Genomic DNA, 144,179 nt, shown 5'->3' with positions numbered 1-144,179 from the left:
TTGAATTCCATCCATGATTTTGGACTTCTTGATATGCTCATGTTGGGGGAAGAGATCTGTGGATTCCAGATGGGCATGATGGGGGAATCAAATAACAATGCATTTCAATTGGGTGGCTTTAGTTTAACTGCAAGATGGGATTCTGATAATACCACTATCAGGGAAGAGAACTATCTCCAGGACTTGGTTTCTGAGTCCACTTAGGTATAAGCTATTTCCATGTGTACAAATCATGATTTGAGCCTTATTTGACAGGAAATCGATAGTCAGGCCTCTGTTCTTCACATGCCATATCTAGTTTTCCATAAGAACTCTGGAATAGTTTAGGAAAGGTTAAATTGAAGGGGCAAATTCTGTGGAAGTGCATTTTATGGTCATTACACAACATGGTACAATCAATTTCATTTCTTTCATGATATAATTCCTGACAAAGGTAAATTTAAGATTCTAGTATTTCATATGGAAACCAGTAAGATGCCCATACTCTAGGAAGGTGACAATACAATTGATAAAGTTCATCATGTTCTACTGTCTCTTTAACTGACAAATTTATTTAGAGTAAGTTTATCTTCCAAATGGAGAAAAAACTCACCATCTTCATTTAGATTTTTAAAAAGTTGTGCCCTTGTTGGAACAGCATACAAGCCAGCTGCCACAGCTTTTCTAACAGCCCAGCCATGTGATGGAGCAAGTACTTGTGAATAAGCAATTGAAGCTGAATCCTTCAAAGAGTTTTCCCTGCCAAAAGATCAATGCAATCTTTAAACATGATAAAAAAATAGTTTTGTCAAACAAAAATTCAAGCTCCTTAAAGAAAGAAAAGATGAGACTGCTGAGCATATATCTATGAAGAAGATGGCAATTGATTAAACAAGAAACATCACTTGAAGTGGAGAAAATAATCTTGCGTACTCTGTTGAAAGTATTTGTTCAAATAACACTTTGACAAACTCAATCCCCTGCTTAAGTCTTAGCAAATTACGTGAATGGCTTCCTGCCTTCCTCACACTCTTCCGTTTCACATCACGATCCAGCAAACCTTGGAATGTTTCAAAGGATTGAGATGCATCCCTTAAATCCCGAAGCTGTAGTGGTTTCCACTTGGTCAATTTTCTTGAAATTTGAAAGTTGTAAGTGCAATTATTTAATTTCATGAAATAAACCAGCTCCACAGATTGATAAAAATACAGTAGTATAATGCCGTGTCATTGAAATACCATTACCTTCAAACTAAAACCTAAAATACATCAGGAACGAATACTTTTATTGTAATCTTAATAAGTCAAACATTTTAGATCAAGAACAGATTTAAAATCACAAATAGATTATATTTAATATTGAGCACAGATGAACAAACGTAGGTCAAAACTCAAAATACAATCAGCTACAATAGAGAAGAATTGCATAGGAGAATAGTTTGACAGATAAATTAATTTAAAATACCTTAGCATACTTCTTTGCTGGCAGAAAAACTACCAGAAAGCAAAGGTGACTAAAAGCTGATCCTGCCTATTTGCTGGCAGAAAAATCACCTAAAAGCAAAGGTGACTAAAAGCTGATCTTGCCTATTTTCTGGTAGAAAAGTCACGAAAGAAAGTGGAGACAATTATGGATACTAAATATGAAAAGACGATTAGAGGCTTGAATCATAAGTAGCTGTAGAAGTAGAAAAAACAAGTTTGATATGACCAAGGATGATTATGGCTTCAACAGAAAGTCACTCTTAGCAACCAAATACTTCATTATAGCAGGGAAGCCAATGTGAATCGGTGGAGTAAAGATGATGAGACGATGGAGAGGTCGAAAGTTATCAACGAAACTGTGGTGCCATGATACTTGCCCTTAGTCTTTGTTGCCGTACAAATATCCATGCAGCTACCTTATTTTGAGGATCGGGGTCATGATGACATGATTTCCAAGATCAATGATCTTGCAGCTTATGGGAGGCATCTAAAGAGAGTGCTCAGAAAACCTATCAGCAGGGAATTGTAGTCTTTCAAATTTGGACGTTGTGTGCTATTTTACAATACTTCAAAGATAATATGAAAGGTATGGAATCAAAGGCATGGTGAACAATTCAGTCAACTTAAAAACATCAAAGGGGATATAAAGGCTAAGTGGTGGTCAGATCATTATAACATTAAAAGTAATAATTGACTGTAGTTGGTATATGATGTGTAAGCTGGATGTATTAAGAACCTTGACATGCAGTTAGTTCAAGCAGCTATGATGCAACCAAATAACAAGGAAGCAATTGACAAGCAGAAAGTTGACTTGGTAAAGACGATTGAGAATGAAGTTGCCAACCTGGATGGTAAGGATGGAAAAATAAAATACAATGTGGAGTGAAAAAAGTTCTACAGCTGATCCTTTTCAAAGGAAAATTCTGAAGGGAGTTGGGCTGGTCGTTACTCCCAAAAGATGCACCTATTCAGTAAACCACTACCATTCCAGTTAAGGATCTCATAGGAGACTGTTAAACCATATCACAAACCCCAAGGGAAGATGCTGGACACATTCCAATAATCTCCCCCTTAGCGCTTGTAATGGCCCCAAATTGATACATCTAATCAGCAACTCACGTACCATGACCAGAAGACCAAACCGAAGAAATTATTTTACTACAGTAAGACTTCACAATTTCGAGTTCCTAACTTTGACTGGGCAAGGATTAGCAAATCAGGATCATCACCAGGTAGTGGTTATCACAATGAGCAGATTGTGGTTCTCTTCACAATAGACCACGCATCATGTATAGATCGTTCCATTTCATCCAATAATCTTTAGCACCTCTTATCAATTATGGATAATCAATCTTAACCAAGATAATTAAGAGGAGAGGACAGATATTGAAGGGATCCGTTGCTATCCAAAGGGGTACACTCAGTCTAACCGATCACATCTCTAATGAGAAGATGCCTCCCTACCAATCCCATGTAGGGGTATAAAGAGGAATGTGCTAGCATACAAGGAGGACATCGAAGAGATAGAGATTGGATGATTACTAAGATATTGACACTCATTTGTGAGATCATATGTTCTGGTTATGGGTCTCCATCATAGTGAAAGTAGACATCTGAACATATTAGCACCATCGGCTCCAAGGAATACAGCAATAAGCGAAACAAAGTAATATCCAGATCAGAAAAGACGTGTGTAAGCGGCAGATACAAAACAAGATCAGACTCTAACCGATCCAATTCAGACCTGTTATATATCTAATAATCTTAAGAATTACTCTTGTGGGTAATTCTAGGGTAAAATCTAGTAATATCCAAATAGAGGGCATTAGTGCTACCCGAGGGGATTCAAACCTATGAGCCCACCCTGACACCTCTTGAAGGTAGTTGAGCTGGATGTTACTCCCAAAAGATGCACATATTTAGGAAACCACTACATTCCAATGAAGGATCTCATAGGAGGCTGTTAAATCATGTCATAAACACTGAGAGAAGACGCTGGACACAATCCAACAGTCCTTTTGCAGGGTTGCAACACAGGATGAAGACAAATGTGGGATATTTTCCCTAAGAAGCCTATTTAACTACGTAACCCGGGGACACATCTCTGGGATAAAATCCCCCATCCCCGTATCGGAGACGTTTTGGGGACTTGGGGATGGCTAGGGGACATCCCCCTGCCATCCCCAAAATTGCAAAATTTGTGGGAAACGTCCCGGAAACTTGGGGACGACAGTGATTCTCAAAGAGGACATTGCCTCGTCCCCAATATGGTTGGGGGACATCCCCCCATCCCCTAACTGTCCCGAGGATGGCCAGCCATCCCCCTTTTCCCAGCACATTTAAAAAAAAGACTCAAATGCTAAAAAAAACATTTTTTGATTTTATTATAGGTCTGTAAAACTGGATTTTCACTAATATGATGGGTAAACATGTCTGAATCACTTCCAAAACCATTTAGAAATAATGAGCAGCAGCCTAGTTATAAATTTCACAAACACTTAGAACTCGGTAGTGCGTAAAAAATTGCTTGCAGGTCTGCAATATTGGACTTTTCACAATTATGAAAGGTAAACATGTGTGAATCATAGCCCAAAGCACTCCAAAATATGGATAACAGCTTGGTATAGAATTTCACTAACACCCAAAACTTTGTAGTGCATAAAGAAGCGGTTGCAGGTCATAATAGAAATGGAAAACTATCAAAATATCCTCCAACCAGAAAGAAACAATGAACTACATGCAAACAAGTGTTGGCATATTGACAATGTATTTTCAATTATGAATGCATATTGAGTATTGACAATGAATTTTGAACACAAATGTGGTATGTTACGGTTCTATAATGTACATATACCTACTTTATCCATGTTTTCATATGAATATAATGTATATATACATGCTTTATCTATTTTTCATATGGACGTTTAAAATTCCCCTATATATTTATACGACTATCAACTAATCTCACTCACAAATACAATTTTTCTTTTTAACATATTTTAATCTAGGACATCTAAGAGCTATAATTGTTTTCATTGTGCAAATGTTTAGATAGTGAAATCATATTGCAATCTACACTTCTTTGGTAATATATAATCAATTCAAATAAAATTTCATAAATATTAATTTTAATAAAAAAACATGGTTAGAGATTCCAAGATCATGAAGCCTATCCATCTATATAAAAATTCAATATTTCCCTAGCCGTCCCCCTGCCGTTCCCAAAATTAGCAAAAAAAAACTTATCATCCAAGAAACTAGTCCCACCGTCCCCGTCCCAGAAACTTGGGGTAATGTAGCTATTTAAATCTCTCTTTTTTGGTTTTTCTCAATTTAAGTTAACTATGTTTCAAGGCTGTCTTTGTAACCATTTTGAAGAATATTGGACAATATAGAATGGATTAGAATTCAGGCGATTCAGTTTACATTTCTCTGTCCTGTGAGTTTTGCTTATCCTATTTGGGAATGGGTTTGATAATTATCAAAACATCTAACTTGATTCTTGAAACAACCGTGTTCTATACAAATAGAACCTAAGAAAACAAATTTTTTTTTTTGGCAATTACTAATATTTATCTTCAACAATTTAGATAGTAATTGTCTATCTGACATCTCAATGTTTTTACCTCTGGTAAAACAGGGTGGATATATTCCAAATTAAAAAAAAAACAGTTTTAATTTGTTTATTTCTGTAAAATTCTGTTAACTATTCTGAAATTAAGCTTTTAAGTATTTGTTTTTCATTTCCTCTATAATATAGTAAGGCAATAAAATTAAGTCCCAACCGAGAGTAGAGAGAGGACTTAGCCCTACACTAGCAGTGAAGATAATGTCATTTATAAAATTCAGGGATAAGAGGACTTGGGGCACCAAGGGAAAACCTTATATACCTATACGGTTATGAAATAGGCGTGGGCTGTCTAGCGCAGTAGGCATGCTAATACATTTGCTTTGGCCTGATTTTGCTAAATGCAAATGGACCTGAATGTAAACTTCCTATAGTATTTGTGCATAAAGCCCAGAGTCTAATCAATGCAAGCCCATGTTTACTGAATTTAGGGCTATTCTTCAAGGAGTAGCTCAAATAAGGTATAGAGAACTTGATGCAAAATATGAGTTTATGGATTTACAAGAAGTTCTCATTTGGAGAGACATTCATATCCACACAGGAAGAAACACACCTCGCAAGAACTGACAAATATCAGATAAGCTTGGATAAGCCCGTTGTAGAATATGGTACACTAACAAAAGGATTGTTGACTACACCCCAATATCAAAGTCCCATGATTTAAAGTTAATTAATTTTCATCAGTTTTAATGGAAAGATTTATGTGTCAAATGACTTGTCAATATATTGAACCACAATATATGGTGGTATCATGTAAATCATTATTTTTGCTCAGGCCTCTATCATGGAGAATACAATTTGGTAATAATTCTCTTCTTACCATGTAAATTATATACATGCCTATTCATTCATCATGCCTTCTTAATCATTATGAATTATCAAGCATCGTTACCTGTTCAATTTGCCTATATCTTTGTAAAAGTTTCTGAGGGTAAATTCAGACCAGCTAGTTTTAAGGAGGAATATTTCTAGTCTCAGATGGAGAGATGGCCTGAAAGTTTGCAACAAGGGCTCACAATTTCTTATTGCCAATTGGTAACCTTGATGTAGTCTAATTTTCTTGATAATTTCTCTCCAAAAAAAATTATGGGTAATCGGATAACCCTAACAACCTATAGCTGTATGGAAAATTCTATATCTATAAGACCATGTACCTGGAAAAAGCTCCTAATTTTATTGAAAAGAAGCTTGGCCACATGAGACAGGTAAATCACACCTAATTAATTTGGGGAGCTCATATATTTATCATGGAACATTTCACAGAATAATTATAACTGGTTAAATTTGTTTGAAATGTATTAGGAAAAAAACAATCCACACTGAAAGGGCCTGACTATCCAAGCGGCTTAACTGCAACTAATGTTCCGCGATCAAGACATATAAACTTGTCATATCTACAATCCAGGTATAAACTAATCTGAATAGGCCACACGCGCGCGCACACACATATATAAACTCTTGAAAACCCTGGTGCTTATATTACATATCAAGCTGTATGCTGACTTTTTGGTCTACGAGCCATGTAAGCTTTGAAGGTTTATGGGTACTTTGAAAGATAGTGGTGGTGGGGAGTGAGTGCGAGTAAAGTAATGGATTCCTTCATAACACTACTCATGAAAGTGATGGATTATTGAAGGAATGACTCAAGTATTAAATCCTTTTTGGAGTACAGACTGAAGAATGATGAGTAAGATACAATTCAAAGCATAAACAAACAAGTTAAGAAGGTTACCTTGGCATTAGAATCTATCTCTGCAAATTTGAAGGCCACACCCAAACACCCATATAGTTTTGAGAGCGTAGAGACAGCTTCCACAAATTGAAGCACCTTCAGATCATTATCACTCACAATGCTTGACAATTTGTCAAACACATCTCCAATTGTGTGCAATGCCTTCTCCACATTATCTTGACCTTGTACTTGTACTTTATCTATTCCCATGTCTATATAAAAACTAAAAATCTTCCTCTCAAACTAAGTAGCAAGACCTTTGACAAATGAAAAAATCTGTTATAAAATTGATTAAATAAGAAGAACTTGACAAATTTCTTCCGCGCAAATCTTGGTTTTAAAATTTATTTACTCGGAAGGGCTTCCTGCGAATATCTTCTTTCTAAAGTAAGTTATTCAGAACTAATGCAGGCGCTGCAAATATGTGGAGGCCGGATTCATAATAAATACAAATATGAAGTGGAGAGTTTGTTTTATTTTTTTTTGGAATAAAAAGGTGGCAGACAGAGATACCATGACAAAGGATATATGCCATTCGCTTTTCTGAGTTTCCATATGCCTTATGGTCGGCTACAGATTTAATATATTCAGTTTCCAACTTTAAATGTGACGACCAATAGTTTTGTACCTTTACGACCGCCATATTCCAATTAAATTGCTGGATAGGTGAATTGGTATGCTCAAAGTTAGTTGATTCTCTAAAAGAAAATTAAGTTAAGTGTTAGATCTAGGATTTATAAGTTTAATGTGCAAGTATTCGATTTGAAAGGAAAGGTTGAGATTTTATTTGGATTTTTTAAGTTAAAAGGGAGGGTTTTTTTTAATAGGGAATATAATTTTTTATCAAGGATTGGTACAATAATAGATTCAAATGTATTTATTGTCAAATAAATATATTTTTATTATTATTTTTTTTTATCGGTAATTGGTCGAAGTCTGAGATGAGTCGCATCTTAGAAAAGAATTCCACTTCAGATGCTCTATTGGGAATTGAACTTGTCTCCACAGTCAAACCCAGTGTTTTAACCAATTATGCTCAACCCCTTGGACAATATATTATATTATTAATATTAATATTAATATTATTATTTATTTTTATTTTATTTTTTTTCATTTAATTTTTTATTTTTTTTAAATCTATGTGAGATTTGATCTTTGGTATGCTTTATTAATTAATTATTATTTGAAATAATTTATATTCTAATTAAAAAATATAATGTGCAATGTTAAATATAGGTGAAATACTCAAACTATTTGGTAACTCCACTTCACATGTATTTCCGGAATTGAACTTCCTCAAGATCTTACAAGGTCCAAACTTCCTCACCTACAACTTGTTATAGGTTCCAACTAGAAATCTCTCTTTTCTCAGACACACCATCACTTCATTGCCAACTTCAAATTTCTTATGTCTTCTCTTCTCATTTTCTTTCTCCTTATACTTATTGTTCATGTCCTCCAAATGTTGTTTAACCTAAATATGCAAGGCCTTCATGTGATCTGCAAATTCTTTTGCCTCTGCACTTCTTTTATCTTCACTGCTGATATCTCTCAATTCTAATATACCTCTAGGGTGTACTCTGGTAACAATCTCAAAAGGTGTTCTTCTGGTACTCCTGTTTATTGAATTATTGTAGGCAAACTCTGATTGTGTAAGAATCAAATCCCAACTTCTGATTTTCTCTCCAACCAAGCATCTCAACAAATTTCCCAAGCCCCGGTTTACTACCTCTGTCTATTCATCGATCTGTGGGTGAAAAGTAGAACTGAATTTCAAACATGTCTTCATCTTCTTCCAAAGTGTTCTCCAAAAAATAACCAACAAACTTAGTATCTCTATTTGAAACTATTATCTTAGGTAATCCATGCAATCTCACTACTTCCTTGAAAAATAGGTCAGCTATATGCACTGCATCTAATGTTTTCTTACAAGGTATGAAATGATCCATATTCGAGAATCCATCCACTACCACAAATATAGAATCATTTCCTCTGTGTCTTAGGAAATTCAAGTATGAAATCCATGCTTATATCCTCCCAAGGTCTTTCTGGTATTGTCAAAGGCTTATACAATCCCACATTCTGACTACTACCTTTTGCAACTTGACAAACTCTACAACTCTATACAAATTTCCTAACATCCTTATGAATCTGAGGCCAAAAGTAATGTTCACTTACCAACGCTACTGTTTTGTCAACACCAAAGTGTCCAACTAATCCTCCACTATGTTTTTTCTTTTATTAGATTCTCCCTCATAGAACTCTTAGGTATGCACAATTGAACTCCTCTGAATAACATCTTATCCTGAATGAAGTAATCCAACAACTTGCTTCTATCTATCGTAACCGGTTCTCTACATGCTCTCAAAGGTTCTGCAAAATCTGGGTCATCATCATGCAAAGTCTTCAACTCCTCAAATCCTAATATTGTCACTCACATTTCTGTCAACAAATTCCTCCTTCTACTTAATGCATCAGCAACTTTGTTAGATTTCCCACTCCTATGCTTCAACACAAAGGTGTAACTCTGCAAAAAATCTACCCATCTCATATGTCTCTGATTCAACTTACTATGACTGTTCAAATACTGCAAGGCTTGGTGGTCGGTATACAACACAAACTCCTTAGGCAATAGGTAATATCTCCATTTCTTCGAGGCTTGAACTTTGGTATACAATTCCTGATCATATATTGAATATCTCCACTTGACATCATTCAACTTCTCACTAAAATAAATTACTTCTCTCCCTTCCTGACTCAATACGACTCCAATTGCGATTCCACTTGCATCACAATCTACTTGAAACACTTTGTTGAAATCCGATAAAGCTAACACAGGCTGCTCAGTCACTTTTTGCTTCAATAGTTCAAAACTTTTGTTTTCTCCATTTGTCCACTTGAATTCTTTCCTATCCCCTCTCATTATCTCAGTCATAGGGTTACAAACTGAATTGAAATTTCTGATGAACTTTCGGTAGAAACTAGCCAATCCATGAAATGATCTTACTTCTCCAATGCTCTCCGGTGTAGGCCATCCAACCATCCAACAATTGCTTTTACTTTCTCAAGGTCCATCCACAAATACCACAAATCCCAAATAGACTAACTCTTCCTTCATGAAAGTGCACTTCTTAAGATTTATCAACAACTTTTATTCTCTCAACCTCTGCAAAACTTGTCTTAAATGCAACAAATGCTCCTCTTTTGTCTTACTGAAAATTAGAATGTCATCCAAATATACAATAACAAACTTACCCAAGAATTTCTTCAATACCTCATTCATCTATCTCATGAAAGTACTCGATGCATTACTCAACCCAAAAAACATCACCAACCATTCATACAATCCTTCATTTGTCTTGAATGTGGTCTTCCACTCATCTCCTTCTCAGATTTTGATCTGATGATATCCACTCTTCAAGTCTATTTTTTGGTAGTATTTGGCTCCACTCAAACAGTTCATTATGTCATCCATCGTAGGTAAAGAAATCATTATTTCACTGTGATGTTGTTTATTTCTCTGGAATCGGTACACATCCTCAATTATGTATTATGCTTAGGTGCTAATAATGTTGGTACTGCACAAGGACTCAAATTTTCTCTCATCAAACCTTTCTTCAACAATTCCTACACTTGTCTATTCAAATCTTCATTCTTTGTCGATGTCATCCAGTGTGCAACTTTATTAGGCAAACTAGCTCCGAGAATCAAGTCCATCCAATGACTGATACTTCTCACAGGTGGTAATCCATCAGGCACATTATCTGAAATGGTGCTTTCATACTCTGTCAGTAACTTTTTTATCTCTTTCGATTGTTCTTCATGCTCCAGGTTCTTAGTCTTTTTAGGAACTAAGACAAAACACACATTCTCATGTCTCATTCCATCCAGGAATTTCCTTCCGTTCACTAAACAGATTCTAGCATTCTTATAGACTTCACTCTTCAGGGGTTCCTCCAAGGGTAACAAGGTTTGTTTCATCCCATTTGCTACAATAGTGTATATGTTCTTTCTCCCTTCATGTATTGCATGTCTATCAAACTACCAAGGTCTACCCAACAAAAGGTGACAAATATCCATAGGCATAATATCACACAAGACTTCATCATGATAATTTCCAATTTTCAATTTCACCAAAGATTGCTCACTTACTAACAACTTATGATCATCCTGAATCCATGCTATCTTGTAAGGCTTAGGGTGTTTCAATCTTTCTAACTTCAATTTATTCACCATTTCTTTTGAAACAAGATTATCCAAACTACCACTATCAATAACAACTGTATAACAATTACCAGATACCTTACATCTGGTTTTGAACAAATTTCTCCTCTGCAAGGGTTCTTCATCTCCTCTGGTATGACACAAAGCTCTCCTCATCATCAATAGTTCTCTGTCTTCCGGTTTGTTAGCTGATCTGGTGGGGCTTTCTTCCACCAAGGTTGTTCTCCCAGTGTTCTCTATCTTCTTACATTCAAAAGCAAGATGTCCTTCTCCTCCACACTTACAGCAAGTTCCTCTAAACACTTTCTTATCTTGTCTTCTATCATATTTTTCAAAACCCTCATTCTGATAGCCATCAAGTTCTCTTCTCTTGTAGAAACTTATATCATCCTTCTAGTATGAACTACCATCTTTGGTTACTTCCTTGTCCTTGTTCTAATCTGTACAGGTTCCTCTTCCTCCAGAATATCTTCTTCCTCCTTGAAATCTTCCTCCAGAAAACCTTCCACCTCTACCTCTCTGTCTCTTCTCATGTCTTTTGTTCAAATTCTCTTCTTCTTTCAAGGCATATTGATAAGCTTCTTCAACACTTTGTATCTCACAACTTGTTTAACCTCATCATCGACATGTCTGGATCTAATATTCAACTTGTAGAATACTTCGGTGTACTCCTTCACACTAGATCCCTTTTGCTTCAATTTCTGCAACTTTCAAAACAAATTTACTTGATAATCAGTTGGCATAAACTTTGATTTTAACTTAGAAACCATCCGCTCCCATGATTTGATCTTCTCTTTACCTCTTCTTTGTCTATCAACCTCCAAATTCTCCCACCAAAGAGATGCATGACCTTTCAATCGGGTAGAGACATACTTCACATTTCTTTCCTTTGCGATGTTCTCAAAATCAAAATACTTCTCCATCTCCGAGATCCAATCCATCAATTCATCTGAATCCAAATTTTCATCATACTCCGGTGGGGTAAAATGTGGTTTAGTGTTCGCCCTACTCAAAACCCTCAAGAACCTTTCTTCATCTGGATCAATTGCTGATGGATTTTCTACTTGTTCTATCGGGCCCTCTTCTTCCTCATCTTCACTCACATCTTCAATATGTCAGCCTCTTCTCTAGGTTGTCTCAACGACTTCCAACCAGGCTGTAATTCCTCACAACATTTCCATCACAACAGGGTCTGCATTTCCACGCGCTCCATCATTCCTATTTCCTCTCCGCACCATCTTCATGCCAGTCCTTTGCAGATGCGGGTTGGATCCATAGTCAACCACCCCACAACAAGATTCTTAGGACAATGCAATCTCTAGAATGAAATCTCGCTCTGATACCACTTGGTGCAGTCACTAGTTAGGAGGGACCTCAAGGAGATCAATCCGGACCGGGCAGCAAGAGTAAACACAATGAAAACAAGAGGCTATGATGGAGGCAATGCAAAAATGAATATATTAGATCATAAAAACTGACTATAGATAACTGGTAACATCCGGGTTACAAGATTCGACTCACTGGCCTCCTACAAACATGTTTAATTTTCAAAACAGGTCACTCCTAGACCTCTAAACCTAATATTTATCTACTATATTCTATATGATTAATCTCTAATGGTCATTTGCAATTATTTATGTGATCCAAGAAGATCTGGTTGGTCCAAAAGGGATCAAATGTCGAAGAACAAGATCAAACGTGTAAAACCAAAAGGTCGGCCTCCGCCAAAAAGATTCCTTTGAAAAATCCAAAGGATGAAGTGTGGATCAAAGGGAACGTCGGCCACACGCCAAAGAACATCGGAATCAATGCACAGGGCTCCGCAAGCTATGGAAGGGATCCGATAGATTCACCAATGTAAATAGATCCAAACGGTTTAGGTGCCAAAAAATTGTCTCTAAATCTGGAACCGATAAGTTGCCAGAAAATGATCCAAATACTCTGTGGTTTAGGAATAAGGAATATGATCACGTCCTCAAGAAAAATCCAACTCCACAAGATCCGTTGAGCCAATGCAAGAAAATGTAGAAAGAAATGTTGAAACTATAAAACAAAAAACAAACAGAAAAGATATTTTTGGTTGATGGAAGATTGCCAAGAACCGGGGATGCTCCTGCATCAATTTTTCCCCTCTTTGAGATTATATTTGTAGCTAGAAGAAATAATGTCATTTTAAAAAAGAATGCAAACATAGATATGGGATGAGATAGATGGAAAAAGGATGGGGAGGATGGGGCTTATTTAAATGAGGATAGAATGAGGCTCCCTCAAGAAACTATGTGAGATCAAAAGGAACCCATGCAGGCTCTTGAAAAGACAAAGGAAGGGGGAAAATGATATGCAAAGAAGTACAAGTCACCTAGTATTTGATGATAGGCACCAAGGTTTGAAGACCAGAGTGATGATGCATCAGATGCATAAAGGATTAAAGGTCAAAGCAAGCTTATGCTAATGGGACCATGATATAAAATACCATGATGTATGGTGCAAATACCAATGTAGATGCAAGATAAAATGATAACACACACAAAAGAAACCAATGCAAGCATGCATAAGCAATACAATTCAATGATATGTGGGACTTCAAGTCTCTCGACTAGACCAACTAGTAATGTGCTAAGAAATCTTTTGATCTAAATAAAAAATCAAAGGAGTTTCTAATTTTTGTTAATTCATAGGTCCCTATGGAGATTCTAATAAAAATGTATACCTCTTTATAGGGTAGTGTTTTCAAGGATTGGTTATGGATGAAAAAAATTCCTTTTTCGCACTCTTTGCTTAAGAAGATTTATTTGCAGATTTTTCCAACAATGAGATTAAATCCAAGGCTTAATAATAAATGAAATTTCAGATTTAAAGAGAGGAAATGGAGGATCTTGAGCTCTCAAATCTGGCAATCCAAGGTTGAGGTAAATACTTATATTTTGTCATGGAAGGTTTTACATCATAAGATACTTGTAGGAGTAAAATTGAGACTTCAAACTTTGCATTCAACCAAGTGTCCATTTTGTCAGCACAGTGAAAGATTAAAACATAATTTTTGGTTCATTTTAGAGCTAGAAAGAAATGGAATTTCATATTTAATCACTTTCCAACTATTTTTAATCATGCTTTGAGATGGAAGGAAGCCCTTTTTGGTATTGGCTTTCGTAGGAATGTTATTGCAAGTTCTACAAGACAATACATTTTGTTACACATGGAAAAATAAATGTCAAGCAATGTTTTCCAAACATATTTTGCATTAGGAATTATATTTTATAATATTTTACTTGGAAATCATGTTCCAACTCATTTTCTTATGTTCACAACTGGAGATTGGTCAAAGGAATGAAATTGTCACAACAAACACTTGGATGAGATCAAATATCAAGTTTTGTATCTTCATGAAGGAGAATTTAAATATGCCAAACAACTACAAAAATTTCTCAAGTTCCAAGTTTGATGTGTTTCCAAGAAGGCTCGCATGTAGTTATGATCTTCAAGTTTCTTCGTCGACGTTCATATCCTTCAGTTTATGTGATCTCATATGATATTTTGTCATGTTTATCTTGTATAGTGAGCTTATTGGATCAATTGAATGCATTTTTGTACTTTGTAAGTTGGTTTCAACTGTCGTACAAAAATATTTGGTTAAGCTAGAGTAAGCAAATGAATTCAGTGTTGGAGAGATTCAACATGATAATTCATAGATCCATGATAATTCATGTTGCACAAGGAATATAATTATTTGTGGAACACATGACTAATTATTTGTGGATATTGCCCAAATTCTCTTATTGATTATTGTGTGAGGTGAAAAACGATGATGACAAACTATTGCAAAACCACAAAGATCCAACCACAACAAACCCTAGTCCTACAATAAAACATTCACCGTACAACAATGAAGAAACCTAAGAACATGCAAATTAATAAATTGAAACAATAATACCATTCACATGCCAGGTAGGGTCTGGTCTCCATTGTCTCCTATCTCCATTGATCTTGTTTGATAAATTTGCTCTTAAATTTTGTATTGTGCACAAGAGTTGAAGTTGCTTAGTTGCAAGAAAGCTTGATAGACACATTAGTTAGCTAGTGTTGTGAAAGAATGAGAGTATCCTCTTATATAGAATACACTTTAGAAAATGGAGGGATAATATTAAGAGGTGAAAGATAAATGGTCAGCTAGGTTTAAAGGGTAGGTAAAATAAATAATAAAATAATGAAGGGGGTAGATAGAGGAAAATTAAGAGATAAATGACATGTGTCATGAAGAGAAAAAGTTGATGAATTAATTAAATAAATAAATATTTATTTAATTAATACAGGAAGTGGAACCGATTAAATAAATAAAATATTTATTTAATTTAGGGGAAAGATAATTTAAATAAATAAAAATATTTATTTAAATGAGGAAAGGCTTAGAAGAGGACAAATGAATTAATTAAATAAATGAGAATTTATTTAATTAATAGAAGACTTAGGATAAAATAATTAAATAAATAAAATATTTATTTAATTAAACAGGACAATTTTAGGTGTCTACGATTTTCATAATTATTTGGGAGTGCTTTTGGTAGCCTTATGTATGCGATAGTTTGTACTAGACTAAATATTTACCCAAGAGGTGGGAGTCCTAATTTGATACATGACTAATCTTGGATGGGTGCATTGGTATGCAGTTAAGAGAGTGTTCAAATATTTGAGGGCTACTTAAGATTATTCCTTGTGTTTTAATGGTTATCCTGCTAAATGTTATCATTCTATAAGTATTCATGGATATGTGGATTCAGATTGGACAGGTGATATTGACAACAAGAGATTAACCAATGATTATATTTCTACTATGTTTGGTGGTGCTATTAGTTAGATGAGTAAAAGACAAACTATAGTTGCTTTGTATACGATTTAATCTTATAAGGAAGCTGATGCAGGAGCATCCCCGGTTCACAACAATCTTGCATCAACCAAAAACATTTCCTTTTTTGTTTTGTTTTTTGTTTGCAGTTTCGGTTTTCCTTTCTATGTGTCCCAGTTTTGGCTCACCGGTTCCTGTGGAGTTGGATTCTACTTGAATACTTGATCATCCTTCTTTCTTTCAAACCGCTTCACATTTGGATCACTCTCCGACAAGATATTGCTACCGGTTTCCTTGATAGTTTCTTGTTACCGGTTGTTTCGTTGTTACCGGTTGCTTGAGACCTACTCTGATGATCTACTAGAACCCATTCTGAAGCTTGCGGAGCCTTGGACATTGATCTCAATGTTGCTTGGCATGTGGCTGACCTTCTGTGTTTCATCCTTTGGATTTTCTAGAGGAATCTCTTGGCGGAGGCCAACCTTATTCATTTTACATGTTAGCTCTTGTTCTTTGGGTTTTGATCCATTTTGGGCCCACTGGATCCCTTGGATCAATATATGTATTTGTAATCATGCTTTAGAATGTAATCAATTTAGAAATCAAGAAGTATCAGATAGATAGATTGTGCCTATCTAAGATAGCTCTTTCACTTTAAGGTCCCGGTGTGACCTATTCTACCAGGCCTGTGTGTCAGTATGTTGTAACCTGGTTGTTATCGATTGGATGTAATTAACTTTCATGCAATAAAAATTATCTGTTATGCATTGCCTCTAACATATCTGTGTGTTTTCGTTGTGTTTACTCTTGTTGACCAATTGGACTAATCTCCTCGAGGTCCCTCCTCATCGGTGACTGCTTCAAGTGGTATTAGAGCGAAGTTCATTCTAGAGGTTGCGTGTCCTGAAATTTGTTGTAGGGTGGCGGATTACAGATCCGACCTATAATTGTAGAGGACTAGCGTGGATCAATGGCACGAAGAGGAACTAGGAATGGTGGAGCGCATGGGAATGCAGACCCTATTGTAATGGAGATGTTGCGAGGAATAGCAGCTCGGTTAGAAGCCATGGAGACAGCCTAGAGAAAAGGCCGACATGTTGAGGATGTGAGCGAAGATGAAAGAGAAGAAGCCCCGACAGAACAAGTGAACCCACCGGCAGTTGATCCGGAGGAGGAAAGGTTTTAAGGGTTTTGAGTAGGGCGAACACTAAACCTCATTTTACCCCATTGGAATATGATGGGAAGTTAGATTCACATGAATTGATGGATTGGATCTCGGAGATGGAGAAGTATTTTGATTTTGAAAACACTGCAGAAGAGAGGAAGGTGAAATATGCCTATACCTGGCTGAAAGGGTCATGCATCTCTTTGGTGCGAGCACTTGCAAGTTGATAGGCAAAGAAGAGGTAAAGAAAAGATTAAGACATGGGATAGGATGATTGCTAAGTTAAAATCAAATTTTGTCCCAGCGAATTATCAAGTAGATTTGTTTCGAAAGTTGCAGAATTTGATACGGAAGGAATCTAGTGTGAAGGAGTACACCGAAGAATTTTACAAGTTGAACATCAGATCCGGACATGTTGATGATGAAATTGAACAAATTGCAAGATATTTGAATGAATTGTGGATGTCTATACAAGATGAACTTGATATGATAAAATTAGAGAGTGTTGAAGAGGCTTACCAGTATGCAATAAAGGCTGAAGAGAAATTGAATAAAAGGCATGAGCAGAGGCAGAGAGGTAGAGGTGGAAGGTTTACCGGAGGAAGATTTGAAGGGGGAAGAGGATACACTAGAGGAAGAGGAACCAATATAGATCAGCTAAGGACAAGGAAGTGAGAAAGAAAGAAAATTCATACTGGAAGGATGATAGAAATTTCTATCGGAGGAGAGATCTGAATGGTTACCGGAATGAGAACTTTAGAAGACAAGAAAAAAGGACATTCAGGGGAACCTGTTTTAAATATGGAAGAGAAGGACACCGTGCATTTGAATGTAAGAAGTTAGAGGCTACCAGAAGAGAGGCAGTGGTGGAAGAGAACCCCACCGGACCAGACAATAAACCGAAAGATGGAGAACTATTGATGATGAGGAGAGCTTTGTGTCATACCGAAGGAGATAAAGAACCCTTGTAGAGGAAGAACCTGTTCAATACCAGATGTAAGGTATCTGGTAAGTATTGTAAAGTTGTTATTGATAGCGGTAGTTCAAATAATCTTGTTTCAGAAGAGATGGCGAATAAGTTGAAATTGGAGAGATTGAAACACCCTAAGCCTTACCAAATAGCATGGATTCAGGATGAACATAAGTTGTTAGTAAGTGAACAGTGTTTAGTAAAATTAAAAATTGGGAATTATCATGATGAAGTTTTGTGTGATATTATGCCTATGGACATTTGTCATCTTTTGTTGGGAAGACATTGGTAGTTTGATAGACATGCAATACATGATGGGAGGAAGAATACATACACTATCGTGGCCAATGGGATGAAGAAAACCTTGTTGCCTTAGGAGGAACCTTTGAAGAATGAAGTCTGTACAAACACTAGAATCTGTCTAGTAGATAGAAGGAAGTTCATGGATGGACTGAGACATGAGAATGTGTGTTTTTCCTTAATTCCTAAGAAGACTGAGAGATTGGAACCGGAAGGAGAACACCCGACAGAGATAAGAGATTTGTTGACAGAGTATGGGGACATCAATTCAGATAATGTACCTTATGGATTGCCACCTGTTAGAAGTATTAGTCATTGTATGGACTTAGTTCCCGGAGCTAGTTTGCCTAACAAAGTTGCACACTGGCTAAAACCGACAGAGAATGAAGAACTGAATAGACAAGTGCAGGAGCTATTGGAGAAAGGTTTGATAAGGGAAATTATGAGCCCTTGTGCAGTACTACCAGTATTAACACCTAAGAATAATCGAGAATGAAGGATGTGTACCGATTCAAGAGAAATAAACAAGATCACAATGAAATACCAGTTTCCCTTGCCTAGGATGGATGACATAATGGACTGTTTGAGTGGAGCAAAGTACTTTACAAAAATAGATTTGAAGAGTGGATATCATCAAATCAGGATCAGAGAAGGTGAAGAATGGAAGACAACATTTAAGACAAATGAAGGATTATATGAATGGTTGGTGATGCCTTTTGGATTGACTAATGCATCGAGTGCTTTCATGAGGCTGATGAATGAGGTTTTGAAGAAATTCTTGGGTAAGTTTGTTATTTTATATTTGGATGACATTCTGATTTTCAGTAAGACAAAAGAGGAGTATTTGTTGCAGTTAAGACAAGTTTTGCAGAGGTTGAGAGAAGGAAAGTTACTGATCAATATCAAGAAGTGCACTTTCATAAAGGTTGAGTTAGTCTATTTAGGATTTGTGATATTTCAGGATGGTTTGAAGATGGACCCTGAGAAAGTGAAAGCCATTGTTGAGTGGCCTACGCCAGAAAGCATTGGAGAGGTAAGATCATTTCATGGATTGGATAGTTTTTACCAGAAGTTTATCAGAAATTTCAGTTCAGTTTGTAAGTCTATGACTGAGACCATGAGGGGAGATCGGAAGGAATTCAAGTGGACCACCAGAGAAAACAAAATTTTTGAGTTGTTGAAACAGAAAGTGACTGAGCAACCTATGTTGGCTTTACCAAATTTCAATAAGGTATTTCAAGTGGATTGTGATGCAAGTGGAACAACAATAGGAGCAGTTTTGAGTCAAGAAGGGAGAGCAATAGCATATTTCAGTGAGAAATTGAATGATGCTCATAAGAGATATTCAATATATGGTCATGAATTTTATGCCATAATTCAAGCCTTGAAGAAACAGAGACATTACTTGTTGCCTAAGGAGTTTGTGTTGTATACAAATCATTAAGCTTTGCAATATTTGAATAGTTAGAGTAAGTTGAATCAGAGACATATGATATAGGTAGAGTTCTTGCAGAGTTACACCTTTGTGTTAAAACATAGAAGTGGTAAATCTAAGAAAGTTGTTGATGCATTGAGTAGGAGAAGGAATTTGCTGACAAACATGAGAGTGACAGTATTAGGTTTTGAAGATTTGAAGACCTTGTATGACGAAGACCCGGATTTTGCAGAACCTTGGAAAGCATATAGAGAACCGGTTATGGTTGATAGGAGCAAATGGTTGGATTACTTCATTCAGGATGGGATGTTATTCAAAGGAGTTCATTTATGCATACCTAAAAATTCCATGAGAGAGAACCTGATAAAAGAGATGTTGGCATTCTTGATGATGATGTTGTGTTTGTCATTGATGGACACACACTTGCTTTGAGATCACTTTTTGTATGTATGAGTTATGCTCAACCGGTATTTGTTCCAACCAGTATTATGTATTATAGTCTTTAGACTATCGGTGTTTTGCAGAAAGTGTTTACTGATCTCAAGCAGTATGAAGACCCAAAGCGGTATGGAGACCTCAAGCGGTTCGAGGATCTCAAGCGGAACGAAGGAACCAAAGCAACAATTATCATTTTCCCAGTCTTCATCATTGACAACCGATAATCAGTAAAATGTATGAACCGATATTACTCTGTGATGAGTCACCAATTGGTATTCTTGTGATTAGTTACCATCCACCGACACTTTGGTGGTGATTTTGTGTCGTGTTACCAAATGTGTCTAGATGCAATAAACCTAGGAACTTGCAATGTAATCCTATTGTACTGACATGAAATTAGATTCTTTTTTAAGGACATCATGTCTAGGGTTTTAGGTGATGTTAGGGTTTTTGGTGGTTGATGAGTTTTTTTTTTGTGCGATCTTAGGAGAGAAGATCAAGTATATGTGAAGTAACAGAGTGTGGATATACTGAAGACTAAGGTAATGCTGAAATGCATTAATAATAAGCTATCATGGATCTAATCAAGCAAACTGTGCTATTTGCTAGATCAATCACTTGTTGATTACTCACATCTTCGACAAGTCTAAAACCCTTAATCGGGTAAGCCTAGAAAAGCCTTTGTAAATCCTCTAACAAGGTGATTCACAACTGTGGATTTGAAATCCTCTCACAAGGTAATCTTTAATTGGACTTATCTCCTAACAGAGATTGAGATTCCTAACAAGATCTGTTCTGGTGAAGAACATTGTATGACCTTAACCGGTCTGACCTTAACTGGTCTGGTTTCTATTATGCAGATAGTTACTTGTGAGTCTCAGCTCACCGTGGTTTTTCCCATTTGGGTTTCCATGTCAAAACCTCTTGTGTTATGGTGATTATGCTCTTGTGGGTGAATGTCTTATCTATTGTTTGGTTTGCTTTTGTTTTAACCGGTTTGTTAGTAAATTTGTTTTACCGGTTGACTGCTAAACTGCTTAAGTGTTTAAGTTCATTAATTTGTGGTATACTAATTCACCCCCCCCCCCCTCCTCTTAGTATTCATCAATTGGTATCAGAGCCAACCTTTCTATAAGTTTAACCACTTGGAAGGAGATATGCGGGAATACACTGTGAGGGAGCTTACTCATCGTCTCACTCAGACTGAGAAAGCCTTTGATGAACACAAAATCAAATATAAAGCCTCTCTAGCAAAGAGAAGAGAGCATGCTGAGAAACTAATGGAGCTTTCTGAAAAATAGTTCTTTTGATGAAGCAGACATGGAAGCCCTAGTTGAAGAAGTTGAAAAACTGAATGAATCTAATGCTAACCTAAGAAGGGAACTGGAAGGACTGACTATCAGAATGTGTCAAGAGCTTGAGAACCGGAGGAAAGTTGAAGACCTGGTAAAAGACAAAGGTCATGAGATCTCCAAGCTGAAGCAAGAAATCAGTGGACTTACCGCTCATCTCCAAGAGAGTAAAGTGGAAAAAGAAGAAATGCAAGGTGAACTAAACATGGCTATTTCTGAGAATGCAACCTTGAAGGAGTCTGATGCCTCTATTACCAAGGAACTCACTAAGACAAAGGAGATACTTGCCAAATTCAATCTGAGTGCTGCTAAGTTAGAGCAAAAGCTTGAATATGCAAAACCGGTAAAGAATACTAATGGACTTGGTTTCTATGGGTATGAGGAAGGTGAGACCTCTGGAGCAAAAGATGTAGCATCAAAGAAGCAACCGACATCAAAGGATAAAGGTAAGCAAAAGTTCAAACCTGTTTGCTTTAATTGTCTCAAGGAAGGACATACTGCTAATGTATGTAGAAATAAGGCTTACAATAACTTTCCTTACTTTCTAAACAATAAGCCTAGATCCAATCGATTCATTGGAAATTGTTATGCATGCAACAAGTTTGGGCATAGAGCATTTGAATGCAGGTCTATCATGAACAACACTGGAAGGTATCCTCAAAGGAGTCAAGGAGTTTTTCCTGAATCCTCTGTGAACCGGAATCCAAACTGGTATTATACCTATAATCATCAATCAGGTAGTGGTGGCTATCAAGCGGCAACCGATAGGAGAGCAACCTGATTGATCTATCATGGTAGTGGTCGAATTGCTGCAACATGCAGAAGGAAGAATGGAAACATGAACAATGGACCATGGAGAGCACCTCGAATGGTGTTCTATCATTGCAACAAACCAGGTCACATAGCCAGAGTCTGCATGATGAGAAAGAACATATCGAATGATATACCGGTCACTCACGAAGGAAAGATTGATGTTGAAATTGTTCAAACGGATATGAAAAGAACCCGGAAAAAGAAACCAGAAGAAGTGTCACAAGAAGAACAGTTTTCTGCACCTAGTGTGGAAATCTCTGAACCGGCAAACTAAGCTTCATAAAAGCTTAGGGGGGCAAATCGGTGAAATATTTTGAACCCCCTGTTTATACTGGTAAAAGACCTTAACCGGTATGTGATACCTATCAATTGGCAGAAGACTAGAAACGGTAAAAAGGCAAATTAGGGTGTATACCCTAAATGTGGTGCATTTATTATGGTAGGTGAAGAATTCATTTAAATGGGATTTTCAAGTCATTTTCACTTATCAGTTTGTGAGCGAATAAATTTTCAAGTGCAGAGCGACAAAGGGTGATTCATTTTACGATTCAGAGACATTTCAAATCTTTGCAGTTGAATCCGGAGATAGTTTAAATCAATCAAGTGAAGAACACAAAGCGGTAATCCAGCAACCAAAGTAGTGTGTGGCGAAGCTGAGTTTGCAAACCCTAAATTGTAGATTTCTGAAGGTATTTATCAAAATTCTTGTTTAATCTGTTTATCATGGCTTCTGCATCGCACTCCAGTTCAAGTGCTCTTGTTGATTCAATAGATTTTATCCAACGGAAGGTGAAATATAATGCCCTATCCCAGATACTCGCTGGAGTTATCGTAGAAGGTGATATTTCAGGGTATATTGATTGTAAACTGGAAGACCTAGGATCACTAGTAATCCATTCCTAGCTAGGTCTGTTTTGCGGGGATGATAAGAAGATCACACCCGAACATGGCATCCTGGAAAAGTAGAAGCTTCACAATGCGGTGTATTTTCTTTAAGAGTTTACAGAAGATCACATTCGCATAATTCTGAGCAGAGTTCATGGCGATAAAATGTATCTTGAGAGAACACATGACATAACGCCTAAAGCTATTCATGTTGTCACTGGTTTGTGTAACATTGGTGAGGTGTCAACCCTAAGGAAAGTCATCAAGACTAAAATGACCAAGCTCACCGGTTATGTGAGTGACCAACGAGGAATGACCGTCAATACCATCAAGGACGATCTGGTCAAGTATGCTTGTATGGTGATAGGTTACCGGATGTTCTATGCTAGTAGAATTAACTTTGTCTCTGCTGCAGCGGTAAATGCTACCTACCGAATGATCATGGAAGATGCCTCATTTGATTTATGCACTTGTATGCAAAGGCAACTTCTGGTGAACCTGAAATCTATTAAACAGGACAATGCCTTAAGATTTAAATTTGGACAATTGTTGGTAGGATTGTTTTTCTACTTTGAAGGCTATTTCCCAGGAGTCGGTGATATCCAATGGTTTGTTGACCAACCGATTACCAAGAAAATCAGAGAAAGCCTCCAAGCGGTGGGAACCGATTATCCAAAAGTATTGAACAAGTACTTTGATGAGTTTAAGCGAAAGATGAGCCAGCGGATGAGGATATCTAGTGATATTGTCAAGAAGCATGAAGAGGACATCTCCTTTACCATCATAGGAGATGAGTGCATAATGGAGGCGGTTGAGCCTAGAAAAGAAAAGGTGGAACCCATGGGATATGAGGCAATGTATGACATGCTAGATGGGTATGCCTCTACCCTACTTGCCTCACCTCTTGATCCTAAGAAGAAGTGAACTGGTACCTATCTGGAAAGGGTAACACCGGTTGAAGAACCTTCAGTGAAGAAAGGAAAGGCAGTGCCATCTGTATCAGCACCGGTTACTTCAACAAGTCCTAAAGTGACCAAGTGGTCACCGGCAAAGAAGAAACCGAAAGTTGCACCCGCCAAGGTATTTGAGAGGAAGCGGAAGACCAAAGGCAACACACCAGACTTGAAGGACACAGAGCCTGAAGTGCAGCCTAAGAAGACTAGGCAAACAAGGAAGAAGGCAAAGACAACCAGCAATGAACCGACATCATCAGCACCGGTAAATATTGACATTTCCTCTTACAAACCATTGACACATTGTCAAAGGACTATCGAGAATATTAGGAGGAAAGTGTTGAGTGATTTAATAGATTATTTTGATGATTTTAATGATAATGAAAAAGAGGAATTCAAATAGGAAATTATTCAATATCTATGTATTAATGACCGGTCGCCATCAGAAATTAAATCTGTGACACCAGATTCTTTATACAATTCTTTAGATAACAAATGGCGCATTGCCATAGAAAAGGAACTAGAAATAAGAGAGGAAATATTTGCACAATATTTTCCTAATGTGTCAAATTCAGAACTTTATGAAGTTATGGATAAATACAAAGGCCTCTTCTTCATGAGAAGAAGAAGACTCTTGTTACTGGAAGGGAAAGTTCCTGAAGTATTAAAAGATACCCACTCACATGCCAAAGCCACTCTAAGATTGCATCAAGTGTCTGAGGACAATAAGAAGGCTGAACAAGAACCGAAAATCGGAAAATCGGATGAGACATATGACAGTGAAGGAGAACCAATCACTGAGCAAATGGACCCTATTGACGTTGATGCTTTGGATGGTGAAAATATCACTCCGGATGCACCAAAGGAAAAGGATGATAAAGAGAGAATGGACAAGGAAAAATAGGAAAAAGAAAAGGCAGAAATAGGAGAAACAGGAGGAAGAGGAGAAGAGAAAAGAAGAAGAGAAGAAGAAATAGGAAGAGGAGAAGAAGAAAAAGGAAGAGGAGGAGAGAAAATAAGAAGAGAAGAAGAAATAGGAAGAGGAGAAGAAGAAAAAGGAAGAGGAGAAGAGAAAAGAAGAAGAAAAGAAGAAACAGGAAGAGGAAAAGAGAAAAGAGGAAGAGAAAAGGAAAAAGGAAGAGGAGAAGAGGAAACGGGAAGAGGAGAAGAAGAAAGAAGAAGAAAAGTAGAAAGACGAAGACATGAGGAAGGAAGAAGAGAAGAGAAAGAAAGAAGCAGGGGAGCAAAAGAAGGCAGAAGAGGAAAAGCTAAGAGCCAAAGAGAAGGAGGAAGCGTCAAAAAGCACACAAGTGGAGACCCCAAAGGCAACCGATGGTCAAGCCAAATCGGTTGACATCACCAGTCCTATTGACCTCTAACCTGCAAATGAATCAAAGCTGCTGCAAAGCATTAAGCTTGCCCAAGAGCGACTGGAAGCGCTAAGAAGGAAAAAGGAGCAAGATGTTATTCAAACTGCGGTGGAAACTCTTACCGATTTGATTCCTGATACCAACCTCCCCAGTACCAACTCCTCTTTGGCACAACTGAAACTTTTATGCATGATTGTAGAGGACCAGGTACAATGCCTAGAAGATGTGGCTGAAGCAAGCGCACAGAAGAAGCATCCAAAGGCACTAAACACTGTCTTAGTGAAGAAACTAAACGAGCTTCGGTCTGAACTTTAGAAAGAGCAGAAGGACATCAAAGATGCTATGGATGAGGGGAAACTACTGCTCAGTAAGATAAGCCAACCCCATCTATTTTGTGATGATGTGCTTGCACAGAAGGAAAAACTGCAATCTGACTTGCAGGCATATATAAGCACTTTTAAGACGCCCTATGATTCCTTCATTACCTATGGGCAAACTATTCATCGGTTTCAGCTCCAGTCTTGCAGAATAGAGTTGGAGATCACCAACCAGACCAGAGATTTGCAGGAACTTCAACTGGTTCTACTACCAAGACTGCAAATACTTCAGAAATGCTATCTCAATCTGGATGCCTTAACAATCACTCAAGAGATGAGCACCATTGATGCCATGGAAGAACAGGTCTCCCAGATGCAAACAGAAAGTGAGGTTGCTACCTCATTGCTTGAGTCATGGTTTTTATCCATGAAGACCTTCATGCAGGATTTTAAAACATTTTCTGATAAGTTTCACTCATTATTGTCATAAACACTTATTATTTTAATGATAATGAGAAACAGGGGTTATTCTGCAATACTTTGTCATTGTTGGCAAAGGGGGAGTAGTATTTTGTAATTTAAAATTTTGATGCTTGTTATGTATACTTTCATGTTTATCTTTGTAAGGGAGTAGTATACATTGTATTTTCTGCAAAAGGGATAGTGTATATGCTTAGGGGGAGTAATTTTTTATTATGACATATTTTTGTTGAAAAACACTTAGATGTCAAAATTTTCCTAAGTGTTGCCATCAATGCCAAAGGGGGAGATTGTTGGCATTCTTGATGATGATGTTATGTTTGTCATTAATGGACACACACTTGCTTTGAGATCACTTTTTGTATGTATGAGTTATGCTCAACCGGTATTTGTTCCAACCGGTATTATGTATTATAGTCTTTAGACTATCGGTGTTTTGCAGAAAGTGTTTACTGATCTCAAGTGGTATGAAGATCCAAAGCAGTATGAAGACCTCAAGTGGTTCGAGGATCTCAAGCGGAATGAAGGAACTAAAGCGACAGTTATCATTTTCCCAGTCTTCATCTTTGACAACCGGTAATCAATAAAATGTATGAACTGGTATTACTCTATGATGAGTCACCAACTGGTATTCTTGTGATGAGTTACCATCCACCGACACTTTGGCAGTGATTTTGTGTGTCGGGTTACCAAATGTGTCTAGATGCAATGAACCTAGGAACTTGCAATGTAATCCTATTGGACCGACATGAAATCAGATTCTTTTTTAAGGACATCATGTCTAGGGTTTTAGGTGATGTTAGGGTTTTTGGTGGTTGATGAGTTTTTTTTTGTGCGATCTTAGGAGAGAAGGTCAAGTCTGTGTGAAGTAACAGAGTGTGGATATACTGAAGACTGAGGTAATGCTAAAATGCATTAACAATGAGCTATCATGGATCTAATCAAGCAAACTGTGTTATTTGCTAGATCAATCACTTGTTGATTACTCACATCTTTGACAAGTCTAAAACCCTTAACCAGGTAGGCCCAGAAAAGCCTTTTTAAATCCTCTAACAAGGTGATTCACAATTGTGGATTTGAAATCCTCTCACAAGGTAGTCTTTAATCGTACTTATCTCCTAACAAAGATTGAGATTCCTAACAGGATCTGTTTTGGTGAAGAACATTGTATGACCTTAACCGGTCTGGTTTCTATTCTGCAGATAGTTACTTGTGAGTCTCAGCTCACCGTGGTTTTTCCCATTTGGGTTTCCACGTCAAAACCTCTTGTGTTATGGTGATTGTTCTCTTGTGGGTGAATGTCTTATTTGGTGTTTGGTTTGCATTTGTTTTAACTGGTTTGTTAGTAAATCTGTTTTACCGGTTGACTGCTAAACTGCTTAAGTGTTTAAGTTCATTAATTTTTGGTATACTAATTCACCCCCCCCCTCTTAGTATTCATCAAGAGAAGCATAGTGGAGGTTTAGCTGGACAATTTAGCATTGATAAAATAGTTGCATTGGTCAGTGAGCAGTACTTTTGGCCCCGAATTCATAAGGATGTTAAGAGATATGTGCAGAGTTGTAGAGTTTGTCAAGTTGTCAGTGAACAGATTTTGTCTTTTTTTTAATTGAATTAATTCGAAGCTTCATTACCCTCTTTGAAAAATAAAAGTTCAACTAGACTGTTGGGTAAGTGTGACATACATCACTTCCCTCTTAATTTTAGATAGGTACAACTCCCTCCATTAGTTATTCACAGAATAATCTAACTAAATAAAACTGATATGCTTTTAACTTGAAAGCATGTAAGACTGCCTACTTCATTCTTAGATGAGAGGCCGGAAATATGCAGATATTTTAGAAAACAAACTTTCTTCAAGATGCTTCGCCACGAAAATCAAAAGTAATCAAAGCAAAGTTCAATAACACTGATTTCAGCACTTCATGAAAATAAACAAGAGAAACAACGTCTCTTTTCAACCAAATATCTTTCTAAACAACACAGAAATAAGCTCTAGATTAATAATAGCATTCACCATTAGAAAGATAATCATAGACAATTTGATTGGATTGATATTTGCAAAGAAATATTACTCCATGGATTCAAACTTGAAGATTTAAAACTTCAAAATGCATATGATCTTTATATGTATATTCCATGCAACAAAGACATAAAGATACACACATAAGTTCCTTCCAATTTCAGATTATGGAAAAACTGATTACTTCCTTCAGAAAAACAAAATTTTCTAATCTCTAAGTCTATTGTTCTACCCCTTCTAAATCTTTTCTATCTAACTTATAGCAGTCTGTTGAAGAACAGAGGAGGTCTCCCTGAAAACCCGACCTCCTTTGAAACAGCTATAAAACTAACAGAGTATTTAGGGGACAAATGTCCCGAAGTAATTGCAAGGTTTTTGAAAAGCATTTAAAAATAAAAACAAAGCATAAGCATCAAATTATGCTTCATCTCCAGCGTCATCTTCTCTTCCACTTTTCCAGGCAACATGGGCGGTTGTAAGCTCCTGAATCAAAGACTGACTCGGATTCTTCATGGCATTAGTTTTTGCCTTTGCAGCTTCCTTTTCCCACCTATGTTTTACCATTTTCTCGGCATGTTTAGGTAACTGATCATTGCTAATGAACGTCATGGATTCAATTCGGGCAATCTGTGTTATATCTTCAGAAGTAAAGTTTCCTTTGGCCCTAATTTTCTCCATTTGCAATTTAAATGCCTTTACCGCATCCTATGTATTCAGCCGATAAAGTCCTAGTTGCCAATCATGATCTGGGTTAACCACTTTATTATCATTGACCAAGCTATATTAAAGTTCTTGGAGCTCGTAAATGGAGGCTTTGGCATCAAAGATTACAACCTTTAATGTAATTACCCACCACACTATGGTTTTCTTCAACACAAAGAGCTGGCACTCATCAATTACCAGTTTTATTGAGTTTTCTGTTAAAAACTCAGTGGCTCCATATTTTTCTATCTTGGCGAACATGGGTAATACATTTTCCCACTTATGCTCCTCCTTTTCCCATTGCACAACCTGATTTTGGATCTCCGCAATGAAGTTTTGAATTTCATCATATAGCTTCCTAGAAACTGTAATATATTTTTTGCCATCCTTGATCACCCCTTCAATCCATTTTTCTATGGCCCCTGCGATGCTCTTGGCTTGCTGAACTTGATTCATCAGTTTCTTGTTCTCTGGTGAAGTGGGATCGAAGTTTACTGAAGCTTGCGATATAGGGAGTGCTCCAAAACAACCTCGGCTATCAATGAATTGGGCTAAAACTTTGATGTGTCGTTTCAATTCCTTTTTCTCTTGTCCATCTTTCTTTGACCTAGTGAGAAATTTCTTAGCCCTCACATTGAAAAGGTGGTTATCAGAGTCCCCGTTCATGTTTCCCAAATCTACTTTGGTGACTTCAAAATCTTCTGCATTTATTTCTTTACTTTCATCCTTGGGCTTATAGGAAGCAATTTCAGCAACCCATCTCTCGGTCTTTTCATCAGTGTCCAGCCTAGTCGTTGTTTTGAACTTCTTCTATTTAGGACCCTTTTCCATGTATTTGACCACCATGTCTTGAATTGGGATAGACACTGGGATCGAGCTCTGTTTCTTACTTACTAAAGTAGTTAACCATTTGGGAGTTTCTCTTGAACTAGTTGTTCCTCCAGTTACTTTAGGTGGTGGTGTCATGGGTACAAGGATTACATGGGAATCCGTGGTGTTGACAATATCACTATCAAGGTCCTCGACCTAAAAAATTTGAGGATCAAGGGTCTCATCTTTCACCTTTGTGTCTCTGACCAGGTCCATTTTCTTCTGTGCAATGCTCTGTGACCTTGTAAATCGAGGAATATGACAGTTCAAAGCAAGATTAGGCTCGTGCTTGGTGTGAGATGACTTCTTATTTTTACCTGCATGAACAAGCATAGAAGTGGGGTTAGAAAAGCTTTTTTGGAGAACGTAGAGAAACCACATTATCTCTTGCAGGACTGATCCTGCCTGATTTCATTGCTCTTTTCTTATTAACCCAATCTGCAGATCTCTCCAAGACTCTTTTGTTCTGAGCTGTATATCATCTTCTTCTTCCACATCCCAATTAATAGAGAATGTTTCAGGTTCAGTTTGATCTAGATACCCAGGTTCAAATAGCTCTAGATTATCTTCTTTGATCCCACTTATATCAATTTTCACCTGCAGTGAAACTATCTATCCCAGAACCATTCTCATATTTTCTCTCCTGAAAACTTCAAGTTCATCACAACAATCTTCCCAAAAGTCTTCCAAGTGTGAGATAGGAAGGTGCACCATCAAACCAAGGCCCCGTGAAAAACCTTTATTATCAAAGCCATTCATTCCTTGATACTATTTGAAATTAAAATTCTTCAAGTCAACTCCTATGCTCAACGCATCTGACATTGAACTATAAGATAAAGTGTCCAATTGAACAGGGAATTGATCTTCCCATTTATCTTTGGGTTGAGCTTTCTTAATTACAACAGACAACTATCTATAAATCTCAGCAAGGACAAAGCAATCTGAACAAAAATGAGGAAGTCTGAAAGGTTCTTCTTCGAAACCACCTACCCTTATATAACAGAAACGAGGAAATTGAACAAATAAGCTACCATATCTTTTCACCAAGGCCCGGGTGTCTTCAGACATTCTTTTTGATTTCATGTTCTTCAATTCATAGCACAAGTCCCCTAGGAAAGCATTATGCACTCTCCTAAAATCTTGTAATGCATTATCTCTTTGCAGCATGGGGTAAAAGTCATATACAAAAACATCCCCTTCAACAGGTTGCCTAGGAATTCCCATTATCTCTTTGGTACATGCGAAACAATATATCAAATAAGAAGACATGAAGAAATTTGTTTGAACTTCTTTGCCATGCTCAGCTGTTCTCTCATAGAGTCAGCAATAAGCTCTAACCAGTCAAGGAATTGCTTTCCCTCCAACACCAGTTGCACATAACAGTAAATCCAGTCATCAAAGCTGTAGACTTCAGCTGAACCTCTAACTCGGTGCAAAAACAACATAACATCATGAATATGGGGAAGCATGTGATTTTTGTTGGGGTGTTTAGGTATCCTAGAGCCACCTTTTTGAGGAACTATCAACCAATGCTTCGCTATATTATTCTGGTGTCCACTCTTGTCTGCATTGAACTCGGTGATTGATTGGGCAGGGAAAAAATTTGAGAACTCGTAATCTTGCAATTTGAAAATAGAAGAAATGACTTCCCTATTGATCGCAAGGAGGGCTTCACCATTGTCTCTCTTGATAGTTTCAGAAATAGAGTCATATCGCACAATGCACTCCCTAACTAATTTTGGGCAAGGAATAACAGGTGGGAAAGATGCTGCCTCTATCAGGCCACTACTTAGAATTTCTAGAACAAAAGAACTATCAATACCTTTAAACGTCCTTTCCTTAAAGGCTTCCAAATTCTCCCCTTTCAGGTCTGTGTCATTGACAATGGGTTATGTGCAAGCAAGACTGAAAATATTTCCAAAAAGATGCAGAGTGGACTTCGTAATTTATAAACAACAACCCTTATCTCTCAAAGTAATTTTATTACGAGAGAGAAAAATAGCTAAAAATCACTGAAGAAGATAGGAATCAAAACTCACCTTCACGACTGAAACCAATCGAATGAATACCAACTGAAAAACCTTCAACCAGACACTCCACAACAATGAAGAACAGGTTTAAAAAATAAATCACTTCATACCTTACAACAGATGGAGCACCAAAAGCTCATTTAGTGCATTAATTTTGGTCGTCAACTCAAATGAGCCAAGCATTGGGATTTGACATCAAGCGCGTGTATTGAATGCATGATAGTGCTCGTCGGCATAACTGCCAATTCCCAAAAATGATTACTTGCCTTCAAAAATCAGTTGGTTGACGTCACCTGAGATATGGCCAGATCTTCATCACACTTAGCAATAAATGCACCATCACGTCGTTTAGTCTTTTATATGGGACCCACCTGATTTGAACATTCATGAACCATTTGAACTGACTTCATGAGGGTTCAGGTAGTTCAAAGCATATGCTGCGCCAACGAGATTTTCCTTTGGGAAAGATTAACTTTGTTGATTGTCGCTGGCCCTTTGAACTTCATCGAACATTTTGAACATCACTGAACTATTTGAACTAGGTTCAAATGGTTCATAGTTTGGAGAAAGAGTATATGAAACATCATCCGTGACCATGAAATAGAGCTGCTACAAAACACTTGAGTGAATGTTAGCCTGAAAATGTCTTAGACATAACTTAGAACCTGCGGTACCTAAATGAACACTATGAACTCTTTTTAGGATGGTTCGAGGGGTTCATTAGGTTCAAATAGACCATTGAAGCGTAATGCTAAGGATTTAGAAATGATTTATAGGAGGATTAGAGATTGAACCAACAAACTTTTAACAAGATTTCAGAAAAAGAGGGAGAAAAGGACTCAACTAAAATTTTTGCAAGGCGACTCACTATTGTTACGAGGGACGAATGACAAGGTAACAGTTGCAAAAGGTAGTAGTCATAATGTGGGATTGTATAAACCTTTTGAAAGTACCGATAAGACCTTGGGAGAATATAAGTATGGATTTTGTACTTATCTTACCTAAGACACCGAGAGGGAATGATTTTATATTTGTGGAAGTGGATAGATTTTCAAAGATGGCTCATTTCATACCTTGTAAGAAGACATCAGATGCATTGCATGTAGCAGACCTATTTTTCAAGGAAGTGATAAGATTGCATGGATTACCTAAGAGCATAGTTTCAGACATAGACACTAAGTTTGTTGACTATTTTTGGAGAACACTTTGGAAGAAGATGAAGACAGATTTGAAGTTCAGTTCTAGTTTTCATCCACAAACTGATGGACAAACATAAGTAGTTAACCAAAGTTTGGGAAACTTGTTGAGATTTCTAGTGGGAGATAAAACTGGAAGTTGGGATTTGATCCTTACACAAGTAGAGTTTACCTATAAAAATTCAGTGAATAGAAGTACTAGAAAAAAAACCTTTTGAGATTGTTACCAGAGTGCATCCTAAAGGAATAACAAAATTGAGAGACATTAGCAGTGAAGACTGAAAGAGTTCAGAAGCATAAGAATTTGCAGATCACATGGCAACATTGCATATTTAGGTTAGACAACATTTGGAAGACATGAATAGCAAATACAAGGAGAAGACAAATGAGAAGAGGAGACATAAGGAATTTGAAGTTGGCAATGAAGTGATGGTCTATTTGAGAAAAGAAAGATTCCTTGTTGGAACTTATAATAAGTTGCAGATGAAAAAGTTTGGACCTTGTAAGATCTTGAGAAAGTTCAGTTCTGGAAATGTATATGAAGTGGAGCTAACAGATAGTTTGAGTATTTTACCTATATTCAACATTAAAGATCTTCGTGAGTACCATGAACCAGAATTCAGTATGGACAATATTACAGACTTGGAGAAACAATTGCCCCAGAAGGAACCAGATCAGATTGAAGAGATTTTGGACAATAGGATTGGGCGTAGTACCCGAAGCAGTCAATATAAAGAATATCTTGTGAAGTGGAGGAACAGACCAATGGAAGATTCATCTTGGATTTCTCAGGCAGAGTAGACCACCTTGGTTTCCCTCTGACCCCAGCAAAGTGAGAAGCTCACTTTTTCATTAACCCCAGATGTCTGATGCAGGAGCGTCCTCGGTTCACAACAATCTTGCATCAACCAAAAACATTTTCTTTTTTGTTTTGTTTTCTGTTTGCAGTTTGAGTTTTCCTTTCCGTGTGTCTTGGTTTTGGCTCACTGGTTCCTGTGGAGTTGGATTCTACTTGAAGACTTGATCATCCTTCTTGCTTTCAAACTGCTTCACATTTGGAGCACTCTCTGGCAAGATATCGCTATCGGTTTTCTTGACAGTTTCTTGTTACCGGTTGTTTCATTATTACCAGTTGCCTGAGACCTATTCTGATGATCTACCAGAACCCATTGCAAAGCTTGCAGAGCCTTGGGCGTTGATCTTGATGTTGGAGTTGGATTCTACTTGAAGACTTGATCATCTCGCTTGCTTTCAAACCGCTTCACATTTGGAGCACTCTTCGGCAAGATATCGCTACTGGTTTCCTTGACAGTTTCTTGTTACCGATTGTTTTGTTGTTACCGGTTGCCTGAGACCTATTCTGATGATCTACCAGAACCCATTATGAAGCTTGCAAAGCCTTGGGCATTGATCTTGATGTTTCTTGGCATGTGACCGACCTTCTGCGTTTCATCCTTTGGATTTTCCAGAGGAATCTCTTGGCGGAGGCTGACCTTATTCATTTTGTACGTTAGGTCTTGTTCTTCGGGTTTTGATCCTTTTTGGGTTGACAAGATCCCTTGGATCGATATATATATATATATATATATATATATATATATATATATATATATATATATATATATATATATATATATATATATATATATATATATATATATATATATATATATATATATATATATATATATATATATATATATATATATATATATATATATATATATATATATATATATATATATATATATATATATATATATATTTGTAATCATGATTTAGAATGTAATCAATTCAGAAATCAAGAAGTATCAGATAGATAGATTGTGCCTAGAAGATAGCTCTTTCGCTTTAAGGTCCCAGTGTGACCTATTCTACTAGGCCAATGTGCCGGTATGTTGTAACACGGTTGTTACCGGTTGGATGTACTTAACTTTCATGCAATAAAAACTATCTGTTATGCATTGCCTCCATCATATCTGTGTGTTTCCGTTGTGTTTACTCTTGCTGACCGATTGGACTGATCTCCTTGAGGTCCCTCCTCATCGATGACTGCTTCAGAAGCCATTTAGCTTAGACAATCATGTTTTGATATTGAATTTGATGCTATCACTATCTATTGTGACAATTAGAGTGCCATTTATTTGGAAAGAAATCTAAATTTCCATGCAATAACAAAGCATATTGATGTTTAGTTTCATTTTGTTTGAGATACGGTGGAGGAAGAGAAGGAAAATTTAGAAAAGGTTAAAGATTTGATGAATTTTGTAAATGAATTGACAAAACCAGTAAGCACAAAGAAGTTTAGATGGTGTTTAACGTTTATGGGCCTCATAGGCCCTTGCAATTGAATCCTATTCATATTGGTTATACTAAGGTGTTTTACAAGTGGATGAATATTGGGAATTAAGATATCCCAACCTTAGTATTTTTTTAGGATTGATTTATTTATTGAATGCATTTACTTATGCCCATGTTTGTATTTGTCTTAGACTTCTTGTTTTGTCTTTTCACTTGACTTGGCATAATGAGTTGTTGTTAGCTAGGAGGTGACCCAGATTTTATTGTCCTCGCATGAGGAGGTAGGCACCCTAATTTTTGGTAGAGATTCTTTGCCATGTGCCAACATCTTGAGTAGTGAGTACGAGCTTAGGGTGACTCATAACGAATGATAGATTCCTATGTCAAGTTATGACGCATTAGTGTGAGATTTTGCCAAGATCTAGAGGCAATGGAAAACACAAATAAGAGAGAACAAAATAGATGATAGGAATAAATTGTATTCTATCAAGAAAATACTGATCAACTAGATCATTACACGATGTTCAATGATTGCCCATACAAACAATGTAGATGAGCTTGCTTATATAGGCAAGGCTATATGGATATGTGAGCACACAAACATGACACGTGGCTCAATAAGAAACAAGGGTAGGTAGGAAATAGATGTGGGTAGGTAGGAGAAACAATATAATATTCCACATGAGGTGGAATGTAACAACAAGATAAGATCAACACCATAAAAGGTGGAAATTCTCCTATACACACTATCCCAATGTGGCACAAACACCCAAGTGTCTCATACCCAAACTACTATGAAATGCATTTCCTAAGTAAACTTAAGTAAGGTGTAATAATATCCATGATGAATAATTATTTACACCAACACCCCCCGTTAAGTGCAACTTAGGGGAATGCACTAAAGTCTACAATGCAACTAAGCAATGCAAGATGGGTCCCGGCTACTAGGCCATGATAGGTACCCATGTACAAATGCAAATGCAATCTCCCATAAATGGAGAAAGAGAGAAAAACCCAAAGGGAAAAAACCCTCCACCAATAGAGAGGTGATGAAAGCACACAATGCTCTCAATGATGAATGAGAAGAAGAAAAAATATGTCCCCCCCATAAGAGAGAAGAAGAGACCATGAGGTCCTCCCTCGATGTTGAATCTCCTGCAAAGATGGTCCAATGATGATGACCAAAAATACCTCCCCATAAGGAAGAAAGAGAGCCAATGTTGCACCAATAATGTCAAAGTGTGACAAAACCAAGTACCAATGTCGATGATGATGAATCACTCGCTGCAACAAAATGAAGATTAGGCATGGAGACAACCTGCTTTGAGCATCAATTGGATACTCGTAAATAGCAGAAATACCGGTACAATCAAAGTCTCACAGGAGCCATGCACAAATGTGTACAATCTAAGTCTCAACTAGAGCCATGCACCAAGTCTCACAAGATATTCCTAATCTACGTGTACAAGAGGATTACATCAAATAGTCAACAATGACAAGATACAAAGAGGTGTGACACTTTATGATAGTGTGAGTAAAACATTGCTCAAGCAAGAGCATACCTCATGATAAAATATGCAAATGTGGAAACATGAAAATGATGCCACCAACAAAGAAGCCATGTAGAATACTACAGATGAAGATGCCTCCGAATGGAATTTCACCAAGAGATATAAATAAACAACTGACCCCCCATAAAAAGATCATGTTGGCACTTGCAAATAATGGCAAAGTGGACTTCTAATTTCAATGATTACAACTTTTTAAAATGAGATATAAGAGACTTCAACAAATACTGCTAGTGATCCAAACTGAGATCCAAGCAAAATACAAGTACTGAATAGGCCAAAAAATGACCAAATACTGAAAGTGCAATTTCTACTCAAAATCACTGCAAACTAATGGTTGATTATGAAAGTAGATGAAAAATTATGCACTCTTAAAGAAAAGGCACCTAAAAAGGAGGTCGTATGAGCCCAAATGAAGCCTCCAAAGTTGTAAAAATTGGGATTTCATGATTTTCGAAACACCTATACCCGAAAATTAGAAAACTCCTGCACCACTGTATAGATCACAAAATTCTACCCCAAAATAAAAAAAATTGCTTTAAAAAAGGAGTCCGGACGAGTGAGATATCACTATTTGAAAATTGCTTGCACAATTATAATTTCTGGAAAATTTCGGCTGCAGCTTCAAACTTCAAATGCCTCTAGATTTGGCCTCTAAAATCCGATTTGGCTGAAACAAAAGGCAAAAATGACTTTCTTGGACCTCCTCAATCCAATGGCAACCTCAGATTTGTCCCATCAAGCTTCAATACTAACATGCAATAGAAAGCTCCAAAATATACAACCCCAAATAACATCAAATTTCTCTCAATTGGCAATCTAATGACACTCTAATGTCTCTGATACCATGTGAGATTTTGCCAAGATCTACAGGCAATGAAAAACACAAATAAGAGAGAACAAAATAAATGATAGGAATAAAATGTTCAAGAAAATACCGATCAACTGGATCATTACATGATGTTCAATGATTGCCCGTACAAACAATGTAGATGAGCCTGCTCATATAGGCAAGGCTATATGGATATGTGAGCACACAAACATGACATGTGGCTCAATAAGAAACAAGGGTAGGTAGGAAATAGATGTGGGTAGGTAGAAGAAACAATATAATATTCCACATGAGGTGGAATGTAACAACAAGATAAGATCAACACCATAAAAGGTGGAAATTCTCCTATACACACTATCCCAATGAGACACAAACACCCAAGTGTCTCATACCCAAACTACTATGAAATGCATTTCCTAAGTAAACTTAAGTAAGGTGTAATAATATCCATGATAAATAATTATTTACACCAACAACTAGAACTAGATTCTATGATAGATTGGACAAGTGTTAAGATGTATCTTTGCATGGAGAAGATAGGCACCCAAGTTGGGTTATGACAAGAGAATTGACTATTAATGGTCAGTTATGATGAATTCTCTTACAATTTTAAGTGAAATTAATTATGATCGATTTTATGATAGTTGTAAGGCGTGTTAGAAAATTTGTTATACCTATTTATGATAAAAATTGGGCACTCAAGTTTGGAGGCATGTAAGAGGGGCTAGAGAATTTTGTATAAGTGTTGTTTGCATGCTTGTAGGTGGTTGATAAATGCGCCACATGTATTTGGATGCTCATCTCTTTTGGATTGTCCTAGATGCTTCCTCCATTCTTGTTTTCTTTATATATGGGATGTCTTGGAGAGCATTTAGTATGTGAAGTTTTCTACATGTAATGTTGTGTTGTCAAAATCAATTCAAAGTGTTGAATTGATTGTTGAGGACTCTTCTTGAAGAAGCCTAGTGTTGACATTGTACTGTAATTGCTTTGTTTATAGATAATACAAAGTATTGTGCTTTTGGAGTGTGGATTTTTTTTTTTCTCCTGAAAGGGTTTTCCCCATGTATATCGTGTGTTTATTGTGGTAATTCTTATGCATGTCATTTTGTATGTGTTTATTTTATTGTAGCAGTTAAGATTTGTATGAAATTTGCACTATCTCCCCCACTAGATTAGTGTTTGGAAGTAGTTTCCACACCATTGCTTCCTTTGAGAGTACGTATCTCATATAGTTTTTCATGTAACCTTGTTTACCAACAAAACCACATTTATTTGTGTTTTTCAATAACAAATTTTATAAATGAATATACCAAAGTCATTGATTTTATAAAACAATATATAAAAAAAGTATTTCACAAAATTAAATGTATTTTTTAATAAATTACTTATGAACTGCTTCATCTAACTAGTAGTGAAGATTGATTCATGGAGATGTTTTTTATGTACATAAGTTCTCAACATTCATAATATAATTATATAACTCTCTTGACATACTAAAAATAATTACAAATTTTTTTCTATTGAAAATGAAATATGAGATTCAATTTAAAAAAGCTCCTAAAAACCAATTCTTAACATCAATTCAAAAGGTTTTCAAAATCTAATTTAATAAAAAAATAACATTCCAAAACATGAAATAAATTACATAAAGTAAATTAAAATCTTATTAAAAATAAATTTTGTTTTTATTTATAACATGCATCTACAATTTTTAAATTTCAAAAATAAATTTTAAATATTATTTTTAGAAAGAATTTTCTTAAATTATACAAAATTTTTCACAAAGTTTTTTTTTTCAAATCCATTTTTAATCCTTTCATCATATAAAAACTTTCACAAAATATCATTTTAATTTTTTTTTCTTAAATCATATAAAAATTTCCAGAAATGTTTTTTCTCCCAAATCCATTTTTCATCCTCTAATTTAAAAATCTAGATCAAACTTTAAATACTTTAAAATACTCAACGCTACCCTATCGAATATTTTAGAAAGCCTCTCCCTTAAAACCGCAACCTTTTTCTCCCAAATCCATTTTTCATCCTCTAATTTAAAAATCTAGATCAAACTTTAAATACTTTAAAATACTCAACACTACCCTATCGAATATTTTAGAAAGCCCCTCCCATAAAACCGCTACCTTATTATCTCCAAAACTTGAATCTTCCCAAGTACTCTGTAACTTTAATGAAATCCTCAGCTCAGCAGCATTGAAAAAGAAGAAAAGGCGGTCCTCCATTTCAAAAAGAAGAAGAGGAAAGAAACAGGAAGAGTACAACACCATTGATGAATAAGAAAGCTTCTATGTATTCTCCACTACACCATTACATGGTACTGGAGCCTATGAGCCCTCTCCCACCGCGCTCTAACTTCACCGACAACGCCAAGAATTACTACCAGGTACGCTATACTCTTCTCTTCTCCCTCCACTACTTTCTTTCTTTAAATGTCAAGCATGGGAATTGAACCCTGACATTCAGGTCTCCGACTTTTCATAGAACAAAAATTAACATATATCAGTTCTCAACCTCCAAAAAGTTGAGCTCTGGAAATTGAACCTCAAATCTGCCGAGTTTCTCAGCAGAAATCATTATAAAATCGAACATATATTAGATCATCAAAAAAAGTGAGCCTTAGGAATCGAACCATGGCGCCAGTTTTTTAATGCCATGCACTAGGTATTTTGAAGGCGAAAAACCGTAATTTAACTTTACTTGTAAGGTCGCCAAAGGTAGTCCGAATGCCAATCGAGCTCCGATTCTGCTTTGGAGCTACGCTGCCCTTGACCAAGGGCAATTTATGCTGTTAAAATCACTTGGGTATTCTATCCTACTCTGATCATTTTTGAACCCAGTTAATGTTAAGTATGTAATGGTGTAGACGAAAATCACCGGCACCCTGTTTCAACCATTTTCGACTTGAATTAACGTTAGGCTTGGATTTCTGTTAGGTGTTAATTTTCATGAGGAAAAGGCAATTGAGGCTATGATATTTATCTGCACCCTGATCTGACTGTTTTTGATCCTAGCTGACGTTGGGCAAATATTGCCATGGATGAATGGCGCTATGTTATGTGAAAATTATTTACTCCTTTCTTTGACCATTTTGAGCCCAATAAATGCGGCAAGCCTCAATTCCGAATACACTGCCATGGATAAAGCAAATCTATGCCACGAAGATCGTGAATTTTGATTCCTATCAATGTTGGGTTTCTCTGGATGCAGGGGTTCTTGCCTTAGTGTGGTTCAGAATTAAACCCTAACCTTCTTAATTCAGTGGGTGATATGGACTTATTCCAATTGAAAATCACTGATTGGCTTCCCAACTTAGGAGAATGAGAACAAAATTATCATTTTATAACTATAGGAGAAATTAGAAAAAGAATTATACCAGCTAATAGCTGCCATTTGGCAGATGAATGTATGTAAATTTATTTTCTTGTACATGCTAGCAAATTAGGAGCTTAGTTTTATGTCATGATAATTATTTAAACATGAATAAATAATGAAAGAATACATCATGATACTTATTCAAATAGGAGTAAATAATGTATTGCAACGTGAACAAACTCATAGAAGTTACAGAATAAATAACACAGCACGCTAGAAATCTGGTGGGGAAAACTTCTGGTAAAATATTAGCAAACTTTCATTAAATCTATACAATTATAGACACAAGAACCTGGTTTACAGTGTCTCCTTCCTCTCCTTCTTACAATGGTCTCAATTGCCACTCTGCCTTCGATTTTGTTTTTAATTTTTCAATATTTTCATTACCCACACAGAGAACCCTGAATATAGGGATTGGATGAGTGTCATCTATTCATAAGGTTAGGTAACAACCTTAACCAAATAACTATATTTGGTGTGTGATAATTAAATTAATAATCATCTCATCTGATGATATGGTCAAGCCATATCTTTTTTTTTAAAAGCTATGCCTAGTAAACTTTTTAATGTGACCGGTGACGCTGGCACGACATGCCCTCCAGCTCCATGTGAAACGCTTTTGACCTGGAGCTATGAACCAGTGAGGCCACAAACGGGAGATCTCATCCCCACACTTCACTTGATCAAACCCATGAGCTCAACGGCCCAGCGAAAGCACAAGACATGCGAGCATAGTGGCCCAATAGGGATTTGAACCTTGGTCGCCGCTTCACCAACTAAGTGTTTAAACCGCAATACTACACTTCCAAAGACATATGGTCAAGCCATATTAATTTATAAGGCTAAAGCATATAACTTTTAGGGTCTTTATAATTGTTTATGGGACTACAAAAGTTAAATTTGGATCCCTAATAAACATTATGTCCTAACACACCTCGATTTTTATTGGAGATATATGTCATTAGTTTCTTTAAAAAGGAACCAAGGCCTCTAATGCAACTCAACTAGCATGCTATGGGATCACCTGTCCATTGAGAACGTCCTACATTTTCTCTGATTGATGCAAAGTGGGCTAACCTATATTCTTGGAGCCTTTTATAAAATAAGCAATCTCCATAAAACATATTGCCCCACTTGGTTTTGATGCCCCCCCTTTGTTTTTGTTACAACAATCACATATAATAATTTTATAATGCTTTACAAAGGAAGAATGAATTACATGGGGAAAAGATACATCGAATTAGCTATTACGAGGTGTCATTGTCATGCACACTTGCCTTCAATGGCTACTCCTTAACGCCTAGGATTGTATTGAATTTACAAAATTTGGAATTGCAAAGAGGTTTTTTGTAAAAATATCAATCACCTGATCATCAATTTGGTAGAATTGTAGTGTAATCTGGCCATTGAGAACCTCTCTGATGGTCTGATGAAAGAATAAGTATCCGGTAGAATACTGAGAGGGGGGGGGTGAATCAGTAAACTGAAAAACTGATACAAACTCCCAAACTCAAAAATAAATTTACAAAGTAAACTTTCACTTATCAAGATCAATACTCAACATCAACCGGTTTGATTGTTATGACAACTTAATAGTAAACAACTTCAATCTTGTAAACATCAAAAATGTTTAATCATATGTCAACATATTCATCTCTTAATGCTTCCAGTTATCATGCCTTATTAGAATAGTTAAGTAGTTAATCAAATCAACAAATAAGATCATAACCACAAAAGCATTCACCACTTGACACAAATATTTATATGTGGAAAACCCAAATAGGTAAAAACCATGGTGAGATGAGACTCACAAGGATAGCTATCTGAACTCTTTTGAAGTTCGCCTTATTAGGAGCCAAGCCTGTTAAATCTTTTACAATAAGTCCTGTTAAGAACTGATTCTGTTAGGAATCACCCGGTTAAGGGATTTACAAATATGCCTTGATGAAAAGCACAATACCCCATTAGGAGTAACCTCACTGGAGGATTTGAGAATCCAAACTAATGGACCACCTTGTGAGAGGATTTAGAAAGTAACCAAGCTTGTTAGAGCTTACCTGGTTAGGGGATTTCAATTTCTGTTGTAATTGTTAGAAAACAATAGGTTTTCTTGATCTATCTGAATAGCACTACATTTGCTTGATCAGATCCTTTTTAAGCTTCAATCTGTCTTTACTCAAACTGTAGATCCATCCATCGGTTAGGCAACCACACACTCAATTGGTTTCTACCAATCTTTTCAACTTTGCCAACTTTGCCAACTTTGCCAACTCTTAACAAAATAATATCATCGACCTTAAATACAAATCAACTAGGTTGGTAACATAACAAAAACTTAATTCTCATCATCGAGATTACAAACAAGTCGGTACAATCTTGACCGTTAGAAATCATAACAATCTCTTCACATTAATCAAGAAAATTCCAACCGCTCCATGATCACCACTTCATCGGACTTGACAATAAACAAACGCGCCAAATCAATCTGAACTAATCCTCATACAATGATCACATGTGTCTCCATCATTACTGCTCAACATTAGATCTTAAACCAACAAACTTGATCGATTAGGGTTTAACAGAAAACAACTAGTAGGGTTTACCGGTTACATAACATAAAGGTTTAACCCTTTACACTGGTTCAACTTACAAACTACCATATACCGGTTTACAACATCTTCCTTAAAGTTTATCATACCAGTTACAAGACAATAGCAATGACAACAATAACATCAGCAATATCATGAATACCATTCACCGGTTCAATTGACATCAATGACAACATATCATTAATGCAATCTATATGCAAAATGCCAACAATCTAAAAATGCCAACACTCTCCTTGAATGAAGTGCACATGACTTTAATGTGTTTTGTTCATTATACAACTTAGGCTATTACATAAAAAGTTGTACTTGTGAGTAGTGCTCGTACGTAGCTCATCCAATCATCTTTTAAGCCATGTTGTTTTGTTTGTTGCTTTTGTTGCAGTTCTATATTCAGCTTCTGTTGCTGTTCTAAATTCAACTTCTGTTGATGAGAAAACAGTAGTTGACTATTTCTCACTACTCCACATGATAACACTCGCACCAAACTTAAAGACATAGCTAGAAGTAGATATCCTATCAACAAAATCACCACCACTGTCAAGATCACAATAACTAAATAATTTAGCATTTTTGGTGCAAGAATAATAAAGACCATAACTAAATGTTCCAATGATCAGACTGCATAGTTGGACTAGTCGTGACTCGGCTCGACTCGCCAAGCCCCTGGGAAAAAAACTTGGCAAAAACTTGGAAAAACTTGGCGAAAAACTCGGCAACTTAAAAACGCGCTTAAATTTAATAAAAAATGCATTTTTTTTCAAAATTTAATGAGAAGATGCATCCAATGAGTCAATAAATGATAACACAAAAGAAACAAGCTGATTCTAGATATTTTAAATGCAAAGTGTACAAAATCGCATCCTCATGAGGAATGCTGATGCCTGGAAGCCTAGAAGCAAAATAGTAAATAGTTTTTGTAAAACCAAAAGTAAATACATCATTACAAATTACAATTACAACTTCCTCTTCCCAGCTCTAGCAAAAACTAGGGGAGAGGTAGAACTAGAGGGTCTAGTCCTAGAAGTTTGCAGTGGGCGTGACTGTGCCTCCTCGCTCGGTATGGTTGGCTCATCCTCCATCCTGGATGAAGCTATGTCTCCACCTGCTTTTGGCACTGTCAATGACTCCTCATGCTCATCCTCTTCCTCTTCAATGTCATCCAACATGAAACCAAATCCACCCCCCTCCTCCTCCATAGCATGCCTCTCCAAATCAGTGATGTCATCCTCGGAAAACAATGGAGGTTGCTCCTGTGATGTCCAATCAATGTAAGGATCTATATCATCCAAGTCAAGTGGACCACCTGCTACTTCGTCTACCTTCCTTACGCACAATCGAAGATTATATTGCACAAAGACAAGGTCATTGAGGCATTTTTGAGCTAACTTGCTCTTCTTCTTCGTGTCGATGGCTTCAAACAAGGTCTAATTGTGCTCACAACTGAATGAACTACAAGGTTGACATAAGATTATGAGGGCAAATTTTTTGAGATTTGGGGTATTTCCACCCCAACTTTGCCACCAAGCATCTGCAAATTAAAATTAGGTTGAGAGTAGCACCCCTTGCCGAGGTCTGAGGGTGAGAAAAAGAGGGGTAGAGAGATAGGTCTAGATCTTGGGGGAGAGAGGAGAGAGGGAGATTGAGTGTGGTAGAGAGGGGGATAGAGAAAGAGTGATAGGGAGATAGATAGGTCTAAAATTCGAGGCAGATAAAGTGAGTGAGATAGAGAGAGCGAGAGAATGTTGATAGGGGCATAATGATTACTGAAATTTGACTGTCTAAAAAATTAAAAGATCTTCTACAACCTAAAATTTGCATTATAACTCCTGTATATATTCTGACGAAGAGAATGAAACTGACCTGAAAAAACAAAAATAGATAATTTTTTGACATGTTTGGGCCTCTTTTTTTAGTCTAGTCGAGTTTTTTATAGAAACTCGCCAAGTTTTTTGCAAAAACTCGACGAGTTTTTGCTGCGAGTTAAAGTGGTAAAAACTCGCAGAGCTCAAAAACTTGGCGAGTGTTCCATCTATGATTGTAATGTTTCTTTAATGGTCATCTTAGTCGTCTTTAGTTTATTTAGTTAGTTTCTATTTTCAGCTTTAGTTTACGATTGTTTCTTTTAGAAACATCATCTTTTGTAAATTCTTTATATAGAGCTCTCGCTCTATTGTTTCATAACATCGAATATTTTAACAGTCATAACCTTTAGGTTGAGACATGTAAATATTTTCTTGAAAGTTGTAGTTGAGGAATGCATTTTTGATTGCAAGAGCAAGAAGCATCTTAATGGAGCTCTTATTTGTTATCGGGGCAAATGTTTCATCATAGTCTATACTTTGTCATTGAATAAAGCCGAGCTAGCAACTAACCTTGCTCTATATTTGTCAACTTCACAATTGGAGCTAATACTTGACCTTGTAAAAAGTTTAAAAAGCCATCCATAATCAACTATATTTCTTTTGGAAAGTGAAGGAGCAAGATCCTATGTCTTGTTTTTTATTAGAGCATCATATGCTAATTCCATAGCATCTTTCCAGCTTTCACCTCTATAGGCTTGTTCAAAAGATTGAGGTTCACTTTCATAGAACTTCATTAAAAGCATGATATAATTATTGACTTATAGTCATTTTTGTTGAAGAAAGATTTTCTAAGTTAGAATTTTGAATTAGGGATTGAGCCCATTTAGGTCTTTCGAGTGGAGAATTATTATAAGAATCCTCTTGCTTAGACTCATCAACTAAGGCATTTTGAATTTGGTCACTAAGACAGACTATTCTTTATGGAACACAACTTGGATAGGTTGGATGGATGATAAGAATCGTTTTTCAATGATATTTACTTTTTAGCTTAGTATGATCTCACTCTTGAAAGGATCATAAAGCCTTGGTTGTTTTGTTTTTCCTCTATAACCCATGAAGATGCATTTAAAGGAAGTAGGATCAAATATCTTCCTTGTAACTTTGGGAATGAACATGGAAGTAGGGTTTACAAAAATTCTCAAGTGGGAAATCCCAGGTTCTTTTTATCCCACATTTGTAAGGGCATTGTAAGGTTTTTTCAAAAGGTATCCTATTGAGAATATGAATGGCTGTAGTCATAACTTTAGCCCATAGGAATCTAGGTAAGTTAGTAGAATGCATTAATTTCTCTGTTTAAGTATATTTTTTTTCCATTTTTTGTCCTCAAATTTTTAATTCTGAGTTGGATTGTTTTAAAACTAGGGCTTTAGATTCCTTGAATTTGGTATGGACTTCATTTTTTACTTTTTAAATAGTAAAACTAATGTTGTGATGTTTTCACACATCGCCCCATTGCAAATGGGGAGCCCTCTTTTTTGTTTGTTAGCTTAGGTGTTTTAGTTTGAGTTATCTTTAGCTTGGCAATAGTTTCATAGTTTTAAGCCTTTGCTTGGGCAAAGAGGGTATGTGTTATGAGTCTAGGAGTGTAAATTGAGGGCGTGATTGTGAAAATGCAAAACATGGTTGAAAATTGTAAATAAATTGTCAATGTTGTCAAAGTTGTCCATATGGTGGAAAGTTGGCAATATCGTCAAAATTGCAAAGAGTGTGAAAATGCAAGTTGAAATGTTACCTTTAAGTAGGAAATTACTAACGGAATCGCAAGTGTTACATGTAACCTTGATATCAATTTGTTTGAAATCATTAAGAAAAAATGTTGCAATTTCGTCAAAAATAATGTTGCATCTTTGTTACAAAATGTTGAAATGTTGCATTTCTAATTCAAAAAACGTTGCGTTGCTTGTAATTTCAATTAAAATATTGATATTAATCAACAATGTTGAGAGATCCCTTAAACTTCACTTGCAATTGTTAAGTTTTGCATTTTTTTTTTTGATGACCCCAACTTTCCACCAAAATGTCAAAGGACCCCAGATTTCCACCACAAATTGTTGAATAAGGTTTGATTTCCACTTGCAATTGTTAAATCTCTTTCTAATTTCCAAATTAAGAATGCCAATTTTCTTGCAATTTTTGAGCAAATTGTAGGTCAAGTCGAGTTTCTACTTCAAAATGTTGATGAGGCCTTGGTTTCCACCAGGAAAATGTTGTAGACACTTCAATTTCTGCACTCAAAATGTTGAACGGCCTCCTAAGTCCGCCACTGTTTCCTTGCACTCAAGCAACAAAATTGCAAAACTTGATGAAAGTCTGCCAATGAAGGGTGGAAAATGTCAAACTTGATGAGAGTCTGCCATTCACTTGCAACAAAATTGCAAAACTTGATGAAACTCCACCATTATTGGAGTGAAAAAATTGCAAAACTTTCATAAACCCCACCAATCATTGAGGCCTTCAAGAGTCAAATTGTTAATCACCGTGTTAAATCCTCTATTATGTGGATCAACAAAATTGTTGAAACAGCACTTAAGTCTGCCATTCATGACGAAAAAATGTCAAAATTTCACAAAGTCCTCCAATTTTGGAGCTGTAAAACCTGTCTAAACTCCACCATTGAGGTGAGAAAAAAATGTTAAACTTGGCCAAACTCTGCCATCGAGGTGAGGAGAATGTTAAAAGTTATCTCCGATTCCGCCATACATGAGGGAAAATTGCAGAACTTGCCTCTAAGTCTGCCAATGTTAAAGGTTGAAATCAGACCTAATCCTAAAGGTAGACCTATAAATGCATAAAATCAGACCTAGCATGTGAAAGAGAAGACCTAATTTGTATCTGAAGGCAGAGCAGAGGAATCAAAATCAGGTGTTTGATTGTATTTTGAGGGAGAAGGCTTGTCTTCTGTTTATATGCGTTCAAGCATTGATTCACCAAACTATCCGACTTCAAGAGGAAGCAAATCAAAGTTCTAAAGCCGACTTGTTCTGGAGCATGTTTTATTAGTGCTTAACTTGTCCTTTAATACCCTTCTTGTGCACTTTGTTTTATGCTTGCACATACCTTAAACCCACTCAGCAAGAATGAGCCCTAGGTTGGCACTTTTAGGAGGAAAAAAAATGAAATTTTAAAATGCAAGAGCAGAATTGATAAATGCTTGCCGACTTAATGGATTTGAGGTGAAAGGGGGTAAGGAGGCAATTAAAAGAAAGGGCACAAATCATTTATTTCAAACAGTAATCCAATTCAATGTGGGTTTAAGGGGCAGACCTGCGAATAAGTGCAGAGGATCAGACTAGATTTTAGGTGAATTATCAGCTAGGGTGTCCTGATTTAGGATGAATTTTGCCTGCAAATTGAACAATATCATCAGTTTCCAGCCTTAGAAACCCATTTCCAGATTTTGAGAGGTTGTAGGAAGCATGATTTTATGGCTTATGTTTTCTATTCTTAGTGTTTTGATGTAAAATATGTTTGTTTTTCAGGGTTCAATGCAAGGAGGTAAATGCAATGAAGGTGAATCAAGAGCAATGAATATTACAACGTGGGGACTCAATTATATGGGAGTTCAAGTTTCACATCCAATACAAGGAAAATGAGGAACACAACTATATGGATTTTTTCAACATCAAGAGGGAAATCTTCACCACATGACAAGATAAGGATATCAAAGACAACATCCACACTCCAAGGTGAACACAAGGGTCACACTTCAATAATGAAGTCGCAAGGTGTAACAAGAGAAATCTAAGCTCAAGGCGGAGGTCACATGTTCTTGGATTGCTCTACAAACATGGTTAGGATTGAAGATGAACAAAACAACATTGCCTTACATAAAAATCACCACCACCTCAATCACATGGAGGAGACTTCAAGGCATGGTGGAGAGCGCCGCAACATCAAATATACTAAGCCATGTAAAATGAACATTAGGGTGGAGAAAAGGAAACATGAGGATGATGAAAGTTCAACACACTTGAAGGCGCAACTTGGAGAGAGAACTTCACAAGGATATAACAATAACGAAGATGAGAGGATGTTGCAATTATCTTGAATTTCCTCTGGAAATCCAAGACTAACTATCTCAAGTGCTCCAAGTGATATTATCTTAAGTTTATTTAAAATTTTATCTCTCACTAGAAACTTCTCTTTTTTTTCCTCCTAGGAAAGCGCCAAAATCCTTGTCTCACTTAAAGTGCGCCTTTGGGAAAGGTTAACTTAGGCTAAAATTATGCTTTAGGTTGGCAACTTAAAATAATACAAAATAATAATTGTTATCTCCCATTCTTCTTCTAGCAAGCCGTTGAACATGCATCCTCTATACATCCTGTTAGTCTATGAGGTCCTGATGATAGACTAACCTTGATTACCAAATGTTGATGTGTATTTTGTACACGACCAAACACAGAATAAAATACCTAAAGGTACCTTATCCTCTCTTGAGCAAAGTTTCCCGATTGCTGAAGATCTTGCCGAAGGATCAGTCGAGGCAACTCCAATGTAGGTTCTCTACTCGTGGATAAGCTCTTTGTGGTATGATGTGATTTTGTTGGAATCACAAGGGGACTTACACTTGATGACTAAACGTCTGATTTGCTTTGAATATTGCTGGAACACAGGATTTCACTAGTCTAGATTTCGAAGAAAAAAGAAAGAGGGCGAGGAAAGGATCTAATTCTGACACTAAGAATGTAGGAGCAATGATTGATCTTCGATGAAATTCTAAGTAAGTCTTGTTTTGACATCCCAGGACCATCTCCACAAGGTTAGTGCGATCTTCGGAGGAAAGCTTTATGATGTTCAAATCATCGCTACAGGCATAGACACCATCAGGCTGATGCATATCAATGAAGAAGCGACAATTGAAGTTAAGCTTAAGCTAAATGATTCCAGTTGACTAACTACACAAGGCAAGTCTGCAATCAACAAACTGCTAGTAGTATGGATATACAAATTTCACCATCAATCAAACACATTTCTTCCACTCATCTAATAACATGAAATCAAATCTGAGAAGTATAGAGACCATGCAAATTGTTGAATCGACCCATAGATTTCACCATTTCTTCAATGAAGTTTACAAGTCTTTTACAACAACATCTTGGCAACAATCTTTGCCTTCTCTTGCTATTCTACTCTAATTGCTATTCTATCAATTGACTATTCACTATTAGCTAACTATTCACCTATCATCAACTATTGACTCACTATGAAAACCTAACGTTTGACTAGACTTGCAAGGAAAATAGGTGGTTTCAAGATTTTCGCTCTGGACCCTTTGGAAGGGTCAGGAGCGAAAATCACTTTTTGGCTCAATTCTTTCAAGTTTGATAATAATTGGCAATTTGGAGTCATTCCTAAGGCCTTCTTTAATCATGATCCACACTAGATTTGGCATGAAACTAAGGGAAAAGATAGGTTTTGCACAATTTCGCCCTGGACCCTCTGGAAGGGTCAGGAGCGAATTTCCCTTTCTAGACCAAAATCATCATTCTTTCAATCCCAATCTTCTTTGCAAGTTAAAATCTCATCTCTCTTCGCCCTAGGAACAAGGTTTTAATCTCAAGCAAGGTTAAAAATATAGGCTTGTCAGGAATTTCGCTCTGGACCCTTTGGAAGGGTCAGGAGTGAAATTTCCTTCCTTGGCTAAAACACTCATTCCTCAACTCTTTCAAACACTCTCAAAGGCAAGATCATGTCCATTTCCCCTTTCAACATGCTTTGGACATCACAATTTGGTCAAATAGGGAAGGAAATGAGGTCTAGGAGGATTTTCGCTCTGGACCCTTTGGAAGGGTGATGAGCGAAAATCATGATTTGGGCTTGATTCTTCTTTTTTCCAACTCAAAATCACCTCAAGAGGTAACTAAACATCATCCTTCACCCAAGGGATAAGGTCTTAAGCCAAAACAAGGTCAAAAGAATAGGTTTGCAAGGAATTTCGCTCTGGACCCTTTGGAAGGGTCAGGAGCGAAATTCACCTTCTTGGCTAGAATCCTTCATCTTTTCAAGGCTTTCAAACATTCCCAAAGTCCAAACATGTCCACACTTCCCTTCAAGATCCCTTGCAACTCAAAATTTGGTCAAAACTAGGGAGGAAATGAGCCTTAGGAGGATTTTTGCTCTGGACCCTTTGGAAGGGTCAGGAGTGAAAATTTCATTCTAGGCTAGATTACTCACTTTTCAAACTTCAAACCACTTCAAGAAGCAAACTTAGATCATTTTCCACCCAAGGAAGAAGGTTTCAAGGTCAAACAAGGTAGCAAATGAAGTTTATGATGAATTTCGCTCTGGACCCTTTGGAAAGGTCAGGAGCGAAATTCACCTTAGGCCATGATCCTGACTTCATTTTTTTTTTTGCATTTCTTCATTTGCGTTAGTTCTAGGTTTTGGTTGAAGTAGAATGTCTTATGGAGAATTTCGCTCTGGACCCTTTGGAAGGGTCAGGAGCGAAATTCGCTTTGGACCCTTTGGAAGGGTCAGGAGCGAAATTTGACATTTTGGACTCTTCGTCAGGATCATTTTATGGAATATAACATTTAAGTATAAGTTCTTATACTTTAAGTTATATTCCATATATACTTTCAGGATGTTTGAGAGTGGTTTTGGACCTCCAGGAGTTATATTACAAAATCTAGTTTTTGGAGGATTCTTCAGTTTTCCAGACTTAGTCAAATTTCAGGATCAGGACATTCCAGACTTAGCCAAATTTCAGGATCAGGACATTCCAGACTTAGCCAAATTTCAGGATCAGGGCATTCCAGACTTAGACAAATTTTTAGGGCATTTGAAGATCAGGATGACATTTCAGATTTCATCACTCACCAACTCGACCTAGCTCGGACCTTCAAGAATGATACCCACTCACAAAGCAAGACACAATTAGCAACGAGAGCAAAACCAGGCCCTAAGGAAGACTCTCAAAGAAACCCTAATTCTGGGGCCCTGTGGACTCACCCTGGCTCAAGCAAAGCCTGTAATCCAACGATCCCCTCGACAACACTCATCCTGCAAAGGCTAACAGACAAAACCCTAAAAGACCTAGAAAACAAACCCCAGAAAGCAAAAAGCAGGGGTCCCCATTTGCAATGGGGTGATGTGTGAATACGTCACAACACCAAAGCTGGCTAATTAGAGGGGGACATTACATATGTCCACCAAAATGCGAGCATAAGTGGTGTGAAGATGCTTTGTAGAACCCTCATCAAGCCACAGGAATATACCCAAAGAATTACCAATGGCTTCAAAGAAAGAATCAAGCCAAAATTGCAAAGGACGATTCAGCATGTTGCCCAGATTGGTATTGCAGTGAAAGATTCAGTGGTTGGATCAAATGATGGGTGCCAGGGTTTCAGCATAAGTAGATGCTCGTTACAATCCCACTAGTATTCACACAAAATGGTGCGACAATCCTTACCTTGTCAAAAACCACAACAAAGAATCCCCAAGCACGGGTAGATTTCAACATCACTAGTCAGAATGGGAGGCTAGGTATCTGAAATCCACTAATGCAAGTCTACCAAACTTGACCAATACCCTTCGAATCTTCCAATCAAACCATGTTTGGAAACAAATGCCACATTTTCATTTAAGCTCAAGCTAGACCTCATCAGCCCTAGAGCAGGCCCGTCCTTTAGAGACATCGCCCCAAACGATGGACCAAAAAAGCCATTGCAGGGACGACACTGGTCTACAACCAAACCCCTGGGAACAACACCATTAGCTTGTGTGGGGACCGTATTGGAGCATCCCAGATTCGAAACAGGAAGTGGAATTGTGGCAGGAGTAGTTGAAGACGGATTAGGGGCATCAATGGAAGAAGCCCTATCTGCAGGAGAATTTCACAGAGGTGGCATCACATTTCAGGCCAAAATGATCTTTTACTTGTGCTTACGTGAGAAAATATACTTGTTCTTTAGGCTTTGCCATTATCAATTCTACTTTACAATAATTAACTACAAAAACCCGATGATGCCCCCTTTCCCTATTAGCAGCTTGTATTGGGTGACTAAGTCTCAAGGTCTTCACAGGGTCTGTCAGATTATATTAACCTGTTTAGAAGATATTTCATGTGGGTTTCTAGTTTTAAACTAAATTGTCCTGGCTTAAAAACTTATATGGTATGTTAAAAATCCAGTCTGCTTAAGTGACTGTAAATCTTCTCCATATTGTTGTATAGTTGGTGAGTCAAGTGACTTTTGTTACTTCATTTAAGTTACACACCTTGCATTGTCTTTTGGTGGGTTCTATGTCAACTCTGGGACTTGAATCCTAGCAATTGGGTTTTTATTTTTCTTAGACATGATTAGATGACTTTGAATGGGCTTGCGACCAAAAAGGCTTGCACCACCTATCAATTCTTTTTTTTGGTCTAAGATATTGGATCTGGCTGGTATTTAGTTCTGAGATAAATTTAGCATTTTTTAAGTGCTTTGAATTAAGATGTAATGTACTAGGTTATGAATACAAAGATCATCATATGTATAGCGGGCAAGTTAAAAGCAAACCTGTTTTATCTGCTAATTCCTTTAAGTACACACATTACAGATATTTTTGTTCCTAAGGTGTTCTAATGTGGGTACTAAATCAAATCTGAGGATTGAACCCTAACAGTCAGGTTTCTAATTTTTCATTGTTGCTTCTGTGAATTTCACAGAACTGTGAGAGGATGCATGCTAATGTAGGATCTTCAGTTTTCCGCGAGTCTTCTTCTATGACTGCTACAAGTGCGACTACATCTTTTGTTGCACACAAATCTGTCAAATGTCAGAAGGTGCGATCACATTCTTCACAGCATGAAAGTAGTGAAATTAAGAATATTACTGCTGCTGAACCCTCCTTATCCTCACGAAAGCACAAAGCAAGATCAAGAGAAGGAAGTTATCGCAAATGGTTTCACTCTAAATTGCACTCACCCGAGGCTTTTCAAGGTATGTTTCTGATCATATCTTACCCTTATCACTAAGTTTTATGGTCTATATATGTTTGGAGTTATTAGATGCAACTAAGGTTGTGCTAGGATTGGAAACAGTGATCAGATTTAGAGAGATCCTCAAAATTGTTTTTTGCACTCTTTAATGAAACCTTTCAATAGTATGTTTGAGAAATGTTTTTGCCTTTAATTTGAATTATGAAAATAAACATGATGAATCAATTTTTTAGCAAGTCATCAACTTATGTACAGTATGGTCTCGATTCTCAATGATGGGCCACAAATATGGGAAAAAAAGTGTTCCAGAAAAATATGGCGGGTATTGTAAAAAATTAATTTAATTTTTGTAAAAGAGTAGTTTATAATAATATATACAGATTTTATAGAAAGGAAATACCTATTTAGGACTCCTGTGCCATACAGTTGCAGTAACACATACAACTTTCCACTACTAGAACTGTTATTGCCATTTAGGTATATGTTTTAGCTTTAGTTTTTGGTTTAGCTTGTGAGAATTTATATAGTTATATTTATTTTTGAAGTTTTGACGTTCAACTCAGTTTTTCCTTTTTTAGTCAGGTATAAGGTAAAAGAAATGGCAAAAATGTTTGTTATGGCTTTCATTTATTTATTTGTTTTTTTGATTAGTAAACTGTGGGGTTAGGGACTACTCCCGTTATAAAAACAAATAAAATAATAAAGATCACTTCAGACCCACGAACAGGGAGCACAAAAATAAAGATACTAGCTAAAGAATCCTAAGGATAGCTCAAAAACTGAGAGAAAGCTAAAGGCAAAAACAGTGACAGGAAGGCCAATCTGCTGTCAACAAAAAACTATAGAAACAGCTGCCTGGCAGAAACATCTCATTTAGCCTTTTTGGCTATTCCCTTCCTCATGCTCCTAGTGAGGAGGGCATCCATTGACCACTTAGTTCCTTCATTAACTACATCTCTCCTTTGATATGGAGCTTCTCTGCTTCAGATTTGCGACCTTTCTTCTTTTTGATTGGGAAGTTTGGTTTCGTGGCGCCACTAGCAGTTTGGGGAATGGTGCATTTTTTTAACTGGAACAAACAAATCATCAAAATCTGAAAATTCGAATACTCTGCCTCCAGATCATGCATGAAGGGATAAGAGCCCTCAGAATCAAAACCATTTCCAGCCACCTCAGCAAGCTGCAATTGACTGTGGGGGTCTGCTAAGAGATGAGAGAGAGGTGGTTCAGTAGAAGCATCAATGGGTAAAGCAGAGGGCTGCGCCAAAGGATTGGAAACATCAGTAGGGGTTCCAAGAGCATGCTTGGGATCCACATTAGCAGCAAAAAATTTCCCATGATTACGCCAAATAAAATCAGCATCAGTTTATGACATTGATTTATTGATACATTTTAATATGTTGATTTTTTGACATTCGATATGGAAAACTTTGTTTCCCATAATATTCAAGAATGTTTTGGATAATATCCATCGATGAACATATATCTATAATTAAAATTAGGGGATCCAACCGAGGGTTGTGGAGCTCAGTAGGGAACTTTACGAGCCTTTCAGTTTGAAGTTTTGGGTGAAACTATGATTAAAATTGAAATATTAAAGTTGGCCTTATGTGAATAGTAAAAAGTGAATAGTAATAGAGAAACATAAGAGGAATAGTGAAAAGTGCTCCCCATCCTAGTAACTTAAGTTGTTTTTTTAAAAGGGGGCCAAGTTCACAATGAGAAATTAGACCCTCAAGGATATTTTATGATTTTAAGGCCAAATAGTAACCCCAAAATAGATAAAAAGACATTTTGCCTATCATTTGGATTCATTCTTATGCTTCCAATTTTCAGACTAATAGCAAGCTTAAGGGTTTCAGCAGCTTGGAGCTTCCAGGAATGCAAACTTCTGGAAGAATTTGGAGATTTGGATGAAAACCCATCTCTCTTGGTGACAGGTTATATCAATATTTAGCTTCAATGTGCATTTGGCAGCCTTCATTGGGGATTTAGTGCAGATTTATTAGTTTGATGGCAGGTTTCCATCAATTAATTGTAGGGCAGACCTTCTAGAGGTCATCACCACTCATTTCAAGCTTATTCTCAGCTAGCCGCTCCATTTTGGAAACAAGGGTATCAAACCCTAGGGTGTATTTGGAGTCATAGCTAATATTAGAGCTGTTTTCTTATATTATATCTGCTGGAAATTTGTATTAGACTTTTATGCTCAATGAAAGGTATGCACGTCGGTCTTTTTAAGTGAAAGAAAGTTATCTTAATTGCCTTCTTAATGTGTTATGCATTATTCTATATGGTATCAGCTATTTCTTTCACTTAGCATTCAAAACATTGTTCGAAAACTCTCAAAAACCCAAACAAAACAAAGAAATCAGTTAAACCCCCACTTAACAACCGTTGACCAAAGACTTTATCAGCAAAACAAACAGTTGGTTTGGATCAGATTTGGTTAGAATTGGGCTGGGGATCTTTCAATCAAGATATCAAATCTCTTAGAACCCAATTTCTATGTTTGGAATCTGGATGTTCTTTCGAGAGGATTTTCTATACTTTTAGTTGATTTTGCAAAAAAATATCAATTTCAAATGGGAAGGTGTTGATGTTTTTTATGCACATGCGAACACAATAAAATACCAAGGTATCTTATCCTCTCTTGAACAAAGTTTCTCTGAATGCTGAAGATTTCGCCGAAGGATCAATCGGAGCAACTCCAAGGTTTTGGTATGTAGGGTCTCTACGTGTGGATAAGCTCTTGCGGTATGATGTGATTTTGCTGGAATCACAAGGGGACTTACATTTGATCTGATTTACTTTGGATATCACTGGAACGTGGGTCTTTACTGATCCTTGATTTTTAAAAAAGGGAAAAAAGGATAAGGGTTGGAGAGGAATCTAATTCTAACACTAAGAATGTAGAAGCAATGGATGACCTTTGATGAAACTCTAATTAAGTCTTGCTTTGACATGCCATGATCATCTCCACAAGGTTAGTGCAATCTTCTAAGGTTAGCTTTATGATGTTCAGATCACCGCTACAAGCATAGACACTGTCAAGTTGATGCATATCAATGAAGAAGCGATAATTGAAGTTAAACTTAAGCTGAATGATTCCAGTTGACTACGTGTTGATGTGTATTTTGTACACGACCAAACACAGAATAAAATACCCAGAGGTATCTTATCCTCTCTTGAGTAAAGTCTCCGAATGCTGAAGATATCGCAAAAAAGGATCAGTCGGAAGGACTTCAAGGTTTTGCTTTGTAGGATCTCTACTCGCGGATAAGCTCTTTGTGGTATGATGTGATTTTGCTGGAATCACAAGGGGACTTACACTTGGGGACTAAACGTCTGATTTGCTTTGAACATTGCTGGAACATAGGATTTCACTAGCCTAGATTTTTTGAAAAAAAAGGAAAAGGATTAGGGCGAGGAAAGGATCTAATTCTGACACTAAGAATGTAGGAGCAATGAATGATCTTTGATGAAATTCTAACTAAGTCTTGTTTTGACATCCCAGGTTCATCTCCACAAGGTTAGTGCGATCTTCGGAGGAAAACTTTATGATGTTCAGATCATCGCTACAAGCATAGACACCATCAGGCTGATGCATATCAGTGAAAAAGCGACAATTGAAGTTAAGCTTAAACTGAATGATTCCAGTTGACTACACAAGGCAAGTCTGCAATCAACAAACTGCTTGTAGTGTGGATATACGAATTTCACCATCAATCAAACACATTTCTTCCATTCATTTGATAACATGAAATCAAATCTGAGAAGTATAAAGACCATGCAAATTGTTGAATCGACCCATAGATTTCACCATTTCTTCAATGAAGTTTTACAAGCCTTTTACAACAACATCTTGGCAACAATCTTTGCCTTCTCTTTCTATTCTACTTTAATTGCTATTCTATCAACTGACTATTCACTATTAGCTAACTATTCACCTACTATCAACTATTGACTAACTATTAGCTTTTACAAATGAGGAGCCAGGGCTTATATAGCGCCCTCAATACAATTCAATGGCTCAGATCAATTTGAGATCAATGGCCGAGATTTTACAATGAAAACCCTAATTAGGGTTTGTTACAACAAACTCAATTCTGGCCAATGAAATAATTGCATTATTTGGACACATGTCTTCTCTGGAATATTCGACCAATGGAGAACTGGGGTAGTGTTGATGTGTATTTTGTACACGACCAAACACAAAATAAAATACCTAAAGGTACCTTATCCTCTCTTGAATAAAGCTCCTGAATGCTGAAGATATCGCAGAAGGATCAAGCGGAGAAGCTTCAAGGTTCCTGTTATGTAGGATCTCTACTCGTGGATAAGCTCTTTGTGGTATGATGCGATTTTGCTGGAATCACAAGGGGACTTACACTTGACGACCTAAATGTCTGATTTGCTGGAATATTGCTGGAACACAGGATTTCACTAGCCTAGATTTTTTGAAAAAAAGGAAAAGGATGAGGGCGAGGAAAGGATCTAATTCTGACACTAAGAATGTAGGAGCAATGAATGATCTTTGATGAAATTCTAACTAAGTCTTGTTTTGACATCCCAGGACCATCTCCACAAGGTTAGTGCGATCTTCGGAGGAAAGCTTTATGATGTTCAGATCATCGCTACAGGCATAGACATCATCAGGCTGATGCATATCAGTGAAGAAGCGACAATTGAAGTTAAGCTTAAGCTGAATGATTCCAGTTGACTACACAAGGCGAGTCTGCAATCAACAAACTGCTATTAGTATGGATATACAAATTTCACCATCAATCAAACACATTTCTTCCACTCATCTAATAACATGAAATTAAATATGAGAAGTATAGAGACCATGCAAATTGTTGAATCGACCCATAAATTTCACCATTTCTTCAATGAAGTTTTACAAGTCTTTTAGAACAACATCTTGGCAACAATCTTTGCCTTCTCTCTCTATTCTACTTTAATTGCTATTCTATCAACTGACTTTTCACTATTTCTAACTATTCACCTTCTAACTACTGACTAACTATTAGCCTTTACAAATGAGGAGCCAGGGCTTATATAGTGCCCTCAATACAATTCAATGGCTCAAATCAACTTAAGATCAATGTCCGAGATTTTACAATGAAAACCCTAATTAGGGTTTGTTACAACAAACTCAATTCTGGCCAATGAAATAATTGCATTACTTGGACACATGTCTTCTCTGGAATATTCGACCAATGGAGGATAGGGGTAGGTACATCGAAGTTTCTGCCATCTCCCATGAGTCAGGTACATTGAATCTGGACATGCTGAGGTGGACCAATCCGACTAAAGGAGTGATGACTGAGATGCCACCTTGTCTGACACTTGTAACTTGGTAGATGCTCAATTTGATGATGCTGAGAAGCTAACTTTAATTAACTCTTCTGAAACTGTCTGCTTCTTCAACGAACCCTTGCTTTAACTTCCTTTGTCTTCGATGTGCAGGATGGATGATGTACCTTGGACTGGAAGATGTCGTCCCTGATGATGCTGGATCGGAGAAGGCTGTCCTTGTTGATGCTGGACTGGAGAAGGCCGTCCTTGTCTTGGCTTGATCTTCTTTCATCTGCAAAAACAAATCAAAAGATGATTAAGGGCATAATAAATTCATTTCAACATAGTATTTCACACCTTAAATCATCAACAAAAGATATTAAAATGAAGTTAGTTCAAGACCCTTTCCAGGGACAGGCCCTATAAGAATTTCGCCCTGGATCCTTTGGAAGGGTCAAGAGCGAATTTCACTTTTGTAGCTCCCTTCTTCATCATTTCATCTTGAATTCTCCTCACAAGGCAAGGAAATACTTCTCTTCTTTCATCCAACCCAAGATTAACTTGATTTTGCAAGGCAAAATAGGTGATTGAAGGATTTTCGCCCTGGACCCTTTGGAAGGGTCAAGAGCGATTTTCCTCCTCTGACCTAAAATCATCATTTCTGGAGAAAACCATCAACTCAAGGGCAATCACAAGGGCATCTTTTACCTTGGTCTAGGCATAGCTTAGCAAAAATTTGAAAGGAATAGGTAGATTTTGGGATTTTCGCTCTGGACCCTTTGGAAGGGTTAGGAGCGAAAATCTTGTTTTAGGGCTATTTCTCCATCCTTTCAACTTGAAATTACCTCCAAGACTTAGAACACCTTGCCTCACTCCTCTCTAGGTCATAAAATCAAAATCTTAACTTGATTTGCAAGGAAAAAGGGGTGATCTTAAGAATTTCGCTTTGGACCCTTTGGAAGGGTCAGGAGCGAAATTCTCATTTTGGCTCAATTCCTTCAAACTTGATAATTATTGACCATTCAAGGACATGCCTAAGGACTTCTTTAATCATGATCCACACTAGATTTGGCATGAAACTAAGGGAAAAGATTGGTTTTACACAATTTCGCCCTGGACCCTTTGGAAGGGTCAGGAGCGATTTTCCTTTTTTTAGCCCAAAATCATCATTTTTTCAATCCCAATCTTCTTTGCAAGGTGAAATTTCATCTCTTTTCGCCTTAGGAACAAAGTTTTAAGCTCAAGCAAGGTTAAAAATATATGCTTGTAAGGAATTTCGCTCTGGACCCTTTGGAAGGGTCAGGAGCGAAATTTCCTTCCTTGGCCAAAACACTCATTCCTTAACTCCTTCAAACGTCCTTAAGGGTTTCAATATGCCCATTCTCTCTTTCAACATGCCTTGGACATCAAAATTTGGTCAAATAAGGCAAGAAATGAGTCTTAGGTTGATTTTCGCTCTAGACCCTTTGGAAAGGTCAGGAGCGAAAATCTTGATTTAGGCTTTAATTGCTCATTTTTCAAACTTCAATCTTCTCCTGGAGGCAAATATAGATTGTTTTCCCCTTGAGGAACCAGGTTTTAAGCCCATTCAAGGTAGCAAATGAGGATTATAGTGAATTTCGCTTTGGACCCTTTGGAAGGGTCAGGAGCGAAATTCCTATTTTGGACAAGATCCTCACTTTTCAAAACACTTCTCAAGGCAAGAACACATCAAGACTCACACACAATGCCTAATAAACCAACACCCATCCAAAACAAGGAAGGAAAATGAGGGTTATAAGGATTTTCGCTCTGGACCCTTTGGAAGGGTCAGGAGCGAAATTCCTCTCCCAGGCTAGAATCCATCATCCCAAGGTCTAAAATCTCCTCTCCAAGGCAAAGTTGCATCAAGCCTTCTCAATTATGCCCCAAAAGTCTACAAACTTGGTCAAGCTAAGGAGAAAAATAGAGGAAATATGAATATCACTATAGACCCTTTGGAAGGGTTAGGAGCGAAATTCACCTTAGGCCATGATTCTGACTTCATTTTTATCTTTTTATCTTTCTTCTTTCTTATACTTTAAGTTATATTCCATATATACTTCCAGGATGTTTGAGAGTGGTTTCGGACCTCCAAGAGTTATATTGCAAAATCTAGTTTTTGGAGGATTCTTCAGTTTTCCAGACTTAGTCAAATTTCAGGATCAGGACATTCCAGACTTAGCCAAATTTCAGGATCAGGGCATTCTAGACTTAGCCAAATTTCAGGGCATTTGAAGATCAGGATGACATTTCAGACTTCATCACTCACCAACTTGACCTAGCTCGGACCTTCAAGAATGATACCCACTCACAAAGCAAGACACAATTAGCAACAAGAGCAAAACCAGGCCCTAAGGAAGACTCTCAAAGAAACCCTAACCTGGAGCACCTGCTGACTCCCCTGGCTCAAGCAAAGCCTACCATCCTATTGATCCCCTAGCGACACTCAAAATGCAAAGGCTAACAAACAAACCCTAAACACCTAGAAAGCAAACCCCAGGAAGCAAAAAAAAAGTAGGGGTCCCCATTTGCAATGGGGCGATGTGTGAATACGTCACAACAAGTAGGTACATTGAAGTTTGTGCCATCTCCCATGAGTCAGGTACATTGAATCTGGACACACTGAGGTGGACCAATCCAACTGGAGGAGTGATGACTGGGATGCCACCTTGTCTGACACTTGCAACTTGGTAGATATTCAATTTGATGATGCTGGGAAGCTAACTTTAGTTAACTCTTTCGAAACTGTCGGCTTCTCCAACGGACCCTTGCTTTGACCTCCTTTGTCTTTGATGTGCAGGATGGATGGTGTACCTTTCCTTGGAATGCTGGACTGGAAGATGTCGTCCTTGATGATGCTAGACTGGAGAAGGTCGTCCTTGTTGATGCTGGACTGGAGAAGGTTGTCCTTGCCCTGGCCTGGTCTTCTTTCATCTGCAAGACAAACCAAAAGATGATTAAGGACACATAATAAATTTATTTCAACATAGCATTTTCTACCTTAAATCGTCAACAAGAAGATATCAAAATGAAGTTTGCTTAAAATTCTTTCCAAGGACAGGCTCCATAAGAATTTCGCCCTGGACCCTTTGGAAGGGTCAGGAGCGAATTTTGCATTCCTGGCTCAAATTCTTCTCACCTTGTGATCATACTTGCTTAGATACATGCCCAAGGACATCCTCATTCTCAACCAACACCAAGCTTGATGTAAATTTGGGGCAAAAATGGAGGTTTTAAGAATTTCGCTCTGGACCCTTTGGAAGGGTCAGGAGCGAAATCCTTGGTTTGGGCTAATTTCCATCATTTTTCAACACCAATTAACTTCAAAAGGCAAGAACATGTCTCCTCGCACCCATCCAAGCCATGAAATCCTAACGTTTGACTAGACTTGCAAGGAAAATAGGTGGTTTTAAGATTTTCGCTCTGGACCCTTTGGAAGAGTCAGGAGCGAATTTCACTTTTGTAGCTCCCTTCTTCATCATTTCATCTTGAATTCTCCTCACAAGGCAAGGAAATATTTCTCTTCTTTCATCCAACCCAAGATTAACTTGATTTTGCAAGGCAAAATAGGTGATTGAAGGATTTTCGCCTTGGACCGTTTGGAAGGGTCAGGAGCGATTTTCTTCCTCTGGCCTAAAATCATCATTTTTGGAGACAACCATCAACTCAAGGGCAATCTCAAGGGCATCTTTCACCTTGGCCTAGGCATAGTTTAGCATAAATTTGAAAGGAATAGGTAGATTTTGGGATTTTCGCTCTGGACCCTTTGGAAGAGTCAGGAGCAAAAATCTTGTTTTAGGGCTAGTTCGCCATCCTTTCAACTTCAAATCACCTCCAAGACTTAGAACACCTTGCCTCTCTCCTCTCCAGGGTATAAAAACCAAAAACTTGACTTGATTTGCAAGGAAAAAAGGGTGATTCTAGGAATTTCGCTCTGGACCCTTTGGAAGGGTCAGGAGCGAAATTCTCATTTTGGCTTCAAAATTTGCATTCTTGGTGACTAAAATCCACTCTAAGGCAATCCAAATGACTTAACTCACACTTGTCCAAGTTTGACTTTGCTCAAATGTTGGAAGAAAATATGGTTTTTAAGATTTTCGCTCTGGACCCTTTGGAAGGGTCAGGAGCGAAAATCACTTTTTAGGCTCAATTCCTTCACATTTGATAATCATTGAGAAGTCAAAGTTATTTCTAAGGACCTCTCCCATCAAAACTCACCTTAGTCAGCACTAGGCTTGGCACAAAATTGGGGAAAAAGGTGGTTTTGAGAAAACTTGCTCTGGACCCTTTGGAAGGGTTAGGAGCGAAATTCTCATTTTGAGCTCATTTCTTCGTTCTTTCAACCTCAATCAACTTCAAAAGGCAAGGACACACCTTCTCACTCACATCCAAGTTATAGAAACCCAAGTTTGACTTGATCTTGCTAAGAAAATAAAGGTTTTTAGGAATTTCGCTCTGGACCCTTTGGAAGGGTCAGGAGCGAAATTCACTTTTTAGACCAAAATCATCATTCTTTCAAACCCAATCTTCATTGCAAGGTAAAATCTCATCTCTCTTCACCCTAGGAACAAGGTTTTAAGCTCAAGCAAGGTAAAAAATATAGGCTTGTAAGAAATTTTGCTCTGGACCCTTTGGAAGGGTCAGGAGCGAAATTCGCCTTCTTGGCTAGAATCCTTCATTTTTTCAAAGCTCTCACACATTTCCAAAGTCCAAACATGTCTACTCTTCCCTTCAAAATGCCTTGCAAATCAAAATTTGGTCAAATAAGGCAAGAAATGAGTCTTAGGTTGATTTTCGCTCTGGACCCTTTGGAAGGGTCAGGAGCGAAAATCTTGATTTAGGCTTTAATTGCTCATTTTTCAAACTTCAATCTTCTCCTGGAGGCAAATATAGATTGTTTTCCACTTGAGGAACCAAGTTTTAAGCCCATTCAAGGTAGCAAATGAGGATTATAGTGAATTTCGCTCTGGACCCTTTGGAAGGGTCAGGAGCAAAATTCCTATTCTTGGCTAAAATCTTCATCTCATCCACCTTTACTCACCTCCTAAGGTTAGAACATGTCAAAAATCCCCCAAACATGCCTAAGGAACTATGAAATTGGTTTTGACAAGTGATAAATTGAGGTGCATAAGGATTTTCGCTCTGGACCCTTTGGAAGGGTCAGGAGCGAAATTCCTAATCTTGGCCAAAATCCTTCACATTTCTACGTTCTATCACCTCAAAAGGTAGAGACATGCTATTTCCTTGAGGCTTATGAAGAATTTCGCTCTAGACCCTTTGGAAGGGTCAGGAGCGAAATTCCTATTTTTGGACAAGATCCTCACTTTTCAAAACACTTCTCAAGGCAAGAACACATCAAGACTCACACACAATGCCTAATAAACCAACGCCCATCCAAAACAAGGAAGGAAAATGAGGGTTATAAGGATTTTCGCTCTGGACCCTTTGGAAGGGTTAGGAGCGAAATTCCTCTCCCAGGCTAGAATCCATCATCCCAAGGTCTAAAATCTCCTCTCCAAGGCAAAGTTGCATCAAACCTTCTCAATTATGCCTCAAAAGTCTACAAACTTGGTCAAGCTAAGGAGAAAAAAAGAGGAAAAATGAATTTCGCTCTGGACCCTTTGGAAGGGTCAGGAGCAAAATTCACCTTAGGCCATGATCCTGACTTCATTTTTTCGCATTTCTTCATTCAAACAAGTGCTTTTGCCTTCATTCAAGCCTAGGAATGCGTTAGTTCTAGGTTTTGGTCAAAGTAGAATGTCTTATGGAGAATTTCGTTCTGGACCCTTTGGAAGGGTCAGGAGCGAAATTTGACATTTTGGACTCTCCATCAGGATCATTTTAAGGAATATAACATTTAAGTATGTATGACATTTCCTTATATCTTTCTTCTTTCTTATACTTTAAGTTATATTCCATATATACTTCCAGGATGTTTGAGAGTGGTTTCGGACCTCCAGGAGTTATATTGCAAAATCTAGTTTTTGGAGGATTCTTCAGTTTTCCAGACTCAGTCAAATTTCAGGATCAAGACATTCCAGACTTTGCCAAATTTCATGATCAGGACATTCCAGACTTCATCACTCACCAACTTGACCTAGCTCGGACCTTCAAGAATGATACCCATTCACAAAGCAAGACACAATTAGCAACAAGAGCAAAACCAGGCCCTAAGGAAGACTCTCAAAGAAACCCTAACCTGGAGCACTTGCTGACTCCCCTGGCTCAAGTAAAGCCTACCATCCTATTGATCCCCTGGCGACACTCAAAATGCAAAGGCTAACAGACAAACCCTAAACACCTAGAAAGCAAACCCTAGAAAGCAAAAAGCAGGGGTCCCCATTTGCAATGGGGCGATGTGTGAATACGTCACAACACTACGCAAGGCAAGTTTGCAATCAACAATCCGCTAGTAGTATGGATATACAAATTTCATCATTGATCATACAAATTTCTTCCATTCATCTAATAACATGAAATTAAATTTGAGAAGTATAGAGACCATGCAAATTATTGAATCGACACATAGAATTCACTATTTCTTCAATGAAGTTTACATGTCTTCCAACAATGTCTTGGCAACAATCTTTTCCTTCTCTTTCTACTCTACTCTAAAAACTAATCTTTCTACTCTACTCTAAAAACTAATTGCTCTTGAACTACTACTACTGACTATTGACTATTCTCTAACCATTCCCTCCCTATTCACTATTAACCCTTACAAATGAAGAGCCGGGCTTTATATAGAGAGCCATTTACAAATAGATGGCTTTGATTGACTTAAAATCAATGGCTAGGATTAAAGGATAGAAACCCTAATTAGGGTTTGTTATAACAAACTTCCTTAGCCAATGAGAAAATTACATTCTAGGAGTGAGGACCAATAGGAAGCAGGGGTAGGTACACCGAAGTTTGTGCCGTCCTCGATGAGTCAGGTACATTGAATCTGGACATGCAGAGGTGGACCAATCCAACTGGAGGAAAAATGACTGGGATGCCATCTTGTCTGACGTCTGTGTCTTGGTTGATCTCTTTTTTGTCTTTGGTAGCCTACCTTGCCTTGAAGTGTCATTCTTCTCTATCATCATGTGGTTTCTTTGTGTGGCGAAGTGAAGGTTTTAGAGATAGCTTGCAATTCCTTGAACACATGTAGTCTTTCAATGCTTCAAAACACCTTGAGTCCACCTTTATGCCCTTGGAATGTCCTTGATGGTGATGAACTGGAATAGGTCGTCCTTGTCTTGATCTTCTTCTATTTGCAAAACAAACCAAAAGGTGAATAAGGACACATAATAAATTCATTCCAACATAGCATTTCCTACCTTAAATCATCAACAAGAAGGCATTAGAGTGAAATTCGCTCAAGATCCTCTCCAGGGACAGGCCCTATAATAATTTTGCTCTGGACCCTTTGGAAGGGTCAAAAGCGAATTTTGCATTTTAGCTCAAATTTCATCATCCCCTTGCCTTGAACTTCTCTTGACCTTTGAATTGCTTTCTCCTGAAGATATCATTGATTTGACCCCCAAAAAGAGCAAAAAAGAGGATTTCGCTTTGGACCTTGGCCAAGGACAAGACCTATAAGGAATTTCACTCTGGACCCTTTGGAAGGGTCAGGAGTGAAATTTGCATTCTTGGCTCAAATTCTTCTCATTTTGTGACTACAACTTGCTCAAATGCATGTCCAAGGATGCCCTTAATCTCAATCAACACTAGGTTTGATGCAAAATTGGAGCAAAATAGATGTTTTAAGAATTTCGCTCTAGACCCTTTGGAAGGGTTAGGAGCGAAATTTGCATTCTAGGACAAAATCTATCATTTCCTTACTCCAAATTGCCTCCCAAGACAAGCACATGCTAGCCTTCTCTCCACCAAGGCCTAGGAATCCATCTCTTAATCTCAATCATGGGAAAACTAGGTGATTTTGGGAATTTCACTCAGGACCCTTTGGAAGGGTCAGGAGCGAAATTTTTGATTTGCTTGTTTTCCTTTACCTAGATCTATCCTTCTCACTTTCTATACTTGGACTCTCATCTTTGGACCCTTCTCCCATGTATGCAACACTTGTTTGACCCTCAAAATGGCTTGATAGGGGAAATTCGCTCAAAACCATGGCCAGGGACAAGACCTATTTAGGATTTCGCTCTGGACCCTTTGGAAGGGTTAGGAGCGAAATCCTTGTTCAAGCTCAAAATATTCATCATTGGTGGCCACAAGCCCTTCAAAGGCATGCCTAGGGGTATCTCCAAGCTCATTTCACCCTGATCAAGGTTTGTCTTGACACAAAAATTGGAAGAAGAATAGATTTTGGGAATTTCGTTCTGGACCCTTTGGAAGGGTCAGGAGTGAAATTCTCGTCTTGAGCTCATTTCTTCATTTTTTCAACTCCAATCCACCTCAAAAGGCAAGGACACATCACTCCACTCCCATCCACGCCGTAAAAACCAAGGATTTGACCCTCTCCAAGGAAAAATAGGTGTTCTTCAAGAATTTCTCTCTGGACCCTTTGGAAGGGTCAGTAGCAAAATTCTAGTTTCAGGCTAAAAATCTTTCACTTCTTCACATTCCATCACTTCAAAAGGCAAAGACATGTTAATCTACTTCCAAATACGCCCAAGGAACAAGGTTGGTAGTCTAAGCAAGGAAGCAAATGAGGCCTATGAAGAATTTCGCTTTGGACCCTTTGGAAGGGTCAGGAGCGAAATTCACAATCTTGGACAAAATCCTCACTTTTCTATGCTTTCAATCACTTCCTAAGGCAAGAACATATCAATCTACCCCCACCATGTCCAAGGAACAAGGCTGTTGGCCAAAACAAGGAAGAAAATAGTGTCTAAGAAGAATTTTGCTCTGGACCTTTTGGAAGGGTCAGGAGCGAAATTCACATTTTGGGTTGATTTCACACTTCTTCTCTCCTCAATTCACTTCAAACTCAATTTATCCAACTTCCTCTCGCCACATTCAAGTGAATTTGCCACCTACTTAGTTCAAAACAAGGTCTTTCCAATGTCCTAGGCAAAATAGAGGGTCAAATGAGGATTTCGCTCTGGACCCTTTGGAAGGGTCAGGAGCGAAATTCTCATTTTGAGCTAATTTCCTTTCTCCTTTTCATGCCTTGGACATAGTTTGTTAGGCTTCCTTCCATCACGATCATGTGAATTTGCTCTTCAAGTTGACATCTAGCTCAAGATTTTGTGAAAAATAGGGTTTTATATGAATTTCTTTCTGGACCCTTTGGAAGGGTCAGGAGCGAATTCTTCTTTGAGCTCAAATCCTGACTTCATTTTCACATTTCTTCACTCCAAATAAGTGAATTGCCTGCAATAATACCTGGGACATGGATTAGTTCATAGTTTTGGTCAAATGTAGAGTGTCTTATAGAGGAATTTGCTCTGGACCCTTTGGAAGGGTCAGGAGCGAAATTCCTGATTCTAGGCTTGATTCACTTTGGAATTAACTTGACTTTGCCCTAGACTCAACCCTTGGTGCATATCCTTCCAAATCCTTGCCCATTCGCTCAACCACTCACTGACTTAGGTCAAGTTTTAGGTCCCTTGGTGAAATTTCGCTCTGGACCCTTTTGAAGGTTCAGGAGCGAAATTTGAGTTTTGCTCAAATTTCTTGACCATTTCATCAAATCATCATGTCTAGACTTGTCCAAGGCGTCTCCACAGGACATATAGGTCAACTACTCATTAATCAACGCCCAAGACTTCATCACTCACCATTTTGACCTAACTCAGACCTTCAAAAATGATATTCACTCACCAAGCTTCATTGACCTCTTCAAAAACAAAACACAATTAGCAAACAGACCAAAACTTCGCCCTAAGGAAGACTTTCAAAGATGACCCTAACCTCGAGCATCCATTGAATCACCCTAGCTAAAACAGAGCCTGCTATCTTAGTGATCCCTCTGGCAACACTCAAATGCACAGGCTAATAGACAGGACCCTAAAAGACCTAGAAAACAAACCCAAGAAAGCAAAAAGTAGGGGTCCCCATTTGCAATGGGGTGATGTGTGAATACGTCACAACATAAGGCAAGAAGAAAGTGAAGATTTTAATGACATTTTGTGTATTTAAAGGTGGTATTACTATTTACATAATCATGACGTCACTGCCTTGTTCACTTAAAGAGCTTCTATCACTATGCAGATTTCATCTGCTGGATGATAGAATTATTGGGAGTACCAAATAGGTAATTATGAGACTAAGAACTTCAAGGAAATTGAATCTACATCACTGTGGTGTTGCTGCAGTGTAGGAAAAAAGAAAATACAAAGGAACTTAAGACTCATACTAGTTGAGAAATTGCTTAATCACGTTCTAAGGACTTAATGCTGGTTTGCAGAGGACTAGCAGGGTCTATTTTTCACTGTGGTTGGTGTTGCTGAGAGAAATCAAAATAACTGTATTTTGAACCTGAAAATAATCATGGTAATTTGCCAGTTGAAATAGTATTGACTACAAAGTTGGAAAACAAACAGTAGAAAACAACCATATAGAAAGCCAAAAATGATCAGTAGCAAAATGGATTACCTAAGACAATTGAGATTAAACTGACAGGATGAGATGTTCCAAACTTCCAAGAGGGCCAGAATAGTCACCAGATTGGTTCTACAAGAAGGAAACAAAAGTGGGAAAGTAAAATGACCTGCATATCTTTATCCAACCTCAGCAACCACCAATATTTAACAGCACTAAAACAACATAGGAAAGTTGTGGCGAAGATAATATTTCCCAGGGAGCCCTGCTTCCCCATTCCTAGACAAGGAGACAAAGCAGCATCTATTATTCCAGATTAGGATTATGAAGTGGTTAAGCCACCAGGAAGACATGAACTGCTACCAAAGTAGAAGGGAGATAAACTCACATAGAACTAAATGGTCAGAAAAAGTCTTACTCAACAGAGGGCATGCGAGGTGCTAGGAAGGGCCAAAACACCTTAGTTTGTAGAGAATTGGTCCATGATAAAAAGCACTGGTGTAGGATGGAAAAATCCTCAATAAGAAGGTAAAGTCTTAAGTGAAACCCAAGAAGGGTTTGAAAATGAATAGATGGGAGAGGACTGGAGCTCTCGCCACTTTTCTTTTTTGTTGGGCTATTTTCTTTAGATATTATAGGCTTTTTCAAATAAATGAATAATATGTTGTCAAGAAAGTGCCTTTTTTTTAATGACATTCAACTTGTATTATACAGAAAGTCCATGTTATCTCGTCTTGGCATTTATGAAATAAATGAAAAGCATGTTGTCAAGTGACTGTTTTGTTCAATCCATGATAAAGGAATTGCCTTCAATGTGTTGGTCAACAAGTTTTTCTCATATTTTGTACCATAAGTAATATAATCTTTTTACTTGTCTATTGTTATGCAAGGCACTAACACAAATGCACCAAAATTGCAATGTTTATCTGGCAGATAAGTTTTTACTTGTATCATATAACATATTGGGAGATGAGAATGCTACACATCATAGCGACCTTTATCATCATATTCCTTCCCACCTTATGAATTGGAGCAGTCGCAGGAGGCTTATTTGTCAAGAGCTTGATATGTGGAAACCCAATGTAATATGTTTTCAGGCAAGTTGTTGAAATTTGAGTTAGTATTTGCTTTTGTGAAGTTTTTAAGATTTTGTAATATGAGATGGAAATTGGGAGTTCTTCTAGTGATTGTATTCATGGCTATGGAAATTTTCAATATGATGAATTTTAAAGAGAATTGAGGACTAATGGTTGAGAACCTTGGCAGGAGGTTGATCATTTTGATGAACTGACACAGGATTTTAGTAAAAAAGGCTATTCTGGTATTTTCAAGGTAACTTGTAACTCTTTGGGATTTTGTCTGAACTTTGGATACATTTTCTTAATAAATAGATAGGAGGTAGGAAATGGCGATGGATGACTAATTTATAGTGGAACATTGAACTGATGTTGAAGGGGGGTGTTCTCAGTGATGCATCCTGAACATTGAGTTTTTTCCCCCCTCCACTGGTATTAAATGGTATCCTATTGTTTCAACTTACAGGAATTGTTAGATTGTGCTTGAATATTTACCTTGTGATGTTAAGTTTTTGGATAGGTTTTTTTTTTGCAGGGTTCTGTCTTGATTGATATGTCAAGCACCTTGAACTAATATCTGAAAATCACTTGCAGTTTCTTGCAGTTCAAGCACCTTGAACTAATATTTACCTTGTGATGTTAATTTTCTGGACAATATTTTTGTTGGGGTTTTGGCTTAGTTGATATTTCAAACGCGTTGAACTAATATCTGAAAATCACTTGTAGTTTCTTCAATGGTTGATTGTCTTTAATTTATAGCACTTCTTTAATGAGCTACTTGTGATCTTTCCTTCAGATTTATGCTTGGAATCTTTTGGATTTGAGCTTTAAATGGAATATTGCTCGAAGGATAATCTTATAGTTTGTCTAGGTTTTCATAATTCTTTCCTAATATAAACTCTTATTCTATGGAATGCTGAATTGCCTTCATTCTTGTTTTGAATGTAGATGGAAATTTTGATGATTGTGTCAATAGTTCTTCAATCTTAATACATGTTTCATCAATGAATGTTTGTTTTATAATTTACAATTAATTGGCCAACTGCTGGTGCAAACATAAATGTTCTAATTTTGTCCAATTCTCTATCAAAGCTTTCTATTGGTTCTCTGTACAATTTTTCAACTTTTGTGATGGTACTTCTAATACACAGCCATCTCTTGAAGGCATACGTGAATATGGTACACATGCATACACTATTTTTCACAATAGTTTATATTTAGTACCGAGCTGGCTTTTGTGATTCTTCTGGTTTAGTCAATCAATTGATATGGTAACTTATGATAATGGGTATCCTTGCATATTTATATATGTTGGTGAATCTTATTAGGGTTGTTGGCTGTTAAGTGGATGATAAACCATAATCTAAGAATTGTTATTTATATAATGATGGCAATTCACACTGATTTTGTTTGCAACTGCTCCTAAAGGGTCGTACAGGACAAGCAAGAGATGGTTGTGCAATTTTTTGGAAAAATGATGTGTAAGACTTTTGATTCCTTAGCTTGTTTTGCATGCTTTAACTGTTTGATAAATGATGTGTGAGCATATAGTTTAATTTTGGTGAAATGTTGAAAGCCTATTTGATCATGTCTCTGAAATCTTGAAAAATAGTGTGTTTTGTTTTTCATATTGCAGTGACATGCCTTTAAATGATATGTACACTGATGTTTATGGGCAGATTTAGGATTTTGCAAGGATATAGTATTGAGTTTAAGGAGCATGACCTTCGTGACAATGTCGCTCAGCTTTGTGTCTTTGAGGTGCGTATGCAGCATTTGTTTTTGATAGGATATTTAATTCATTGGTGTGAAAATCAAATTTACGTATATAATATATTGGATATTAAATCAATGTGCAATGAAGAAATTGAATGACACTTTTACACCAAAATGCATGATTTATGGTGGGGAAAACTATGAAGGCAAAAAACCCCACAAACATCATTTATGAGAAACTTAAAATCTGTCTGTACAATTAGAGAGGTTTCACAATCCCTTTCTCTTGCTTTCCAATGGCCCCACACAATTCTCTCTCTTGCAGAGTGAGTATCCATACGTTCACAAAGTAATCAAATTCACTTTCTCAATATCTAACAATAGGGATTCTGTAAAATATAAGGTGAAGGGGTAAATCACACCCTTTTGAGAGTTTATCAAACCCTTTCATAAGGCACTATTAGTTTATTAATATAAAAAATTCTTTTGTATATTAATTAATATGCTATGCCCATATTAATTTAAGTTATAAACCTTATGTTTAGAGTCTTATAAATAAGTCCACTTATAAAAGGGGGACATGTAATAAACATAATGCTCTATCATCCCCTCTCAATGTTTATAAGATGTGTACATGCATCCTGCCAGTTGCAGAATAGGTAACCCAATGCGGCAAAAAATGTGCCAAAAGTATGGCATAAACACTGAAAAGCATGGTTTTCTTGTGTGAACTGCAGTGAAAAACACTTTGTAGCTTTATTTCCTATAAATATATATATTTTTTCAAAACTTCATGTATTTTTTAAGCTGCCAAGCATTTTGCTTAGAACTCACCAAGTCAGACATTTTTGGTTTGTTGAATCCAAGTCAAGTCCAAATTTGTGAACTATGATTAAAAAAGTTCCCCAAAATTTTCATTTTTTAGTGCAAATATCTTCCAGATCTGTTTGTGTGAGATTTTGCCAAGATCAAGAGGCAATGGAAAACACAAATGAGAGAGACAAAATATATGATAGAAATAAACTGTATTCTATCAAGATGAAAATACTGATCAACTGGATCATCAAGTGATACATACAATGAATATGAGCCTGCTTATATAGGCAAGGCTATATGGATATGTGAGCACACAAACATGACATGTGGCTCAATAAGAAACAAGGGTAAGTAGGAAATAGGTGTGGGTAGGTAGTAGAAACAATATAATAGTCCACATGATGTGGATCACCCACTGAATGTGGAGTGTAACAACAAGATCACACCATAAAAGGTGGAAATTCTCCTACACACACTATCCCAATGTGGCACAAACACCCAATTGTCTCATACCCAAACTACTATGAAATGCCTTTCCTAAGTAAACTTAAGTAAGGTGTAATAATATCCATGATGAATAATTATTTACACCAACAGTTTGGATAAGTAGATAAGATTATACATATATTTTTTAATGATTATTATCAATGGAATCATACGTTAAAAGCATAATATCAAAATAATATTACAATTATACATGCATGATTTTTTTTTTTGAATTTAATTTAAAAATGAAAATTCTATATGATCAAATTATAGATGAAAAACTCGGATTTTGCAATAACTCGGCAAGGCCAAAAAATTTTAAAAACTCGGGACTCGCCAAAACTCGGCGAAAAACTCGGCAAAACTCGGCAACTTTATCGAACATTTGAAAATACATTTTTTTTTATATATAATTCAAAAACACACTTTTACACCAAATTTGTATAACATATATGATTTCCATGATATATAAATCAAATTTTTTTGGTAATACATAGCAACAAATGCAAGTATCATAGCATAAACCAAAAACCAAGTGCAACATATGTATAAGAGTTCAATACATATCAACGTATCATAGTGACAGTCTCATAGAGTTATAGAGTCATAGACCACAAAACAAGAACCTTTGAAATTCTGATTACATATCAAGTTCAAAGTTTGGTATCAATGAAAATAAGAAATCATAAATTGCGTCTACGACTAAAGCTCAAAACAGATTGTGGCCGCTGGGTGGGTGGTGCTGAAGTAGTGGCAACATCCTCAACACTAACAGGTGCCTCTGCTGCATGATCAACCTCCTGCTCCTCCTCACGTGCTGCCACTTCCGCATCCCATTCCTCTCCTGCCCTCTCCAACTCACTCAGCTGCTCATTAGTAAGGAATGGATCCAAATCATTATCAACATCATCAGGAGAAGCAACCCATTCTGCTGCATATGGATCAATGTCATCCAAGTCAAGTGCTTCATGTGAATCTTGCCCTAGCACCTTCTTCTCATGTAATCGAATGTTGTACCGCACATAGACAAGATCATTCAAGCGTTGTTGAGTCAACCTATTGCGCTTTTTTGTGTGGATGTTCTCAAAAACACTCCAGTTGCGCTCACAACCAGAAGCACTACAAGGCTGTGATAATATGCGGATGGCAAGCTTTTGAAGATTAGGCGTTGTGGCACCATAATCTTCCCACCACAAATCTGCAAGGATACAAAATGTGATTTATAACTTGTAAAGATTTCAATAATCTTAAAGAGAGAAATAAATGGTAAAAATTAAACATATGTTTTTTTTTACCTGGTCGTAAGGTGGCTCTCCTACGTTTGCAATCAGGTGAAGAAAACAATTCCCCTAAGGCCTTCTTATAACTCTGCAACTCATCAAGTATCAGGTCTTGAAGGATCTCATCATCAACTAATCTCCGAATGCATGTGTCAAGGCCAATTCTAACCTCTGCATCTGCTCTGAAACTCGGAGAGTAAAAAAACTTGGGATTCAAGAAGTAGGCAGCAGCATGAATATGTTGGTGGAGTTGATGGTTCCACCTCCGATCAATTATGCGCCATATGGGTTCATACTTGGTCTTGTTTGACCCATACAAGTGTTGAATCGCCTCTTTGGCCTTATCCATGGCCTCATATAGATACCCCATGGAGTTATGATCCCCATCCACCATTCGTAGCACCCTCACCAACGGTTCCGACACCTAGATATAAAAAATCTAACAAAATCAGCAGATTGAAATATTAGAAAATTAAATAATAAATCATCAATTAAAGTTTCAAAACTTACATTGATGATCTCCTCCACTATCTTGGCAAAATTAGTATCAAAAATGGCAATCACAACCTTCTCTGCTTCAGGCTTTGTAGCATAAGGACTCCCCAACCATCTTTCACTCACGAACATCCGCTTCAGGTTGGGCAATGTAGCAAGTATGCTCTGCAAGGTGAGGAAATTGGTAGCAAAGCGTGTAACCCCCGACCGCACAAGATCCTTACCTTCAGTGTGCTCTCTCATAAGATTCACGACCCATGTGTGATTGTAGATGTATTTGGTGATATTCCTTCCATCTTCAACCACTTTCTTTACCCAACTTAGTTTCCCTATGTCCTCAAGGAGCAAGTCAAGACAATGGGCAGCACAAGGGCTCCAAAATAATGTCGGATGTCTAGCCATTAGAAGTTTGCCGGCTGCCACATATGCAGCTGCATTATCAGTCACAACTTGGATGACATTCTGCACTCCCACATCTATCACCACTTCATCCAACATGTTGCACAAGGTCTCCGCATTCTTCACTTCATTGGAGGCATCAATTGATTTTAAAAATACTAACTGTCCTCCTGAAGCAACTAGAAAGTTGATGAGTGTCCTGTTCCTACCATCTGTCCATCCATCAGAAAGAATGGTGCAGCCATTCTTTTCCCAAATAGTCCTTTGCTCTTCCACTAATGCATGAGTGTTTTGGACCTCATCTTGCAATAACGGTCCACTTACCTCGTAACGGCTTGGGGATTTGAACCCCTTACCTGCCACAGTCAACGCGGTGACCAATTGGTCCCAAGATGGACTAGAAATAGCATTGAACGGAACATCGTTGTAGATAAAAAATCTAGCACACGCCACCTTGGCTTGTTGGTGAGCCTCTTTATTCCATGCAGTGCCAAGCAATCCAGGTTGTGCACCAGGAGTGTTACGTGGAATAAAGAAGTTTTCCATGTTGCTGTCCAAAGTTCCCTTTGCTCGTATCCGTGGCCCAAGGGAAGAACCAGATGTCCCCACATCTATATGTGACCCCATGGAACTCAAATCTGCCCTTGGGGCTGCCATTGCCTCTGCTGTTCTCTTTTTTGTTGCCTTCCTTTGATCATATGCTTCAAGCGTTGCTATTGCATCTCTCGTAGCCTCTTCAGTACATTCCGTACAGCTTGTGGTATCTCGGCATTGAATTTTTGCAAGGTGATATTTGAACCTATTAATGCCACCTTTTACAATTTTTTTGCAATGGTTGCAAAAAACATCTCCTCGTTTTGGACCTGGTCTCCCATGTTTCCAACAAGGGTCTCTCTTTTTGCCACCAACTTTAACTGTAGAAGCTGAATCCATTTTCTTTCAAAAAGATGTGGAAAAGAACCTAGCAAAAGAGAGGCAACATTTAGAGATAAATAACATTGTTACCAAAAAAAATCACAAACATCCAAAAATTACAATGACTGTATAACTGTATTTTATTTACAGTCATCTATTAATAGATGACTCTCTAAAATTAAAATTTTTAATTGGTTGTGTATTTTTTTAAGTTTTTAACTTCAAATTTAAATTTAAATGAAATACTTTAATACACATTGACATTACACAGGTGACAGTCATTTCAAATGACTATGAGTATTTCACAATTGACTGTGTATTACACAGTCATCAGTCATTTGAAAATGATTGTGTATTACACAGTCATCAGTCATTTTCAAATGACTGTGTATTACACAGTCATCAGTCATTTGAAATTTTGAAATGACTGTAATGACTGTGTATTACACAGTCATTTGAAAATGACTGTGTAATACACAGCCATTTGAAAATGACTGTGTAATACACAGCCATTTCTCATTTGAAATGACTGTAATGACTGTGTATTACACAGTCATTTCAAATGACTGATGACTGTGTAATACACAGTCATTTGAAAATGAATGTGTATTACACAGTCATTTGAAATGACTGTGACTGTGTAATACACAGTCATTTGAAAATTTGAAATGACTGTGTATTACACAGTCATTTGAAAATTGAAATGACTGTGATTGTGTAATGATGACTGTGTAATACACAGTCATTTGAAAATTTGAAATGACTGTGTATTACACAGTCATTTGAATTTTGAAATGACTGTGACTGTGTAATACACAGTCATTTTGAAATGACTGTGTATTACACAGTCATTTTGAAATGACTGTGTATTACACAGTCATTTGAAATGACTGTGACTATGTAATACACAGTCATTTTCAAATGACTGTGTATTACACAGTCATTTCAAATGACTGATGACTGTGTAATACACAGTCATTTGAAATGACTGTAAATTGTAATTACTAATGATTGTGTATTACACAGTCATTTGAAATGACTGTGACTGTGTAATACACAGTCATTTGAAATGACTAAGACTGTGTAATACACAGTCATTTTCAAATGACTGTGTATTACACAGTCTTAGTCATTCGAAATAAAACAATACAAAAAGATACCTGGTCGTGCGTGCAAATGCAAACAATACAGTCATTTTGATTGTGTAATACACAGTCATTTCAAATGACTGTGTATTCGAAATAAAACAATACAAAAAGATACCTGGTCGTGCGTGCAAATGCAAACAATACAGTCATTTTGACTGTGTAATACACAGTCATTTCAAATGACTGTGTATTACACAGTCAAAATGACTGTGTATTCGAAATAAAACAATACAAAAAGATACCTGGTCGTGCGTGCAAATGCAAACCCTATGCAAATCGCGTGGCGTTTTTTGCCTTCCGGAGTCGCGCGAGCCGCGAAATGGAATAAAGACTTCGGTTTTTTTTTTGCCTGCGACTTAAGTCGCGTTTTTCTCGCATTTTGTGCCGCGTTTCGGGCGGGTTTTGGCCATTAACGGCGATTATTTGCCAAAAAAATCGCGGCGAGTATATAAAAAAATCGCCCCGAGTATTTCCGCGATTAACTCGCGCGGCATTATGGATCGCGATTACTCGCGAGTTTTTTAATTGCTCGCCGAGTCTTGCAAGCCTGATCTCCATATTTACTGTTTTTTTTTTAATCTGTGATAGATTGTTTTTAAAATTAAGATATTGGGTATTGATTGAATAATTGGATAATTACAATAATGAATAATAAATGCCTATAAAAAGCGAAAAATCAACCCTAGATGAAACCTTAGGTGAGGATTAGATTAAATCATGACAAGTGTCCTCATCCTTTGCTATGAGACAATATGACCTAAAATAGAAAAGCACTCCTAAGTGCCCTCATCCTTTGCTATGAAACATTGGAGTTAAATAGATTTAAAAACAAATAAATTTATATTATCATAAGGGGCCAACCCCTCACGGTGATCGCCATTCTTTGGGAATTAAAATAAAATATTCATATTTCAAGTATGGCTGAACTCTTTGGGAGAGTCACCTCTCTTGTGTGAAGAGGCATTTGATTGGGTATAAAAAATAAATAAATTGGTGGTGTAAGATGAAAGCAATTAATGAATATCTTTCCTATCTAAAGCAGACTTAAGAGCAGATCTAAGGCAGATTTATAGCAGAATTTTGGAGGTGATGTGTGGCAGATTTCTAGCAAACTTAAGAGCAGATTTATAGAAAACTTTTGGAGGTGATTTATGGCAGATTGTAGCAGAGTTTAGAGAAGATTTATAGTGGAGTTGAGAGCAGATTTCTAGCAGATTTTATGAAGTAGGATATCATTCTTTGAAGAAGCAATCTCAAGAAGACTAAGACTTTGTTGTGTTAGTGGTGGGTGCGTCTTAAATTTTAATGGAAGAGATTGGTGTCTCTAGTAGAAAGTTTGTAAGAGAATTTTATAATATTGTAACTTTCTCCCGAAAGGGTTTCCATATAAATCTCGTGTTCTTAATTGTTGATGTTGTGTGGCTGATATCATTGTGGCTATTAATTTGAAAAAGTAAAAGATTACATTATATAGATTCGCCAACCCACTCCCCCCAACCCCCTCCCCTTCTTAGTATAAGCGTGTGCTCATCAATGCTAATATATCTAACATAATTAACAATTTATGTCTATGTGAGTGACATATTGAGAATATAATTTTACATTTCTGTATTTGTGCTTGGATTATAAACATAATTTTTTTCATCTATTATTCTGTCAATGAATTTGCAATCTTATTTTGCACCTTGATTTAAATAATTGGTTGTGGTTTGTGTTCAGAAATGCTTTTTCCTAGTGATTTTGTATTTATAAATGTAGATTTATATTTTCCTTTCTATCCTTTTCAGCTGAATAGTAGTCTTGCGACTGTCCCAGGAAACAACAGTAAAAAGCAAGTGGAAGCAAAGTAAGTGGTGGACTGCTTCATTGCATGCATGTATAGAATTTGTTTGCATTTTTTCAGAGTTTCACCTGTAGATATTGATCCTACTGAAACCAAATATGAGAGAACCCAATATTTTTGATCTTTTGACATCCATTAGCAGTGGGTCTGTCTCTGATCTTTATCACCAAAACAAATATTAATTCCTTTGAACGGAAATTTTCATTTTGTAGCTTTGAATTTTGAATGCTGTTAGTTCTTCACATCAACACAAACTAGTGGATAATATAGCAATCATCTTGTTTTATGTCATTGTTTAACCATTTAGGTGCTGAGTCAACTTAGAGTTAATAGTAAGTATTATCTATGTTTTAAAATGGTACATAATTGATCTGAATTGTTCTTTGATAAGGTCAACACATATCGACTTAACAGTTCGATGGAAATTATTCCAGTTTTATAAAAGGACACATGATTTTACACTAGTCAAAGTCAGAGGTTGGACTTAGGTCCAATCCATTTCATTAATCTAGGATGTTGCATCCTGAAAATCTATTCCGACTTGAGCAATTCTAAATCAAAAAGAAATGAGTGATGTTAGGTTGGGGATGCTCTTGTATGAGTTTTAGGCAAGGAAGCAGACTACTACCTTAAGTAGATTCTGAGTGGAGTTGTCATACAATTTGTGCTTATGATTATCCAAGGAGATGCAGTAATTCATATTAAAACTTATTGTGACTTGTAATTATAACCGTTGAGTCTTGTTGAAGGCCATTGTGCTTCCTTACTCTTTTTTCCTTGGGCTGGATCTTTGGAATGAATGGAGCATTTATCTATGCTTTTTCATATCATTTCTGATAGAACTGTACCTCTTATGTTCCATCTCTTTTCAAAAAATAGTGCACATGTCCTTGGGATCATGATGGAACCACCACTTTGTGCAAACTGGTGGCTTTAAAACTATCCTCTTGAAACCAGTGGTTTCAATACAGCTCCTGCTGGAACTGGCAATTTTGTGCTGCTAGTTCTTAGTTTGTGTTTCTATGCCTGAAATTCTGAACTGACTCCTGTGTATTTTGTTTTATGTTTGCAAACATTAAAGTAGTTTTTAATCAATGTGATTGATTACTTTCTGAAACAAATGATATTGCCATTACAGCTTTAAAAGCAACGTCTGTATGATGACAAATTGTTTACCTCTTTGCAAGTAAATTGTGCACATATCATACTTGCACTTGTTTGGATTATGAATGGTTTGCTGCAAATTAGGAAGAGCAAGAATTGTGTTAGAATAATAATTCTATATAATGTTAATGGTCAATATTGTAATTAATATGTCTACAGTATTAGGTAGATAGATGTAGGTGTTATAATTATTGTCTACAGTATTTTTGTAACCTCCATATATTGTAACTTTTTCCTCAGTTAATGTATGAAGTATTTTACCAGTGAATTTGATTTTCACATGGTTTTAGAGCCCTAGGTTAGGAAATTTTTCGAAAAAGTCTATGTAGTTTAATTTTTTCGAATTTTTCCTCAAACCTGTATACGGTTTTCTGTGTCTGGCTCTTGTTTCACATCTGTTTTTGTGGGTCTGCTCGAGGGCATTTTTGCTCTACCCACGTCCGTTTTTTGTTTGCATTCGCGGAAGGATTTGGCGGAAAATTTTTCTGCCAAAATCGCATTTGTATTTTCTTGGCTTCCCAATGTGATTTGTATTATTTTTCATCTTCATGTTTAAAAAAAATCGCGACTTTTTGTGTTTTAAAAAAAAAATCGCGGATTTCGTCTTCATTCTGCCCACGCGAAAAGGGGTTTTCTGTTAAACCTGTGACCTAGGGTTTCCTGTTTGCGACCTGCATTTTTTTGAGCTTTAATGGCCACCTAGGGTTTTTGCATTTTCTGCATTTTCAACAAATGCTAGTTCACTACATACTGAAAATTCTGAATTGCCTCCACATAGCTGATCAGTTATTGCTGGTTTGGCAAACCCCGAGACAGCCCTACGAACAATATGTAATTCCTCTTTGCCTAAAACCTCATATGGCTGAAGTGAACCTGTGGCTTCTTTAATCTCTTGGACAACTTTATGCCTAGTCAAAGAATCATGATGGTTTGATGTCAAAACATAAGTAGACTCTTTCGGTTCTCCTTGATTGATTAAATGCTTCCTCAAATCTGAATCAGTTATGTTTTTCACCACACAGTCTTCAATGGGATCCATTGTTTCCACCTCCATGTTAATGTCCTCAACATATGTAGTGCATGCTCAAGTAACGATTCATGCAAAATTAATGTACCGCTCTTATTATGCATAATCAAATCAGAATTAACTTCCTCCCTTTCAGCATCATTACCATAGCTGCCACAAGTCTTATGTGCCTCTTTTTCAGTTTGTCTAGGTAGAAAAGTAGGGCGAAGAGGTCTGACAGACTGTGTGACTGCTATCCTGACAGCATTAGAACTTGCCCTGTCTTGATTTTCATGTCCAGCATGGACTCTACTATGTACACTAGTAGATCTTCTTGATTGGGAACAATCCATTCTCATTTGTCCCATAGCTGTGATCATACGATCCTCGAACTGTTGCATCATTTGCTGTTGCTGTTGTGCAAGAGCTGTCAGAAAGTTATTCAATTGATTATTCAAGTCCCTTGGTGGGCTTTCATTTCTTCTTTCACCCATCTCTGCTTCAGGTGGGTTAATTTCAGCTTTTTGTTGTTGCCCTAGCCTACTCCTTGTGTTATATCTATGTGATCTTGACTCCCTAGAGTGCATAGAACCAAATCAAACTAACATGCAACAGATTATTGGTAACATGCAACCATAGATTCTGACATGTAGCTGATTAGAAGCAACATGTAGCCATAAATTTTGACATGCAACTGATTAGAAGCAACATGCAACACTCAGAACCAACTTGCAACTATCTGGGTAGTAGCCAAACTGACATGCAAGATCTGGGTAGTCGGCAAAACTGACATGCAATACTAAAACACCAACAGCTTGGCAAGATCACCAACTCTGATACCACTGTAATATCCCAATCTCGGACAATGCTTCGAATCTGATTTGTGTTTTCATTTTTACTCATGTTTTGTTTCATCATAATGTAATATTGCAACATGCAAACATGCAGATTGAACATGCAAGATCAACAATATAGATTTTCAAGGAAATCAATCAGTGAAATACAAAGAATCTAATTAAGCCAATGAAATTATTTTGATATAGAAATGTATGGCTGTTTAAAAACACATGCTGCTGTTACAAATCAGAAAATGTAGGTAAGACATACTCTGGAATGCCTCCATGCATAAATTAACAAACCCCTTGAAAATCTGCTAGATAGATCATCAAAACTCCATGAAATCTGATCAATGATTTGCAACTGTGAACCCTGAGATGAATTCATCAAGTGGGCTGATCTGGGTTTCCATCCAAATAGCCAATCCTCTAGGGTTTTCGTCCTAGGGTTTACTGAACCTGCAAGCTAAGCTCTCAAGCTCTCAAGGAAAAGTTTCTTTCAAAATAACAAGTCAAGAATGAATCCTCATTGCACTTTTTCCTCCTTTTATAATACTTTTCCTTTTCGAAAGTAATACTTTTTTAATTTCTCTTTTAAATTACTTTTCCCCTCAAAAGTGACTTTACTTTATAATTTGTCATTGACATTATTATAAAGTCACTTTATAAAATAAAGTATATCCAACTGCTAATTAAGTAAATTTAAATAATCCCATAGGACTCAAGACTATTTAACATTTAATTAATTAATTTATTCCCTTAAATAAATCCAACTTGGAGAAAAGGGGACATTACACAAGATAAGACCACAAAAGGTGGAAATTCTCCTACACACTATCCCAATGTGGCACAAACACCCAAGTGTCTCATACCCAAACTACTATGAAATGCATTATCCTAAGTAAACTTAAGTAAGGTGTAATAATATCCAACATGAACAAATAATTACACCAACAGTCCCAAAGGGCCAAAAATAAAAAAAAGCAAAAAACAAAATCCCTAAAAAATAGGAAGGTGTCAGAATTGAGCCTAAGCAATTGCGATTTTCGTCCCTCGGGCCTTCTAAGCACTATGGTGGTGTCCAGACACTGATTGAGGCATGATTTCTCTATTTGGCTTGGATGACTCCTGAAAAACTCTAACTCTAAACTTTTGAAAAAAATAGACTTATGAAATTGCAAAGCTAAGATGATACCCTAAAAAGCAAACAACTGGGGCCCCCATTTGCAATGGGGTGATGTGTGAAATAGGTCACAACAAGGACACAATCAGATCTGCACTTCTTATTTAAATTAGATCTGCACTTTTGCTTCTCAAATTATTCCCCCTTTAAATGAGTTCTCCTCTCCCTTTTATACCTCATATTTGAGGGAGTCACAACTTATCATTTCATACCTTTTGACCATTCATTAACTTTAATCAAATTTTAACTATATTTAATTATATTCTTTTATATTTTAATTTAATTTTTTAATTTTTATTCTTTTGTATTTTAATTTTATTATTATTATTCATTATTAAATTATATTTCAAAGTGGGGACGTGTTGATGTGTGTTTTATGCACATAACATTTCAGAATAAAATACCAAGGTAATTTACGCTCTCTTGAACAAAATCACCTTAGATGTTTTAAGGATAAGATCAACTAAAATGATTCCAAGGTTTCTACATGTCAGGTCTTGACAAGTGGGTAACTCAATGGTCGATGTGAATTGCCCTGTTCACTTGGGGACTTACGCAAATGTTTGGATTATCTTCTTCGATCATGAAGATGCGGAATAGGTGTACTGACAACTTAGGATTTATCAATGAAGCTCTGGACTTAATTCTTACTAAAAATGAGCAAAAGGAATAGGGTTCAAGAGATCTATTCTAAGCCTAGGAATGTAGGAAATGATGAACAGATCTAGTGGAATCAAACTAGGCAAGGTATCACAAATAGGTATTGACACCAGCTTAGTGCAATCGTCTAAGGTCTACTTAAAGATTTTCAGACTATTACCATTACACATTGACACCATCCAAGTTGATGCTTGTCAAAGGTTGCATAATAGTTGAAGTTAAGCATAATAATTGAAGTTAAGCTTACTCAAATCTCCAGTTGATCACACAAGACACTCTTACCAACGGCAAGAGGCTAGTGGTATGGATTAAGGATTCCACACAAATATATTCAACAAATCTTTCACTCAATCTAACATACATGAAAATAAATTCTAATCTAACTTGGAGGAATTGAGAACCATGAATGCAAATACAATACTTGAAGAGCAAAATCACCAACAATTGAACAATGATTATGATTCAAATCGCTGCAGCATATACCAACAATTCTACAAAAACTCTCCCTTACAAATGAGAGACAAGGAGTTATATATAGAGTCTCTTACAAAATGGATGGCCAAGATTGATACAAGATCAACGGCCAAGATCATGCCAACAAAACCCTAGAATTGCCCTAATTAGGGTTTACATAAAAAATGGAGCCACCAACATATGGCCCAATAAAAAAAAACCTAGTCATCAAATAGGGAATCTTGTAGAAGATTCCTCCCTGCATCTCTTTCTCTCCTAGCATACTCCAAGAATCTAGCCAATACTGAATCTAACTCCTCCATGGAAATGCTAGGCAAAGTATCCTGCTATAAATCAATCACGTCCAGTGTATCTGAGCAAGCATCCAAAGTGTTCTCCCAATCTGGCATGAGCTTCTGCGAACTATGAACATGAATCAACAAAGAGACCAAGTCGTCTATCCGACTCTTCTTCAAAGAGTCCAACTGGCAAAAATACATAAATTTCATCTTGTCTCTTAATTCGGCTAAATGTAAACCACTAGCATCACTAACATCAACACTCAATAATTCCTCAATTGAGGCAAGGATCTTCATCTGAATGTCCTGAATCAAACCCTCCATCTCCATACAACTCGATTGGGCGTTTTCATAAGTTGATCTCTTCACGACCAAGAACAATACCAACCATGGAAATCGTATTTGTCTCCACTATGTACAATGTTCTCGCTGACCAAGGTGGAATTAGGAATCTTCTTCAAATTCTGGAGGCGTGGAATAATCCTCTCTTGAATAGGCTGGAATTCTTCCCAAACTCCCTCCAAATACTAGATTCTAAACACGAGCCTTGTTGTCCTATCATATGCCTGGACAAACTGAGTAAGTTAATCATCTGCCTGCTTTCTTGTACTCTCAATCCACTTTTCCACCTCTGAGAGTGTATCTCTCGCTGCCTCATAGTGTGAATGTATTCCATGGTCAACTGCAATAGGGGAAATAAGGGTGGGATTTTCACGCCTTATCCCTGCAATATACTCTCTAAGTCTGATATTCTCTTCTCTGTACCTTTCCTTCTCCACAATCTCTCTGTCTAACCTTGCGTCGATTGCATTGAGGTTATCACCAACCTCCTGAAACTCTTGCTCTCGTGATGTACGACCAAAGGCAACTGAAGTGATCTGGAAATCCATAGGAGTAGCAATGTCCGCTGTCACGCCTGCAATAGGAACAACAACATGGGCAATCTGCATTCCTGTCTCATCTCTAGCTATGTGTGACAAAATATCAGCTCTCTTGGGTTCTTTCTCCTTAGCACTCCTAGCTAGGTAGTCATCAATGTCATCAACCAATCAGGAATAGCGGCCATCTCCATACCATCATCGAGACACATTTCTCGATCAAGTCCTCTCAATGCCGAGATAACATCATCATCATCATCAGGATTGTCCTTGGTCAAATTGTATATCTCATTTCCCAAACTAACTTCCAAAAGGACAGTAGGGGATCCCGACTGATCATCATTCTCATTTGGAGGTGCAGATGTCGCTGTGGCATGTAACTCCTGAGTATTCTCTGGTAGTATCACTGTGTTGGAACATTGCTGGGTTTCCTTGTTCTGCTCTGTTATTTCAATCACCTTAATTGATGAGACACTGAGAGGTGGTGAAGGAGTGATAGGTGGAGGAATGATAGTCTTCTGTTTCTTCTTCTTCACCTCCTCATTCTTCTTCCCTTTGGCCTTGACTTCTCCTGGCATGTTCTTCCTTCTCTTGGGGGCTTGACTCTCTTCGTTTGCATGAATCCTGACATCACTGACAGTCCTCTGATCATCTTTGGAAGCAGACTCTTTCGGCTTCATCTTTTCATAAGTGAAGGGAACACCTATATCAACTAACTTATTCATCTGTATATCTACCCATGCACGGGAGAAACTCAAGACCTCTCTCATCAATACATTCAGGTCAATCTCTTCTGACTCTGACCAATTTGGCAATAAGATTGTCTTCTTTATTTCATTCTCATACTGTGGATGCGTATGATCCTTGTCATTGAACACTTGATCAGGAATGAGGAAAATTCCACACTTCCTCATGAAATCCATTGACATTCTGGACCATATTCGTCTCTTCACTGCTTGCTCGTCCATCAGGTCGGCCCAATAATCTTCTATGTCAACTTTGTGGATGAACCTCTCTCCCCTGACCCTTCCAACTTTCTTATCTAGATCAAATCTTTCTCTTTTCTTGAAGGTTGCAAATCGATAGAATGCAAGCTCCTCACTCGCAGTGCGGGCGGCTAAGGCAAACTGGCAAACCTCTGATGTCTTCCCAATTGAAATGGGGAATGTCATGCCTATCCTATGCTTCTTTCTTTGAATGGCATCAAACTCGAGAAGCTGTCTCACCACTTCCAACAAGATCATTCTGTTGGTCGGATACCTAGGAAGCCTGTAGGGTTCGGATTGAAACCCATGAATCCTAAGGTACGTGAAAGTGAGAAACTGAATATACCACGATCCATATTTCTCTATTAGCTCTGTTGCCTCCTTGGACAATCTCCTGTGGATTCCGCCTTGCAGCATCCGCGTGATATACATAGTGAATACATCATTCACTCTCTTATAGTCTTCAATTCTGTACATGCTCAGCTGGGGATAGCACTCATGACTTCTGAATTGTCCTTGCCCATTCCTAGCTTCACCTTTGCATATCAATCCTCTGTATGAAACGAACCATGCAAGCAGGTATACCAAGTAGGAAGTCATGGCGAATGACTTGGACCGCTCTACATTCCTCAGCTGAAAGTCCAGATTGTCACTTATAATCTTAGACCAATTTACCAATGTTCCTCTAAGACAATCTTGGATGAAATAGAACATCCATCCATCGAATATTGCTCCCTGCGGCATCCCCATCACTCTGTTGAGTAGGAATATTAAGTCACTATACTCCTCTTTGAAGTTTGTGCACATGAGTGTCTTTGGAGCCTTGGAACGATGAAGCCTAGGCTCAATCATCCACTATTTGTTTATCATATTCTTGCAAGCACCCATCTTCTTCGTGTATCGCTCTTTATATTCATCCTTGGTCGCATCCTTCATATTTGTTCTGCGTGGAATCTCAAACACCTCAGCAATAGCATCCTCAGCAAGGTAGGCAATAACAACACCCTTAGGAGTTTTGATCATTCGCGTGAGAGGATCATAACATCGTGTACACTCCAGGATAAGCTCATTGCATTGTATGGACTGTGGAAATCCAACAGCATGAAAAATACCACTCTTCATAATGTTCACATATGCTGGGGAAGGAATCTGATTTCCGACTCTGAATATCTGTTGTCGCATCTGGTTCATGTTCAGGAAATGCATGTTTGTATCTGTGATCACCTTCCATCTAGATGAAATCTTGGGTTTTGGATAGAATCCAGTCTCCAATATCTTTAGTAGTTCTTTCCTTTCCTTAAATCCGAACTTCGACATCACACCTGTACGAAGCTTGAAGTTAGAACTTTGGAAAATAAAATAAAATTCCTAACTTTCTAAAGATTTTAAGCTAATTAGAGCATAAAGTCAGGAAAATAGTCCACACTCTTGGTAGATCTTGACAATCAGATTCAAAATATGACAACGTTAGGGCATGGAAACCCTCTATAAAATTCATTAATACCTCCTTATACTTAGAAATTATGCCAACTAAAGTGCAAAGGACTATACTGGATCAACGATGACTAAGGAAAGGTGTGAAAGGTTGTGTTTTCACACAAAGTATGTCTGAGGACACCTTCTGCAGTCAACAATGGAGGTCAATAAAATCTGAAGACAACCTGAAAATTTAACTTTTAAAACATGTTGCAATCATCTAGATATGCATAAATTGGTGAGAATCAACCTTCCAAGGCAAACACAAGAAAATCTGAGCATGAATGTAGGGCTGGAAATGAAAACTTAGTCTAAAGACAAATCTGGAAATGAAGTTTTCAGACTTACCAGCACCCTCAGGGATGATAAAATACTCAGAAATAAACTCCGGAATGAAGCAAAAATGCTTTCCAAGTGAAATTGCAAGGTAAGTAGGTGGCTGGAAAAATTTGTTTTCTGAGGACAACACCCCTACAATGGAGTTTCAGGTCTCCAACAATGGAAGATAACTCTGAAAATTGATTGAAAATGTCTCCAATCAGCTCCTTAGATAAAATCTCTTAAGGCACAAAATAGCTGGGAACAAGGTATAAGTCTGAAAATTGATTTTCAAGCCAGCTATGGGGATCAAACAAGCTGCAACAATGGAGGACAAACTCAGATCTGCAACATATCAGCAAGCTGGGAATGATGGCAACCACCAAGTGTGAAGGAATCCACCCCAAACAATGGCACAAACACTTGCCAAAATAAAATCGAAATTTCCAGGTATGGTGCCATTTTGAAAATTCTGAAAAATGTTTTCAATCAAGCTCGAATCTGCAACACAATCTGCAATGAAGGTCTGGGATATCAAGCAATAACGGTGGAGGAAATCGCCAAAGTCATCAAACACAAAAAATCGCCAATTACCACCAAATCGTGATTTTCACTAAAATGGCGAACTTCACCCAAAAAATTGAAAATCTGGAAATGAAGTTTTCAATGGCAGCAATGGAAAGGATTGCCAAGCTGGAAAAAATGGAGGAGAAAAGAATCCTCAATCAAACACTTCACTTCAACACTTCGCCAAAATTCGCCAATAAGAGAGAAAAATCGCCAAACATGGAGACACCTGGCAAACTTAAATAATAAAATATTGCTGGAGACTCCTCTCTTATACTTGCTTTTGCCTCTCACTTTCACCACACAAGCAATGTGGGATAAAACACTTGCTTATATACTTGTTCGGTAAAACTAACTTGCTTCTGGAAGAGTGAAAACATTAAATGCTTATTGCAAGTTGTTTAATTTTGTTTTTAAAATTTTAAATAATCGTCAATCATCATTTAAAAACAATTAAGATGGGGCTCATTTATTAAATATTTCAATTTTAAGTCAAAATTGAGCCTCTAGGGGAAAATCAATATAGGTAGGGATTAAGAAATCCCATTAAAAATTCATTTAAACTGCCAAAATTTTCCCCACAAGGGAAAATCGTTCTTAGCATGGACAAAAATCCATGCTAAAACTCATCAAAATGCATACAAAACAGGCCAGGGGAAAATCGATGGGGGCATGGACAAGGAATCCACACTCCAAATTCACTTCATTTGCAAAAAACACTCCCTGGTGGAATTTCGACCTTAGTCTGGATGAAATTCTGGACTCAAAAATCATCAAATTGCTCTCAGTGGAAAATCGACTTGGGTATGGACTGAGAGTCTGCACAAAAATCCGCATTAACCAATCACAAAACAGCCTGGTGGAAAATTGACCCAGGCATGAAATCATCCTCAACTTCATCCGTACTCCAGTGCGCACTCCCAGTGGAAAAACGAAGGCAGTCTGGAAAAATCCTGACACTTAGTCAAATTTTAATGCTTACAGGGGAAAAACGACCCAAGCATGGATAAATTGTGGTGGAAAATCATAGCCAGTATGGATTTCAGGGGAAACCCATGTGTAGTGTGGATTTTGAGTTGGGGTAAAGGATGGGTAGTCTGGAATATGAGGGGAAAAGCACCTCTAGCATGGAATTTTGACCTTTTAACCCTTGGAATATGGATTTCCTTTAGGAATTTGACATTTTAACCACTCAAAATTGCTTAGAAACTTCAAAAGTAGACTGGACTTAGGCAAATTTTCCAAAGAATTGAGCGTAACACAAGAAAATTTGTCGAGATAAAGTGCGAAATCAACTTGAATAATACCTAGGAGCGAGAAAACAACTCCAATAGGTCTGAAAATACTTTGGCACTTTAAAATCACCGACGCGCATGTTAAAAAACACGTTAATGCTCAAGAAGGTCAATGCTTAGACAAAATTAGGATCATTAAAATTCCAACGTTTGCAACTTGATCCTATAACCTCAAAAACCCTAAACGGCACTAGGCATGATCAAAACTTCGAGACTCGGGCATGGGAAATGCAAAATTGCCCACTAAGCAGCCAAAACCCTAACCTAACAACGCAGAAAGCCGGAAAAGAGGGGGGTCCCCGTTAGCAATGGGGTGATGTGTGAAAAGGTCACAACAGGACATTACATGAGTCTATTGTTGAGACCCTCCGTGGTTCTACAAAACTTTTGAATATGACCAAGTTTAACATAATCCTTCGAACATGATGTTTGGTAACAAAGCCATCTCTCCCTTTATCCAAAGACATCAAGATTAGCTTCTCAAAAAACTTCAGTTTTTGTTGATGAAAAATCGACAAAAAATTGAAACCATAATTTTGTGGAAAAATCGTCAAACCCTCAATGCGATGCTAAAATCACACACGATTTTGTGGAAAAATCGATAAAAACCTTTGTTTTGTGGAAAAACTGTAGAACATCATGACCAAGATTTTTAGGAAAAAAACATGCAAAACCCTTCCTGATTTTTATAGAAAAATTCATGTAAAACCCTTCCAATATTTTTTTATGAAAAAAAATCAGAAAACCTGCCACCATGAATTTTTTGGGAAAAAATCAGAAAACCCAACCAGAAATGACGATTTTTGTTTAAAAAGTCGCTAAAAACAAGAAATCTTCGCATGCTAAAACCCTAACTGCGGAATATAGAAAACTCACCATGATTTTTTTTGACAAAAAATCGGAAAACCCACCATGATTTTTTTTGGAAAAAAGAAAAAAATCATCAAAATAATCTTTTCCCACTCTGATGCCATGAAATGATAATTCGTTATATATTAAATAGAAAGGTGATGAAGGCTCCTTATATAAAGGTTACAAGAGAATCTTTTCATAACGGAAACAATCGAGAATAGAAACACAAAAAACAGAAAGGAAACTTCCTAAAACTAGCTAAAGAGAAAAGACATAAGCAAAAGTTTCTAAATACTAACTAAATGATTAAGATGACCATTATATCAATATTGCAATATTATTTTAATACACAATATTTGCTTCTTTGAAGCAATATTCATCTCCATGTAGTGTTTATTCTTCAATACCAATTTTTTAGCAAGGGCATGAACCACCATGTTCATTGGGGATAAATTTTCATTGTTGTGAGCCCTTGTTGCTTGTCAATTTTATCTTGAGACTTCATCTTATACTCCATGCTTGATTCCAATATGCCAACTTTTTTGGCATGTTTGTCTTGAATTTCTTTGGCCATTTTCCCCATCCATTTCAAAATCTATAATTTTTAAGACTTGAATTCAGCTTTCTTTGATCTTGTCAATTCTATACAATCCAGTCAAACACTATTCCTAATACACAATTATTAAATTACAGATAATAAGAATTGTTTACTTGAATTCATCTTTCAATTGATAGATCTAGAATGCGATTAGTGCTAACATCAATTTTCTTTAGTTGCTGGAAATAAAACAAATTCGAGAACAAGAAACTGATAAGCCATGACAAATTCGACACAATAATTTTGTTCTTGAAATCCTAGTTTAGAAAAGACTAGTTGGAAACAGCCGTAGCTCAACTCCCTCTCCTTTGGTTGATCAAACTAGTTACAAAGAGTCATGAGTGATGATACAACTATCATCTTATGCTCAACAAATTACGTTCCACTCTACATTTATTTCTCCCACCCAATTTAATTCATTAACTTCTCACACTTACAGTCCTATCTTGAAACTTGATTTGTTCTCTTATAGATGGAACATCCTGTAGAGTTCTTCCTTTGTTACATTAGGAGAGCTTTTTTTAACCCTGTTCAGTAATTCTCATTCTAAAAAACAATACAAGAAAGGATGTATGTTCTTTCCTGCAAGGTTGTAATGTCCCACCCTAGGTGGAACACTAGAAAACTGCTCTGTAGCAACTTGCTTGTTTATTTTAATTAAACTTATTATGTTTTTTCTTTCTTTTTGTGTTCTTTTAGAGCTAGACTGAAGTTGCAGAATAGTTTGTTGTGTTTACAGAGTCTGAATGATATATAAGAGTATGAAATAGATGTTGCTATCAAATAGTAAATTTGAAACTTAACAAGATGATTTGCCTTCTAAACTCAGAGTTTTCAGATTAGTCTACAAGTTTAATATACATAAACTGAAGTATAAAATGTAGTCTAGATTACTATGCGAATTTACAGTACAGTTCTAGGCATACCCATGAACTGCTCTTGAAACCCTTGTAGGAAAATGGATTAGAAAGGCTGTCTGCAGGTCTGATATAGGAGAAGCCACATAAGTTACTCAACAAGCTTTTGTACAGCAGCAACTAATCATCTTCTTCCACTCCAAGGTGGTTCCCACAGCTAGGTAATGTTTAGCCCTTGATTTTGATGATGATTGCAACTAAAATCTTCTTTGTATAGCCTTCCAAATGTTCCAACAGCTTCCAAACACTCATGAATGTTGCGGACTTACCAGCAAACTGCACACACAGAAAATCCTTCTCAAAATAATCTAGAATCATTCCAAACCTAATCTAAAACTATCCCAATCTGATGGTATTGATAAATGCCTGTAAAACCAACTCTTAAAATGGAAAAGTATGCCTTTCTTCAACCCACACAAGATAGAAAGGGGGTTGGCCTAGCACACAAGCTGCTCACTCTGAAAATGATTATTAGATTGCTCCAACTTTTCCCAAACCGATATAAATCTTGAACCAATCTGCTAGAGATGAAGAAACTTGATGACCCAAATACTGAAATGCAAGAATATGTCTCTTCTTCACTTCAAACAAGTCAAGAAAGAGGTCGGCCTCTCAAGCAAGCACCTCTTTCAGATTTTAACCAGCAAATTACCCTCTAAACTAATTTCTTTGAAGCCCAAATAAAATTCCTACAAATGGGATTTGCTTGCACACTCTAGGTTGGTCTTTCACAACTGCAAGTGTGATTACTCGTGAAGATTTCCGTCTTCACGAGCTCCTCAAACTTGGTCCTGCAAGCTCCTCTAAGGAGGCATGGTAAAATAACAACAATAACATGTCTCTTTTGGTTTCCAAGTTGCCCTTTTAACATCCTCCAAATGCTTTGCCCTAATTAGGGTTCCCATCATGTGCCCACTTTATGTTTTATTTTTGCGTTTATGTAATGTTTAATAAACTTACTAATGTATCTCATAAAACTTTACTTTCACATTCTTTTTCCTCTCTCCTCCAAGGGGCGTCCACTTAAACATGTCTTGAATTTGTCTTTTCATTAATATTCACAAATACCCCCTTAAACCTTGAGATTATTTAATTCTTGTAATATCTCACTCGATTGCTTTTTTAAAAAACCTTTTTTCATAATTAACTCTCTCCCCTCAAGGGCGTCTAGCAAGGAGGTACCTCACTCTCTCTCTAGACTTAAGTCACTTTTAGGATGTGTTTTGCTTCATTTTAATGTAGTTTTAAACTGGCAACTTGGTGATAATGTAACTATTAATTGATTCCACCAAGTTTACTCTAGAGTGCCATCTGAAACAGGAGAATAATCACCAAATCCTGTGTGCTCTGTCCCTCCTATCAGTCTACAAGTACTCGTTAATAGACTAATCCTGAATATTGATACTGACTAGGAAGAGGGGACATTACAAACGGGCACTTTCCATCTTCGAGGGTAAATTCATCTCCAACTCATGAACTTTAAGCCGGTCACTGGTCTGTTCCTCCCCTTTGGGCCCAAGAATTGCGTCCCAGTGTCCTCCAACTAGGAATGGCCCCCAACTTAAAGGATCTGCTGGACAGCCAGGGTTACTTTGCGTCAGATCGTGATCCTTTTAATTAGAACTGATAAGAATTGCTGAGATTTAACAGTTCAGTTGTGGCATCGCTTCAAACTGCAAAGACATCACTTCCTCTTCATGCAAATCTTTCAATTTCTATGCCAAATTATGGATGGATAAGCATTGTTCAAGATGTTTGACATAGTTAAGAGTCTTTTAGGTGGAACTCGCTCCTATAATTTTCCAAAAAGAACAATACATTATAAACAGGCTCTACTAGGATGTCAAATTAAAGGTTAATGTTCACATGATGAAGATCCCATTATAGGTACCTTAGCCCATCTTAAATTGAATGTTATCCAGTTCTCAATCAATTTGAATATATTTTATCTGATTTTTCTGGGGGTCGAAGAAATTGGTAAAATTTTTATAGGAATTTAGGAGTCTGGACTGGACTGGATAAATAGTAAGTTAAAAATCCGGATTTGGCTGGACATGGTTAAAAAAATCCAATTCTGGTAAGTAGGGTTCGCACACATTTATTATTTTATATATGTTCTGATCCATAAAATACAGATAACTGCAAAGGGTATACATGTTTTTCAATTTTTACAAAACTAAAGGCCTTCTAGTTGTTGTGGCACTTGTGAAGGGATTGCATTGAAAGAATTTTTTTTGTTTTCAATAGTTTTTATGTATATAGATGTTTATTAGTTCAGGTTTTTGTCGTCATTCTTACGCAGTGGATTGAATGAAGTTTATTGCAGGAATATAATTGCATAAAGAGAAGAGTCATTGTTGGGAATATTCATGTTCTTTTCAACCCAAAACGTGGGGATATCAAATTGGGACAGGTAAAAATAGCACTAAACCAACCATAGTAATTTTCTTATTCATTGTCAATAGTGAGGCACAAAGGATACTCTGGAAATGCCTCTAGGCTCTCTCCATTCCAGGGCTTACTCTATATTAGTTAACATTCTACATGCCTTATTGACATTAGGATTAGAAAGTATGCACTAGAGCTAATGCGTGTGCCATTGATAGAACAATGACAAATGGAGATACAATGACATGGAATTACTCTAAAGAACTTAATTTTTTTTAAATGCATGACTTCTTTAATTACTCTAATTTCCTTAATGTAGTTCCCCCATATGCAGCTTTTCGAATATTTATTTTTTGAATTCAAATATCTATACCAATACCTTTATCCTCTATTCAGGGAAAAATGGTCGATTCCAGTGCTGGAGATTTTGTCATCCCCCTACTGCTTCATATGGGAAAGACGTGTTAGTCTGTAGCTTTTGATAATTGTATATGATGAATGAAATCAAGCTTTTTTATTAGTGCTATTGAATGAGAGATTTTACTTTATAGGCCTTTTTTAAGGCAAGAGATACAGGCTATATGCCATCCAACAGTGGTCCCTCTCTGAATTCTTTATAGTGCACACAAATGATATTCCAATGGGCTGGGCAGAGGAAGTCAACTCCTGGTAGATATTATGGCAGTTGGAGATGGAAAATAGACCTTTCATTGACTCTTTTTCTTTTAATTTATTAATTTTTAACTTTTGTAACTATATTATTATATTTGGGATTTGGATATATAGACTGCAACTGGACTAGAGTTCTTTATGTACTCCTTTTCTTTGTGTATGTATATACTATTACAACGGTTAAGTCTGCTGTTTGTGCTCACTCGCACATCAGTTCTTTTATTTCTTGGTTTGTTCAATGACCTAATAGACTTTCAATGAATAGTGTACATATTAAAATATTGTAAACTCGAAAACTGTTTATACAAGGTTGAAAAAGGCACTCACTATATATTTACTGGACGGGAATTTCGTACATGGTAACTGTATTGGTGAAAAATGAGGGTTTCCACAATTAGATGTATGAAAACCACTAATTTTAGGCTTAGGGACCAATACATTAAAGAGGGGTAAATCAATTAGATCTAGCCTCAAATCAGCAAAGATAGGGCTGAGAAATCCTATTAGATTCACTGGGATTTGAATTGATAGCTTCTTTTAAGTTGAATTGTAAAAATGCTGAAATTAGGGTAAATAAGTTGGAATTGATGTAATTATGCACAAACAGTGAGCTACAATCGTCGGACATAGCCATAAACCTGGATCTGAGCAATGCAAGTGTGTTTGGATCTGTTCCTAGAAGGAACTCTTGAAATGTTGGGACCAAAATGCTTGTCACTCTGGTCCTCCGCACTTTTCATCGTCCAAAGGGGAACCTGTTCGTCTCTGTAAATGATGTCAATTCTGAGAATTGCAGCTCCGTACCTGTTCCCGCGCATAGTAGAGAAGGGAAAAAAGTTGGGAACAGGGGTTTTCCTTAGGTCAAACCCCGGTTTTGGAATTAATCATGAAATAGAAATGAAATGTAATTGAATTGTTGTAATGGAAATGATTTCCTTTTCAGGGAAATGTTGAATAATGTTTGAAACACTAATGATATACCTTTTTAATGTAGTTTTGTTTGTCTCCACAAGGAATTAGGGTTTCATGAAGTCTTCATAAACATAGAACATGAATGTCAACTCCAATGCGTGAATCTTGACCTTACTTTTGCTCCAATGCTTGAAAGAAGACTGATTGCTTGCTCACTTGAATTTTAATGCTTGATTGCACAAGGATGATAGGTCCATCTCAAAATGAGAGGGGTAGACATCCTTTTATACTTGCTTGTTGAAAAACAACTTCATTTTCTGACATGAGCCAACACGGGATCTAGGTTCTTGCCCAAATGATGTTGCCGTTGAGGGGCCCCAAAATGGGCCTTGATTGGAAGTGGGTGCTCTGGTCTTGACCAATTAGGGACCGAGAAATGAGGGACAAAAAGTGTGCATGTTGAAAAAAATGAGTTATTTGGATGGAGTGAGCGAAATCAAGGCTCCGATCAGGCATCGGGACACAAACGTCAAGGTGAGGGCCCAAATGAGGACAAAATTGTAAGGGAGTACAATTTAGAATGCAACACTAACTAATGTTCAAGATGAAAACTAACAATTTGCTATAGAAATTTAAAGATGAAGTTATGAAAGCTTGGCAATTCTAATGGGTCTGCTCTTTAAACCTTATATAGAGGTTTTAGCTTGGCAATTCAAAGGGCTCTAATTCATAAATGATATAGAGGTAAAAAATGAATAGGATGTTTAATCCGTAAGTGGATTAGTTTAGGTGGACAATGGTGTCTAGGTTGCAATTTCATATGTAACAACTGATATGACATTCATAGCGAGGCTGCAAGCACTTGTAGTAACTTGCAAAGGCCTAGTGTGTCTGCATGTTCACTTTGAGCAGACGCCACAAGTGTCTAAGATTGCTGCCAAGTCACCTGCAGCAGCATGAGTGATAGGTTTCAATTGCTTGGACCAAACATTTAGATGGATGATATTTTTTTGTCAGGAAGATGGAGGAAACAAGGAAAATGCAGATGGAGAGAATTGGTACTCAGGAAAAAGCCTGAAAGTATTTCTAAGTTTTTTGTGGTGCACGGAAGCAGTGAGTCTATCCCATTTTGCATGAGGTTAACCTCTTGGGACATTGAAAACTCTCATGATGTGAATATCAAGCGGTTGGAAGCTGAATGTGCTATTCACAAGCAGAGAGCTCTTGATGTGGTTTCCGGTAATGGAAGTTGGTGAGTTTTGTGTTAAGTTCACGTTCAAGAATTTGATCACAAAATTATAAACAACTTTGGCGGAATGCAATGAATTTTAGATGTTTCTGTACAACATGGTGAAATGTCCCTTCTCAAGCATAATCAGTTTGAGAACAATTAGCCTATTTTTCAAGTTTTCTCATAGGCTAATTGGTGGGCATGGGAGAACTCCAACTTTCATGGAGAGAACATGATTGATCAGCAATGGTTTTGTTCATGGCAGTGAGTTCAGATGGGCTTGATCGGCCTCATAATGCTTTCAGAATGCAATTCTGCCTTTTTGGGAGCTGAAGAAGTATGTTATTCTAAGATACATGCCAAGATGTTTCAGTTCACCCTAAGTCATCAGAATCATTTTGCTATGTTCTGAATTTTATATTTATCTCATTTTGATGTTTTCCGCAACTTGGGTGATTTATTAATCTATTAAATTATTATTACTTAAGCTGTTGTAAGGAGAAAATATTGAAAAGACAACTAAGGTATAATTATTTATTTAAAATTTTTTAAGTTGTGCCTTCAAGGGTGACACCTAGGCACATGGGACTCTTTTGCTCTATAGAAAGATTATTATTTAATTTGAAAAAAGAGCTTTTGGAGGATAAAGAGAAATTATTATCGTATTTCCTCTAGAATGTTATAAAAGGAGGATGAGAGCTCATTTTTCAGGCTAGACATGAGATGAGATTTGCTTCTGCATTTGGGAGAACCTGTTTTCATCTCTAATTTCTTGAGGTTGAAAACTCTCTTGAAAATACTGGTTTTGATAATGGAAATTCACCTAGTTGGTCTTGGTGGCTTCATCTAGAAGTTATGACTACGTCTGCAAATGAAGTATTAGTTTAGACCATACCAACTTTGGTAAGCGTGGAGTTCCTTATGTGAGTTTGTACACCTACAGGCAGGTTGTACCAACTAGTGAGTGGGCATCTGATGTGTGGAAGTGTTTCCAGTGTCTTGGCAAGTTCTTGTAAGGTGATTGGAGTCATTTTTAAATATTTACACTAAGTATTATAGTGGCATTTTATTATTAAGTGGTAAATATATTGTTAAGTAAATGTTCCAAGTTGGATGCCTAGGTTGTGAGGACTAAAGTTGTTTTAAAAAGGTGTTATAGGGGCCTTTTGGAGGAAGATAAAATATTTAAAATTTTAATGCCCTTATTTTCCCTCCAAACCCTATAAATTGGAGTTTGGGCTCTCTTTTCTTTATGTAGAGTTTGCACACAAGAGAATGTTGTTGGAATGAACAGAGGAATTTCTTTTGGGTGTTGTTGAGGACAAAAACCCTCGTCAATCTACTGGTTTTGGTGGTGTGAGATCCACCCTATCTGGATTTGGTATTCCTTTTCAGGAAATATATTGAGTTTCATAGAGTTTGGTGATTTGAGTCTTCAAAAAGATGAAATCTTCATGGATTTTTGATGGCTGTTTGGAACCATATTTATGGTAAATCTGCAGGATGAGGGTGAGAGGGGTGGTGGGAATGCTGGGAGGGGTATCAAGGATATGAGGAGGATGGGAAGAGGGGCTGAGGGAGTTGAGGAGTCTGTAAAGCCAAAAAGGGGGAAAAAATACTATGGGTTCCATAGGGGAGGGTTGCATTAAAAGAAGAGGGCGTCTTTCAGAAGGTTGACACCTCTTGGTACTTAAAAAAAGAAGAAAGAATTGAGCTAGTGATGGTCGAATTTATGCACATGTTTATTGAACTTTTGTGTTTGAACTTTGAACATTGGCCACTAGGGAGGCTTTCTGAGTTGTCAACATAGATTGCCATCCCTAGGGTGTGCAGGTTGCATTAAAAAAGAGGGGGTCCTTCAGAAGGTTGATATCTGTTGGTAAACAAAAAAGAAAAAGAATTGAGATATTGATGCTCAAATGCTTGTACATATTTATTAGGCTCGTGTTTGAACATCAGCCAGTAGGGAGGCTTCTGAGTTGTCAATACGGATTGGCATCCCTAAGGTGGATGCAATCTGCTGACCATAACTTTCCAATTACATATGAGAGTAGTTGATCGACAGCGATGGAAAATCTACCTGCATCTGTCAACAATAAAAGGTCAATTCCATCACTTCTTCATATTTGGAGGCTCTACTTGATTGTGGGTCAGATTTTTTAGATTGCTGATTAAACATTATAGCTTGAACAGATTAATGAAAAGATTGCTTTACTTTCCTGAGTGAGAATTGAAGAAGTTTTGTACAGGATAGTGAATCAATCAGAACCAGGGAACTTGTTACTGTAAGGTCTAGTATACAAGAAACCTAAATTTTAAATAGTTATCTGGTGGGGGAAGCGGTCAATGTTTTATTTCAGCTTAAATATGTAAGATTTTTTACTTTTGTGCAGGTTCGTATACTTCTTGAAAAAGCTCGTGAGCTTTCAAAGAAATGGGACAGAGCACCTATTGTAATCGCTGGTGACTTCAACAGCACTCCTCAGGTATTTTTCTAAAATTTGAATTCCTGCAAGTAAAATATCCATGTTGGATATTTGTATTTCTGATAGCAGTGTTGATAACCAAATTACTTTCATGAAATTACATTCGTTTTGTGTGCAGAGTGCACTCTATCAATTTCTTGCCTCTTCTAAGGTGAGTTTGCTAAAGTATTTTACATTAGTCTTTGACATGGCTATGCACACAGCCAGTTTAACTTTATCTGTTATTGATACTTTTTCTTGTCTTAGTTGGATCTTCTAGCACACAACCGTAGAGAAATTTCTGGTCAGATTGAAAATGTGCCCGATTCAGACACTGCGACACTAAAGCAGACTACATTTAAACCAATCAGGTACCAATTATGTCACAAAGCATTTGTTGTGTTTTTTAAAATTAGATTGTATAAATCTTGAGGCTATAATTATGAAAGTGTTCCTATTTAAGAGTAGTGCTTAAAGTAATTTGGCTTATATAGCTATTCCCTAACCTTGGTCAGTGTTTATGTAATATATTCTAATTTAATTTTTGTTATTATGTAGTCTTCTTGGCATAGTAGCTCTACACCAAAAACCAACTATCTCGCTATGTAATTTCCCAAGTTTTTTGAAATGTGATTTTGAACTTTTTTCAAGTACACATTTCCTTTTTTTGGCTCATTGTAACTATTGGAGAGGAAATAATAGTGCAGGAAGATTGGAAATTTTTTAGATTGGGATTAAGGCTGGGGCATTCTATTTTGAAGTTTAAATTTGAATAGGTTCAATTTTGTTTTTAATAACACTAGTGAGGGTGTATCTCGTAATTACATCCTACCAAGGTTTCAGTACAAAACATTGCATTGCCGCTAAAATAGTAGGTTGTGTTTGATGATGACAGCACTTGTGCACTACTTAGGACCAACTGTATATTTTTTCAAGAAGCCTGGCCCTAAGTAAAAGTAAAATAATTGTTTCTAGAAATCCTTCTTGCTTTTTACAGCTCTTATTTTTTTAATGTGTTATGTTTATTTCTTATCTCCATGCACTATATTTGACATGAAGTAATAAAATCGAACTTATCTCTATTTTTATAAATATAATATATTTTTCTATTTTAGTACCCAAGTTTTTCCTGAATTTTCTCCTATTTTAAATCAAAGCATTTTAATTCCTATTACTTGTTGCCATGCTGTGTCAATACTATGTAAAACCTTAGAATAAACAAAAGAGGAAATGAAAGAATATCAAAATTGTTATTTGAAACCAACATAGCCTCAGATTGAAGATGTATAGAATACTAAATTAACTGTTTTTACTTTTGCTTACCAAGCGAAGATCTCCTTTGTTGAGTGGATTTGCTCATGGACTGTGGTTGCTTAAGCTTTGCGCAAGATTTTGGCAGCATGTGCTCGTCAGGCTTTTGATGATTATTTGATGAAGGATGGAGGGTGGATTTATAGATATTCAAATGGGGATGTGAATGGTTGAGATTTATTGTTGGATGGATGGTTGAGATGCAAGAGATTTGATTTTTATTTAATAATTGTGGATGGCCATGTGGATGATTGAATTTTTTAATTTATTTTGAATAAAAGGAGAAAATGGATTAATTAATTAAATAATAAAATGTAATGTCCCCTTTCGGGACTTTTCTCAGATTTTCCCTAGAATTCCTAAATAAGGTATGGATGATGTTGGGAAATGCAAATTGTTAACTTAATACCTTGATTTCTAGCCTGCAACCAGGTTAGTTATCAAAAGATAAATAAACATATAATCCAACAATGTTACAAATAGAATTCTAATCACTATTATAATATTCAGAATGTACATATGGGATTCCTTTAAGGTTCTACCCAAACAACCAATTGTCATTATGGAGCACCACTTGGAAGATCATACAAGGTGCCTTGAGCAGTTCCATCTAGCCCAGGAGCATGGAATGACAGCCATCATTTGGGCTCCCAGGCCTGCTTGGGGTGTCTCTACCAGAATGGCTTCCTAGCTACTTGTACTCCTCATATGCACTATCTCCATTCCAAAATGGGATGGCCAATTGGATGATAACTTTAAGGGAATCGTTATATCCATTCTATTCTGCATATAGGCAAAATCATAGCAATAATAACAACATATAGAAATATATATAGCAGTGGCAATGTGTTATCTATGTAATACTCTACTTCTTATCAAATGGAAGATAAATATCAATTCAGTCAATTAGAATGCCATGCATTATACCAATGACTTCAATTATAAGTTTGGAGTCTAGTTTTATTTTCTATGAAACTCAAAGTTTTCTTCTTGATCGAATGCTTTCTTTCTGCTGTTCAATGATGATCACTTGATTGATGTTTATTCCCTTCCCCTCTCCTTTCTTTTTTTAACTTCCTTATATACCTTGTCTATTTAGGAGACACTACCTTTCACATTTTGGTCAACCATTCTTAACAAATTAATCTTAATTTGATCCCAGTTTTGTACAATTCTAATTATCTTCCTCGAAGAGATGTGCAGCACCTCATACTCCTGTCTAAGAGCGAGATGGTCCTACAAAAGGAAGGTTCTGCAGAAGAGAAGAACGCACAAAGAGGCTCGATGTTGGGGCCTTTTCATGTAATATGACATTGTCAAGTATTGCCAGGTTGGGGAAGAAGAAGATGATCTCACATAACCCATTGTTTGTAATGGGATTACTAATGCGATTACTAATTTCTCTTTTTAAACCTGAGATTTGTAGAGAGATCTGATTGCCATGCTTTAGTAAATTCAAGCTCTGGTCTATCTTGACGAGCATTTGCGTGTTAATAGAAGCAAAGTGTAAGTCATGACTATTTGATTTTCTTTGGTATTAAGATTGATTGTACTGTGTTCCCCTTGCTCCCATTAAATCTATGTTAATTTGTTTGTTGTTTTCCTTTTCTTTTTTTATCATCCCTTAATCTCTAGGTTGGACATTACATAAAAACTAATTATATAATTAGTCTATTAGAGTAAATGTGTTGAGAAATAAACAGGCTCAATACCAAAGATTGCGAAGATCAATCTCTATCCAATAAACCAATCAAAGGATGAGATACAAGGCTTGGACCATAGTTGGACTACTCGCGACTCGGCTCGGCTTGACTCACCAAGCCCTTGGGAAAAAAACTCAGGAAAAACTCAGAAAAACTCGGCAACTTAAAAACACGCTTAAATTTAATAAAAAATGCTCTTTTTTTGCAAACTTTAATGAGAAGATGCATCCAATGAGTCAATAAATGATAACACAAAAGAAACAAGCTGATTCTAGATGTATTTAAATGCAAAGTGTCTACAAATCGCATCCTCATGAGGAATGTTGATGGTTAGAAGCCTGAAAGCAATATAGTAAATAGTTTTTGTAAAACCAAAGGTAAATACATCATTACAAATTACAATTACAACTTTCTCTTCCCAACTCTAGGAAAAACTCGGGGAGAGGTAGAACTAGAGGGTCTAGTCCTAGAAGTTTGTAGTGGGCGTGACTGTGCCTCTTCGCTCGGTATGGCTGGCTCATCCTCCATCCTGGATGAAGCTATGTCTCCACCTGCTTCTGGCACTGGCAAAGAATCCTCATCCTCCTTAATGTCATCCAGTGTGAAACCAAATCCACCCCCCTCCTTCGTAGCCTACCTCTCCAAATCATTGATGCCATCCTCTATAAACAATGGAGGCTGCTCCTCTGATATGTAGTCAATGTAAGGATCTATATCATCCAAATCAATTGGATCAGGTAGTGCTTCCTCTACCTTATGCACAACTGAAGATTATATTACACAAAGACAAGGTCATTGAGGCGTTTTTGAGCTAACTTGCTCCTGTTCTTCGTGTCAATGGCCTCAAACAAGCTCCAATTGTGCTCACAACTGGATGAACTACAAGGTTGACATAAGATTTCGAGGGCAATTTTTTTGAGATTTGGGGTATGTCCACCCAAACTTTTCCACCAAGCATCTGCAAATTAAAATTAGGTTGAGGGTAGCACCCCTCGTTGAGGTCTGAGGGTGAGAAAGAGAGGGATAGAGAATGAAATTGACCTGAAAAAACAAAAATTAGATAATTCTTTGACATGTTTGGGCCTCTTTTTTTAGTGTTGCTGAGTTTTTTATAGAAACTCGCCGAGTTTTTATGAAAAACTCGCGAAAAACTCGGCGAGTTTTTATGGCGAGTATGACTCGCCTTGAAGAAAAACTCTCGAGTTTTTAATCGGCGAGTAGTCCAACTATGGCTTGGACAACTACAACGTGAAAATATGAAACTTATATGCAAATCTGAAAAATTAAGTTGCCTTAATGTGGAAAACCATGCTTAGTTCCTTCATCTTTATGATGCCAAAAATTCAGCCTACATATCATGCTTAATAATCCTATCTTATGTGAACTTATAACAGCACAGAATAAAGAATAGCATAACCATAAGATAGCAGCAGTGAGGCATAGATCAGCAACATAAGAAACACCGCATAACATAGGATTTACGTGGAGAAACCCTTGCGAGAAAAAGCTTCACCAAGAAGAGAGGCCAAGTATGCATTATCAACAATAAATGTGATTACAACACATTCACTTCCATTCTCCTCTTTGCTTCCCAACATAGCAGCACCTATGTACCTATGAACAATCTCCTTATGCCTCCCACCTGTCCTTGTTCTTGCGAATTAACTCTACATTCAACTATTTTCATATTTTCTACATCCAAAGAACTGAATTTATAAAATGTCAAGAGCTCCAAAATCACCAATAGAAGTGTCCAAAGAAGGCTCTTTATTCCAAACGCCTACAACCCTTGAATTACCTTCATGAAAGACGAAATGACATTGGTTTTGGCTCCAATACTTTCCCTCCAATTTGGCCAAACTTGCAAGATACCCGTTATATTAAATGTAATAAATGATGGAATACCAAGAGACCCCATTGTCTCTTCCAAGCTCCCACTTAGAGAAGTCCAAAGATCACTCATTTGCCCTATTCCTAATTCATTATTTATCCCATTCTAGTCGTCCTTATTGAAAAGTGTAGAGGATGGGATTTGTCACCCTCAAGGTGATGAACCTCAAGGACAAATCTATCTTCACTTTACCTCACTTATACTGGCACTAAAGGTGAGCCAAGGGATGAAAAAGTAGAACTAAACTAACAAGCTATAAATAAGATCCTTAGATGACTCTGTTTAGTCTCTGTCCTCGGGACGAGCGTGCGGAATTGGGACACTAGCGCAGCATGCTGTCATCCTGTATAGACAGAGTACAAAAGTCGTACAGAGATGACAAATACAATTAAACTATTGTACAAATGATAAGATGACTATTAAATGAACAATATAGAATGCGAAATGCTTAAAACAAAGTGAAAGAGAATAAAGGAAAGCTCACAGCCAATCCGTGATTGAAGCCTTTGCAAGATAAATATCTCCCCACGATAATAAACCTGCACACAAGCAAACAGAGGAAAATGTTGGGGGTTGTGTTTAGAGGTTTGCCTCAGTTAGACCCCCGTTTCGGTGTTTCCACCTCCACGGACAACCCAAGTAGTAGCAACGATGGGAAAATAAATGATAAAGATAGGAGATGAACAATAAAGATTAAGCTAGAGTGAAATATTAGAGATATACTAATGAACCATGAAAGAGAGAATGAATTCCTTCCCAACACTTGTGAAGACGACACTGTGAGTTCTCCAAGAGGCTGCCACAATGGTGGTCTTTATACTAATGAACCAAGAAAGAGAGAATGAATTCCTTCCCAACACTTGTGAAGACAACACCGTGAATTCTCCGAGAGGCTGCCACAATGGTGGTCTTTAAATGTTGAGAGACTTGTGTAAAGCGAGAGTAATGGATGCCAAGAGCTCAAATTAACTTCAAAATGATCAAGAACCCCCAAGAAAGGCCAGAAATGTGAGAGATATAGCCTCCCAAATGAATCCCGACATCAGTGGCCATGGATAGAGGCATTGCAAACTCTTCAGGGCGTAGGCATAATGCTCAAATGGCCACCTGCGAGCTGACAGATTCACGGGACACTAGCGCGGTGCACAAATGTTTCCACGGCTCGCTAGAGTCCCATGCTCAACTGGTCAACATGGTCACTAGAAGCCAAGTTCTAAGTTGATGAAGCAAACCATGTGGACAAAAGGACAAATATGACGATGCATGATCTCCATCGACTTGGAGCGAAGATGCTTATGTGACGCAGAATTGCACGGGATGCAATTTACAACATTACATAAAGCGCACAAAAAATACTGAGAGGTGGGCGAGGGTGAATCAATATTTTAAACTTTTAAATGCACGAAACCACATAAAACATAGAGAGCAAACATCAAGATGCAAACACCGAATTTCACATGGAAAACCCTTTTGGGTAAAAAACCATGATACATCAATAGCTTTCAATTACTAATAGAGCATCAACTCATAAATACATAAGTGAACACCAACTCTCCTCAAAATACCAACTTCGTTCAGCTTTTTACGTGAGATGGAAGACTAAAATCAACAACACTTTTTGCATTCATTAAACCTCCAGAAGTCTCAACCTCAAAGTTACGCTTTGTCTCCTCTAGAGAATTATAAACACCCCTAGTGAAGATTATCAATGACCACCAATGTTCAGGAATAGAATAATTGCTCTTCATGCTGGTTCAATGTAATGCATCAACTCTGAATGTCAATCACGCCCAGCAAGGTTATTCTCTGGCTGTAAGGGTATAGAATTTTTTCGCCAAGCTAATCTGCATAAGCACACCAAGATCGACCTCCAACCTTCATATAAACCTCGATTAACAGACTAAGCCGACCTGTAACTAATTCCAAAGCTAGTATATATTTGCAGAGTTGACAAATCAATCAGAATCTGCTCTAAGTTTCATAGCAAATATTTGTTCAGAAAATACGTTTATAAAGCTTAAACTTGATTTTCAATCACAGCATCACATTAGCGTTTTCCCACACAAAATGAAACACTACAGCCGTTTTTCTTTTAAAAAAGCTCATGCATTTATTTTTTTTACTCAAAAACAGACCGCACAATCTTGGAAATAGACGCCTCCCATAAAGTCTTCTATAAACGTTTTAATATCAGGAAATGACCACTTTTTCAAGACGTGATCAATTGCTTAATGCGGAGAACTGTTACAAAAAGGCCAAAAATAGTGCTCCACTCACAAAACACGTTCTCCCAGCATCAACTCAGAAATAAAAAAGAGAGCCACGATAGTCCTTCAGCCAACGACAAACTCTCCAAAAAGTCTTGTATATAAAATGCAATGGTCAAAGAGAATCTTATTACCATTGCAATAACCTGAAAACGATAGTCTCAACCACAATACCACATGTTCTCAAAAAGGAAATTCTGTTCTATTCATGAATGTAGAAAGGCGTTACAAAGGCTCGAAGCAGTCCCACTCTCTTATGCCGTCACACCAAAAGGAATCGCTTTGATTAAAATCACCAAACATAATTCTGACGCATATGAAATGAAGGCATATTAAAGAATAGCCACCGTATTCAAAACTATCGCAGTCCATATAAGATAATCATGCCTCTTTTAAATCGAGATATTTGGAAGAGTGAACCTTCAAAGGATGACGTGGTAGATAAGCTGACTAAGCAGGTGATGTGGACAAGCAGACACCCAAGCAGCTCAAGCACACAACCGAGTAGCTCAAGCACACAACCATGTAGTTCTAGCAGACAACCAAATAGCTCAATCAAGTAGCCAAGTAGCTCAAGCGGACAGCCAAGTAGCTTGTGAAAATCTGATGATTAATCAGCAGCGTAGCTAGCATTTCATTCCATTTCTCTTTACAACAAACCTTTGACATCAATGACAAAATGATCAACACTTATGTGTGGAAACAATATTAAATAATTGTGTTCACAACTTACATTTACGAACTCATCACTCCTTATGAATGTATTACAAACAACAGTGAGAATAAATATGACAAAATATTAAGTTATATAGGATACTTTTAAAGGATGTTGGAACCATGTCATAGGATTGACAAGGTAGATGACAACTTAATCCTAAGGAAATGGAGAAAATGGATTAATTAACTAAATAATAAAAAATATTTACTTAATTAGAATAACTGGAGAAATGGATTAATTAACTAAGTAATAAAGATTATTTACTTAATTAGGATAAATGGAGAAAATGGAATAATTAACATAATAATAAAAATTATTTAGCTAATTAGTAATGTGGAATTAATTGCTTGACAGTGGTTTCAACAGTGTTAGAAATGGTGAATGAGTTAGTGTGGTAGATTTTGGGTGTCTACGCATGAAATGCTGGTATGCTTCTTGGTATTAAATTGGATTCTTCATTTATGTTTTGTATTTATTTGTCCTTCAGATACAATTGGTATGAAGATGAGTTGAAAGCTGCAACTGGTAACTCATCTTGTACAAGACTCAAGCACCCACTTAAGCTTTTCAGTGCATATGCATGTGTTCAGGTTAAATATTTCCAATCATTCATATAATTAGAGTTGACCAAATGTTGCTTCCTGTTAAATTCATTCAAATAATTGTGTAATTTTGAAATCAACCAGGGAAGGCAGGGAAACTCTAGGATCAGAGATGAATATGGAGAACCTTTGGCCACAACTTATCACTCAAAATTCTTGGGCACTGTTGATTATATCTGGTATGAATTGCAGATTATGAAATACTGCTTATCTTTTCAGTTTTGGTTTTTCAACGGTTTTTTAGTGATAAAAGAAATGTATGTTGACTGACAGGTTCTCAGAAGGCTTAACCCCATTAAGAGTTTTGGACACATTGCCCCTTGATGTGTTGCGGAAAACACCTGGTCTTCCAACACATGTATGCCTTCTTAAATTTATAAGATTTCGTTTCCCCTATTTTTGCCTTTTCTACTTATAGTGTTGGTTTTCTATTGGACAATAGATTGTGGGAAGAAAATAGCATGGAACTGTTACTCAGCCAATTTTGAAATGTCTTTGTGGCTAACACATGGTCTTCCAATACATTAATGCAGTCCTAAAAATTATCCAAATTTGGCTTTCCATAATTTTCCTTTTCCTGCTTGTATAGTTTTTGTGTTCTAGTGGGGTGTAAATTGTGAGGATAAAATGACATGGAACTATTGCTCATAGCCAAATTTGAAATGTCTTTTCTGTTGCAGTCTATGTCATTTCCTATCCTATCATTTATGCTATTGTATTGTAACTTAACTGAGTGCATCTTTTACTCCAACTCTTTACATAGTCTAAAGCACCTGTAAAATCACTGGTTTTTGGGAGGAGGGGCTGCTCTGCAACATGCTTGTGATTACAGTTGTATACAGTGTTTCTAAAGTGGATTGGATTTGTAGGCATTTATAAACCTTGTATATCAAGCTCAGAGGACACGTTCATTTATTCAGATTGATTTCGCATGTTTTTTTTTGTGAGTAGAATATTTTATGAGGAAGAGCAATACTATGTGAAATCCTGATGACCATGACATGTAACTTTGTATCATCCAAGAACAATTATTTTGATGATTTATCCTAATTGTAAAAAGATTGCCAAGAACAATGGGGTGTGAAGCAGAAGGGAGATGATTCCAAAATGGAAATTGAAAATAGTTTTTCCTAGGTAGGTTGTGCATCGTTATCATCCATTTCATTTAGTGCTACTGTATATACTATATAGTATATACTATATATCATGGAATATAGCTTTCCCTACCTTATAAGGCTGGTATTGACTTTAAAATTCCTTTCCTATAGCTTAGGTTTCAAAAGTTTTAGAGATCAATCAATATATTGATGTATGGCAAGCTTTTACTTAGGTTCAAAGTCTGAAAAAAAAGCTGAAGGCTGCAGGTTCTGGTCCCCAGCATCTGCTTTAAGCATACATGCAGGACATTCTAACAATTTTACAGACATTTTACCTGTACATGCATTACCTTGAAATTTGGTTATACGAAGCCTCCTTGGTCAATGTTCAACCTCCATCTTGCTCAAATACTGACAGTCAATTGATCCAGTACATTTTTGCATTTTTTCTTTCATCTGTGACTATTGGGGTGCCAGTTATTTGGTTTTTAATGAATTATTTTTATATAGAGTTTGCTTATCAAGTAATTTCTGTAATTATTTTCTCTATAGGATTACTATTCTTAAGAATAGATGTTAATTTTATCTGCGGTTCTGTATAAACTGGATCTTGACTTTAATATCTTTTAAGAGAAGCAGAATTATATGGTTCTTTTAGTAGCATTTCCACAAAATTTAATTTGCTCTGGTAGAAATTTCAAGTGCTTTTCTATAAACCAGGGGGAGAATATATAATTTGATATTCATGCCATACATTGAATTGGATGCCATTTGACTGCCTTTTATTGTATTTTGCTTTTGTTTGTCTGTGTTGAACACTGCAGAAATGGGGCAGTGATCATCTTTCTTTAGCTTGTGAATTTGCCTTTTCGGAAGATAAGAGGGGTGACAACAGAAGTAGATGATTGCAACAGTAGATTGATGTTGTCAAGTATTGTTAAGCCCTTCAAATCTTAGACATCATCACTCAGCGTGTGTGCAGCTTGCACACTTATATTTTGGCAGCCTTCAGAGACTGATGCACAAATGATTTCTATGATAATATTGGCGATTTATGATGAAATTGGTCGGTCAGAAATAAGTATGCAGTGATCGATTATAGCCTTGTTCCAACAGTGTAATGCTAGAATATGGCTTCTGTATCATAGTTGAATTGGTCTTCTGGCAAGCCTAATGTTGCAGTGCTGGACTTGCCAGAGATTTTTTTCTTGCAAATTTAAAGCAGATCCAAAACAGATTTGTTTGTATCATGGGGATTGTATGTTGTAAGTTGTACCAAAAAATGAACTCTTTAATCTGTGGTATAAAATTAAATTATTAAGGTCAGTTTGCTGACAAACCGAACAATCCAAAACTACAATCCTTTCAAAATCATGTTGTTGGCATCAACAATTTTCATAATCACATTTTCTCATCAATTTGCTTGTTTTTAGCTTTTGGATTTTCAATTAAAATTCAAAATTTTCCTTTGTGAATTTTTGTAGCTTTAATTTGAAATTTGAATTCTATTAGTTTTGTAGTTAGAGATTTCATATCTAAGTTATGGACTGAATGAGAACTGTCAAATTAATGAGCCAATATCATAAATTTCTTTTGAAAAGGATCAGTTGTTCTGTCACAATTTCATGAGTAATTTCTGATGAATTTGAGAGTCCGATTTGGAGAGAAGAATTTCACGAATTGTATTCTCTTTATTTGGTAGTATACGCATTTGAAGTGCTTTAAACTTGCACGAATGTGTTTATGAACATGTTTTCATGGATAACTCAAGTCATAAGGCAAATGTGTATTCAAAATGTGCACAACTGAAAGTGAAAGCTCTTGTTGAACCCAAGCTCCTTTCAATATTATTTTAGTAGCTAAAACTAAAATTTATTTTCTTTAAACATTTCATAGCTAGCTTACATTGTAAATAGTGATAGGTGCATGTTGGTTAACACATTGAAGTTGCACAAAACTGCTCTGATAATCCTAAATGTTCTGATTCAAGTCCTCACCCGAAATAGAACAAGTAGCCTGCATCAATTGACTTGTAGTTGAAGAGGTAGATTCTTGAACCTTCATCTACGAAGGAATTGAAAATTTGCCCTTAATCTAAGATTTCTTGTTTGGAATGTAGATTATCAAATCCTCATGAGTTCATAGAATTTAATAATTTGCACTATTTAAATTGCAATGTTCTATCATAGATTATGTGAAACCTTTAATTGTAGGACCTTTCCCTGATAAAGAAGGGAGAAATATATCTGAAGATATAGCCATATCCTGTAGATTGTCTAGCCTGAATTGGAATTGCAGATCTGGCAAAGATTGCTGTATAAAATATGCATGTTTACTTCTGTGCAATTGGCATTATACAAAATGTGAGGAGATTTTATTGAAGTTCCAGGTTTCTTATTTCTGACAATCAAGATTATTTATGCCCAAGGAGATAGGTTGCTATCCTTATGGTCATAGAAGACTTGTGTTATTCAGCGAAAAAGCAAATTGTCTGAAAGATTACTATCAGTTATATCTGTGTTGTAGTTGTACATGGGTTTGAGTGTTGGAATCTTGAGGAACCTCGGAATCAAGGTAGAAATATAACTTTTGTTTGCATGTATCAATTTTATTTATTTGGAAGTCATAAGTTGCATTTTTTATTTTGTAAGTTACAACGGGAGGGATGACACCCTAATTACATCTAGACAGCACTTTCTCTCACAATCTACAGAGAATATATTTCAAGACTCTCATGTTACATGGTCTCTTTCACTAATAAAGGATCCTAATTATATTTTGCCAAAAGGTGGTTCACATTTAATTGTCTCCCCATCGTGCAAATTTTGGATTCTAGACAAGGTAGTTTAGATTGTTTTGAGTGTGTCGTTATGATGACAAATTGACAAACTTGCACAACTTATATGGATCTTTTTATGGTTACATATTAGCATCCCCTTTCCAAACCCACACACCTGAGCATCAACCAAAGTTTTAGTTAGAGAGCGAGACCTCTACTTTATAAGTCAAATTGTTTTAGTTTTATTTACAGTTTTCACCTATTTGGTTTCTTTTTCTTTCCTCTCTTTTTTAAGTCTTTCGCCCATCCATTTTTTCCTTCAAATTGTAACACAAGGTTATTTTTACTGACAAGCTCTTGCATAGTAGGCTCATAGGCCTTAGATTTGAAATTGTGCTTTGATACCATGGATGACGAACATCATGTTGTCTATTCTAAAGATCTCAACAGTTCTCAACAGTACTTTTTTGGTCAGTAGATAATAATCATGTACTATACAATTGCTCTTACAAATTGAATACAAATCATATCATGAAATTCATTACATCAATTGAACATAGTTCTTTCATCAATAATGTCTTACAAATCTTTGCTCAATAATTTACTATAAAGTACATAAGTGTCATAATGATGACATAAAGTGCAAGTTGTTAATAAGACAATGTCATGTGAAATAAAGATAATAACATTGATAAACCAAGTCTTTGAAAATTTTCAATTGTAAGGAGAACATCATCCAAGCACTTTCCCTCTATCCATAGGCTAGTGGTCCTCCACACACCTTCCATTAGGAAGTGGCCCTACCCTTCACGAGGGTAGCAAATCAAGTGAATCATTTTGATCACTATGTCATACAAGAACTAGTATTGTGTTTTAAATACAAAGAATTTGTTGTACGACTCTAGATACCCTCTAGTTAAGTATGATCTATTTGATAGATCTAAAATAGACATTATGAGTTAATATTCCAATTAGTAATTTTGCATTAATTTGATTAAAGATTTGATAATCAAAATAAACACATTTCATGACGGAGATGTGCATCATATGTTCACACACCTCTATCTCAAATTGCTTATCATTAATTATAATTTCACATTCAATATCACAATATTGGTTTAAATAAACAAGTATATACATTTTACATCAAAGATGAACCTCGTACCTATTTCTATAAATCCACTTTAAATGAATCAATAGTTACTATTTGTTTAATGATCTTCCTCTAAAACTTAAGAGGTAAAACTCTCCTCTGATAAATTTTTGCTTTTAATATATATGCTTTTGACTAAAAAATGAGAAAGGAAAATAAATTTAAAAAGAATAGAAGATATATGAAAAGATTCATCTCTTAAAGGCTAAAAGAGTGTATATAAAGCAAAGGAAGAATAATTGCACTTAATCATGTGGTAATACATCAAATAAATTCAACAATAGAGAAACTGAACACAAAAAAATTCAACAATAGAGAAACTGAACACAAAAAACAAGTTTGACTCAGACCATTTGAATGCTCTTCATTCATTTCTTTAATAAAAGAGTTCACAGATTCTCTCATTTGTACAAAATAAATACCCAATTGCCTTTTCTAGAAACTCCTAGCCGTCAACTCAAAATTGAACTCCTTTATTCTTACAAACGTTACAATAAATAGAAAAGAAAAGACCCTTTAGCTTTTATGATTGACTATTTTAACTTGGGGAGCTTATAAATTTTTATAAAATTAATTATAAACTAACTACCATAAGTCAGCTTTAGAAAATATTCAGATCAAAATTGTATAGTTAAATATTGGATCTTCATTTAAAACTACTTACTTTGGCAGCTTTTAGAACTATTTTCTTTGGTGGCCTTTCATAAGATTTTTAAATTAAAATAAGCCACCCAAGTGTTTCATTTTTTTTCCTTCCTTTCTGAAATATATTGGAAGGTCCTTTCACCAAAGCATGTGCCTTATAATTTACAAGGGACATCATAAAATCCATATACTTTCCCCAAGAAAATTTGTATTTTGGAGATGTTCTCGCCAATTGTTCATTTTCAACCATACTATAGGTACTCGATCACCTTCTATTTTTTTTTTAGTTTGTAGCACTTATCTCCATCCTCATCCATATACACACTATATGGAAAAACACCAACCATTAATTTATTTCCCAAATAAGAATCCATCATCTCCAACTTAATGCAATTGCCTTTCTCACCAACCTTTGCTTTAACACTTTCACCAACATTGTAGCTCGTTTGGGCATTATCAATATTGATATTTGATAGCTTTGATGCACATGACTTGGTCTTCATTAAAGAAGCCCCTCCATGGTTTAGCTCTCTAGACTCATTACCATCATCACTTTTGCAATTAGTTGTATCTCTACTTAAAACCTTGAGAAGGCTAATGCTTTCATTTACATCTTGGTGTTGTCATTGATGTTACTATGTGCTGTAGATGGTCTGGAAGTGAGTTTTTTGTTGTTGTTGAGTGGTCTGGTTGTGATGTTGAGTGAGTATGAGGTGTTTCCGGAAGACTAGTGTAGTGGAAGTTTCAATATGTAGGAAAGAGTTTTTAATGTCCTAGTGGAAGGATGCTTTGCATTTCTTTAATTTGTGAAGATTATGGATCGCGATTTTGGATATAATGGTTATGATATGTATATATTCCACTATTAGGGTTGCTCAAATGGTAGATCTGATTGTTGTTGTTTTTGGTAATGAGGTTGTATGTCAGAACTGGTTCATAGAATGCTTGGTAGTTCTCAGATATGTGGATTCAAGTGTTGTGGTTTGGAGGACATGTTCATTTGGTTTGTGTAGTATTCTAGTTCAATTTTTTAGTGCTAGTTTGATTGGAAAGTGAAGTTATGTTCTATGTTCTATGTTGTTAGTTGGTTTGACTTCTGGCCGATTGAGGTGGTGTATCTTATTTGGTTCTTGCTCTCTTGGTCTGGATATGCATTGCCGGTTGCTTTGGATGTTGATATGGGTCTTACTGTGGCATGTGTTGATTTGCAGTGTGTCTTTGCATTGGAATATGTTTTTGGAATATGTTTTTGGGTCGGCTAGTTAACCTGCTTTATTCTTTATTTACACATTTCATTGTTGCCAACTTTGGAGGATATGTTAGCATGTGCAGTTCATTGGAATTGTTTTAGAAGGATTTTTTGTGATGTGTTTGGGTCCCTTTTAACTCCTGGAGTGGACTGCATTATGTGTTATTGGTCTGAGTGGCCTAATTTATGTAATATTGTATATTCTATCTGTGGCCGACCTAGTTGAGGGTTTTAGTGAATAATATTGTATATATAGATGTGCGATTGTATAAGTTGAGGTACGAAATTTGTGTGAATTGATGTGAAGTGGATGTGAATGATTTGTAAGTAGATTTGGTGCAAAAGTTAGTTTGTGAAGAGCTTTGATGATGATATCTTCAATGTGATAGTGTTCTTAGATAGTGTTTGCCATGATCTTGGTTGCTTGACATAGTGGTTTAAGTACAATTTCATGATTAGGAGATGTTCATTTCTATTTATATATTCCCTATACTTGTCAAATAGTGTGTTTATTTTGGAAGCTTGTGTAGTCCCTTGTATCTTGCCTTGAGATAACGAGTCTCAGTAATGCATGTCCTTTGCATCTTGCTTTAAGGTTGTATGCCTTAGTCTAGCAAGTCCATTTAGGTGCAATGAGCTACTTGGATTTGAGCCTAAAACATTGTAATTAGTTATTCATATAGTGTGTGATTTTCTCCATGGTTTTTCCCTATTTCGGATTTTGAGGTTCGGACTGATTCAACCCCCTCTCAGTCTTGTGGTGTGTTCAACAATTAGTATCATAGTCATGTCCCTCTTAGTGAATTATAACTGCTTGAGGAAGATCCAAACTAGCGCAAGAAGTCAATTACAAAGCATCATAGTTTGATGACACATGAAGGTTACATGAAATTATTTCTTGAACCCTTAGAGACCAACTATAAGCCAAGGATTCAAGCATATAAATCCAACATCATACAATGAAGTTTGTTCTCTACGAAATGCAAAAAATGTAAAACAAATAAACAAACTAAAACTATGCATTCACAAGATGCTTCAATCCATTGCCCTCCTATCTACAAGATCTTGCAATTCAGATTTGTGCTCTCAAATTTTTGGCACTAAGTGCAAGAAGCTATGGAGAATGGAGAATGGTTGATTTGATGCAAAGATGATCAAAGTGATTTGCAAAAAAAAAACAACTAAGTATGAAAAATATCTCAAAGCGACATTACGACGCTAATATTTCAACAAGTGAGAGAGCCAAATGAGAGGGAATGAATTGTATTTATTGGAGTCCTCATAGGGAAAGCAAGTTGTGGGAGAAATGTAGGATTAAAGAAAGTAGTTGGAGATAAATGTTTGTCCCACATTTTGCCCCTCTTTGAGACAATGCAACCTATCGTGTTGTTCCAAAGAAAAATTAATTAATTAATATATGCGACAAGGATATCCTGGTAAGGATGATGATAAATATGATATGCCCCCTCGAGAGATTGATCAGATAAATTGTGATAATATTGATCTCTCGATAGATCATGAGGAAGAGATTTGACGATTGATATTGCACGAGTGATTAAGCAGAGATGCACATTTGATGAAAATGCACAATTGATAGGCATATCTGAACAATTAGTGGAAATGATTAGTATAGCTAGGTTGATAAGTTGATTAAGCTGATTAAGATTGATGCCAATGCAAGATAAGTTGATACAATATTTGATTAACTGATCAAGGAGCGATAGGATCCCATGCTAAGAAGCAAGTTGATTGATTTGGCATTTAAATTAAGAGGCATATTTATGGGAAAAAAAACTATTGATTGATCTTTGAGATAAGGCGATTTATGAAGAATGATGAGGATGATGAGAAGATGAGGAGAGAAATGACAAATGAAGGAAAGGACATGAAAGTGATGAAAGAAAAAATGAGATTGATGAAAGATACGAAGGTGATGAAAGAAATGAAACAAACATGAAGAAATGAAATGATGATGAAAGATGAAAGAAAAGATATGAAGTGATGAAAATTCTTGTGCTTTTACAATGCACATATCATCATTGAGCTTATTATGGAAAAAGGATGAAATCATCTGGATATGGATTAGACTTAAATGAAGTAACATACCAATTGTATGTAGGAAGACACATCAAACAAATAAGGAATGCCCCAGTTCACATGAGACCCATACGTCCTCGATGATCTTAGACAATCATGTCCTAAGACAAGCCATCAAATTAGTAAGGAACAATCCACATGCAACAAACAAGTGAACATGGCCCATCCTCGCCTTTCTAGTCAAAGACATCCTAGAGATAAAATCCCCTCAGAGACATCCCGGAAAAGCTAAAAGACATGTCACCAAAAGATAAAACCATAAACAATAAAAAACCTACCAAATAAGAAGACATTGTGCTTCATGCAAGAATGATTCTTGTCACAATTTGTTCTAAATAGATTGATAAGATGTTGTTATGTCTACTCGATCTTAGTCTTGTCATGTTATGATTTTGTTGAAGTCCAAAGTTGCATGTTTGTATAAAGTGTTTACGTCTTCACAATGTTGATTAAATATTTTTAGATATTTGGTGAATTTGTTTTTTATTTTTTTTAGGATTTTTGAAAATGTTTTAATATTTTTTTTGGATATTTCAGGTTTTTAAAGATTTTTATAAGATTTTTTCAGGACTTCTTATGATTTTTAATATTTTTTAAATGTTTTGATACTTGCCCCTAGTGTCTAGCAAGGCAAAAGGGATTTTGAGCGGATGAATGAACTAATGGGATACAAATGGATAAGTGAATGATGGAGGAGGCGTATGCTATTTTCAAGGACTATCTCACAATAGGATAAAATGTTAATCCGAGCAAAGGAGCTGGATATAGCAATATAAGGTGATGGCATGGTGTAACGAATGACATGTGGTCCAAAGGAATGGACATGTCAAGAGGTTTTTGAAACATTCTTGCATTTTTATATCCTTAGTTTCGATCAAAATCAAGGGATAGATTTAGATAGGAAGATGATAGGATAAGTAAGCTCAAAGGTGGTAATGGAGGATGGAAGCAAGAAATGGATAAAATAATAGATGGGAGCTAAAGAGTATGGATTAGGTGCAATAAATAGGACACGCGATGCTTGCAAAGATACATAACCTTGTCAAGACGAAAGATGACAAAGGGGATGTGGATGTAGATAAAGATAGTGGATATGAGGGACGAAGGATACTAGAGGATATGATAAGATAGCATGGATGAAACTTGCCTCCAAGTATGGAACACAAGAAGATCATGGATCACACATGACGGTTGTTTGCCAAATTTTCATCATGGTACTTGCCCAAGGCGCTTGTTTGCCAGGTTTTCACTACTGGACAAATGATTTCTCTTTACTTTTTTTTTGATATATATTTGGAAGATAATAGATCAAGGAAGGACTCAAGAATCACGTTGATTGGATGGTACCCTTGAAAAATATGCTAGAATAGACCATGGCCATTAGAAGTATGCTCAAAGACGTTGGTAGGATACTGAATGAGATGGATGATTGGATGGAACTAGGGTAAGCATTTGTGAAAAGGAATGGATAGGAGGGAAATAAGGATGAAAAATATGCATTGGATAATGGATGGGATGTTGGAAGAATTGTGCATGAGTCGATGGAATTGTTGGCAAGATCAACATTGGCACACACTTTGGAGGGTGGTGGAATGATGAAGGAAAAGTGGATTTTGGAGTTTGTGATTTTGATGAGGAAAATGATGTGGAGTTTAGGATACAAATGGATGAAGGAGGTGATGAGGTGTTTAAGATAGTGGATTTGAGGGAAGCCCTTGGAATAGAAAACTTGAATGCCAATTTTGATTTTCTTTAGTGTGTAAGTCCTATACGAGCAACTTGGGAAGCCACATGGTTATTGATTTTTCTTTCTTTTGCAATTCCTTGGAACACATTGCTTCCACAAGTGTCTTAGAAACCAATATGGCTTTTGAATTTTCTTTCATTTTCTCAATAGGCCTTTGTGGCCTTTTGGGTATCTCTTTTTCTTTTTGAATCACAGTTTGCTTTGTTTTTACATGTCGATTAGATGGAACATGTTGATCCTTAAATGCATGTGGATTTTTTGACTTATGGATTTTATACTTGGCATCCAAATTTCTTCCTAAGGGAATACAAATAATGGATGGATAGGAATGATATGAAGGCCTTTGGATGGGTTTATATAATTAGATGTTTCTAAGGTTCTAAAAAATGTGTTCCTTTGTCGATCCCAAATAAGGATTGGAGGGGTATAAGAACCTAAAATGGATGGAAGGGATGAAGGGCTAAGTGTATATTTGGACTTATAGGAAGGGATGTGAGATTTAGTATGGATACCAATGTCTTGAATGTAATCTTTGTTGCTGGGACCATGACCATCAAGATTTTCTTTGATATGGAGGGATTCTGATGGACCTTGTCCATGGAAGCCTGATTGCTTGCCTTGATCAATCTTTTGAATAATGGGATACTCGTTGCTTTGGGAAGAAGATGCGAGTCTATTTTGAAATGGATATGGAATGGAAGAAATGATAGGGTCACAAAGTAGACCAGACACAATGGAAGTGGTGGAATCCATTTGACCTATAACTGGTTCATTAACAACTTGCATAGAGATGTTGGGGTCATGAGGGGGACTAAGAGAAATGATGAGATCTTTGGGTGGATACGAATGCATGATAGGATTTTTAAGTGAAATAGGAGGAATGATAGGTTCATCTCGGGAGATGGAATATTGAGGAGGACATGGAGGATTATAACAAGGAAATGAAGGGATACTTTGATCTTGACATGGAAGAGGACCATTAGATAGAGTGGAAAGGGTGTTTGGCTCTTCATTTTGAATAGGACCTGTAGACGTATAAAATGACCATATTCCTAAATGAATATTTAATGTTCATTTTATTCTCATTCCTCTATTTAGTTAAATCTAATTTAATTAAATTACCCACATTCTTCTATTTAATTAAATAAATTATTCAATTTATTTATCTAAATTCACTTAAGCCTTTTATATCATTTAATTGAATAAATCGTTTCATTTAATTAAATCCCTTCTCTCTACTTTTTAATTAAATTTACATTTAATTAAATAGTTCACCCTAATTAAATAAATCTAATTTATTTAAATCCCCAACTTGCAACCAAAATGAAATAAAGCAATTTATTTTAAATAAAATCCTATTATCCCTCACCCACTTGCATTTTCCTACATCTCCCACTTGCCTCCTAACCCCCTTCCAAAATTCTTCTAGAATCCCTCTAATCCTAATTAATTAAGCTAAACCCTTCATTTGTCCCTTTTCCCTAAATTTTAGGAGGCCACTTCTCAAATTTGGAGTAAATTCTTCGAAGGGCATTAAAACCTTTATGCCTTCAACAAGCTAAATTGTTGAGTTCCCCCAAATTTGGAAGGACTCTTACAAATTTGTCCCCAAAGTTTTCAAACCATTAATGGTTAACTAACCCTTAGTGGCATGATTAGAGACTTTTTGCCTAATTCAACCTTCATCTAACCCAGGGGTCTCATCAAGCATTCACTGCTTTGACCATGGTTATCCCTTTAACCCTTACACAAGAGTTTACCCTTTGGGTAAAAGCTTTATCCAATGGATAACCTTAACCTTTACCTTCTAAGGTAACCATGAGGTCTTCTCAAGCATTTAATGCTTCTTACCTCTCCTCTCAAGCAGTCTTATGTTGACAATTGTCACTATTTCATTGGTGAGAATTGCAAACATGGATTGATAACTTTCAATCCTGACCCTTGATAGGATCCTTCAATCTTGACCATCCATTGCCCTATTTTTCCTATAAATAGAGCTCTCATTTCTCCATTTCTAGAATCCAAGTCTTTAGCATCATACTTATACTTAATTTTAACAAGCATTTAGCCTCTCTTTGTAATAGAAATAAATCTAATAATCATTTTAGAGTATTTCTATCATCTTAGATTAAATCATATAGCTAATATATCTGTTAGGATAGTATTTTTACTAACCTCGTCATCTTATCATCTAGTTTAGTTCATTTACCAGAATCATGCATAAATAGGATGCATTCATACTAAATTCGATCAAAAGCATCCCTCGTTCTTGCATTCGTCATCCATAAGTCACTTTGCTCAGTGATCTGAGAGCAAAGGCATTGGCTTGAGGGACCTTGTGAGATAGAGAACCGTGGAACACTCCTTGGGAAGTTGAGCAATTCCTCATGGCTCCATAACTTGCACCAAGAGTCCCATGGGTGTGTGGACAAGTCTTTGAATATTCTTACATTTTGGATTTCATTGAACCACTTTTCCCGCATACAGGATCATTTGAAATGGTGGAAGAGGCATCGTGATATTTCTTATAAAGTGGTTTAGGAATAGGATTTGGAAGGATTCTTATCTCTTGAGATGGAAGGGGATCATCTTGAAAGAAATGAAAAGACATGAGAGGATCATCATGTGATTCTAGGGAGATAGGATCTTGGTCAACCATTGGATGGGATTGGAGAGTTTTGGTGTTTTGATCTTAATTTATAATAGAACTTGTTTCTTTATTATTTGGATTATCCTCTTGACATGGAACCACTTCTAAGGAAGGGATAAGATTTTGGATATGCATTGGGGATTATTGAAAGGTGTTCATGTTTTGGAATGATGGGGAAGCATTTTGTATGGGACTCTCTAGAGTGGGTATGATTGGAATCAGAGTGCATGATGGCATAAGATTTAGGATTTTTAAATCATTAGAGGAACTTGTATCAAGATTAAGATTATCTTGGATTTCCATAGGAGATAGCTCTTGAGGGTCAACATGAAAAGTGTCATCATTATAGGTTCATTGTTTGAGAGAGATGGTATGGATTGTTGTTGAGAAGATTTAAAAGATGACAACATTGTTGAAGAAATGGAGGCTACATGTGGAGCCTTGATAGAGATAGGTGTAATATTTTAATCATGCTTGGTAATGATGTCTAGTTTCTCTTTGGGTGAGTTAATATGATCTTCTGCAAGTTTAATGTCACCATTGTCAAGGAGGTCTTGGATTCTCTATGTTTCAATTCCATGCAATGTGTGTTGTGTCTATGATACTCACAATAGTTACTCAAAGATTGACATCCCATTGTAGTCTTTACATAATGCGATAAGATTGTTCTCAAGAAGATCTTTTAAAGCTGACTCAATAGATTGCCCCAAAGGTGTGAATTTTCTATCCAAGGGATAATTGGGTATGCATATCTTTTTGGAGGAAGTGCATTGTTATTTTGGTTGAAGAGACATGATTTTTATTGAGATCTTGCTTTATATTTTTCTTTTAATTTTTAATTATTTGTTGTTCTAGTTATTCTATTTGTTTTTCTATTATTTGAATTTGTGTGTTTTCTGTCACTTCTTGGAGGTGTCACTCAAAAATTATTTTTGGTTCCATTTCTCTTCTTTGTTTTTGGTTTTGGTTTTGATTTAGAAATGTTTGTTTTATTTAACCAATTGTGACAAGAAGACACTCTAAAATAAGAACACAATGTCTGAATGTTTGATAGGAAGATAGTGTAAATGAAATGTGTACATTCAATAGCCCCTCAATGCCAATTTTATAGGTGTCAACATAGTAAAAAACACTTGAAGACACAACCTATTTACCTAAGTTCAATTTACAACGATACAACACACAAATTGGTATTTATTTACCTCAAATTCTCAACACTTAAGGATTGTTTAACAATCTTATCTTTGCGAGAGAGGATAGGTAGGGCGGCCAGGCTTGGAGGCATAATCCAATCACCCTTTTTTCAAAAAGCTATAAATAGCCCATACAAAGCTGAAAAGTTCTATCTCATCTCAAGGAAATACATATGGTGAGTATCTTGGAGGGAAAACCAGATATCCCCTTGCATTGAAATCACCACACCAAGGCAAATAAGGGTAGGCTTCTAACTTAGGTGTCTAGTCAATATTCAAGGAAATTTTGTGTCTATATATGCACGGTTCACTCATTTAAGAGGTTTCCCAACCCTTAGAAAACATTTTTACGCATCTCATGGATACTTCCATCAGTATAGAACAAAGAAACATGGTGATTGATGAATTTCACCACAACCACAATTATTCATATAGTGGACTGAATAAAAGTACCACTTGGGTCGTTCCCTCTCACAAATCGGGAGGTAGATCCTCTAAGGATAATATAAATTCTCTTACACCCAAGATCCCGAAGGAAAAGGGAGAGGATAATTTTGTTATTATCTTGGGATCTACTAAAACAAAAATACCAATGCATGCAAAATGCACCAAACACATCAAACACTTGTTCTTTTTAAGCACCAAATGAAATGTGGAGTAATATAAAACAAGAAAGGTTCATTAACCATTACATGTAATTTAGTTTTTGAAAACCAAGCCAAATCCGCATCCAAAAATCATTAGTAGTTTAAATTTCAAGTCTTCTACATACGAGGATAACCTGCACAAATTGTTAGTCCGGATTACTCCCAAAATCAAAACAAATTGAAAACTCACTACTCACACTAGAACACAGTAAAAGAACATCTACACTAGAAAACACCAAAAAAAACAAAAACAAAGAAACAAACAACCACCCTAATACTAAGCACAGTAACAAAGCTTACTAATCAACAAAACAAAAAACTCACTAACCACAAATAAAAATCACACTATAAACAAACTCTCTAACAACAAACAAAACTCACTAACAAGGAAAAACACTCACAAAATAACTAACAAGACTCACTGAACTCACTAACAACTAACGACTAACACAAGGACTAACAAACATAATACACAAGCACACTAAACTAACACAAACAACTAGAAAACTAACTACACAATAACGACTAACAAACCAACACGTTAGCAAACTAACCAAACAATAACAAAACAAAGATACTAACTAAACACTAGACACAACGCTAACAAACAAAAACTAAAAACTAACACAACTAACAAAACAATCAAAAACAAATCTAACAAATAAACTAAACAAACAATCAAAAAACAAAGCTGACAAATAAAAACTAAACTAATACTAAAGAAACACTAAGTAAGCAACTAATTAAACACTAAAAACCACACCAACTAAATACTAACTAACAAAGCACACAACTAACACTAATTAACAAAACAAAACACGCTACTAACAACACAAAACATACTACAAAAATACACAAATACTAACAAAACACTAACAAATATTAACTATACATTAACACAAACTAACAAATACTAACTAAACACTAACAGAAGAACTACATGGAAGCATAGACAAGGCTATAAATTGTTTTATAACAACAAAGTATGGTTATAGAAAAGGCATATAAAACTATTTTTAATCTGACCACATGTGGTGCATAGACAAGATTGATTAACTGTTTTTTCAAAGCCAAATTGTGATAGCATAAACAAGATTTGTAGACTATTTTTGTGAAGGAAAAAAAGGGTATCAAAGACAAGGCATTAACTATTTTAAATAATTAAAAATTGAGCCAAAGATAAGATATTAAAATTGTTTTTAAATCAGTAATATGTGAGCCAAAGATAAGGCATTGAAACAGAGATATAAACCTATCCAAAATCTGCACAAAATGTGGCAAAGACAAGGCATTTGAACTTGTTTTAAATAAAAAAACAAGTGTTGAATATAGATTTCCAAAACCTTATTAAAACCTGTAAAAAACATGTTACCATATTAAAATTTGTCAAAAATGTGTTAACATAGTTCTCCAAAACCATATTAAAACCTATCAAAATGTGATCAAATCAATGCACATAAAACCATATTAAATTTGTAACATATAGTGCATATACAAGGCACATAATTCATTTTAAAAGAATTCTCAATTTAAGAGTGAACAAAGGTTGTCCCATTGAGCATGCCAAATGTTGATGAAGGATACAAAAAATTATTTCTTGAACCCTTAGAGTTTAACCATAAGCCAATAATTCAAGCATATAAATCCAACATCATACAATGAAGTTTATTCCCTATAAAATGCAAAAAATGTAAAACAAATTGTATGCCTGAAAGGTGGTGTCAGTCAATTAACATCATAATAGCAAACATACCAATGAAACATTATATGTAAAAGATCTAATAAATAAAACAAGTTAAATAAGCAATCCTTCCAAGACATTCCACTGTCCTCTATTTCCAAGAATTCCTCAAGTCATGGTTGATCTCAAATCATTGAGCAACTGAGCTTTAGAATGACAACCTAAAGAATGAGTGATGAGTTGATAATGAACTATATGCTAATCCAACTAAGATCTATATGGATTATAACAAAGTTTGTTATGATAATGAAATACTATACTATCATGATATGCTATGCTAACATGATATGCTATGCTAACAATGCTTCTAAATGCTTAAGATTATGATAGAGGCAAAGAGAGACAAAATATGGATTCTAAGATTGAGACTTGGTGACCCATGATAATGAATGGATGAAGTCCTATTTATAGAAGAAATGGGCAATTGGTAGGTTAAGATTGAATTATCTTAACAAGGGCTAGGATTGCATGATCCTTAATCCATGTGATACTTTAAAAAAAATCCCATGTTGACAAGTGTCAACATGAGAAGGATTGAGAGGAGAGAGAAAAGACATTAAATGGCTGAGGAGACATGAGGGTTACCCTAGGGGGTTTGGTTAGGTTTAGTTTAATGGATAAAGTTTTTATCCAAGGGATAAACTCTTGTGCAAGGGTTAAAGGATAACCATGTTCAAAGCAATGAATGCTTGAAGAGACTTGGGGGTTAGATGAATGGTTAAGTTAGAGGAAAAGTCTCTAACCAAGGGTCAAAGGTGAGTTGACCTTAAAGACTTAAGAAGACTTTAGAGGTTAGCTAGTGGAAGGGAAAAAGGCTTTAGTGGTTTGAGAAGTGACTTCTTCCTAATTTCCTTAGTTTAGAAATGTGCAAATTCTTAGGAGGGGGTTTAGGCTAATTAGAAGGGTTTAGAAGAATCTAGAAGAAGGGTTAGGCATGCAACTTGCATATTCTAAAAAGTGCAAGTGGGATGAAATTATGATTTTATATAAATGTTAATTTATTTAAATGAGAAAGGTAGATTTAATTAAATGTGTATTTAATTATATGTAGGAGGAGATTTAATTAAACAAATAAGATTTATTTATTTAATTAATAGTATGAATTTGGATAGGTGAATTAATTTAAATAAATTGAATAATTTATTTAATTAATTGAAAAAGGGTGTTGGGATGAATTAATTAAATATTAATTTAGTTAATAGTTGGAAAATGGATGATAGATTATGAAGAAGTTGAGAAAAGACAACTTCAGAGATCCCAAGAGCACTTGCAAGCAAAATACCTGTCACAAGAGAAGATTGGAGACAAAAACACAATAACGACTCTGACGAAAAAGATTATCATTCAAAGAGGGAATAAAAAAGAAAAATACAATACAATCCTTATAAAAGGAGAATATGAAACCCTAAAGATGTGCAACCCTAAAGAAACCCTAAAGGGATAAAGTGTATTTAATAATTAGAATTATTAAATACCTACCATATTATTAAATGCCTAAGTTTAGCTTAAGTGTAGAGTATAATAGATTAATAATTAAATAAATAATTATTAGCTAATACAAGATAACTCTAATAGATTAATTAAATATGAATTTAATTGATAGCTAGATGGATGATAATTAAACAAATATAAAATCCATTTAATCAAACAGACAAAAATAGGTGTCTACATTTTGCCCCTCTTTGAAGTGATGTGTGGCCACACGTTGATTCAACGAAAATTTGCCTAATGATGTTGATAAAAATTTAGATTTGCCCCAGATGTTTATTGTTGGATAATGGTGTGTTGATTGTCGGATGAGTATGTGCCATCGGGAGATTAATTGGGGAAATTTGATGATTTGATGATTTTTATTTTAATTTATTTTTGATCTCTTGATAAAAATGATCTGATTTTTAAAAATACGATGCGAGCACAACACATATATGCCCTGCATGCCCATCCATGTAGCATACCCCGCTTACATCACCACTTGCTATATAAACCCTTGGGGCCCACTTTCCAGCTCATTTGAACATTTGGCATTTGGTGGTTAGAGTTTTTGGAGAGATAAGGAGAGCTTGGAGAAAATGGTGCTACCCTATGCCACTCATAGATTTGAGAGAATTTGACGATTCAAGAGACCAACAGCGTATGGACCTTCGGTAAGTTGATTTTTTACTTGAAATTTTTTGATTTAGTAATGAGTTTTTTGAGTTTTTTAATTTTTGCTCATAGATTTTCTGTTTTGCCCTAGTTTTTCATTTTTGGCGCATTGGATTTTTCTTTTAGCGCTTTTATTTTCTTTCGTAGAGCATTCAATTTTTCTTTTAGCGCTTTTATTTTCTTTCGTAGCGCATTTGATGTTTGCTTTAACGCTTTTGATTTGTGATTTAGCTCATTTAGATTAGGGTTTTTGTATTTTGGCGGTCTTTGTTGTAGTGCATTTGATGTTTTTTCTCGCGCATATAATAAATGTTGTAGCGCATATGATTAATGTTGTAGTGCATTTGATAAAAGTTGTAGCACGTTTGATATAAAAATTAGCGCATTTAAGACCTTTTTAGCACATTTAATACAAAGAATGAATTTTTGAATTTTAAAATTTTTGATGGATGAAAAGGCTAGTTTTCTGATTTGTTTGAGGTTGTTGCATGATTTGATGATAGATAAAGTTTAATTGACTAGATAATCGATGAGTGTCAATAATTTAAACTTAAGATTTGATAATTGGATAGGTTTGTTTGAGTGTGTGACCTCATGATTGATGAGAGTCACTGATAGGATAGATTTGATTGACCTCCTGATTGATAAGAGTTTATGATAGACACCCCAAATTTGATGATTACGTGACCGCGCCACTGATAGGATAGGTTTGATTGACCTCCTGATTGATAAAAGTTTATGATAGAAACTTTAATTTTGATGATTGTGTGACGACACCACTGATAGGATAGGTTTGATTGACCTCTTGATTGATAAGAGTTTATGATAGAAAATCCAATTTTGATGATTGCATGACTGCGACACTGATAGGTGCTCAAAGAGGCTGATTAAGACCTTAAGTGAGCGGATAGGATAACTAATTGATTGATTGATGAATTTGATTAGTTGGATAAAGAGCTGACATTTTGTTGATATCACTTTTCAGGAGGATGTAGGTCTATTGATGTCTCGGGAGCAATACCCGAAGACCTTTTCCATGAAATGAGACCTTACCGATGCAGACAAGGTCATGATTGATTCTTGCGGGTTATATCATATTTTGTTCATGCCTTCTTATAGGACAAACATGGCTTTGTTGATTGCGTTGGCGGAGAGGTGGCATAGCGACCACAACACCTTCCATCTACCCACTAGAGAGATGATGGCGAATCCTAAGGATGTATATAAGATTCTTTGAATCTCGATCACTAGAGAGCTAATACAGTATGATCGTCATGAGGTAGGAGGTACAACGACATTGCGGCAAGTATTTAGAGATGAGGAGATCGAGGGACCCGATATCTTATGGGAGTACATGGTTGAGTTTTATATGTCGTTGTCATCGATATTGTTAGGTTTGGTGGGAGACTTCCTATGTCTAGATAGGAGGTCTCATGGATTTGTAGTGGGACGGGGTCGCGTTCTAAAGCAGATGGTCACACAGGGTATTCGGTATGTGTGGGGGATTTGCATCCTAGCCCACCTATATCATGATTTGCACCAGGTAGTGTATGACAGGGTTGCCATTTTATCTATGGGGGTGGCATTGCTTCAGATTTGGGCCTGGGAGCACATAGCTATGACACGACCGATTGTAGAGAGAGAAATGATGAGTGTAGGATATTTCATTATTTTTGCCTTACATTTTCCTCTTTACCTTTGCCTTAATCCATATTCCTATCACCATTCGCTGAAGGAACCTTAATATTTAATAAAATATGGAAAATAAATTAGGATTAACAAATTGCTAAAAATCATAATAATCCTTATTGTTTTGTGTTCGAAATGACAGGAGATGGTTAGGAAGGAGGTTACAGCTAGTACGAGCACGAGGACCATGGGAGATCAATGGATGAATTTAGCAAGTCTTTGTTAGTGACTGATCATTTTGTTTTAACATTATAAATGGCTGCAACCTTTTTGTTGTTTTCACAAACTTTTGTTTGTAAATGGCCGATAGGCCCAATGAACAAACAAATTTAAAGCTTATTATTAGTATGATAATCGATATATATATATATATATATATATATATATATATATATATATATATATATATATATATATATATATATATATATATATATATATATATATATATATGTCGAATTGAACTTGAATAATAAGAAAATATAGTTTTTATGCGTGAAGTTTGAATTTGAACAAAACTTGTGTTCGTTCTTGTAAATGAAGGAGTAGCATACAGTAACAATGCGTGTGTAATCATCACTCGACAACCAAGGAGGCAGGGCCCACTCTGTGGTTACCTGGTGATTTATGTGCGACTTGTGTTTACATTTTATGTTCATGTGTGATCTGTGTGTAATTTACTTCCAAGTTTTAATTCTATGTGTTCGATTTGATTTGAGAAAAAGTTACTGAATACAACTATTCATAGATGGTTATTTCTTTATGATTTTCCTGATTGTGTTATGATCAATTTAGATTGCATTGAACATTTATTGCAATTTTTTTTCTTGTGTAGAATTAAGCAGAATTTATGTAGCTAAATCTGCAGCCTTTACTTCTCTGTACCAGTGAATTTCATGTTTTTGTCATGAGTTGTTTTTAATTTCAATTTTGTGTATTTGAGTTAGCTCGGATTTGATTGTTTTTAGGTAACTCATTTTCTATTTCCTGGAAGACAATGTTATGGTGTTATAATCACTTTGGATTGTTATTCTGATTGGTTTACACTATAGTTTCTATGACTAAATTATTGTTTTTACCAGTCTGTGATAGTCCCTGTCAAAGATCCTGGCACATATTTGATAGGAAGCAGAACCTTTCATCTAGTCTTCTAAATTAAATAGAGTGGAGTGTAATTTAGTTTAATTAGAAGTTTGGTTTGACTCAGAAAGTGTGAATCAGTTTCTTAGAATCGCTAATTGCATTTCATTGCCACTTAACTCATTATCTTCATCCCTTAGGCAAACAACCATAATACCTTTCATTAGTCTACAACCTCGGATTGACACACATAGGTATAACTAAGGATATCTATGCAAGCCCAATGTGAGTCAAAACAAGAATCAATTTGGTCATAATTTTACCCAAATAAGAATGAGTGCTGAGACAGCCCTATCTGTATGCTTATAGCCATGTAGTTCCCTAGTCGATTCTTTGGAAATTAGAGTATTGGAGGGGCACTTGATGATGTGGATCGAGTGATATGGAGGTCGTACCTTTATTATGAGGCCTGGCAGGAGGATGCGACATAGGTCCTAGTTTTATTACAAAGCCGATATCTGATTAGTTAGACATCATACATTATGGAGAGATTCATCATGTCTCGTGTGTACAGGTAGTTTGGTTGGACCCAGGGGATGCCTTAGGGTTCTTCCTTGTATGCCCATACGCACAAGGATAGAGAAGATTGGGGTCCGTCACTTGATTTTGAGATATTAGGAGTAGAGTTTTATGCACTACCTCATTCGGCATGGGATATGGCCTTAGCTGTTGTAGATGGGGGCTTGGTGGCACAATATGCACAGTACATGACTGAGCATCCTTTTCCCCGATTGACTGGGCTAGGAGAGCTGATACCACCCTTAGAGGTGGTTGATGATGACGAGGACCTACCACGACCTCGAGGATGGAGAGCAGGAGCAACTGGTGGGAGATGTCATGGGAGAGGTGGAGGTAGGATGGGGAGAGGTAGTGTAGTGAGAGATGTAGGCCGGGGTGGTTGGCAAGATGTAGGCCGGTCTGGACCTTTAGAGATTGGGATAGATATTGATGGTATCAGGGGCTATGGAGGGGATGATTCTGATTTAGAGGAGTTAGAGGAGGAGTAGCCATTGATTCAGAGGAGGCGATTAGATATGCCTCCAACATCAGCTCCCCTACAAGATATCCCAGTGCAGGTAGCTCAGGATCCCCATCCATAACAACAGTCGATAGTACAGATTACGGTGCCGCCTCATCAATAGTAAGACCAAATAGTGGTCTTACAGTCGATGATACAAGGGTTACAGGGGAAACTAGCACAAGCATCGACCCATATTGCTTAGTTAACGACTGAGCGTGATACAACTATAGAGAGATATGGTCATACCGAGGAGATGATACAAACCTTACAATAGAGAGCTACTCAGGGACTGACTAGAGAGATGATGAGAGATCTTCTATATATCAGACAAGATGGGCTGACTACTACAAGGGTCTTTACTTTCAGGTTGTTCCCCTAGAGAGATGGGCGGAGTCCTATCCACAGAGTTCTAGGCATGGGGGATCACAAAAAGGCACAAAGAGTCGGGGCATCACATGTCCCAAGAGATATCAAGGTGGTGGTAGTGTAGGTGATGGTCCTTTGGGTATAGGTGGAGCTAGGCCTATAGCCTCTAGGGATAGTCATGCATAGATCTACATGCCTCAATTTTTATATCATCATGATGTATATACTGATTCATTTGGATAGTTATATGATGCCGACCATTTTTTGATGTATCTCTTATTTGGATATGATATTTGTGTACCCTTTACAGTGATTCCTTTTGATGATTTTATGAGATGTAGCGGCGATTTTTCTTTAGATCCATATGTTGTACTCATGCTTGATGATGTGATGTTTATATGTGTTTTACATGTGATGATTCTTATACAGGTGGTGGATGCATTTATTTTCTATTCTATGTGCTATAGATGCCTAGATGATGTTTGCTTATGTATGCATGTGATTTCCACGTGATGAGTGATTTTATGATGATGTGACCTACATGATTTTATTGTGACATATTTATATGATGATTATGCTTGTTTATGAGGATGTGTTTATTGATGCCTATGCTTATGTATACCTATGCTTATGCACACTTTTATCTTCGCATCAAATCATCTCATATCATATATCAAAATTGTTCATCATAATGTCATTATATAGACATTTAGATTTCATGTTGGCCTTAGAAATTATATCACAATTTCCTAGGTGCAGTGTACCTAGACAATCAAACATAACTCATCACAAATTACCGCCAAAATTTGTCAGTTAGGGTAACTCATCATGACCGGTGATAATTCATCACACAATCAATGGATACCAGTTGGAACACCGATACCGGCTAGAGTTAACCTTTGTCAATATGTAAACCGATTCTCCTCCATTGCTTCTTTGATGGTCTCCGCTGGATCTTTAGGTTGATGTCAAGTTATTTCCTACATATATCGGTTGTCTCCATGTACCAGTTTGACACTCTTTAAGCCATCATAAAATAAACTTCTAATACTGGTTGCAATATAAGTAACTTTAGAAGTAATACCGGTAGACAATGTGAACATATGTGTGTGTGTACATGTTCCATCAATGACAACATATGAAGTCATTCATTACAATCATCATCAAGCCAACACTACAGGGTCACCTTGTGCACCCCAATACATTTTATGACACAGTTCCAATCAGTGAACATGAACTTATACAGTTCTCTGGCCTCCTATTTCTCTTCCTCTGAATTTGTAGTCTGTTCCCTCAACAGAGAGAGGGTGAGAGCCAAGATATGTAAAACCTGCTTGTGTGGCATGAGAATCCAATAGGTGTCGGCGACAACCATCATGTTAACTTCCATATCGTATCTCATCATTAGGCAATAAGCCAAAAATGTTTGCCAACAAAGCAACACATCCTTTGATGCCAAGTTGGCTAAACGAGTCACCACCCAGCCAACAGTAACCGTAAGAATATTCTCATTATTTGAATTATGAAACCAACCCCTCCGAACAACCCCAAGGGAAGAGAGGAGAGTAAGGAAAAAACTAAGAAGCAACTCAATCATTGATAGATATTTTAGATTTCTCTCCCTGAAGAAGGAAGTTGACGTGGTCTGGGAGGGAATTCTGGCTCCTCTAACATCTTAAACTAGAAATATTTAGCCCAAGGGCAGTCAGAGCATCAACCATTTTGTTACCCTCTATGAAGACATGCATGAATCTAAACGAGTCGAGCCCAGAAATGAACCTTTGGGTGCTCCCGATGGTTCCCTCAATGGTCCAATTAAACCTTTTTCACGCTTTGCCAGCATCTATGATGAGCTTGGAATCACCCTCAATATTCATTAACATGATTCCCATAGTGAGGGCAAAATGAATCCCCCAAGCTAAGGCCATTTCTTCAGCCTAATTAGAGGAGTTCCCATTCAGGTTACCCGCATAAGAAACAACAAGGGCCCCCATGTGGGTTCTGATGATCCCTCCACCAGCAGCCAGACCCCCTCAGGCAGCCCCATCAAAGTTGAGTTTAAAGCCATGGGTAGCAGGAGGGGGCCAAACCGTGCTTTGCCTTAGGATTCTTTTAGAGTAGTCAACAAAAGAGAACGAGGGGAGAATATTCTAGTATCTAGCAATTTCCCAGTCCCAGGTAGAGGGGGGCTTGGAGGCCAATTGGGTTCTAGTGATCGAGATATTCTCAAGAATCAACTTTAGGAAACGAGCAAATACAGTTTCCACAGATGGCTCTTTATCTTTGAATATCTTGTCATCCCTTTCCTTCCAGATACTCCAGCTCACATGATGGGGGATATGCTTCCACAGTTGTTGGATAAGGGGGTTGGAGGAGGGACCCTAGAACTCTTGGGACAAATAACAAGTTTTCATTCATAATCCATGTGATATTGAGCTTGCTATAGACCATCCCCCAAATCTCCTGAGCAAACACACAGTGGAGAAAGATATGAGCTAGGCTTTCCGCATCATTTTTGCAAAGGATTCATCTATTAGGCAATTAGAATCCCCTCTTAACCAAATTGTCTTGTGTCAAGATTTTGTCGCAGAGAGCCATCCACTAGAAGAAGTTGACCTTGGGGATTAGTTGGGGGTTCCAGACCTCTTTCTAGTTGATGGTATGATCAAGTTCCCTCAACAAGTTGTTGTAAGCATTTTTGACAGAGAAGTGCTGAGAGGGGTCCCACTTCCAAATGAATTTATCTTCCCTGGGGAAGAAGGGGAGGAAGGTGTCTGCCAAAAGCTCTTGAAGCTCTCTAGCCGTAGGGAGGAGGAAGGGTTGATCAATGTAGCAGTCCTCTAAATCCCTCCAAATGTTGTTGATGAAGTAATCACCGACCCTCTCCTCGAAGAAACTTTTAGCAGCATCCTGGAGCCTTCTAAGGGAGGGGGAGAAAGCAAGGGGTTTCTCTCCCAACCAACAGTCCTCCCAGAAGAGGATATTCCTACCATTTCCAATAAGCCACCTCATAGCATGGGATAAAGGGTCCCTGCAACTCATGATGTTGTTCCAAATTTTGGAACCCATGGGGAGGCCATCCTCCTTGAGGACAAAAGAATTTTTTTCATTTCCTAGGGTTTTAGCCTTGATAATCCTGCTCCAATCTGTATCCTTATTCAAAAGCATCCAGGCAATTTTGGTCATAAGGGCCTTGTTGAACCTAGAGATCTTGTGGGTTCCCAACCTACCCATGGCCTTAGGGAGACAGACTGTCCCAACCCACCAAAGCGAGCCTCTTCTTTTCTTCCATCCCAATCCAAAGTAAGGTCCTTTGGATAATCTCTAGCTTGGCAACCATGGCCATCAAAATCTTAAAAAGGGAGAGGAAGTACACAGGGATCCCCTGGAGGGAGGAGGTAAGCAGCTGCAATTTCCCAGCACTACTGAGGAATCTACCTTTCTAACTAGCTAGTTTCTTTTGCATTCTTTCAGGGATGGTGACCCAGAAAGAATTAGAAACATCTTTGACAGTTAAAGAGAGGCCAAGATAGGTGCCAGGGAGGGAGGCCCTTTGACAGTCAAGGATTCTACAAATTTTATCATGGAGTTGCACATGAGTGTGAAAGAAGTATATGTTGCTATTCTCGTAGTTGATATGTTGACCAGAGGCCTGAGCATATAAGTTGAGGAAATATTTCCAATTAGTAGCTTCCACCACAGAGGAGATTCCAAAGAGAATAATGTCATCAACAAACTATTGCAGAACATTTGGAGGCACCCTTGAGGCCGGTTTGATGCCCAGGAGAGCTCCTCTATTAACCATGGAGTTCAGATTAGATGCCAACACTTCAGAAAGGATAATGAAGAGGTAAGGGGAGAGAGGGTCCCCTTGTATAAGACCTCTGGAGGCTCTGAATTTCTCCAGGGGGCTCCCATTAAGAAGAACAAAATAGATGATTATAGATATGCATTCCCTGATGAGATTTAGAAGTTTATCTCCAAACCCAACCTTCTTCCGAACTTTGAAGAGAAAGTTCCAATTGACTCTTTCATAAGCCTTAGAGATATCAAGCTTGAGCACCATCCCCAGCTGATGGAACTTATCGATAGAATGGATTATCTCATGAGTAGAGATGGTCGCATCAAGAATCTGTCTATGAGGAAGAAAACCTTTCTGGGTTGGGCTAATCAGAGAGTCGAGGAAAGGTTTAAGCCTATTGACAAGAACTTTGCTGAAGATTTTGTAAATAGTGTTACAAAGGCTAATAGGGCGGAAGTCCTTGAGGCTGGCCGCCTCCTTAATTTTGGGGACATGAGAAATGAAGGTGTTATTGAGCTTTTTGAGAAGCCTCCCAGATTTGAAAAAATATTTAGCGACAAGAACAACATCAAGGCCCACCACATCCTAGAAATATTGGAAAAAAGTCAGGGGGAAACCATCAGGACCTGAGGCTTTGAAGGCACCCATAGAAAAAATAGTAGTCTTGACTTCCTCCTTAGAGACAAGGGCCATAATGAGGTTATTATCCTCCAGCAAAAGGCGAGGTGGGAGGCAATTGAGAAGGTCCTCCCTAGCAGGGGTCCCAGTGTCACTATCATCCCTAAAAAAAGTGGCAAAATAGTTAGTAGTCAATCTGCCCATACGGTCCTCATCTTTGACCTCTTGAATGTTGTCATCACTGAGGGAAGAGATGTGGTTTCTTCACCTATAGATATTGGTAGATCTGTGGAAGAAATTTGTATCCTTATCTCCCTCCTTGAGCCATTGCACTCAAGATTTCTGTTTCCAGTAGATTTCTTCTTTGTAAGACTTTTCTTTCCATTTTCTACAAAGAACCACCTCCTCCATGTGGGTAGCTTCAAGGGAGTCACCATGATCATTGCACTTTTAGATAGAAGTCATCTTACTATTAAGATCCTTTTTTTGAGTGAAGATGTCCCCGAAGGTATTTTTGTTACAACCCCTGACATTCCTTTTGATCAATTCTAACTTCTAGGCAACCCGAAATATGGGTGTGCTAGGGATGTTGGTACCCCACCATCTTTTGATACAGTCCTTGAATTCAGGATGATAATTCCATGTAATTTCATACCTAAAGGGGTGGTTTTTCCTTACAGGATTCGTGGTACTACAGAGGAGCAGGGGGTTGTGGTCAGAGACTATTTTGGGGAGGGCAGAAAGCTTCAAAGAAGAACCAATTCCCCAATTACCTAAAATGAGAAACCTATCAAGTCTGACTTGTATAAGATCCTTTCCTTTCCTAAGATTGGACCAAGTGAATTTTTGCCCCATTAATTCCACATCCAATAACCCATTCTTGTCAATAAAGTGAAAAAGGTCTGTCATGTTGGCAAAGTACTCTAGGAAGCCACCCAACTTCTCAGAGGGGATTAGAAGAGAGTTGAAATCATTCACAATCAACCAGTGGGCATTGGCATTATTTTGAATTATAGCAGCTATGTCATTCCAAAGATTCAATCTACCTGACCTGACGTTAGGGGTATAAACATTAATGAGAATGTAGGAATCCATCAGGGAAGAGAGTTTAGAGACCAAAGAGTTGGCAAAGTAGGAGAGGAGACTACGAGAGAAATGGGAGGGGTCCCACATGGTAACCAAGCCACCAGAAGCTCCAGTAGCATCACTGATAAAGAACTTAGCACCAGACCAATTTTTCCAGCAACAAGGGAAAAGGAGGTCATAGACATTTTAATCTCTTGGAGGAGAAGGACCTTAATTTTATTTTCAAAAATAATTCTTAAGAGCATATTTCTTTTGGGGACTGTTGAGGCCCCTCATATTCCATGAGAGGACCATCATTTCTTACCTTTTATGGAAATCTCCAAGGTCCAATGCTTGCCATTGGCAATGTCCCTTGCTGCTTCCTTCTATCCGGATAGTCTCTGTGATGACCGACTCGCTTTAAGGTCAGTCTCCACATCAAGCTTTGTATTCCTGGTTTTGCGTCTCTGAGTAGTCCAACCCTCATCATCAGGTATCTTGAAACCACTGGATGAAGCTCGATGTGCACCAAGAGAGGAGAGGCCCAGGTTTGAAGTGGGGTGAGTTAACACCATAGGGGAGAGAGCCCTCCCAGGGGCAAGAATGGGGCCCCTCGCAATTTTGCCATCTTCCAGCTAATCAACAGGCTAAACCGAGTTGGCCATCAGGGAGATGCACTGGTCCTTCAAAGCTGACTTAGGGGCCTCATCCTCATTCTTTGCAAGAGATTTGAGAAGGTTGATAATACTCTCAACAAAAGGGTACTCTTCTGTAACTAGGTTATCAACTGCAGGGAAAAGAAAAACAGGGCCATAAGCAGAAGCCACATCTTGCCCAACTACCTGGTCATTAGGCTTGGGAGAAACCATTGGCTCAGGGATTTCATCAAGAGTCAGGCCCTTGAGCTTGAAAGGAATGGAATCTAGAGATTTACATTGAGAGATAATATGCCCCGCTTTTCGACATTTTTGGCAGAAAAGAGTGGCATTTTCATAAACAAGGGCCTGGGTCCAGCTTCCCAGCTTGGACTTGAGGGTTATAAAGTTAGGGAGATTCATACTCACAGTAGCTTGAACACAGAATCTGTTGGCAATTGACACTCATCGGATTCATTTTTTTATCATTGATGGAAAAAAGATTAGATGGAAGTCATATATCAGCATGAGGCATATACCGACAAACACAGGCTTTGGAGCATTGAGGGCTACACCTGCACTGGCACTAACACCGACATCAGTACTTGAAGGAAACTGACATCAAGGGAGATTTATTTTGTGAATCATTTGTAATTATTGTCGAGGCCGACATTAAATAACTTTTTTAATACATTGTAAGCTGACATAAGGCATATTGTTTGTAATGGGTATATAGGTCAGTCTGCTAGGTCATTTAGGATATGGCATATGATATGATATAGGATATGCCATACGAGAATATAGCAGAACTATATAATGTGAAATATGTGTAATTAAATCATTTGTATGCGAATGTTATATCATGCAATGATCTGTAGGTAGCTTGGAAAGCATTCTTGGAGGAGAAGAGATACTAGTAGTAGTGTCCAAGGTTTATGAACCAGTACAGAGCAGAGCTAGAACTGGAACTCTATTTGGCATAGCAGATACATTTTTGAGTTTAGTTTTATTGTTTTACTTTAGCAGAAACTTGTAGTCTATGAGACTCTATAGTGATGAGCAGTATGCTCTAGGAAGTGTGCCTTCTTGCATGTGCAGGCCCCCATTATATTTAATATCCTTTCATATGGTCAGTGAACTGATATTGTGGGTCACAAATCCCACCGTGGTTTTTCCTCTTTGAGGTTTTCCACGTATAAATTCTATGTGTTATGGTGTTCATTTATGTGGATGATTTATTTGCTTCATGTTATATGTTTATTTGTTTACCGATTTATATGTGTATGGTATAAAAGGATAAAATCTAGTGTTACCGACAGAGCATTGAATCACCCCCCCTCTTAGTGTTCTTGGATCCCAACAATTGGTATCAGAGCATGGTACCTTAGAAGAAGTTTAACAGCTTGAGGAAGATCCTGAAACCAGAATCTTTGAACATGGCTATGTAGAAGCAACTTGAGATGGCTCTTAAGGATTATGATGTTGAAAGGATGAAGAACTTGAAATTGCAAGAAGAATTGAATTCTACAAATGAGTTCATTCTTATCCTACAACAAAGGTTATCATCAGCTCAAGCCAAGAGAAAAGAACTTTTGCAAAACCTGGATGATGAGGAGAAGAATGCACTTAAGGAACAATGTCAGAAACTAAGTCAAGAAACATGCTCATGAAGAATCAAATGCAAGATCTGACTATGAGGTTATCAAAAGATATTGAGGATAGAAAGAAGGAAGATAATCTTGTTATATCTCTGAAGAACAAATTTGATGAATGTGGCAGATTGACTCATGAGAATAATCTGTTGAGAACTGATTTGGCACACTCCCGGAACAATGAAAAAGAACTTGAAAGACAAATAACTACTTTGAGAGATGATCTAACTACTGCAAGTGAGTATAAAGAAAAATTCAGGATTAGTGTTGCACAATTGGATGATTGATTGAAAAGACAAAGGCAGGTTGATGATTCTAGAGGACTTGGATTTGCACAAGGTGAAAGCTTCGGTACTGTAAATGAAGATCGAACAACTGGTATGCAAAACTCATTAGAACAGAGGAAACCGATAAGGCAATTTAATGCTTATAAATTCAATGGTAGATGTTTTGTTTGCAATAAATTTGAGGGCTAAACAATGTAGAAATAAAGCAAATCAAAACTACAATTTTGTTCCCGGTCAATGCACAAATTGCAAGAAATATGGTCATAGATCAGAAGATTGTAGAATGAATGTTAAATGTCATGCATGTGGAAAGTTTGGATATTTTTCTAATCACTGTAGGTCAAGGAATGACACCAGATTTGTCAAAGCAATTCAGAAGAACAATTTTATATGTTATGCATGCAACAAAATAGGTCATATTGCTAAGTATTGCAGAAGCAAGACTGGACCTGTTAGCAATGATAAAGATAATGAGAAAGGAAAGCAGAAGGTAGATGAAATACAACAAGATCACACCAAGAGATGGGTTAGAAAGTCTGAAGAACCAAGTGGAGATGGAGCTACACCAACAACTCCACCGATAGAGTAGAGTATTCCTCCACCGACAGGAAACTCCACTGGTAACTGAGGCATAAACCTTAGGGGTTGGAAAAGTCATTGCAAAATCCTGCATATTACCTCGGAGGAGATCTAAGGAGATCTGGAGAGTTGTGTTCATCATTGATGAAGGTTCACCCGACACAAGACTGTGAAACTGACATCTGTAGGGTTGTTCGCGAAACATTTATTATAGAAAAAGATTAGGGTTTTATTCACTAATAAAAAGGGGTAAGTGAATTCATTTTCACTCACTGAGAATTCAAGCATTCAGAGTGAAGAAAAGGTGAATTAAGAGCAAGCAGAGGCATTCTGAAAGGATTTCGAGCAGAAACACTCAATCTTCCACCGACGTTCACTTTCAGGTATTCTTTGAAATGGCATATGGATCTTCATCTCCTAATTTCATTGCAAATCCCACCATTGTCGAAGTCAAGGATAGGTTAAGACCCATATTCAAGGAGGTTCTCGAAATTTTGAAGGAAGACTCTGCGGGAGCATCTTCTAGGGTTCCTAACGAGGTGATGTATGTTAAAGATGTAAGGGTATACATTCACTACACCCTCGAGGATCTAGGCACAGAGGACATCAAAAGAATGTATCAATACATGATACCAGGAGACTCAGGAACCATCAAACTGGAATACAAAGCAATTGAGGATTTAGGGTTAACTGGTATTCTATACATACTAGAATTCAAGGATGAAGTCATCAGATACGTTCTAAGCAGGGTTCACAATAAGTTTATCTAGCTAGATAGGCCTTACATGATCACTAAGGAGGCTATTCAAGCAGTCACCGACTTACCCAAAGTTGGACAAGAACCTGGAAAGAAAATTTCCAACATTGAGGTCGAGAAACTCACCGGTGCAACTCCTGATAGCAGATCAATGAGGATCAACACAATCACCCACACTAATGTGAAATTTACAAGCATGAGAAAAGGTTATAAGGTAACTCAATCCAACAGATTGAATTATGTTGCTAGTTCATGCATTCATGCTGCATATCAGATGCTAAGGAATAATGCAAAATATGATTTATGTGAATGGATGAGGAGTGAATTGATGTTGAACCTTGGGAAGATCAAGGGAGTTAAGAAAGGAACTTTCAGATATGGAAATTTGATTGTTTGTTTAATGCTTTACTTCCTGAATGAGCTATCTAGTCTTGGCAAGAAGCGTTGGGCTCATAACATACCGATAGGTATGCAAATCAAGGAAGCAATCACTGGTCTTGGTACCGACAGAGATGAGAAACTTTGGGGGTATTTCAAAACATTCCAAGAAAACATGAGGCAGAGGGGGAGAATATCAAAGAAAATTGTGGAGAAGTACTCCATTGATATCTGTTTTATGGTGAAAATCGATGAAACCCTTATGGAGGCAGTTGAACCTAGGACAATCTGGATTATTGAGCTTAGATATGAAGTGGATGATATCATTTTTGAACTCTATGCAAAAATGCTTCTAGATGCCCCATTGGATGACAAAAGAAAGAATTTTGGTACAACAGAACAGAAGTCCGTTGAAGTCAAAACTGTTTTTAACAAGAAGAGAAGAGACGAGAAAATAGAAAAGATGTATGCATATGTACATGATGCAATTCATAAGATAGACACTCAATTGGGTTCTGGATCCAAACCGACAGCAAAACCAACAATGGCTAGTACTACAGAGGTGAAGAAGTTTGAAGCTTACATTTCTACCATCACTTTTGATTCTAACCCTGAGGACAATGAACCTCTAGCTTTCAGAAGGGTACAAAGGAAGAATGTGGATCAACTACCAGTAGAGTAGAAGAAGGAAGAGCCTAGGAGGAGACTTGTTAGAAAGGCAACTAAACCTATTGCACCACTACC

General features: G+C 36.8%; 2 protein-coding genes across 5 annotated transcripts in view; one reads left to right on the top strand and one right to left on the bottom strand.

Annotated features, from left to right (window-relative positions):
• LOC131065656 (accelerated cell death 11) overlaps positions 1–7,304 on the bottom strand; it is a 12,677-nt gene extending 5,373 nt beyond the window's left edge. The window contains exons 1-3 of the mRNA XM_058000241.2: positions 6,824–7,304; positions 913–1,085; positions 593–738 (exon numbers count right to left, since the gene is read on the bottom strand). Coding sequence (XP_057856224.1) covers positions 593–738; positions 913–1,085; positions 6,824–7,033 — 529 coding nt within the window. The 5' untranslated portion in view covers positions 7,034–7,304. The remainder of the gene's footprint in view (positions 1–592; positions 739–912; positions 1,086–6,823) is intronic.
• A 32,653-nt stretch (positions 7,305–39,957) lies between these two features.
• On the top strand, positions 39,958–112,832 carry LOC131065657 (carbon catabolite repressor protein 4 homolog 5). Of its 4 annotated transcripts, XM_058000242.2 has the most exons (15): positions 39,963–40,288; positions 54,399–54,672; positions 71,415–71,578; positions 71,748–71,813; positions 72,986–73,038; positions 73,237–73,318; positions 80,600–80,658; positions 96,460–96,556; positions 101,740–101,832; positions 101,951–101,983; positions 102,079–102,182; positions 110,189–110,291; positions 110,388–110,482; positions 110,577–110,661; positions 112,225–112,832. In XM_058000242.2, exons 1-15 carry the CDS (start codon positions 40,175–40,177, stop codon positions 112,303–112,305), a joined length of 1,503 nt encoding a protein of 500 aa, XP_057856225.2. In that variant the 5' UTR covers positions 39,963–40,174; the 3' UTR covers positions 112,306–112,832. The 4 variants fall into 4 exon arrangements, 3 of the variants coding, with proteins under 3 accessions (XP_057856227.2, XP_057856226.2, XP_057856225.2); XR_009111446.2 differs by lacking the exon at positions 110,189–110,291 and having other exon boundaries at positions 39,958–40,288; positions 112,225–112,362; XM_058000244.2 differs by lacking the exon at positions 80,600–80,658 and having other exon boundaries at positions 39,960–40,288; positions 72,996–73,038.
• Positions 112,833–144,179: the final 31,347 nt, after the last annotated feature.

This window comes from Cryptomeria japonica, chromosome 3, assembly GCF_030272615.1.
Source record: "Cryptomeria japonica chromosome 3, Sugi_1.0, whole genome shotgun sequence".
Classification (NCBI taxonomy): Eukaryota; Viridiplantae; Streptophyta; class Pinopsida; order Cupressales; family Cupressaceae; genus Cryptomeria; species Cryptomeria japonica.
This window is presented reverse-complemented; position numbering and strand designations above follow the sequence as displayed.

Coding starts and splice junctions, on each gene's coding strand:
- LOC131065657 (XM_058000242.2), top strand. CDS start 40,175: ATGAATAAGAAAGCTTCTATGTATTCTCCACTACACCATTACATGGTA. Junction 54,673..71,414: donor CTCACCCGAGGCTTTTCAAG/GTATGTTTCTGA, acceptor TTTATCTGGCAG/ATAAGTTTTTACTTGTATCA. Junction 73,319..80,599: donor CTCAGCTTTGTGTCTTTGAG/GTGCGTATGCAG, acceptor TATCCTTTTCAG/CTGAATAGTAGTCTTGCGAC.